Below are 144,179 nucleotides of genomic sequence, written 5' to 3'. Positions count from 1 at the left end.
CAAACTATGGCCCTCATTCTGACCTTGGCGGTCGGCGGAGAGGCGGCGGTCGGACCACGAACAGACCGGCGGTCCAAAAAATGGCATTCTGACCGCGGCGGTCACCGCCGCGATCGACCGCCACTTCCCCACTCCGACCGCCACGGCGGTCATGACCGACGGGCTGCAGTTTGCGCACTCCGGCCCGGCGGTCGCCCCAAGACCGCCACCCGTATCATGACCCTGCTTACCGCCGCGGTTTCTGGCGGTCGGGAACCGCCATGCGAACCATGGCGGTAGGCACTATCGGGCCTGGGAATTCCTTCCCTGGCACTGATAGGGGTCCCCCCCACCCCCCACTGCCCCCCCCGAGTCCTCCCCCCACCCCCTCCACCCCCCTGCCACCCCCCAGAGGTGGTACGAACCCCCTCCCCACCCCCACCCCGAAATGCACATACACGCACCCCGACATGCACGCACCCCAACATGCACATCTGCACACCCCCATGCACGCACACATCACACAACACCCCCCCACCCCCTCCCCTCACAGACGATCAACTTACCTTGTGCGTTGGTCCTCCGGGAGGCGACGGGAGCCATAGGGACGTGACCACCGACATCACACCGCCAACAGAAGACCGCCACACAGAAATGTGGGTTGTAATTCTGGGGGCGGTGTTCTGCTGGCGTGGCGGTGGAGGTTGACCAGTCTCCACTTTCCCGCCGACCGCCAGTCTGGCTGCCGGCGGTTTCCCGGTGGAACGCTCCCAGCGGTCGGAATGCGCACAGCGGCATACCGCCGCGGTCGGCGGTCTTCACCGCGGCGGTAACTCGGCGGTCTTGCGAAAAGACCGCCGAGGTCAGAATGAGGGCCTATATCTTCACCATGGGCTTGGATTTATTTCAGAAGCTATTAATAACAACAATATATTGGGCTAGCTTTTACTAAGGCAAAGTTACAAAATAGCACTTGAATTGTTCTTTGCATTTTTCATTGATAAAACCGCATCACCTATAGAGTAAAACTAGCATTTGGGGTCTAGTCGCTGTAGAAACATGCCACCCTTAAAATGTAACATGGTCCACTTTTTAGAAACTAAGAGTATGACCTTGTGGGCTGCAAGGCATTATTTCAGGTGACTTATTTAGAAGTTAAAGGTAGGTTTCTCCACTGTCTAAAGGATTATTTTGACAAGTCTGACAGTAGGTTGGAAAGCTGCAGCAGTAAGGGTACACATGTAATCCTGAAGCTATATTTTCCTTGTCAGTGAATAGGAAGCCACACTATATGCTGCATTCCCAAGGTAACATATAACTTCCATGCAATGGATGAATTTCCCTGCACCATATACTACGATGTTACTGGACATTTAAATATGCCAATATGGTATTAGCCAATTATACCTTGAAATAGAGGTCACAGCACCTACATTGGGGACTGGCTAGCAGTGTGTGTAGGGTTTAAACAATATCGTGAGTCCACAAAAATGGGGGTGACCATGCAAATAGAGGGATTTGCTCAAACCATGAATGCATAAATTTTGATTTCACAGTTAATGGAGCCTCCACTTGATGTAGAGCTGTCTCCCTGTATGTCTGTTCTCCGTGATATTGCACTTTTTTAACATAAAATCCCTGTATTTTGCTTTTTTCCAAGTTATCTTGCTGCAATCTAGGATCTTTGGTGTGTTATTTGCCTCTCTCCAATAGATAAGGCTTTATTGTCCTATGGTTTACTTTTTGAGTGCTAATACTAGGCAGCTGAGTGTTAATCAACAGAAAATGATCAGATGCTAAAGGGCTTGCATGGCACTATTCACTTGGGAAGCGTGGTGACAATCAATTTCTAGACACGTAGAATTTTCTGTAAAGATAAATAATATAAGGATGTGTTTGTTATTTGTATAGAACAAACTAGCCAAAAATCTGAAGAGGACTCATAACCGTAGTAGCATAGAGTGCATTTACATAGTGCAGTGGTTCTTGTGTTGTCTGTATTTGTATAGTGCGCAATTCACCTGGGAGCATATTCAGGTGCTGAAGAAGGAACTGTATAGGCCAAGCCAGTGTCTAGACTAGGAGATGAGCCAGGTTGTCAGTGGCAAGTATTTCAAGGCTTTTGGGGTGAGGTAAGAGAAGGAACAATCACCAGATCTGGTTCTGTCGGGGGGAGTGTGAGTAGGAGTCCGGTGTAGTGCATGTATCTTGTAGGTTTGTGCAAAGCTGTTGTTGTAGTCTGTGGCGCCAATGTGTGTAAGGCTTTGTCTGTGTGCATGAGGAGTTTGAAGACTGCTTTTGTTGAATTGGAACCCGTGGAGCTCTTCTAGATGTAGGGAGATGCGAGTGCAGGTTGGGAGGCTAAAGGGGAGACTGGCTGCAGAGTTTCATATGGTCTGGAGTCTTTTAATCAGTTGAGTGTTGATCCAGCATCACGTGTGTTGCAATAGGCCATCTTGCTGATGAGTGTGTGGAAACAGAAGGCTGCATTCACTTGGACAGTCATGGAGAGTTGCTTTTCAATTTCTAATCTGAAATTAATTTCCAGCTTGTATGTGTTGAGCTTGAGGCAATGATTTTCATCCATCTAGTGACTTCAATAATGCAGTGGGAGAAACTGGTCCAAGTGTTTGGAGTCTTGTCAGAGTTGGAGAGTTTGAGCTGGGTATCGTAAGCATATTATATGATGTTGATTCCTTTTTGCATGGGTGATGCTGGCCAGTGATGTCATGTAGGCATTGGTATTATTCAATATTTTTAGGACTTTAATACCAGGTCTTGAAAGGAAGTGCAAAGGTGAGGACGGCAACATCTTTTACAAAACAAAAGGAGTCTACTTAGACTGATCAGCTATCAGAATATCACACTGGCTAAAGTCCAGCCTCCTTGAAAATGGAAGACTAAGAAGGGAAATTCTCTTTTTAGGATGTTCTTTTACTTCATTCATGTGTTTCAAGTTTTTGTAAGGAATGTAAATGCATACTAGCTAGCTCAGGAAGAAATGTTACTCAAGGTGTCCATCTCAAGTTGTTCAATATTTTTTATTAAAAAAGTGTATCTGATCCTGCTTTTTTCTGATGTTATTTTCCTAACTATGCTTTCACCAGTATAAGTACAGAATTAACTTGTTTTAGAATTAAAAAGTAAGAGAATCACTGCACAAGATTCTGTCATTGCGCATTAAATTCAATTTTGCATTGTTAACATGATCAATTTATGAAGAGGTTAGTCGATATTGCACCAGTATGGAATTGGGTTTACACCTCAAAGGCTTGTCAGTTACCTAGGCATTCTGTATGACTCATTGCTTCTTGTCAGTTAGTCATTTTTTTCAAAGGTGGTTACATCCGTTGGTTTTCTCTGAATTGGCGCTTGTACTTGTGTACTTGCCAGTATGTTATTTGAGCATTCCGTCTTCACCCTCATGTCCTGGCATGAACTCTGTACGTCAGATGTATTCAAAAGCTTGACTAACATTACTTAGTGATGTACATTGATTACATAAGGTGAATTAAAGTAAACACGCGCTGCAGCAATAATGCAAACCATTGGCTTAAATGTAGAAAATATGTTTCAAACATGCACAATAATTTGAGCCATTTGTTCAGGTGTTGGCTACGTTCGGAACACTCTCCCTGTTTCTTTTAGTGGATTAGAGCTTGGGTAGTACTAGTAGCAATATGTACATTTCTACATTGTTTGAAATCCAGCACAAAGTAGGCATTCCAACTACTATTGTGTGAATGCATTCAAAAATGATCATGTACTAAATTTATATTCAATATTAAAACTGTCACAATCAATAAAGAATCATCAAAACGTATGATCTTTATTTCTGAAACATAACCCAGGCATATCCTATTGCTTGACTTGTCACTAAAGGGTTATGGCTCACTTGTGTGGCACACGGTCTCGCCTTCACATAAGTAGCCATACATCTAGACCAGCTAACCAAAGTTTAGTGCATTGCTAGTGTTTTATTTCAAGTTCTTTGGTAAGTAAGCTCATTTAGCATAGACATGTTATACTTGGCATTTGTGTGTAAGCTTCGAGTGCAGAGGAAGTCTCAGGGAAATTCTAAGCAGTCTCAGGTAAATACTAACTGACTCAATATTTTAGGGAAAGATATTGCTAAGAAAAGGATTTTAAGAGTATTTATAAATATGTATAGATGCCATTGTGATCAAGTGAGTAATTCAATTATTTCATACTGAATTGTAAGCTTCATTCTCAAACAGAGTAAACACAGTGGTGAGCTTGATTTCTCTGGAGAGGAAAGAGAGCTGGCGAGCAGGACAATGATCATGGAAGTTAGAGCACCGAAAGTAGCCAAACACTCCTGTTGGAAAGTGGTTTATTAGTAAGGGTAGATAGGTGCCTACACGTAATTCTAATGCCCCAATCATAAATAAGATCCAGTCATGGTATAAACAAATTAATCCTTGCTCAACACTTGGCAACTTGGCTCACGGGCAGTCAGGCTTAATTTAGGAGAAATGTGTGAAAAACATTTAAAAACACCAATGCAGTAAATACAATAAAATTCCAGCATCAATTTATAAACATAGGAAACAATTTAATGAATACAATGACACCAAAACAACCAAATCCAATGCTGGGAACCTGAGATAGTAATTTTAATGATTAAGAGTAAAATTAGCGCTTATAAGCAAATAGCATTCAAAAGGTTAAAAAAGGCTGCTCTGGACGAGGACAAAGTCAAGAGTTCAAGCCACCTGTGATGTAACACTGCTACACTTACTTTCAGAAGTGTTTCTTGATGCAGGAAAGTGGTCCACACCACCAGAAAAGGGCTCAGAATCTCTGGTTTGCCTCTTGGGGTCTGTTCAAATCCCTCAATGCACCTGGTCAGCCCAAGTAAACTCCTGATGAAACTTGTCAGCTGGAGTTTTCCTTGCTGTTGATGTTGTAGGTGGACCCTTTGAGCACTTCTCTACCAGTTGCTGATCAGGAAGTCCACTCCTTATCCTTTGGGACATGCAAAGTCCTTTTCATTGTGAAGCCTTGTCAGTGCAGCAGGTGTTGCCCTTACAAGTGTAGTCCTCTCGCGCAGTCCAACGGTCCACAGGGAAGTCCTTCTTTCCCAGTTGTTTCTTTTGGGTTTTTAGAGGTCCACAACACAAATTCAAGGTTCCAGAATATCTGAGTTGCTCCTTAGGTTGTTGGATCTTCAATTACAAAATACACCTGGTCAAATCCTTAAAAGTCCACTTAACACTGTTCACCTAGGCTCTACTGGTTAATGTTGGTGACTTTTGGTAGCTCCTTTATACCTGTTTCTTACAGGCAGTCTACTCCTGAATCCTTTAAAAGCCAGGCAAAGTCCTCTTTGGTGAAGCCCAGAGTGTGCAGCTGGAGCAGTCCTCATGAGTGTAGTCCTCCTTGGTGCAGAGCAGGGGTTTAGCAGGGCAGTCCTTCTTTCTCATCTTGTTACAGGGAGGGATCTGAGTTGCAGGGCAGCTCTCCCACTTTTACCCAGGTTTCTGGCCTGGCAAGCGAGGGGGTACCAGTGACCAATAGAGTACAGGTTACCACCCTCTCTGATGACCAATTCCTTTGAAGTGTAGAAGTGTGGCATATTTTTGTCCCAGAAAGCACTGTTCCACAAAAAATCAAAAATGGAGACAATCTCTCCTGGAGGTTCAGGTTTGGCTAAGCCTACCCACAGGTGTGACTAACCCTCCAATACACTCCCCTTCCAGCCTATCTCCTATTCTAATTACAGGGTCTCCCATCTGGCTGGGCGTGCAGGAAATGGTCAAGGTCTGGTTTCTGTCTCAACTGTATAATCCGCTTTGAAAAAAACAATTTGACTACCCAAGCCTCTTCCTGCTCTGGCATCCGCTGATGCAGTTTTCTCCCAGCAGATGGTTCCTTTGTCTCAGCCCGGGCCACTTCACACCTCATTAAGGCAGCTTGGTTCAGCCTGTCAAAGGTTGACCAATCAGGACAGGCTACTACAGAATTTATTTTATGTAACTTTAGGAAAGAGTTTTAAAGCTCTTTTCCTATAATAGTTAAAATAATTCTAACCTTTGCAATTTGTTGGATTTATTCTAACTATTCTAACTATTCATTTGACACTGTGAATGATGTTTTTATCTTACGCCTATCAAAAGTAAGACTTTATTAATGTTAAATAAAGCCTTCCCATGTTAGGCTAAGGAGCTAATGCACTACAGTAGGGAACACAAACAAAATTGGCAGTTATCCCTCACCAGAGCTTATAAAACAACTTTTATATTGTCCCTAGTAACGATTACATTGCACCCCACTCTTGGGGCACCAAGGAGAGAATGTAGGGATTATGTATATGTAAGAATAAGGTAGTTTAAGGCTTTGAAAGTCGTTTTAATTTGAAAGTTGAATTTGGATATAGTTTTATTGTAAAAGCAGCAAGAAAGGCAGGACTGGCTTTTAAAATGACAGCAGGAATTACAGCAGTGCACACTTAAGTGCATTAAATCAACTGGGCCTCTAAACCCACATTCCCTACCGTATACTAGGGACTTACACGTAGGTTGTCAATACCAATTTTAATTATACCTTTTTTACCATATACCTTTTTACACAGATCACTGGCCCACAGCCTGGTTAGCAGAGCCCAGGGTACAATCAGAGTCAGAAAGCACCAGTTTCAGTCAAATATGGAGCAGAAAGTGAGGAAACATTTGCAAAAATCCCAATTTTCTCACACCTACTGAAAAAGTTTCTGCGTGTTTTTCTGCCACACTGCTTTCCCATAGGAATCGTTTAGGCAGTGATTTATTAATAGGTGCTAGGCCTCAGTTGAATTGATTCTTTTTTCCTTAAAATGCTTTGACAGATGAATGAATGGCTTAAGGAGAAGAAAAAAAATAAAAAGTCTTAAGGTTCACCCTTAAGATTAAAAAAGTAGACATTTGCTTCTGTTTAACTGAATAAAATGGTGTAAGTTTACATGACTAAATACAGAACCTCTAAATTGGCTCTTCTGGAAGATAAGAAGCATCTTTTTTTGATTGAACATTTCACAATGATGGATCAAAATAAGTGATATCTGGGTGTTTACTCAATTAATTTGAAAATGAAATCTAATTAGGCATATGCGTTTAGTATCACATCCAGAGGGATATGAATGTGAAATTGTTGAATTTGTATTTGAAATATAATGGAAATAACTATCACAGAAATAAATCAAAATGTTTTCTAAATTCGAATGTTAAGTTGTAAAAACAAACTTTCTTTATTCATTGATTTCCATAATGGTAGAGGGGATTAAAGACTGAAAATGGTTATTGCGCCTCAAGGTACAAGTCATCTTATCATGCTTTGTACCTCAGCTGAAATCTGTTTTGAGCTACTCACTATCTCCTTCATTAGGAGGTAATTTATATACTTCATGAAAGGGTTTTCAGAGAATGCACTTGTGTGTGCTGATGTGTTTTCAAAATAATGAAACTTAATGCAGTAACATTCAGAATTACCATGTAGGCCTTACACAAAAATGCAATGGCTCCTAATTCAAGTAAAAGCAGTAGGCTGACAAATTTACATGTATTGCACTTCAAGAGATGAAACTGCAATTTCTGCAAAACTAACCAAGGTTAAGAATATGAAATGTTAAAATTTGGACAAGCTAACATGCTGTGAAAATGATAACCTAATAAAAAAGAAGTTAATTTTGGCCCTCCCATTGGCATATTTTTCATAGGATATAATAATGTATTAAAATGTTTTAGTTTAACTCTGCAAAATGTTTCTAATCATGCAAGGTCTTAATACAGGGAATCAATAAGTAGCTTGTGTTTTAGTAAAGGGATGTAAAGTCTTAACCATGAGACAGCAGTTGATGAGAACTCTGATGGGTTTACACAAAGTACTTGATTGAAATGATTCACTTAAACATTGTTGTCCATGAACTATTGTTCACCGGTGAGATGATGAACAAATGTTTCTGTTCCCATGAAGACAGCGATTGATGATCGGCTGACGAAAGAAAGAATAAAAAACATGCTGCAAAAGTTTAGATATGTTGTTTTATATTAGTGTGTGTTCCTAGAGTAAGTTAGGAGAATTTCCCCAGACTCATCCACTTTCCTGTCTGAATATATGCTGCTCTGAGACTCTACTGAGTTTCTTTGACTTTTATTTATGGGAAGTTCTACATGATTAATAATTGATATTTGAGTCTGAAGCTTCATGCTTGAACCTCTCTATCTGGATTTCTTTATTGGTTCTGACTGACACCTTTTCTCATCCTCCCCACTTCGATTTTTACCGTACTTTGAGGACCTTTTCATTCATGGAACACTCTTAGGGGGTCATTATGACCCTGGCGGAAGGCGGAGAAGTGGCGGTAAGACCGCCAACAGGCTGGCGGTCTTTCCTGAGCGTATTATGACCATGGCGGATACAGCCATGGTCATCCGCCGGTTCTCCGTTCCACCCGCCAGGGCGGAGTCGACCGCCGGCTGTATTTTGACCCGGCTTACCACCGTGGATTTCCTGCGGTTGGAACCGCCATGAAATCCATGGCGGTTAGCACTATCAGTGCCAGGGAATTCCTTCCTGGCAATGATAGGGGTCTCCCCACCCCCCACCCCAACTCCCTCCCTACACCCCCCACCACCCCTGCCAGCCCCCAAAGGTGGCAGGGCCCCCCTCCCCACCCCGACCCCCAACATCACAGAACTCACACACACCAACGCGCACGCAGGCACCACCAACACAATCACGCACACACACCGACATACATGCCTACATCCACACACACAGTCAGACACGCACACCCACATACAAACATACACGCACACATCCATACAGACATACACACAGACATACACGCACTCATTCCCAATACACGCAACACCCCCGCAAGCATACACGCACTCACACACCCCCTCTACATACACAGACGCCCACCCCCATGCACCCACACAGCACACAACAACCCCCAACCCCCCACCCCTAACGGACGATCGACTTACCTGTTCCGTCGATCCTCCGGGAGGGGATGAGAGCCATGGGGGCTGATCCGCCGACACCACACCGCCAACAGAACACCACCACGCCGAATCACAGGACATGATTCGGTGGGCGGTGTTCTGTTGGCGTGGCGGTGTAGGTGGAGCAACCTCCACTTCCCCGCCGCCCGCCAGTATGGCTGTTGGTGGCTCTCCATTGGAGAAAGGACAGAGAGCAGCCAACAGTCATAATACGCCGAGCGGCAAACCGCCACTACTGGCGGTCTTCCGCACGGCGGTCCCTCGGCGGTCTTGTAAAAAGACCGCCGAGGTTGTAATGACTCCCTTAATGCGCTTATCCTGTTATTGATTGAATATCATGATTTATGAACTATTGATTGGTATTGATGAAGTTCTATGCTGAGATCAATAAAGATTGAGCAATTCAAGTGACTGAAAGCGTTTGAACTCACACCAACTCCCATCATTGACTGAAAATAATAATTGAAATTGTGATGAGTGCTTAATTGATGTGCAGCTCCTGGTTAATCTCAACTTATGTCCAATGTCCATCGGCCTATGACATGGGGATTTCTATACTGATGAGTTGGTAAGCTTTGCTTCATAAACTGATATTTAACTGAGGTCCCCGTTGCATTGTGTGAGAACCCATTAATGGTTTCATGTGAACACCCATGTAGCATTCATGGAATGCCACCGTGACACAAATTAAAGAAAAGTAGCACAAACTCTATTTCCATTACTTTTTGACATCTTTGAAGCACTTTATACTGAGAAATACACAGCTCCTGTTTATATCACATTTTTATGAAGTGGATCGCCTTGGTAAATCTGCCCCAGAGCTTCAAATCAACTGATTCTAGAGAGGCCTCTGTTTCATTTTGTGCATTTATAGTTTAATTATTAAGTGGTGTGTGAATTAAAATGCTTTTTTATTTTTAAAGGTAAAAATACTAGACATTTATTAAGAATTATTAGGCACTTTGTGGAATTCTTTAATTTTTATTTAAACCCTGAGACTTGGACATTTATTTGATAATCAATGGTTCTCTACGCATTACCATCCCTTGCTACTATGACCAAAAATGTTGGTGTTCCTCTCAGACTGATCTTAATTTCTGTCTGCTTGGCAATAAGATTGCTGCTACATGCTACTCCCTTTCAAACAGCCTGAGGAAAATTCTTCCTTGCCTCTGAGTTTAAAGAAAAGGATTGGTGAACCAGGAAGCTACCTTATCCTTTATGAATTATAGGAATACAGTCTTGTCTCTCTTACATAAATATCTCATCTCTTACCTTCCGTTTGTGCAAAATACCAGATCTGTTACTTATTTAGGTCAATGCACTTCTATTAAATTCCAGTGCTACCTTGGGATTTGCACTTTGCACTTTGCATGGTACACCATGCATCTGCTGTCACCTGTACTGTGTATATTTTGGGTTCAGCCCTACATTCCCTCCCAAGGGGTTTGTTCCTCTTCTCAGGCAGACTTGACTGCGTCCAGGCTCCATCAAACTAGAGCAGGCAGGCTCTGTTTGTTGGCTCTCACTCCTATTCCCAGTACAACAGAGGTTAAGGAGTCCATCCAGGAAAGTGAAAGGTGAGCTATGTGCATGTGGGAGTTCAGTGCACAGCACATTTATGCCTTACTTATTGTCGATGCGTACTTTTTGTAGACATCCTTTTGTGTTTAAACTATGCATTCAGGCTTCAGTATCTAAATCCCCTCAAAAAATGCCTTTGTGCCAATATGGATCATATTCTCCTGTGATGTTCATGAACACTAAAAAGAGTTTCTACACATGTTATAAGTACCAGCTTCCCAGCACATGTACTGTTCTATTAACACTTTGGATGCCATGGATGTAATGGTTATGTCCGGTGTCACAGTGCTGAGGTGCCACGGACGTAACCATTATGTCCTAGAACCGGCCCATGGGGTACCCACGCACCCCCCCATGCAGGGATGGAAGGGGAATCGGTTCCCCTTCCTCCCCAACCCCCCCAATCTGATGAAGTCAGTGCGCGATCGCACGCTGACATCATTAGAGGGTGCCGGTTGCGCTAGAAGTCATTTGCTTCCAGCCCGACCTCGGAAAGAGAGGTGAGGTTATCCTCCGTTCGGGGGGGGGAGGATTCCTCTTAAAGAGGAATCAGAGGAAAGGAAAGGGTTTTCCTCTCTCTTTTAGCATTCCTGCTGCCCGATTGCATCGCGATCGGACAGCAGGAATTCCCACTGGACACCAGGGATTTTGTTTTTTTGTTAATATCATTACACGGGAGCGGCCCCTTGGGCAAGGTTTATTCCCCTTAGGGTGGCATAATGTAGTATGCCATTTCTGCCCTATGATTTTAAGGCCGATCTGCCCCCAAGAGGGTCAGAAGCCACGATGACACAGAGATTATTTACTTTTGTTTCGTTTTATTTTGTGGGGGGACGGCCCCTTGGGCATCGGTCACCCCGCTCTGGAGGCCTATATATCTGTCGCCGTTTGTACCCCCCTTGGGAGCAGATTGGTCTATTATTTTTCAGCCATTCTGCTCCCAAGGGGGTCAGAAGCCATATAGACACTAGAGAATAACTGTATTTTCTTTTTTCTGTTTGGGGGCGGCCCCTTGGGCAGGGGTATCTTCCCAAAGGGGGCACACAACTGTTGGCCATTTCTGGCCCGATTGGCCTATTTGATTTTGGCCCATCTGCCCCCAATGTGGCAGAAGCCAGTAAGGCACCCAGGATTCTTTTTGTTTAATTTCTTTTGTGTTGGGGCGGCCCCTTGGGCAAGGGTCATCCCCCCAAAGGGGCCACATGACAGTTGGCCAATTCTGCCTTCCTTGGGGGCAGATCAGACTATTATTTTTAGGTCCATCTGCCCCCAAGGGGGGCAAAAGTCACTAAGGTGCCAGGGATTTATTCCTTTTGGGTTATTTTTGTGTGAGGGGGTGGCCCCTTGGACAAGGCTCAACCCCCCAAAGTGGGCACACAACTGTTGCCAATTTCTGCCCCCCTTTGGGGTATATCGGCCTGTTATTTGTAGGCCCATTTGTCCACAAGGGGGGCAGAAAGCACTGGACACCAGGGGAAATGTCTTAATATTTGGTGGCGGGTGTTTGTCGACTGACAAAGTATTTGTGTTTGTGATTATAATGTGTTATTTCTCCTTTTTGTTCTAGTTCAAAGCTTTTGCTTCTTTTGCTGTGACTCCTTGAGGATTTGGCAGTGGTTGACCAGCAGTTTGCATAGTTGCATAGTTTAGGTAAGAAAAACAATTTACTCCAAATGAATATTGTTGCCATGCATAAATGACATTTTGTAAGTGGTATACTAAATACAAGATTGTGTGTGACATTGTCCTTAGATTAGTGCACAATGATATTTGTGTTGTCTTATATGTAATTTTCTTTTCTTTTTTTCTTTTTAGTGGGATATCATTGGTGATTTCTGTGGCTGTGCAGCGTAGTTGCTGGTGAGTCTAGCTTTTTCAGGCAAGTGAGTGGTATAGTTTTTGAGTTTATAACTCTAAGTGATAAAGCCACACTTTGATTATTACTTATCTTACACAGTGCTGGTTGTTGGTGGTGCATTTTTCGTTAGGAGGATCATGGCTAGCTGCAGGATGACTGCTCAGCAGGCTTTTGGTATGCCTTTTGAATCGTCTTCTGACCATGATTATGAGACTGACTCTGCATCTGAGGCAGAGGAGGACGTGCATGATTCTGGCACTGAATTTTCTGTCCGAGAGGAATCTTCTGATGAAGAAGCCACTCTCAGTTCAGATGAAGGGCATGTTTAGGGGAGGACAGTCATGTGCCAATAGTGCTGCAGCCTTCCCATTGGAAGACCTGAACTCTGGGTTTCTCCCAAACATGGAGCAGCCAGAGTTGCCTGCCTTTACTCGTCGTCTGGGGTGTAGAGTGAATACATAAAACTTTTTGCCTGTCAATTTCTTTCAGTTGCTTATGGATGATGTATTTTTGGAAGAGATCGTTGAGCGGACTAATTTGTATGTGGAGTAGTATTTGAGGGACAACACAACCAGACTTAGGCCACACTCTAGAGCTAGCCGCTAGAGTCCCACAAATCTGGAAGAGTTGAAAAGGTTCCTGGGGTTAACTTTTTTGATGAGGCTGATAAGGAAGCTGTCACTGTCTTCATATTGGTCTGTTAGTACTTGATGGCAACTGCTATATTTCCTGGAACCATGAGTCATAACCGGTATGAGCTCCTTCTTTGGATGATGCATTTTGTTGATAATGCTTTAGCCTTGCCATGAGATCACCCTGATTCTGACCGTCTTTTTAAGATTAGACCTGTCCTTGATCATTTTGCAGATCGGTTTTCAGAGGTCTATGTTCCAGAAAAAGAAAAAGCTGTGGACGAGTCTTTAGTCCTGTTTAAGGGTTGTTTGGTTTTTAGGCAGTACATTCCTAGCAAGAGAGCACAATATGGAATTAAAATGTATATGCTTTCTGAAAGTAGTACAGGATATATTTATAATTCCGGGTCTACACTGGTAGGGATTCCAGTGGTTGTCCATTCACTTTTAGAGTTAGTGAGAAAATTGTTTGGGAAGTTGGTAGACAACTGTTTAACAAAGGTCACCATTTGTATGTACATAACTTCTACCCTGGAGTGCAGTTGTTCAGGGAATTGTTCAGAGTGGAAACTGCTGCTTGTGGCACAATCTGCCCTAACCGAAAAGCCTATTCAAGGGAACTTGTCTGTAAAAGGCTTGAGAGGGGACAGTGCAGTGCCTTGCGGAATGATAAGCTGCTAGCTCTGAAATTTGCAGACAGGAGGGATGTCTACGTGCTAACTCCCATCCATGATGAGAGTACTTCCCCTTTGACTGTTTGGGGTCAGGTTGCCGAAGTGCGCAAACCTGCATGCATTTTGGACTACAATAAACACATGGGTGGAGTTGATAGAGTAGATCAGAGGTTGGAACCTTACAGTGCTGTTCGTAAGGCTTACTTTTGGTAAAAGAAAATTTACAATTCATCTTTTTCATTTTGCAACTTTTAATGCTTTTGTTGTGTTCAAGAATAGTGCTCCGGAGTCAAGGAAATTTCATGAGTCTGTCATAGCAAGCCTTGCTGTGGTGAAACAGGCAAGAGTTCACAGAGAAGCAGTGGTGGAGGATGTGGCTGGATTGAAAGATCACTTTCATGAGCACATTCCTCCCACACCCAAAAAAAGAGTTTCCTGCTAAGAAATGTAGAGTCTGTGCCCAAAGAGATACCTGGGCGGAGACTCGTATGTACTGCCCCGATTGTTCTTCAAAGCCTGGGCTGCGTGTGGCTGGCTATTTCAGGAGTTACCACACCCAAAAGAATTATTTGGAACTACCATGACCATAAACTGCCTGTTTTATATTTTCATATGTTCAGTTTCACGGTTGGCATTACTATCATGTATTTAGTTAGAGCTTTTGTGTTTGTAGTTTTGTACTTATTTATAATTAGTAAGTGGTTTCTTTGTTGTTTTAAAAAAAGTGGAGTGGCGCTTGGCTAGTGGTCTGCGTGGAGTGGTGCTTGGCTGGCGGTGTGCATGCAGTGGTGCTTGGCTGGTGGTGTGCGTGGAGTGGCGCTTGGCTGGCAGTGTAAAGAGTGACTTGCTGTTGGCCACTACAACACACTGCTAGCCAAACTCCATCAGCTGGTTTGATTGCTGTATCAGGCATATGAGCGTATGAAAGTAATGACACCTTGAATGGCGCTGTCTGTTGATGTGAGTGTTGTTATGTGCTGGGCCCGCGGCTTGCAGCGTGAATGATCTTGTGCATGTCACGTATGAAAGGTGTGTGAATGGACTGTAAATCGGTTGGTGCCTTGATGTGGCTTTACAGCTCACGAGCTGTGAGTCATCAGGTCAGATTTCTGGCCTTTCAGTTATTAACAGTGCATTTCATTTTCGTAAAATCTCTTGTTAATATAATTTGATCTACTGAACTATCACTCACCCTTGTGCCTAATCCAACCAGTATACATGGTAAAAATGAAAAAACCTGCTCCGCTATAATCATGCGCCGAAGCACACCCGTGGCATGCTAGGTGTCTTGGTGGGACCCCGATGAAGAAGTATGCCACCAACTAGGTTGGTGGGTGAGGGGTATTTTTAAAATAGCATTTCCTTTCACAATTTTAGTGTTTAGATCATCACAGAAGAAAGAGTCTTGGCAATGTGCTTGCTTCCTCTCTGGGTAAAAAGTAGCAACTCTAGATTAGTTTGAAAACTGGGCACCCAGTGGAGTCCGGGAAACTGTGGCTTGCGTGGATCCCCCAGCATTTTCTTGCCCAGACTCCTCTGCAAACCTCAAAATTGGCTTAAAAAAACAAATTTTCCTCACTTTTCTTTGTAAGATCACCCTCTTTGCAAAAATGTCCTACCAATCAGCACTTCCCTCAGTCTCCCAAGAAGAATGATACCTCACTTGTGTGGGTCCCCAAAGCAGAGTCAGCCTAAAAATTTATAACAAAAGAAATTGTGCTTATCAACTCTCTGTGCTATCCCGCATTTTTGGCTCTTTCCTGCTGCAGGCACCTGAGACACCCACACAAGTGAGGTATCATTTTTATTGGGAGACTTGGGGCAATGCTGGGTAGAAGAAGTTTATAGTTCCCCTCAGATTCCTGAACTTTCCATAACCGAAATGTGAGGAAAACTTGTTTTTTTGCCAGATTTTGAGGTTTGCAAGGGATTCTGGGTAATAGAACATGGTGAAAGCCCCACAAGACACCCCATCCTGGATTTCCCTTGGTGACTAGTTTACAAGAATATATAGGTTTGCTAGGTTTCCCTAGGTGGCAGCTGAGCTTGAAGCCAAAATCCACAGCTAGGCACTTTGCAAAAAACATGTCGGTTTTCTTTGGGAAAATGTGATGTGTCCAGGTTGTGTTTTGGGTCATTTCCTGTCGGGGCACTAAGTCTACCCACACAAGTGATGTACCATTTTTATCGGGAGACTTGGGGGAACGCTGGGTAGAAGGAAACTTGTGGCCCCCTCAGATTCCAGAACTTTCTATTACCAAAATATGAGGACAAAGTGTTTTTTTGCCAGATTTTGAGGTTTGCAAAGGATTCTGGGTAATAGAACCTGGTGAGAGCCCCACAAGTCACCCCATCCTGGATTTCCCTAGGTGTCCAGTTTCCAAAAATATACAGGTTTGCTAGGTTTCCTTAGGTGTCGGCTGAGCTACAGGCCAAAATCCACAGCTAGGCACTTTGCAAAAAACATGTCAGTTTTCTTTGGGAAAACATGTTGTGTTTTGGGGCATTTCCCATTGCGGGTACTAGGCTGAACGCTGGTTAGAAGGAAGTTTGTGGCTACCCTCATATTCAAGAACCTTCCATCTCCTAAATATGAGGAAAGGGCGTTATTTTGCCAAATTTTGAGGTTTACAGAGGATTCTGGGTAATAGAACCTGGTGAGAGCCCCACAAGTCACCCTACCCTAGATTTCCCTTGGTGTCTAGTTTCCAAAAATATGCAGGTTTGTTAGCTTTCCCTAGGTGCCGGCTGAGCTAGAGGCCAAAATCCAGAACTGGGCACTTTGCAAAAAACATGTCAGTTTTCTTTGGGAAAATGTGATGTGTCCACGCTGTGTTTTGGGTCATTTCCTGTTGCGGGCACTAGATGAACCCACACAAGTGAGGTACCATTTTTATTGGGTGACCTGGGGGAACACTGAGTAGAAAGAAGTTTGTGGTTCCCCTCAGATTCCAGAACTTTCCATCACCAAAATGTGCGGAAAAAGTGAGTTTTTTGGCACATTTTGATGTTTACAAAGGATTCTGGGTTACATAACCTGGTGAGAGCCACACAAGTCACCCCATTCTGAATTTTCCTAGGTGTCCAGTTTTCAAAAATGAATAGGTTTGCTAGGTTTCCCCAGGTGCCGGGTGAGCTAGTGTCAAAAATCCACAGCTAGGCACTTTGCAAAAAATATGTCCATTTTCTTTGGGAAAATGTGATGTGTCCATGTTGTGTTTTGAGGCATTTCCTGTTGCGGGCTCTAGGCCTGCCCACACAACTGAGGTACCATTTTTATCAAGAGACTTAGGGGAAGGCTGGGAAAAAGGACCTTTGTGGCTCCCTGCAGATTCCACTACTTTCCATCACCGAAATTTGAAGACAAAGTTTTTTTTGGCCAAATTTTGAGTTTTGCAAAGGATTCTGTGTGATAGAATCTGGTGAGAGTCCCACAAGTCACCCCATCCTGAATTCCCCTAGGTGTCTAGTTTCTAAAAATATGCAGGTTTGCTAGGTTTCCCTAGGTGCGGACTGAGCTAGAGGCCAAAATCCACAGCTAGGCACTTTGCAAAAAACACGTCTGTTTTTTGGGGGAAATGTGATGTGTCCACATTGTCTTTTGGGGCATTTGCTGTCACGGGCACTAGGCCTACTTACACAAGTGAGCTACCATTTTTATCGAGAGACTTGGGGAAACGCTGGGTAGAAGGAAGTTTGTGGATTCCCCCAGATTTCAGAACTATCACCGAAATGTGAGGAAAAAGTGTTGATTTGTCAGATTTTGAGATTTGAAAAGGATTCTGGGTAACAGAACCTGGCGAGAGCCCCACAAGTCACACCATTCTGGATTCCCCTAGTAGTCTAGTTTTTAAAAATGCACAGTTTTGGTAGGTTTCCCTAGGTGCCGGCTGAGCTAGAGGTGAAAATCCACACCTAGGCACTTTCAGAAAACAAGACAGATTTCAATGTAAAAATGTGACGTGTCCATGTTGCATTTCCTGTCATGGGCATTAGGCCTAACCATACAAGTGTGATACCATTTTTATTGGGAGACTTGGGGGAACGGAGAATAGAAGAACAAGTGTTATTGCCCCTTGTCTTTCTCTACATGTTTTCCTTCCAAATGTAAAACAGTGTGTAAAAAAAGACGTCTGTTTGAGAAATGCCCTGTTATTCACATGCTAGTATGGGGACACTGGAATTCAGAGATATGCAAATAACCACTGCTTCTCAACACCTTTTCTGGTGCCCATTTTGGAAATACAAAGCTTTCCTTGATACTTATTTATCACTCTTTGCATTTCACCAAATGAATTGCTGTACCCAGTATACAATAAAAACCTATTGCAAGGTGCAGCTCCTTTATTGGCCCTGGGCACCTACGGTTCTTGATGAACTTACAAGCCCTACATATCTCCGCAACCAGAAGAGTCAGAAGAGTCCAGCAGATGTAATAGTTTATTGCTTTAAAAAATTTGACATAGCTGGGAAAAGTTATAGAAGAAAACGTGGACAGAAATGGCTCTTTTTTCACCTCAATTTCAATACTTTTTATTTTAACTGTTACTTTCTGTATGAAAACCATGAAGGATCTACACAAATTACCTCTTGCTAAATTCCAAATTTTGTCTACCTTTCAGAAATGTTTAGCTGTCCAGGATCCAGCATTGGTTTCACACCCATTTCTGTCACTAACTGGAAGGATGCTGAAAGCACAAAAATAGTAAAAAGGGGGTATGTCCCAGTAAAATGCCAAGATTTTGTTAAAAAATGTGGTTTTCTGCCTGTTCCTGAAAGCTGGGAGGATGGTTACTTTAGCATCGCAAACCATTTGTTGATACCTATTTCAGGGGAAAAACCACAAACCTTCTGCACCCCTTTTTCCAATTTTTTTTTAAACAAACTTTTAGCTGTATTTTGGCAAATTTCTTGGTCTCCTCCAGAGGAACCTACAAACTCTGGGTACCTCTAGAATCCCTAGGATGTTAGAAAAAAAAGACGCACATTTGGTGTGGGTAGGTTATGTGGACAAAAAAGTTATGAAGGCCTAAGCGTGAACTGCCCCAAATAGCCAAAAAGTGGCTTGGCACAGGAGGGGGAAAAGGCCTGGCAGAGAAGGGGTTAAATGCTATGCAGTATTCATTATTTATTTTACATTGCAAGAATATCGTTGTCACATTTAGGTGGTGGAATGTTTTCTTTTTCTCCTATTTTACATATGTTTGCAATATCATTTAAACAAGAACTAACACACCAGCTTGCCAATGCCAGACCTATTGGTTTGGTGAATGTTTGTTTTAGTGAGAAAGTGATATCAGTCATTGACTATCCTTACCGCATGCACTCACTTGCTTGAGGACATATTAACAAATTCTAAAATATGGTTTTCTACGCTATTTTCTACCCAAGACTTCACCAAATAATAATGGGTGAAGCCTAGTTATAACATAAACAAGTCGTATATAAAATGACTACATTTGTGAGTAGTCTGGACCCCCTAATGTACTGTTTAATTATTTTGAATGTGGTGTCTTGTCTTGTGGATAATATGTGTGCTCATGACAGAAGTTAAGAATTAAATGCTCAACGAGGAGTCACAAGGCTTACTTAACAGGGCTGATTTGATGACGGATGGAGATTTTCAAAAAAGGCTGAACAATGAAAAGGTTTTACTTTGAGGGGTGGGACTGAATATTTAAAAGCCATCTTGAGCTTGTACTTTATGTTTTATAGGAGGATGGTTCTACTTGGATGAATAGAAATATAAGACTAATGGCAATGTAGCTTCTTCTCTAAATATATGCTTAAGCATTAGTTTCACACTGTTGACATTGTGAACAGTAAAATGGCTGTTTTACTTGCTGCTCGTTTGAACATTCTTATGTCAGTCGAATTTCGGACACCAAAAGTGAGAACATGTAGGCGCAGATTTGAAGAAAGTGGCGCTACACCCAGTGTAGCACCACTGTCCTTGCACCCCTTAGTGCGCCCCCACCGTCACCATGTATGCGGGGTAGGGGGCAATTGTGTCTGAATGTATGACGCTATTGATGTACTGTTCAGGGTTAGTGCCAAAAGGAGTGTGCTGACCCTGAACAGTACAAAGGGGCCCATTGTAAACAATGGTGTGCCCCGTTTTAACGTCTGCTCTGAGCAGACATTAAAAGTGCCGAAAAAAATGACACAATTTTTTCATCCCACTTAACAGGAGAACACCTCTTTGCATACATTGTGCATGGCGCATGCATAATGTAGCACAAAGGGTTACAAAGTGGTGCAATGCATGCATTGTGCCACTTTGTAAATATGGCACAGGTAAAAGGTCACCTTAATGTCAAAAAATGACGCTATGGCGGTGCTAAACTCCCGCTATGTCCTCTTAAATCAGGGCCTTAGTACAACGGGTAAATCTTATGTTTAGTGGGACCTGACCTTTTTACATTTTTTGATGCGCATTTTTGTGTAAAATAGTTTGATGAGGTAACATTGATAGTAATGTGTTGTTTTATGGAATATAAAAACCCCTAATAATCTCCATGTTTACGAATGTCAAGTTCTGTTCTATTGTATTCTACTCTATGCAACGTACAGCGTGCATGGCTACCATATGGATTTCCCAGCGCTAAAAATAGCCGACCAGACATCATCCCATAAGTGAAGTCATCTTTCAGATTCCAACCGGGGATACCTAGTTAACAAACAGCCATGCCTTTAACAACTTAATTTGATTTCGGGTTTGCTAATCCTGTTCGGCAAGAAATTCCATAGATTAGGGGTCAGATAGGAGAAGGCACGTGCTCCACTTGCGGATTTGGGGGATTGCTATCAGCACTGCAATTAACAGCAGTGCTAGCTTTGTAATCATTTTCTCCGGCTGGACAGGTACAGGGCCAACTACAAAAAGGAATGTTTTGGTTGATCACAGAATTACATGCACAAAGGTTGCATCATGAGCTTTCCAAAGTGATCCGACTCGGAAAATCGTTTTCTGAAAAGAAAGAGACCCATATCTTGTAAATTCTTCTTGATGCACTATACATGAACCACGTGATGGCGAAAGGGATTTTTTTTCATAAACACGATTGAAGGTAATTACTGGAAAATTGAATGCTGTGTTTGCAGGAATATAAATATAGATTGTCTGTGCAAAGTATCTACCTATTTGATTTTTTTGCTGCTGCAGAAGTGAAGGACTCAATTTGAGTAGTAACAGCATCGTAAGGGAAATGGTGCCTACATCTGTGAGCAGTTATAGAGCCAGGCCCATATTTCTACTTCCATCCGTTCCTATGAAACGAATTCACAAAGTCCAGCTTTTAAAAGTTTGAAACCTACTTCCATAAGCAGTATGTTAGTTAACAATACTCCTAAAAATTTCCATTTTTTAAGTATATTACTGCTGGTTAAAATGTACTCATGTAGACTGCCTAGTACGGCCTTCATTACAAGTGGGCCGGGCAGTATCTGTAAGTGGATGCTGCCCTGGGCCATTCTGAGCAGCCTGAGTTACCGGGTCCTCAAAACGTATTAACCAGTTATTCCACTGCCAGCCAGTGAAACCATTGCAGGGACAGGGGCATGGCCTACCGGCAGAGCACAGCGTGGCCCTCAACCCGCACACACAGCATCATGGGGGGTGCATACTTCACTCAATCAGGTCTTGGCATTCTTCAACAGCAGCCCAGAGGCCTTCGACTAAGGCAAATGTACCAGCTCATGGCCTGCACAGGAGAAGCAGACTACACTCGCTCCTACACAACAGGGGGTACTTTATGATCAAGTGCACTGGCTTAGTGCACAGCCACGTGTCAGTTTATTTGTATCTGAGGTGTCTAAATTTCACACATTTAAACTGAAGAATTAATACAGTCATTGGAGCCCCCCCCAATTAGGGCAGATGAGCGTCACCCCCCTGCTGCCAATGCAGCAAAAGTGAAAAATTAAAATGGTTATAAAATTAATTACTATTTTATTTTTCACTGCTCAGAGCCCGAGCAGTGTTTGGAGTGGGGTAGTGCTGCTGACTAGTTCACTCCACATATTTACACCATGCATGTCAGTTTGGCCTGCTGTCTTGAGCTGGCCAGCCTCACATTTGCAGTGTAAACTTCTCCACCTAGTTGTCTTAGATAGCTGGGTGGAGAGCAGACACAGGCCCCCTGTGCCTGCTGGTGCGTCGAGCACCACTCCAGCTAATCCTGATGCTGTTCTCATGCTGCTCATTTGCAGCATGAGAGCCGCATCAGGATTTGGCGAGGGGAGCTGCCTGAGGCTCCAGGAGGTATTGTGTCATCGCGCTGACTGCACTGAAGACAAAGACGAGGAGTAGGAGCGTGGATAATTACATTTTTATTTTTTATTTTTTTATTTTTGCCCACTGACAGGCACTGTGAGAAACTCACATTGCCTTGAATGTTAATTCCAGAGCCCTCAGTCACAGCCCATCATAATAACGATATATTATAAACTACACAGGGTAACCCAAATAGAAATCCAACGTATATGGGTATAATTATATTCCAAAACAATATAGATCCAATCGGAAAAAACCCTCAATCCAATTCACACAACTCAAACAGCATAAATACAAAAACCACAAATGCAAAAACTTAACAATTTATATTCATTACTCCATAAAAAATAATTCAATAATTTATTAAATATGAAATACAGTTCCTACCGTATAAAAAATCAGAAAGAATGACAGAGCATTGTGCAAAAATTAAATAAAAAAGTGCTTGTGATTTTCAGAGAAGAATCGAAACCAATTCCCCACACATCAAAGAACACATTAGATTTAAAAAGCCTGGTGGTTGACCATTCCTCCAGATTGATTCAATGTTTTTTCCTATCACGGTTCAAATCCCTATTTTGGTCCTCCACTCAGTTTCAAAACCAGTCCAGGCTATAATATTATTGTCGATGTTTTGACCCAACAAAAGTTCTAGGGCCAATTCCGGGCTCCAAACAGGGTCCTCCTCAGGATTAATAGGTAGGAAACATCTAAATAGATACAAAAATAATGTGTTGTGGTGTTACTTAAAATTCCATGCTGTATGGAATCCATATAATTGCTCACCGAAAATCCATTACTCCTGTGTTTATGCTGTGTGAGTTGTTTGAATTGGATTGAGGGGTTTTCCAATTGGATCTATGTTGTTTTGTAATATACATAATAATAACAAGGCATGATTAAGAGCTTTGGAATGTTAGCTGAAAGGCATTGTGATTTTTTTACTGTGCCGAACCGGACTGGCACTTGACTCAACGACCCTCCACTGTTGAGGGCTACTGGCCACCATTCAATACAGTAATATTAGTCAAAACAGTTTGGGAACAATGAGCAGAAGATACCTCTATTTGCTTTGCCTGCCTTTGCTGAGCCAGCACTGTACATCATGACACAGCCCCAGAGCTTTCCTTGTCAGCTGATTGGCTGCCTGCTACACAACCACCTCTTCCACCATTCCACTCTGCTACCAGATACAAGCCTGAAGCCGGAAGTTGGCAAAAAGGCAAAGTCTTTGGACACTGGCAAGCTACCTGAGAAATGGCCCCAACCTACCTTCCCAAAGGAAAGCCATAGTCAGATCTATGGCAGTGTCAGGGTACGATGACTCCACCACTCATTATCCCTTCTCCCGGCCCTACCAGTATAAGCAGCCCTGGGCTTTAGGCAGAGGACCAGGACTAAGACGATCCCCACCAGTCCAGAGCTTAACACAGGTAGCAGATAATACTCCCCTAGACTGACCAAATACTGCCATGACCTGTCCTAAGACCTTGACCTCAATCAGCCCTCCCGCTGATATTTTCCACCTGTTGTGAACAAAAATATGTCAATGGATTTGTCTTCAGAATTGAGAAAAAACTACTGAAAACTGATCCTGTGTCCCTTTGTCCATGTGTTTATTTCCAATTACAGGGATACATCTTGTAATTGCTGGATTTTGGTGCACAATTTTAGGCTCAATTTGAGGATTCTGGTCTACTGTTGTGGTATCCCCCACCAAAATCCAGCAAGCTTATAATGAAGGGCTGGTTGGAAAACATACATGAATACATCCAGAGGACACTCATTTTACATTTTACTGTCTCTCACCACACAAAATTGCTTTCCACTTTTGACTTACCCTCTTTCAAGAACCTCATTAAAAAAGGGGGTACTGTCAGCTTTCTACCATGAAAAAGTAATTGCGTTCACTGCCTTTAAATTTTAGGTGTGGTCTTAGACAGTGTAGGCAACTTCCAACAGTCTCCATGGGCGGCACCTGCGCTCAGATGGAGGAACGTCGGCCCACTGGATTGTAGGAAAGGAAAAATAAAATGATAATAGCGCTATGGGCCTTAGAGTCATTTTGTGCCTGGGAACGCACACCTTTGCGTCTCATTGATGCAAGGTAGTTTCCCGCTAGCAAAAAATGACTTTGACTCCTTAACTTTGTCGCTAGAATTTGGGCAGACAGGGCTATGGCTGTCAGAGATGCCTGAACAATATAAACCTGATGCATGTCTCTATGTGAGGACCTTTTGGATTTTGTTAGTAGTGGCTGCTAGGACCTTAGCCCCAGTGAATACCATGGTGTATAGCATGGATGCTTGAATGATTTAGTCATGTGCATAAATAATTAAACATATCTTGATCTGCTGCCCCAAGTAGTTTGACTATGTCTTTGCCACCACTGCTCCACTTCAAAACCGAGACTGAAACATCACTTTTGTTCCTGCATATCTCACCAAGTGACTTAACATTTTCTTACTGCAGCAGTAGAAACATCCAACCTCATAGAAGAAGATGCAGTTATTCCTGGACCGATGTTGATAAAGTTTCTGTGATAACATAGGGAACTAGTTTCAGGGACACATCAACAAAGCACAGTTCAAAGCTAATTTGAAGAGTTAGACATTGGTGATCAATCAGTCAATCAATCAAAAAATGTATAAAGCGCGCTACTCACCCGTGAGGGTCTCAAGGTGCTGGGAGGTGGGGAGGAGGGAGAGGGGGAGAAAAAAAAGGGGGGAGGAGCTGCCATTTTCCTGTTCGAAGAGCCATGTCTTGAGGTGCTTTCGGAAAGACATGAGGTCCTGGGTCTTGCAGAGGTTGGTGGGGAGAGAGTTCCAGGTTTTGGGTGCGAGGTAGGAGAAGGACCTGCCTCCTGAGGTGATGCGTTGGATGCGAGGAACTGCGGCGTGGGCGAGGTCGGCGGAGCGGAGGTGGCGGGTGGGAATGTGGAAGTTTACTCTTTCATTGAGGTAGGCTGCTCCAGTGTTGTGGAGGGATTTCTGTGCGTTGATGTCAGATGGACACTCTATGAAATGTTTCAGTTATCAGTTTGCAGGACATGTCGCTTGATGCTCTATGTGTGAAGTGAGCAATGTGCTTTGTCGTGCATGTGCTAGAAGGGGGAAATTATTGCAGATATTTAACAATCTCATTGCTCTCCTGTATATGAGAACTGAATTAAAGGGGAATAAAATAAATGTAAATGTGTTTATTGCATGATAGATGGCTTACTGTTTGGACTGGCATCATAATAAGTGATTGTGTAAGAAGGTGGAGGTCCATGCCTAATAATCATCATTGAAAGTGTGAATAATCTTTTATAACATCTAGGAAGGTGTTTCCAGATATAATGGGTTTGATCATTTAAAAAAAGGTGGCCATCCAGTTATTTCTTAAGGTGTGTCCATGCCCCAGCCTATGAAGGAACAACTAGAACCTTTAGCGTAGAGGTTAAACCTAATGCTTGAAGTGATCATTACTAGTCCTGGGTGAGATTTAAATGATTCTGATATAATTCACATCATTTTGGAAATTTCTCATTATGCTTCTTATGCGAAATTCTCAACATCCTGACAATTTGCATAATTACATTGAATTTGCAAAAATGTTAGAGCTTATGCTCAATCTGTCTTTACTCAACTGGTTGACACTGCTACACATAGTGCAGACCATACCTTAGACCGCATTTTTAAAAACTCTACTAATTTTCATGTGAAGGATGTTCTTCCGCTTAGTTGGTCTGACCATGAGATAATAATTTTTACACTGCCTTTTCCCCACCTGACTGTCAACTTTAAAGGGCCACAAATTAGACTTCAAGCCTACAGGAATTGCGATACAATTATCCCAGAAGCTATTAGCTCTAACTACCTCTGCAGTAGATGTAGAGGCCAACTTCAACCATCTGGCAAAAGTGGCTACTAACTTGCTTAGGACCACCTCAGATAAGGTAGCGCATATGAGGGCAAAGTGCCCCAACAAGAGGAAAGAGGCAGCCCCATGGTTTTCCACCAAACTTAGAGAACTGAGGCAGCTCTATCTCAGACAGGAAAGGAATTGGCAAATAACCCTAGACAGCAATGAGAAAGAGAAGCCTAGATCTGCACTCACCACACATGAGGTAGCGATGCTGAAGCTAAATCCACCTATTATACATAAAAAATCGGGCTAGCTAACAATTCTACCAATTAACTTTTTAAAGTAGTAAATAACCTATCTAGTTCCCCTAGCAAGTAACAGACTGATGCTTTTCATTCCCTTGCAATAGCCTGGCTATGTTCTTCAGGGAAAAAAATATATACTCTGCATTTAACCTTGTGGAGACACAAGAGGAGATGTACCTAGCTCAGCATACATCTGTAGCCTCTTCGCTGCTGACCTTCCCACCTATTACAACAAACCAAGTCTAAGAGACCCTGATGAGCATTAAATCAGGCTCTCCTATTGATCATGTTCTCATAAAACTCTGCAGTTAGTCCCTGTCCCCACAGCGAAGGTTTTTGAAAAAGTTTTCAGTCACATACTGTTAATGGGAATGTTCCCCGAGAGCTGGAAGGAAGCCGTAATAAAAAAAAATAATCAACTTATATCCTGATGAACTGAAGAACTATTGTTCAATCTTGCTGCTCTCTACCCCTGCGAAAATTCTCGAGAAACATCTGAATGATGAATTAGTTAGATTTATTACTGATCATGACCTTCTGGACCCTTCACAAAATGGTTTCAGAAGTGACAACAGCAGGGAGATGGCACTCATTGATTTCACTAGCTCTATGAGAATGAAGGTGGATCAGGGTGAAAGGGCTGTCCTAGTCCTGTTGGACATATTGGCAGCCTTCGATACAGCCTCACCTTCACAAATGGTTAAACAGCTACAACAAATAGGGGTGGACGCAAAGGCACTAGAACTGTGCAGGGGACAGAGATCAAATGCCTCAGCAAGCACCAAGCTGCTGTCAAAGCAGCTCAGTGCTTGCTGAAGCACTAGCACTGCAGGGTAGGGTTTAAGGCTTCTTGTGTAAGGGCTTTTTATTATATTTTTTATAAAAATGAATAAATAAATAAAGAAGGAGTGACCGCAGGGAAGCCCATAAGGGCTCCCTTGCGGACCCAGGTAGCCCATAAAAGGCTTAAATAAAAAAAAAAAAATCAGGGTTCGAGTCCAGCTGGACTCATGACCCTTTTCAAAAAAATCAATAATTACATTTGTTTATTTTAAATCAAACACAAATATCTCATTCTAACAATATGAGATTTTAAAGCTTAAAAAACATTCTCTCGTTCCCTATCACTTTCTTTCTCTCTTTCTCTCCCTCAATCAATTTTTCCCTCTCAGACACTCACGCAATCACTCGCATTCACTCAGACACTCACGCACCCACTCGCAGACCCACTCACACCCTCATGCACCCACTCCCAGACCCGCCCATGCACTGACACACCCACTAAAACACTGATGTTCGCACTCTCACACCCAGACAATCTGACAGCCACTCTCAACCTAGATACACCCTCTCTCATCTATGCTCACATCGAGAGAGGCCTCAGCCAACTCGCATTGCGCATGGCCAAAGACCCATGTACAGCATGGGGGGTGAGTTGTTAGGTGTAGTTGGCTGCGCACAGGTGAAGGCTACGCACAATGCAAGTTTGGGTGCTTATAGGGGGTTGGCCTGGTTGGAGGACAAGCCCTGTGGCCAACATATAAAGTACAAGAGGTACTCATTATAACATGAAAAATAATAGTACTCATGAGTCAGTATACATAGGCAATGTTTTGTCATATATTTCAGAAAATTAATAGGATTATTTCCAACATAATCCCCAATTACAGTATCACTGTCCAAATCCAAATAGTAGAATTAATTGATCTGTTGTTCCAAGATTGCTCTGATCCAAAGTCCAAGTCCAGATTTCTCTAATCAAAGTTCAATTATATTCTTCAAAAGATGATATAGCTTATTATTTAAACTTTAGCAGCCGCATCCAAATTGATAGCCAGTCCAGATTTTCTCAAATCAAGGTTCAATCATATTCTTCAAAGGATGATATAGCTTATTATTTAAATTTTAGCGGCCGCATCCAAATTGATAGCCAACACGTGTTTCGTCCGGGAGTTTCCCAATGACTTCATCAGGGCTAAACATATATGTAGATGCGTCCTATATCATAAGTATTCCTTACAAGCGAATCCCAGAATAATTCCATTAAGCAACTTATCTGCTGATATCAGTTATATCAATCCACCTTCCAATGAGTCAAAACGTGAAGCGCGAGTACGCGTGTGTATCGATGAAGTATCAAAACCAAAGGCCTGCGCTGTTATGGTTGGATTAACGTAAGGTGCTGAAAATTATTATACGTTAAAAAACATAGAAATTCACTGATACAAAGAAAGGTTATAGGGATGTTGTAGTTAGAAAGTAGATTTAAAACAATATAAATTCACTGAAAAAAACAAAGGTTATGGGGACGTTATAGTTAAGAAATAGATTTAATAAATACATAGAAATTCACAAAAAAAAAACAAAGGTTAGAGGGGTGTTATAGTTAGGTTCACAATTCAAACCTATGAAACCATTGAAATTCAGAAGTTGTAGTTACCTGAGCAAAGTATAACTTGGGCCTCCCTAATGCACTGCTCAAGACCTCACAGATTACATACCTCATTACATTGTCAGTGACATCACTGAAGACATCACCGACGACATTGCAAATGACATCACTGATGACATCATCCAGTGACTGTAACTGCTTGTATGAATATGTAATTGGGGTAAAAGTGGCTCTATGGTTGAATGACTGGTTCAATTATTAGGTTTATGGAACAGACATGAATATCTGTATGGGTGGAGGCAAGACCAAGAAATCATCAAATTTTACCTAAATTATAGTAGTGGTCTGAGACTGCTGGTTGTTCTGTGAGCCACATCTACTGACTCAGTGCCATGCGGTGCTGCACAATCTGTCAGGTTTTGTGCGTGTGCCTTGGAGGGTACTGGGTCTTCACTCTGGAGAAATGAAAGTGAGTCCTCTGCATGCAACTACTCAGCTTTTAAGACTGGGTGTTTTTAAATGTCATACACTGCATTTTATAGGCATTTTTTAGGCTTTTATAAATTTTATTCATGGGCTGTGTATTTAATGTAAATTAACTATCCCTTACCTGTAAGGGCATTTCACTTTTCCAGCTGCACGCCGTGTTGGTGGAGGAAGCGTGCTTGTGGAAAGGTCGGGTCTGTTAGGCCCCGCCCTCCCTCCATTAACGCTCCGTGTTGACTCAAGGGTCTGTGGCAAGTTAGCTGTCTAGCAGATGCCTGTCACGTGGGGACATTCGTCAGCTGGGGTTCACATATTAATCGGGTGGATGCGGCCACGCAGCGGACGCACGCAGCGGATGCATGCAGCGGATGCACGCAGCGGACATGCACCGTGGGTGCACCTAAGGCAAGCCTGTCTGCGCCCATCCGCGCACTTGCGGGCCGGGGGCTGGGGACTCTGCGCCAATTAAGGAGATCTCAAGGCGCATTTGCTATTGCTCCCATACTCTTCACTCCTTAGCGGCAGCTCCATCATCTAAACATCTATTTCTTTCAGACACTCGGAGGACTAGAGAGAGGGTATGTGAATGCTGTGGATGGTCACCTGAAACCTCCTTTTGCATTCCTTTATTAGGAGTAAATAAGGGGGCCCATTCGGTGCGGACTATGGTTGAGAAACCCGTGTTATGTGCTTTGATAAAAGCGCATTCCCTCCCCAAACATAAGACAGAAATTGCTGATTTGATTAATTCATATCAATTAGACTGCCTATTTATTACTGAATCTTGGGCTAAGGCAGATTCCAACCCTGATTTTATTGAAGCATCCCCTGTAGGATATTCCTTCTTTAGATTGGATAGGCCCTTGGGTAGAGGGGGGGGGCATGCGATAATTTGTAGGTCTCATTTATCCTGTCAGTGGGAACCAGCTAACCCTTCACGTAAGTCCTGTGAGGGCTTGTTTTTCAAGATCCGGCAGAATAATTGTACGCTCTTTGAAGGGGCTCCTTATTTACAGACCGCCTGGTCCGGTTGCCTCTTTTCTATTAGACTGGCCTAATCTGATCGAATCATTGGCTAAGGCAACCAATTGCATCATTCCGGGGGGCTTTAATCTCCATTTTGATGACTGCCAACTCACTCATATCAAAGAGCTGGTCAATTTCATGGCTACTTTCGATTGGAATCTTATAGTTACCACGGCCACTCATTTTGCCGGGCATATTTTAGATGGGATCTTCGCTCGCCCAGAGGATCAAGTGGCATTATCCAACATCCCTCTGGAGTTGTCTGATCACCACCTTTTACTGTTTAAAAGTGGAAATTGGCTTCTTGACCATCAGAGGAGGACGTGCCGCATGGCTTCACGGCATTGGAATATGATTACTTAGGATCAGTTGTGCCTAGCGTTAATTGCGGGGTGGGAAGTGGCGGAGAGCTCTCATACGTCTGCCTTAGATGCCTTTAATTCGGATCTTTATTTGGCTTTGGACCAACTTGCCCTAGTTGTGAAGAGGTCTCTGGTGGGGAATAAAAAAGCTAGCTACCCCTGGTTTAATAGTGATCTGAAGCTGTTACAAAGGAGATATCCTCAACAAGAAAGACGATGGAAACTATCCCCTAATGCAGCGGAAAAGGATAAGCTGGGAATTGTTCTAAAAATGTATAAAGCTGCGTGTTTTGGGGCTAAATCAGTTTATTTGTCGTCAAGAATCAAAGATGCGTCGAACTCCCCAAGAGAATTATTCAAGGTGGTCCGATCCTTGACCATTCCCCCTCCCTCCACTGACGCAGTTAATTCTCAGGAAATCTGCAATCAAGTTGCTTCTTTCTTTGAAACTAAAATTTTACAAATTCATTCAGATTTCCCTCAATCTGTCGTGATGCATGCCTCCCCTTCTGTCCAGGACCCCATCACTGACCTTGACATTCCTTTGCTTACGAACTTCCCTCCTTTACTGCCAGATAGGATTAAAGAATTGTTAATGGGGATAAAGTTGGGCTCGCCATCTGCCCCTGCCCGCCTTATATCCTTCAGATGGTTCCTGAACTTGTCGTACCGGCATTGGTGATGATTTTTCAGGAAGTATTATCTTCTGGAGTTTTCCTCCCCTCTTGGAGGGAGGCTACTGTCATTCCCCTGAAAAATAAGCCGGACCAAGCCGCTTTTGAGCTGAGCAATCTGCGTCCTATCTCATTACTGCCAGCATTGGAAAACATTTTTGAAAAACATATTAATCATGAACTTTCCACCTTCTTTCATCGTGCTGGTTGTCTTGATCAGTCACAACATGGTTTCCAGATGGCCCATAGCACCGAATCAGCACTTCTTACGACTTCTGACTCCATCTGTAGATTATTGAATGAAGGTCAGGGTGCTGTCTTAGTCCTATTGGATCTCTCTGTGGCATTTGATACCATCTCCCCGCAAATTCTGGTGTCATGTCTTCACCAAGCTGGGATAAGAGACTCCGCTCTTAAGATCTTGGAGTCCTTTTTTAGGCAGCAGACCCATTACGGTGAGCTGGGCCGACTTCAAGGCACCGGCCTTCTGTCTGCCGTGTGGGGTTCCGCAGGGCTCAGCCCTACTTTGTTCAGTCTTTATGTTGCCCCGCTGGCTAAACTGATTCGTTCATGTGATTTTACTCCAACCTCCTGTGCGGATGACACTCAACTTATCATCCCGGTGTCCAGGAACAACTGGGAGGAAGTGGCCGATTGGTTTAGCAACTGTATGCGCAAGGTCATCCACTGGATGGGCCAGAACTGTCTAAAGCTTAAAACTGACAAGACAGAGATTGTTCTGTTTGGTTTCAGTAATGAGGTGTGGAACCCTCGATGGTGGCCTTCAGAGTGTGGGAAGCTCCCCTCCCCAGTGTTGCCACCAGAAACTTGGGAGTGATCTTTGACAACTCTCTGAGTTTTAGTCCGCAAGTTAATGCCATTGTTAAATCCAGCTATTGTATTTTAAAGACCTTGAGGAAAACTTTGCCATACTTGAAGCAGGAGGAGAGAGTTACGGTCATTCTGGCTTTGGTTATGTCCAGGTTGGACTATTGCAACTCCTTGTTGCTGGATCTAGACATAATGTCCTTGAGTAAACGTCAGTTGATCCAAAATAATGCGGCCCGTCTGATATTGGATCTCCCTCGCTCGGCTTCGGCCAACCACAGTCTTAAACATCTTCACTGGCTTCCGGTCGGGAAGTGGATTATCTTTAATACTCTTTGTTTAACGTTTAAGGCTGTACATGGAGGGGAAGCAGACTTAATTGCAGCTAGACTTAGACTTAGTGCCCAGGGCATGAACTCAGATCTAAAAATGCTCATTTGATCCATATTTGTCGAACACGCAGAGCTAAATGGGGAGACAAAGCCTTCACTGTGGCAGCTGCTTGTATTGGAACTCTCTTCCTTTGGATGTCAGGAAGAAACAAAACTTCCTGACTTTCAGGAAGCGGATGAAGACTTGGTTGTTTCCACGCTATCTATCTGGTTAGTCTGCTGCACTTCTCCCTTTCAGGCCCTCTAGAGTTTCGATGCCAAGGCCGGAACAGGCTTTAGAAATACCTATATACATACATACATACATACATACATACATACATACATACACTCTCCCAAGCGTGTGGGAAACCTGTCTCCAGACAATGGAGGACAGTTTTGTTTTTTGGAACTTAAAGGGGGCCTCCATTTGACTGGAGGCTACTAGATTTCTAGGGGTGCATGTGGGACCACACGCCATGAAGGAATTTTGGTCCCGGGCTGGGTGCCCAAGAATGGGGACCTTCTGACTTGGTGATCGGAATCCACCCCAATTGACTTGTGGGTACTGGGACCTGGATGCCTTCTTTTAAACAGTTATCGGGGAGCCATCCTGCCCCCCTCATCAGACTGCGCCCCCAGGTGTGTGGCCAGCTATCCATGGCCTTGGAGATCAGCAGCAGAATGGGACTGAGGCTCCTGCTCGTACCTTGAATGGCAGACCCTAGTGAGGAAACCCGATTGACAAACCACGTACAGCCGCCCTGAGCTTCCCGAATGTAAATAAAGGCTTGAATCCCTAATGTTGCCTTGTTGGTCCTTCTTTTGAGTTTTAGTACAGCAAATTGCGAACTGTGCATGAAATGGATGCTTCACATTGGGGGTTTTAACTCACTGCACATTTGGGTTCTGCATGTGTGTGAAGGCATTGCTTCCCCAAACAGTTATCCCTCTCTACTGTTATTGTGTCTGTGGTTGCTGTTGCCATGTGTTTGTCCAACTACCTGACTGCATTCAGGTTTCCTTGGGCTTGGTTTTGTGGAAGGAGATTTTGTGGGGATTGGCCCAGCTCATCGACCTCTGTTCATGATATGCCTTTAGCCGACATCTGTTGGTCATGTGGCCCATTCTGTGGCAATAGTGAGATTTTCTAAGGTCTGGATGCTGCCAACCTACCCGGTTTATGCTGTTGTAGCTAGGTTGAAACCCTCTGGGGTTTTGTGATGGGTCTTCCTTCAGAACTGGTGGCATTTGCATGCTCGTGGTCAGTTCAGCCCCTTCGAGGGAGGTCTTTTTATGGGCGAGCGCAAAGCGCTCTATCCCATTCTGTAATCTCTCTTTGGGCTTCAAACCACGCCCATGCCACGCCAGTCACTTACATTGGTTTGTTGGCTTGCCTTTTAAAATTCACTTGCTTTCATTTGTGAAAGGCATGCATACGTCATGCCTTTTCCGGTGTTTAGCCCACCTACACAGCACCAGTAAACTACTAAAAACATACGAGGCTCAATGTTTTCAGCATAGTGTCCGGACTATTTTATCTGTTTATTTCCCACGCAGTGCGATTGCTCTGCATTTTACATAGTGCGATTGCGCTGCATTTTTTTTCTGTTAATTTGTGTACAAGCTAATAAACCTCAGGCAGGTTAGGGCCCTGCAATGCATGCATAATATTTCCTGGTATTCCCGATCGTAGCCGAGATCTGGGGTGGTTAAAAAGTTCATGCAGCCTTTCACTCCTATCATCTCTCCATCCCATTGTCTGGGGCCCCGTCCTTTTCAATTACAGCTGTAATGAGCTCTCTGGGCTGCCTTGAGAGGCAGGCAGCGAGGGAGGGTGAGAGCAAGAGATAGCAGCCAGAGATGGAGATAAAATGGGAACAGCAGAAATAAATTCCACTTCTCTGAATAATTATTCTGTACTCTCTAACATTAGGGCCCATATTTATACTTTTTGACGCTAAACTGCGCTAACGCAGTTTAGCGTCAAAAATTTTAGCGCCGTCTAACGCCATTCCGAAGCGCCATGCGGGCGCCGTATTTATGGAATGGCGTTAGCCGGCGCAAGCAGACCGGCGCTGCCTGGTGTGCGTGGCAAAAAACCACGTAGACCAGGCAGCGCCGGCGTAGGGGGAAAATGGCGCTAGGGCGTCTTAAAATGGGGCAAGTCGGGTTGACGCTAAAAAATCGTCTAAACCCGATTTGCGCCATATTTTTTCGACGCCCATCCCCCATCAACATGACTCCTATCATTGTAAAGATAGGAGTCATGCCCCCTTGCCCAATGGCCATGCCCAGGGGACTTCTGTCCCCTGGGCATGGTCATTGGGCATAGTGGCATGTAGGGGGGCACAAATCAGGCCCCCCTATGCCACAAAAAAAAAAAAAAAAAATACTTACCTGAACTTACCTTAATGTCCATGGGATGGGTCCCTCCGTCCTTGGGTGTCCTCCTGGGGTGGGCAAGGGTGGCAGGGGGGGTCCCTGGGGGCATGGGAGGGGACTCTGGGCTCATTTTGAGCCCACTTGTCCCTTAACGCCATCCCTGACCCAGGCGTTAAAAAGCGGCGCAAATGCGCCGTTTTTGGCCACGCCCACTCCCGGGCGTCTCTTTTGCCCGGGAGTATAAATACCACGTAAAGGCCTGGGAGTCATTTTTTAAGACGGGAACGCCTCCCTTGCATATCATTAACGCAAGGAAGGGGTTCACGCTAAAAAATGACGCACACTCCGGGCACTTTGGCGCCCGAAGCGTCTAACGCCATAGTATAAATATGGCGTTAGTTGGCGTTGGTTTTGCGTCGAATTTGCGTCTAAAAAAACGACGCAAATTCGGCGCAAACGGAGTATAAATATGCCCCTAGAGCCCATATTTATACTTTTTGACGCTAAACTGCGCTAACGCAGTTTAGCGTCAAAAATTTTAGCGCCGTCTAACGCCATTCCGAAGCGCCATGCGGGCGCCGTATTTATGGAATGGCGTTAGCCGGCGCAAGCAGACCGGCGCTGCCTGGTGTGCGTGGCAAAAAACCACGTAGACCAGGCAGCGCCGGTGTAGGGGGAAAATGGCGCTAGGGCGTCTTAAAATGGGGCAAGTCGGGTTGACGCTAAAAAATCGTCTAAACCCGATTTGCGCCATATTTTTTCGACGCCCATCCCCCATCAACATGACTCCTATCATTGTAAAGATAGGAGTCATGCCCCCTTGCCCAATGGCCATGCCCAGGGGACTTCTGTCCCCTGGGCATGGTCATTGGGCATAGTGGCATGTAGGGGGGCACAAATCAGGCCCCCCTATGCCACAAAAAAAAAAAAAAAAAAATACTTACCTGAACTTACCTTAATGTCCATGGGATGGGTCCCTCCGTCCTTGGGTGTCCTCCTGGGGTGGGCAAGGGTGGCAGGGGGGGTCCCTGGGGGCAGGGGAGGGCACTCTGGGCTCATTTTGAGGCCACTTGTCCCTTAACGCCATCCCTGACCCAGGCGTTAAAAAGCGGCGCAAATGCGCCGTTTTTGGCCACGCCCACTCCCGGGCGTCTCTTTTGCCCGGGAGTATAAATACCACGTAAAGGCCTGGGAGTCATTTTTTAAGACGGGAACGCCTCCCTTGCATATCATTAACGCAAGGAAGGGGTTCACGCTAAAAAATGACGCACACTCCGGGCACTTTGGCGCCCGAAGCGTCTAACGCCATAGTATAAATATGGCGTTAGTTGGCGTTGGTTTTGCGTCGAATTTGCGTCTAAAAAAACGACGCAAATTCGGCGCAAACGGAGTATAAATATGCCCCTAGATGTCACGATAATGGCGCGCACCGAAAGACTGATATTTGCACCACAGAGAATGTGGAAGTCATTAAAACCCAGGAACAGGAGTTGTTTAGGCACTCACTTCAGAGGTTTGTTTTTATTCTGCAGAGTGCCCCGGCGGAGCAGCATGGCTTGAGCTTATTTTTTGTCTCGCTCGAAACGATTTGGTCGTGAGTAGTTGCCTTATAAGTCAAGGAAGCAGGATTCATGTCACAGAAAAGTGCTGGTGACTTTGTAAACGGGTGAATGAGGGAGCGTAACTCCTGTTTTTGGGTGCAAGGGCTGCTTTGAATTGTATTTACGGTAGTGACTTTGAATTGTATTAACATAGAGTACATTTTGGGCTCTCACTTGCAAAGGAAGCTGTACACTGTGGTTTCCTTTGTAGGGCAGACACTCAAGCATGATGGTTTCTTTCTGTACTGTTATCTAACTGCACTGTAGCATACAAGTCAACATTTTAGAAGTGGTAAGTGTGAGGCTTAAAAAAATAATTGTGAATATGTATTTCCACTTTGACTTCTATTAAAATCGATTTCAGGCGGGAGAATAGGGCCTTTTGTCGTGTACTCCATACTCAGTGTTAATCTGCTGTAGCAGGTAAGTGTGGGTCAGGCAGTGTACTCTAGGGTTTAAAAGTGGTGTGTGCCGATCTGCTCTTCCTTTCACCATTCTGTTGGAGCCGGTATTTTCATGTTCGGAGTACCTTTGTTGGGAGACCTGTGACAGGTGAGCTACATCAGTTATATTTTGCTGCCCATCCAGGTGTACTTCAAGTGGTCCAGCCAAAGGATTCCTCCTCTTTAGGGGCGAGCGCAAAGCGCTACATCCCCTGATGTAATCTCTCTTTGGGCTTCTAACCACGCCCATGTCACGTCAGTCCCTTACATTGGTTGGTGGACTTGCCTTTTAAAATCCTTTTGCTTTCATTTGTGAAGGCATGCATATGTCATGCCTTTTGGTGTTTAGCCCTCCTCAACTGCACTGGCCAACTACTGTAAACATACGAGGCTCCATGTTTTCCGTCTAGTTTCTGCACTACTTTTTCACTTTATTTCGCAGTGTGATCTCACTGTGTTTCACTGCTGATTCAATGTGGCAAGAAAAGTCCGGTTAGGAGTTTACAACGCTAATAGATCTAACTCGGCAAAATGCAAGACCCATTGCATTGCAAATGCTTGTTCAATTTGTGTTGCACCAAATTAGCGCTGTCTCTCATGGCTTGCTTCTATGTTTCCCTGTCCTTTTCTTGTTTCTTTTTGTGATAGTGTAATATGTGGGCTTGTATTTCTTGCCAGGGTTTGGTATCTAGCCCCACTACGCTGTCCAACCTGATTTGTATCTCAGTGGGCAGCTCCTTTGTAAGGATATTGTGACCAGGGGGTCTGTATCAGCCAACGGCTGTCCTGGTTCTTGTCCCCATTGTTCCTTCAACCTATCCAGAAAATTGGTTGTGATATCCCCAGGTCCATCCATATTTGGTGCCTGTATGAATTGAATAAGGCCCCATCATGCTTGGTGTTTGTCACCGTGATCACTGGGATGCAGGTTCGGGTGAACACTGTGTTAGTCTGCTTTTCTATAAGACTACTCAACAGACCTTTGACATCGCCTATCGCTAGATTTATTCTCAAAGTGTTCTTCTCAAAACATGAGGTCCATTTCCCCACCCCATCCAACAATGGTGGCAATTTGGTCCTTTATCCATCTGAGCCCATGGCACATAGAGAGTCCTTGATGTGCCCTTCTGCAGTAGTGGGTACAATTTGGCTTTGGGTAGCTCCACTGGTTTATGCGTATGTTGGAAATGGCCTTTCTGCAGGGTCACCCCCAAACTTTTTGCCTTCCTCCTTCTCATTTCTGACCTAATTTTTGCTGGCTTTAGGACTCTGCACACTTTACCACTGCTAATCAGTGGTAAACTGCATATGCTCGCTCCCTAAAACATAGTGACATTGACACATACCGAATTGGCATATTTTAGTTACTTGTAGGTCCCTAGCAAAGTGCACTACATGTGTCCAGGGCCTGTAAATTAAATACTACTAGTGGGCCTGCAGCACTGGTTGTGCTACCCACATAAGTAGCCCTTAACCATGTCTCAGGCCTGCCACTGCAACGTCTGTGTGTGCAGTTTCACTGCCACTTTGCCAATACATTGAAAAGTACTTGCCAGGCCTTAAACTCCCCTTTTTCTATATACAAGTCACCCCTGAAGTGGGCCCTAGGTAGCCCATAGTGCAAGGTGCTATCTAGGTATAAGGCAGCACATGTACCTGTGTAGTTTATATGTCCTGGTAGTGAAAAACTCCTTAGTTTTTCACTACTGTGAGGCCTGCTCCTTTTATAGGATAGCATTAGGGCTACCCTCTAAAAGGGGTAACCAGGTCATGTTTAGTATCGCCAGAATGGTAATAGAAAATCCTGCTTATTGGTGAAGTTGGATTTAATATTGCTATTCTAGAAATGCCACTTTTAGAAAGTGAGCATTTCTCTACACCCAAATCCTTCTGTGCTGCACAGCCTGTCTCCAATCCATGTCTGGCTGGGCTGATTGACAGCTTCCTTGTGCATTTCACCCAGACAACCACAAACACAGGATGCTCAGTCACACCTGCACAAATCTGCACACTGAATGGGTCTTCCTGGGCTGGAAGGGTGTAGGGCCTGACACTTACATTTCAAAGGCTAGTGGCCTGCCTCGCACAATGGACTACCAAACCCCCTACTGGAACCCTGCAAGACAGGATGGAACTGAAAGGTGACCATGTGCACTTCTAAGTCACTCTTTGAAGTCTCCCCCACTTCAAAGGCACATTTGGGTATATAAACTGGGTCTCTGACCCTACCAACGCAGACACCTCTTGACAGGATACCTCCTGGGAAAGAAGCTCTGAACCAGAATCTGCAACCTGCTAAGACAAGCTGCCTGGCTGCCAAAAGGACTCACCTGACTGCTTTGCTGTAAAGGACTGCTACCTTGTTGTTGCCCTGCTGCCTTGCTGCCCTCTGGCTCGGCTGAGAAGTGCTCTCCAAGGCCTTGGATTGAGCTTGCCTCCTGATTCTTGAAGTCTCAGGGCCAGAAAGACATCATTTCTGCAAAGAACTCCTTGTGCAACGAACATCAACGTACAGCATACTGGAATCGACGCAAGCCTGCCCTGCGGTGAAAGAAATCACTCCATCGCTGAACCGGATCGACGCATCCCGGCTCCCCGAGTGGAGATCGACGCAGCAGCTGCTTTGCAACCGGACATTCGACCCACGGCCCACTGGATCGACACATCACCAAGCCGGAATGAGGCAGCCCGACTTCCTGTGAGAGGAGTCGACCCTATCGCCTGCCGTGCAACAGAAATTTCCCCGCATCGCCCACCTGATCGACGCAGCTCCTGTGTCTTCGTCCTGCATGCCCAGGATTTCTCCGCTTCATCCTTGGGGTGTCCAATTATCTGGCAACCTGAAGAGGCTCCAAGCCTGCACGCCGGAAATCAATGAAAAAGCCCTTGCTGTGTGGAAAAGCATTGACGCATCGTCTGTGTGCACCCAGAGAAATCAGCGCACACCTCCCCGTTTTCGAGGCATCGCCTCCTCAGTGGTCCTGTGCAGATAGTTTAGAAGCAAACCAGGTACTTTGACCTCACAAAAGACCATTGTTGTTTTTTTAAGAACTGAAGACTCTATTTCTCATTACAAAAGTGATATTTCAGCTTATATTTATCAAATCTTGATAGTTTTTGACCTTAATGTACTCAGATAAATATTCTATATTTTTCTAAACATGTGGGGTGTATTTTTGTGGTGTTATACTGTATTATTGCATAATTTGTTGCACAAATACTTTACACATTGCCTTCTCAGTTACGCCTGACTGCTCAGTGCCAAGCTACCAGAGGGTGGGCACAGGATAATTTGAATTGTGTGTGTGAACGGAAGCGGGGTTGGCTGCTGAGGGCACTGTTAAAGTGTTAAAGCTCTAAAGCGAACTGCCTTCTGAATCACTGCTATTTTTGAGTCTCTGACTGGGTCGAATTAAAACATGATCTAAATTATCTAGACCTGGAGTTCCACGTTTCCGGTTCCGGTCTTGGCATGTCGCTGCTGAGCTATGCACTCGCGGAGTTCTCCCCCAACCAGTGGAAAAAACGGGAGAGCTGAGCCCGCTCTAACCCACCCTCAGACCCCCCGACCCCGACCATGCTCCAACCCGCACTCCAGCCATGCGGGGAGCGACCTCGCAGACTGCACGCTGCCGTTGATTCACAGCACCATCCCTGCAGCAGGAGCGGTAGAAGGAGCTGCGGTGGCGGCGGTAACAGCGGCCCCTCTGCGGACCCCTGCGGAAGCGGCCCAATCGCGGGTGCGGCTTGCAGGGGGCACAGGGTCAGGGTGGGACCAAGGCAAGGCAAGGGAGGACCAAGGATCACAGACAGCAGGCAGCTGGCACCAGGCACAAGGAAGCTCGCTCATCAGCCCATCAGCCTGGGAGCGGCCAGAGATGTGACATAGGGATGGGCAGTTTGCTGCAGTCTGCTCGCAATGAGAGAACTAAAACTACAAACTAAGCTGCTAAGTGGCAGGGGATCCCGGAACCAGCGAGCACCAGTGAGCACCAGCAAGAGACAGGTGAGCTGCAGGCGGGGCAAAGAGCTTGCCCTGTTTGCCTTCCAGGTCACGCAACCCTCCCACTCCCTCACACGCCCTTCAGGCGGACCTTGACTTCAACCCCTTCACATCCCTGCCAATTGGACTGGCTTGACCTACTTCATGACCTTCCCAGGGTTTCCTACAGCCTGGGGCGGCCGTGTAGGACCAGGCAGGCCCAGCAGGAGCAGCAAGGAGCGGCAACTGGGGGCCGTGTTGTCCCTTGATCCCTTGGACCCACCCCCCTCAAGCTCCAAGACTCCCAAGAGGGTTAGCCTCAGTAAAGTGTGCAACAAGGTACCCTCTCAGTGAGCGGTAGCCATCAACATTCCCAAAACAAAAAAAAGACTCAGCGAGCACCCCCAACGCAACCCCAACACCCATCCCAAAACTACCCCGCTCTAAGGTAAAAGACTGACCGACCAGGATAGGACCATGAGATCAGGTAAAGCATGAAGCAACATCACCAATCATCCTGCAAAACCAGCAAAGAGAAAAAGGAAAGGAGACCTGGCTCTGGATGAAGCAACATTAAAAAGGAGAGTGAGTAGTGACCTGGACCGCTCCCTCCCATGCAGAAGGCAGAGCCTAACAAACGGAACAAGCGGGGGCACTGAGCAAAACTCCAGCATGGAAGAAATGAACTGGGGAGAGCCGGACTTTTGGAAAACTGGGACCTCTCTAGAGGAGGCACCAGGGTCTGCAGTCTCACTCAATCATCATAAGATAACTGATTACTTCACTGCTGCAGGAACTCATGCTGCCAGAAAAAGGATTAAATCACCGGCTCCACTCCAAACAAGCTCAGGGGAGGTTACATCATCCATCCAAGACTTACAAAGTCAATGAAGCAATAAAAAGAAAACTAGAATGAATCCACCCACTTCCCCTCCCCTATCTCCAACCGTAGTGATTATGAGAAAGCAGCCTATGAAAGTAGATGCACCGAGCACAGCCCAGGAAGATATAGTAGCCGCCACTCCCGCAAAAGGAGCCCCCTACAATTTCAGGCAAGACATAAGCCCAAGTAACAAACTCTCAGGTCCCACCAAGTACCAATGGACATCTAGCCTAACTAAGCTACCCATTCTGGACTCAGAGATGGTAGCAATCACTGAAAACCTACAACAAGAATCCCAGGAAGGAGGCTCATTCTGTCAAAGCCCCAAACTCCACTCCTTTCCAAGGTACGACTGTGAAAGAGAGGAACAGGAGCTCTGGGCTCCAGAACAGGTTTCCTCAAATAGAACACCAAAGGCAGAAATAGTGATAGCCACGCAGAAAGACCCCTACAAAGCAAATACAACTGAAGGAGTATCAAGTGGCGACCAAGAGCCCAACCCACAGACACAATTTCCGGTGGCAATCAGGTCAGAAGAAATGTGGGCTGCAATCCTAAGTTCAACGCAAGCAAAGGTCAAGGCTCTGCAGTTTCACTCAAATAAAATGGACATCCAAGTTGACTTCTTAAATACATTGGCAGTATTCCTATCTGAAATAGACAGTAAGCTGGAAAAATTAAATTCCCTGATAACAAGGGCGCAAGCTAATCACTCCAATGACTTTACTATCTGCCCCTGCAAGGAGATGGAGGATAAGATATTTCAACTGCTGCAAATCCTAAAAGGAATACTGCAAGAAATCTGCTCCACCCGGAAGGATGAACACACATATACCAACCCGCTCTCCACTATGTTAACATCTGCACCGCTGGAGCAGAAACAAGAGTAGATGCCCCGTTCCCCACTCATGCCCACAAGTAAGAAAAGAACATTGGGTGAAAGTCACACCTCAGCAAGGCCCAGTATGGAATCCTTTGAGTATCATTCTCTGTTACAAACCACCAATAAGCCCGGGAACTCTGAGAATCCCCAAACCCGGGTTTTATCAAAATGGGAACGAAAGCAGGCAAGAAAAGGAAGGAAGGCTGCACAATTTCATCAATTAACTATCATAAAAGTCACTGATATTAGCCCGAAGGAACCAAGCAAGGATCACACGGCATCAAGTGGAAGGTATAACAGAGACATTACCGCCCACACAAGCACAAGCACCAACATAATAGCAGATGTAATAACACTCCCTGATTCAGCAGGGACCGCTCGGTTAACAAGGTCTCCTTTGAGGCTACCCACAGCAGTTGGCATATTAACAGACACAAGATAAAGCCCCCGAAGGGGTCAGCAGAGTATAAAGCCAAAATCCACTACGTCTGGATAGCTTAGCCAACCAACACTTGTTAACTTAAGCAGCAGGAGAAACAAACTTGGTACTAGACAGTGTGAAGAGGGTTACAAAGATCAAAACTGGCACATAGAGCAAAACCAGTCCTTTATAACAGGAACAAATATTTATGAACCTATCCACTAGCTGCTTTGGATCCCAAACTTCACCTCAAGGTCCCCCACAGATGTTCTTAATTGCTCTACTATTTTAAGAATTATAAAAGCCCTACCGATCTACAGCATGTAGCCTTGGATGACCTCGCTGTAAAAAAAGTTATTCAAGCAAGAGGGAACCAACATACTGATCCAACACTCACTATCTTTTCAGCACGGGAAACCCCCAAGTGGATCATGGAAAGAAAAGACTTATTGAAAGCCTGGGGTATTGAGGTGGCCATCAATAAAGGAGAGCGACATCCAACCCCGCTACTAGACTCACAACACCTGGAAAAAGCTAAAGAAACATGGTCGGTTTTGAAAGGAGTACATCCGGCCAGAAGAGCCACTGAAGAAAGGTCTAGCTAGAGGAGACCATCTAAAACCCCGCTGAGAGTTCAAATATGGAAAGAAGAAGGGAGGAAAAGAGTGGTTTTGGGTCAGCAACTACACCCGGAAAGTGAATGTGCAGCAACAGCACCATCCCCAGGACCGATGGGCAACAACTGAATAGTTAAAGATCAACCCACACAAGACATATTAACCATTTGTTCATGGAACTTAGGTGGCCTACGGGCACAGATGGATGACCCTGCAGTAACAACATTTTTTAGTTCATTTGATATTTTACTTCTACTGGAATCCTGGGCAATGGAATCAATACCAATAATTGGATTCACAGAATATCTCAGTCCAGCCACAAAAGCCAATAGGCCCGGTAGGTCGAAGGGAGACCTAGCAATCTATGTTAGCACAAGTATCTTAGTAAAAATCTCAGAGCACAAGGAGGAAGATCTATCCTTTCAACTACTCAGGCTTGATGAGTGGGGAAATAATATAGAGGAACCATTGATCTTAGCCAATATATACATTAATCGCCCCCCAAAAAAATTGAAGCAAACAACATATTAAATCAACTGATAAAGATAAAAAGCACCGTAAAATCGGCATATTATTGGCTAATCTCGGGTGACTTCAATCTCCCTCCTTGGGTGGCCAACAACTATCTAACATGTTATATGCAGATGATCTATTACTAATTAGTAACACCAGATTAGGCTTGCAAAACCTGCTAAACAAATTAGAAGAATGTGCAGGATCAAACGAATTAGAAATCAACCATAATAAATCTAAAATGATTACTTTAAATCACAGACCCACTAGCCAACGTAAATGGTACTTGATTGGGAAGCCGCTAGAGGAAGTAAGTTCATACAGATACCCAGGAGTCATGGTCGATGTCGATGCCAGATGTAACTATGCTATACAAAAAGAAGCAATAAAAAATAAGACACAGGTACTTACCACGCTTTTTGCAAGTTATCAAACTCAATCTGTGGTCATGCTCTGAACCCATTAACAGCCATAATGAGAGCAAAACTACTTCCAACCCTCACCTATGGGACCGAAATAATGAGGGCGATGGAAGTAGGTCTCCTGAATAAGCTACTGATAAAGACATACAAGCGTGTTTTCCAGCTACCTGGGTGTGCCTCGCCAGCCCAGGTCAGACTGGAATTTATGCTGGTCAAGCAGTCGCTAGCCCGTCCGGCGGCATATACCAAATGCTGTTACAAACTGAGTCGTGCTACAAAAGGGTCTTTAGCTAATCTAGTCCGGCAGTAATTTATCTCAGAAAGAGGGAATTGCAATTATATAAGGTATCTAGAAAAGAGTAAAAGTCTTTTGAACTTAGGTGAGGTATGGGACCAGTCGCTCCCCACCCCAGCTTTTAACAAAGCTGTGAATAAATCAAGTAAATTACAGAGCTGGCCAGAAGATAGAGAGTCTCTGGCTAAAAGGGCACATAGTTGGTTGATCCTTAACTCTTATAAAATGTTTAAAGAATTACCACTGATGGCCCCTACTCACGGAAAATCAAGCAACGCTTTCTAAGACTCAGGCTGGGTGAAGTTCCAACGCTAGACCTCATGCCAAAATGGAAGAAAGAGCAGCGAGTAGGCTCCCGGGAGTGCCGTCTATGTCACCTGGCAGAAGAAAACTTGGTGCACGTGGTCTGCATCTTCCCAGCTTTGGCTGCTGAAAGAAGACTTTTACTGAAAAAAGAATTAAATGGTTTAAGGATAAGATCCTGTAAACAAGCATTAATCGAAACTTTTAATCCACAAGATACCATATTGAATATTAGGCTGGTTAAATTTTGGGAAATTTCTTCATTCAAAATTTCTGTCTCCTGAAACAACCCAGTCTCAGGAAGAGAGGGGAAATGGCAACAAAATCCATTAACTCAGTATGAACACCTTAAAGAATGGAAGGTTCTTAGGCAGCATTGCAGAGTGCTCAGCCATCACTGTAACAAAGTCTGGTACCAAACAATCGGATCTAAGTAGGGGCAAACCAAACCTGTAGAAAGTATCATGCCATTTGTTTTCTTATTACTTTTACTGTACTACAAATGTTTTACTGCACCAATATCGTATTATAGAGTACTCAGCTAGTGTTGTAACAAAGGGGGTGATTCTAACCCTGGCGGTCGGTGTTAAAGCGGCGGCCAACCCGCCAACAGGCTGGCGGTAAAAAATATGGGATTCTGACCCTGGCGGGAACCGCCAACACAGACAGCCACCTTAACACTCCGACCGCCACGGCGGTACAAACAAACAGCGCGGCGGTCACTGCCAACAGACAGGCGGCAGACAATGTACCGCCCACACTATTCCAACTCACCAATCCGCCACCTTTTCCGGGGCGGGAGCACCGCCGATAAAAACACGGCGGAAACAGACTACGGACGGGAAAACGCTCACCACTACGCACTCCAGGAGGAAGGAGGACAGCATGGAACCCGAATTAAACATCCTACCTGCTCTCGTCTACCTTCTCATCTACCAGGAGCACAAAGTCCGGCGCAGACGACAACGGTGAGTACTGCACCTACGACACACGGGAGGGGGAGGACGAAAGGTTACGGGCACACACATATGCGACCCCCCCCCCCAACTATGTTCTCACCAATGCAGCGCACCAAGTCACAGTGACACCACCCAAACACCCCTGAAAAATGCTAGGACATAATCATATTTGGAATAAATATTTATGTACCAAAAAGCTCCAGAAAATTAGCGTACAACCATGAAAGATATCCACAACAAAACTAATGACACACACATCAGTGTATAACTGAAGTACCAAGTCCTGCACAACCTACGATTTCAGCATGTCCGTGGGCCAAAGTCTTGAGAAACAAGGGCAAAGCCCACACAGGAGACCTGAGTCCTTTGGAGAGAACACTGCAGGGGCATCAGATGTAAAAACTACAGGCACCTCAGGGGGAAGGGAAGGGGGGGGCACCACAGCCACATGAGTCCACGACGCCAGATCCACGAGGAGCCACCATGCCCACTGGACCATCCTGGGGAGTGCAAAGCCACAGTCTCTCAATGTCTCTACAGTGGGTGGCCTGCCCACTGGGCCATCCTGGGGAGTGCAAAGCCACAGTCTCTCAAGTCTCTGCAGTGGGTGGATTGCCCACTGGACCATCCTGGGGAGTGCAAAGCCACAGTCTCTCAATGTCTCTACAGTGGGTGGGCTGCCCACTGGGCCATCCTGGGGAGTGCAAAGCCACAGTCTCTCAATGTCTCTACAGTGGGTGGGCTGCCCACTGGGCCATCCTGGGGAGTGCAAAGCCACAGTCTCTCAATGTCTCTACAGTGGGTGGCCTGCCCACTGGGCCATCCTGGGGAGTGCAAAGCCACAGTCTCTCAAGTCTCTGCAGTGGGTGGATTGCCCACTGGACCATCCTGGGGAGTGCAAAGCCACAGTCCATCAGGTGGATGACAGTCTCCACTGGTCAAGGAGGAGGCATGGTGGGCACAGTGAACCATAAACGGTGCTTGCGACGGCGGTGCCCAGCGGAGCGGTGCTTGAGAGGAAGGGCCCAGCGGAGCGGTGCTTGAGAAGAAGGGCCCAGCGGAGCGGTGCTTGAGAAGAAGGGCCCAGCGGAGCGGTGCTTGAGACGGCGGGGCCCAGCGGAGCGGTGCTTGAGAAGAAGGGCCCAGCGGAGCGGTGCTTGAGAAGAAGGGCCCAGCGGAGCGGTGCTTGAGAAGAAGGGCCCAGCGGAGCGGTGCTTGAGAAGAAGGGCCCAGCGGAGCGGTGCTTGAGACGGCGGGGCCCAGCGGAGCGGTGCTTGAGAAGAAGGGCCCAGCGGAGCGGTGTTTGAGACGGCGGTGCCCAGCGGAGCGGTGCTTGAGAGGAAGGGCCCAGCGGAGCGGTGCTTGAGAAGAAGGGCCCAGCGGAGCGGTGCTTGAGATGGCGGGGCCCAGCGGAGCGGTGCTTGAGAAGAAGGGCCCAGCGGAGCGGTGCTTGAGAAGAAGGGCCCAGCGGAGCGGTGCTTGAGACGGCGGTGCCCAGCGGAGCGGTGCTTGAGAGGAAGGGCCCAGCGGAGCGGTGCTTGAGAAGAAGGGCCCAGCGGAGCGGTGCTTGAGACGGCGGGGCCCAGCCGAGCGGTGCTTGAGAAGAAGGGCCCAGCAGAGCGGTGCTTGAGACGGCGGGGCCCAGCGGAGCGGTGCTTGAGAAGAAGGGCCCAGCGGAGCGGTGCTTGAGACGGCGGGGCCCAGCGGAGCGGTGCTTGAGAAGAAGGGCCCAGCGGAGCGGTGCTTGAGACGGCAGTGCCCAGCGGAGCGGTGCTTGAGAGGAAGGGCCCAGCGGAGCGGTGCTTGAGAAGAAGGGCCCAGCGGAGCGGTGCTTGAGACGGCGGGCCCAGCGGAGCGGTGCTTGAGAAGAAAGGCCCAGCGGAGCGGTGCTTGAGAAGAAGGGCCCAGCGGAGCGGTGCTTGAGACGGCGGGGCCCAGCGGAGCGGTGCTTGAGAAGAAGGGCCCAGCGGAGCGGTGCTTGAGAAGAAGGGCCCAGCGGAGCGGTGCTTGAGAAGAAGGGCCCAGCGGAGCGGTGCTTGAGAAGAAGGGCCCAGCGGAGCGGTGCTTGAGACGACGGGGCCCAGCGGAGCGGTGCTTGAGAAGAAGGGCCCAGCGGAGCGGTGCTTGAGACGGCGGTGCCCAGCGGAGCGGTGCTTGAGAGGAAGGGCCCAGCGGAGCAGTGCTTGAGAAGAAGGGCCCAGCGGAGCAGTGCTTGAGAAGAAGGGCCCAGCGGAGCGGTGCTTGAGAAGAAGGGCCCAGCGGAGCGGTGCTTGAGAAGAAGGGCCCAGCGGAGCGGTGCTTGAGAAGAAGGGCCCAGCGGAGCGGTGCTTGAGACGGCGGTGCCCAGCGGAGCGGTGCTTGAGAGGAAGGGCCCAGCGGAGCGGTGCTTGAGAAGAAGGGCCCAGCGGAGCGGTGCTTGAGACGGCGGGGCCCAGCGGAGCGGTGCTTGAGAAGAAGGGCCCAGCGGAGCGGTGCTTGAGAAGAAGGGCCCAGCGGAGCGGTGCTTGAGACGGCGGGGCCCAGCGGAGCGGTGCTTGAGAAGAAGGGCCCAGCGGAGCGGTGCTTGAGAAGAAGGGCCCAGCGGAGCGGTGCTTGAGAAGAAGGGCCCAGCGGAGCGGTGCTTGAGAAGAAGCGCCCAGCGGAGCGGTGCTTGAGACGGCGGGGCCCAGCGGAGCGGTGCTTGAGAAGAAGGGCCCAGCGGAGCGGTGCTTGAGACGGCGGTGCCCAGCGGAGCGGTGCTTGAGAGGAAGGGCCCAGCGGAGCGGTGCTTGAGAAGAAGGGCCCAGCGGAGCGGTGCTTGAGAAATAGGGCCCAGCGGAGCGGTGCTTGAGAAGAAGGGCCCAGCGGAGCGGTGCTTGAGACGGCAGGGCCCAGCGGAGCGGTGCTTGAGAAGAAGGGCCCAGCGGAGCGGTGCTTGAGAAGAAGGGCCCAGCGGAGTGGTGCTTGAGACGGCGGGGCCCAGCGGAGCGGTGCTTGAGAAGAAGGGCCCAGCGGAGCGGTGCTTGAGAAGAAGGGCCCAGCGGAGCGGTGCTTGAGAAGAAGGGCCCAGCGGAGCGGTGCTTGAGAAGAAGGGCCCAGCGGAGCGGTGCTTGAGACGGCGGGGCCCAGCGGAGCGGTGCTTGAGAAGAAGGGCCCAGCGGAGCGGTGCTTGAGACGGCGGGGCCCTGTTCAGCGGTGCTCTTCTCCACGGCGGGCCCTGTTCAGCGGTGCTCTTCTCCACGGCGGGGCCCTGTTCAGCGGTGCCTATCTCCACGGCAGGGCCCTGTTCAGCGGTGCCCTTCTGCACCGCGGGCCCTGTTCAGCGGTGCCTATCTCCACGGCGGGGCCCTGTTCAGCGGTGCTCTTCTGCACCGCGGACCCTGTTCAGCGGTGCTCTTCTGCACCGCTGGCCCTGTTCAGCGGTGCCCTTCTGCACCGCGGGCCCTGTTCAGCGGTGCTCTTCTGCACCGCGGGCCCTGTTCAGCGGTGCTCTTCTCCATGGCGGGGCCCTGTTCAGCGGTGCTCTTCTGCACCGCGGGCCCTGTTCAGCGGTGCTCTTCTCCATGGCGGGGCCCTGTTCAGCGGTGCTCTTCTGCACCGCGGGCCCTGTTCAGCGGTGCTCTTCTCCACGGCGGGGCCCTGTTCAGCGGTGCTCTTCTGCACCGCGGGCCCTGTTCAGTGGTGCTCTTCTCCACGGCGGGGCCCTGTTCAGCGGTGCTCATCCAGCAGGTCAAGGGAGCCAGACCTGGCCTCGACTCCCTGCTCAGTCGCCCTCGGACCGTGACGTTTCTGGACCCTTCGGGGACGGACTCCTGGCCTCCTTAGTGTCCTCCTTCCCAGCTGGGATGTGGCATGTGGGGTCCACCTTCTCCGTGCTCCTGCTGCCCTTCCGCTCCTTTGATGGGGCTCTCGGGCCCTTGCCTCCCCCAGATGGTGTGGGTGGTGAAGTGGCCGCACATTGCTCCTTGGGGGCAGCCCTGTCGGTCCTCGCACGGCGGTCCTTGGTTTTGCGGGTCCTCTTGCCGGGGGGGGGGCTGGACGTGTCCTTGCTGCTGATCGATGTGTCACTGCTGGCAAAGGGTGGGCTCCAGAACCCAGGCACAACAGTGACACCCGAAGCTGGGCTGATGGTGGCTGCGGTGCTCTTGGGACTCTTTGAAGATGGATGGGGGAGGTCATCGGGGGGAAAGAGGTTAAGGTTAGCCAGGAAAAGTTTTTTAGGGCCAAGGTAAAGGGTAGGAGAAGTGGAGATGGAAGTGGAGGTAGAGGAGGTGGTTGTAGGAGAGTCAGGTGTGCTGTCATTGGGTGAAGGTGCTGGTGCTGTAGGCTGTCGTGAGGTGGATGGCTGTTGGGTGGGTGGCTGCCTGCGTTTGTGTGTCTTGGAAGAGGGGGTGACAGACACAGTGGGAGAGGACACAGGGGACGTATACATGGCAGTGGGGGTGGTGACTGCACGAGTGTGGACTGTACTGGAGGGTGAGGTGGTGATGGAAGCACTGGCTGATGTTGGGGTGCATGCAGGTGTGAGTGTAGACGTCACAGGGAGGGAGGAGGAAGACGAGGAGGAGGGGGACACAGGGGTGGCAGTGGCTGTTGGCATGTCTGCATCTGGGTGTTGCTCGGGTGAGTGTTTGCGGGATCTGTGGTGCTTGTGTTTGGATGAGCTGCTCTTGGGTGTTGAGGTGTGTGCAGGCTGGTCTGATGGTGTGGATGGGATAGGCTGAGGAACAGGAGACAGAGACAGGCTGGAGGCAGTCAGAAGAGGGAGGCTGGAAACAGGGACAATGGCTGCCGTCAGTGCTGAGGCCAGAGCAGTGAACGCTCGTTGATGGGCAGCCTGACCCGAATGAATGCCCTCCAGGTACGCATTGCTCTGTTGCACCTCCCTTTGCACACCCTGGATGGCATTCAAAAGGGTCGTCTGCCCAACAATGAGCGTCCTTACCAGGTCAATGAGCTCCGCACTGAGGGCAGCAGGGGCAACAGGGGCAGGGGCTGAGGTGCCTGGGGCGAAGGAGACGCGCGCCTTCCTGGGCGAACCGGCACGGAGCGAAGACTGAGGGGCTGCTGGGAGGGCGGGGCTGGTGCGCTGGGTGGCGGCTGTACCTGTAGAGGCGGGGGGCACGGATGTTGCCGCCACCCCTAGGGAGCTCCCATCCGAGGACGTGTCGCTTTCGCTGCTCTCACCAGCGGTCCCCGTCGTGGTGCTCCCCTCGCCCTCCGGATCACTGGTGCCCTCGGTGTCTGTTCCTGGGCCCACCGGGGCCTTGTGTCCTGCAGCTCCCTCGTGCTCCGATGCCATATCTCCTCCGCCTGATGATGCTAATGCACACATGCACAAGAAGATGAAGAGAAAGGGTGGGGGGAGAAAAAAGAAGACCAGGTTGAGTGCATGCAATGTCAACACCGTTGGCGGAGAGGACAGACACAGGTGCCTAATGCACTAAGCCGCGCATTCGTGGTACACTACTCAGTACTACTGACTAAGACAACAGGCCAAGAGACGTCAAACGCGCACATGGGAGATGCTGGACCTTCAATGGCTGTACTTGTCACCCTACCGAGGTGGGGGCCGGGGGCACAGGGCCATGCCTAAGGGAGAGGACTACACTACAGAAAGCGCCCTGGCCTAATGTCACCCCAGCCCGCCTCCCCCACCCAGACGCCTCCACTGCGCAGAAAGATAGGAGAATGTGCTGATACTCACCCCCTTGTGTCTGCTGTGATGTCTTAAAACGCCCATCCAATTCAGGGTAGGCCACCGCCAGGATCCGGGACATCAGGGGGGTTATGGTGCGACTGGCACCCCTCCTAGGTTGGGAGGCCATCCCCAGCAGTGTTTCTGCGGTCTTCCTTGTTCCGCGGCGGATGTCCTCCCACCTCTTGCGGCAGTGGGTGCCCCGTCTGTTGTGGACCCCCAAGGTCCGGACTTCCTTGGCGATGGCACGCCAAATGTCGATCTTCTGATGGGCGCTGACCTATTAGACATGTACAGGGTGGAAAGGAGGAACTCATCAATGACCTGCATGTTAGATGTAATTGCCCCCCCCCACCCACTTTGCCATATGGCCCATGCTCTCATCTGTCGGGCGTTGCACTCCTCATTCGCCCCCCACCCCACCAACTTACATCCACCCCAATCCACACAGGCATAGCCCATTCCATTAGCACCCGGTGTACTCACTTGTTGGTCTGGAGGACCGTAGAGTAGCGCATACTGGGGGAGGACCCCATCCACGAGCTTGTCCATCTCTTCAGACGTGAAGGCAGGGGCCCTTTCCCCAGTCGCAGCAGCCATTGTATCTTCCAGACCGAGGTCACAGCAGCACTTGCAGTATAGGTCCTCTCCTGTGGATGATCAGGTCTCGAGTGATTAAGCAGATAGAAAATGGCAGTCACGTCCGCGGCGGTGCGTACCGCGGCGGTGCGTACCGCGACCGCCGGCGCACTTCGTTATTGGCTCCTGAAACCCATAGGCTTCAATGTTAACCAATGCGGCTTTGCGCTGCGGTCTGCGACCGCCTACCGCCACGGTGTGCCCCGCCAGCGCATTGACCTCACATCCCATTGTCCCACTTCACAGGTCAAGCAGCCGCCATTTCAAGGGCCCACATGGCTTAATTTTGACTGCGACACACAGGCCTAGGCCTTGCATTGCCACACATACACGCCTTTCAACCCATTGCCATTCTTTAACTGTGCAAGCTGTCTGTACGTACCTGTGTTTTGGCTGACTCTGTGCTCCATGTTGTCCTTCCTAGGCACCGTCCGCTGGGACTTGCGATGAGAAGGAGGAATCCTCGCGTGTACCGACCGCTGGTGGACCTGTCGACAATGGAAGAACGCCATATAATACTTCGATACAGACTTGACCGTGCCACTATCCATGAACTGTGTGCCCAGCTGGAGCCAGCCCTGATGTCCCCCATCCGCCAACCCACAGGGATTCCCCCTCTGGTGCAGGTTTTGTCAGTCCTCCATTTTTTGGCCAGTGGGTCATTCCAGACCACAGTGGCCATGTCATCTGGAATGTCTCAGCCTATGTTTTCTAAGATTTTGAGCAGAGTGTTGTCTGCCCTGATGAAACTCATGCGGAGCTACATCATTTTCCCCGAGGAGGGTGACTTGCCTACAGTGAAGGGTGATTTCTATGCCCTTGGACATATCCCCAACATCATTGGTGCCATTGATGGAACCCATGTGGCTTTGGTACCCCCAAAAGACGATGAGCAGGGTTACCGAAACAGAAAAAATTATCATTCGATGAATGTCCAGGTGGTCTGTTTGGCTGACCAGTACATCTCCCATGTAAATGCCAAGTTCCCAGGGTCAGTGCATGACGCGTATGTGATGCGAAATAGCAGCATCCCCTATGTGATGGAGCAGCTACAGAGACAACGTGTGTGGCTAATAGTTGACTCTGGTTACCCCAACCTGCCGTGGCTACTGACCCCAGTAAGGAATCCCCGGACAAGGGCAGAGGAACGCTACAATGAGGCCCATGGGCGTACTAGGAGGGTGATTGAGCGAACCTTTGGCCTCCTGAAGGCCAGGTTTAGGTGCCTGCATATGACTGGTGGATCCCTAATGTACTCACCAAAGAAGGTGTGCCATATCATCGTGGCCTGCTGTATGCTTCACAACCTGGCTTTGCGACGCCAGGTGCCTTTCCTGCAGGAGGATGGTCCAGATGGTGGTGTTGTAGAAGCCGTGGAGCCTGTGGAGAGTGAAGAGGAGGAAGACTCAGAGGACGACACAGACAATAGGGATAGAGTGATACAACAGTATTTCCAGTGACACCCAGGTAAGAATCACCCACGCCATTTCCCAATTGCTTCTAGCCTCCTGCATCTGTACTTTCTGTAGTTCCCTACAGATGTTTTTCAGTAATTTTTGCCTTTCCGTTCCCTTCTCAGTGCTGTCTGACTCAGTACCTGACTTCTGCTTGGTTCGCCCATGAAATACTGCGTATTGACATTGGTATGTTGTCATGACTAATTGACAGAACAGAAATTGAACAGTAATATGTAATACATTTGTTAATAAGACAGCATGACTCAAAACAGATTATTGTGCAAAATGTGATTTATTTACAGTGCTAGATATCGGTACATGTGATTCTAAGGGTGATGGGTGGGGGTGGAGGAATATCCATGGCAGAGTCCAGTTCTCAGTCTCACAGGTGCATTGTTCTTTTGCCTGTGGAAGGATGGAGCATAGGCAGTTCATGGTTGGACAGGGTGGCAATGTGGGACAGTGGGAAGAGTTCAGGGGGTATGTCCTGCTGGCGGGGGTCTTGACATCCTACTCTGTCTTTTTCTTTGGTCTCAGGCTCCTCTTACGGGGTGGTTGTTCTTCAGCAGGAGGTGGGGTTCTGGGGGGCTGTCGAGGTGTTGGGACCTCCTGTCCACTAGCGCCGGCGGAGGTGGTAGGCTGTTCCTGGTCCGGCCTAGTGACAGGGGCCCTGTGTGGTGCACCATGGTCCCGCAACGCGTCCTCTATCCTGTGGAGGGCCAGGACGATGGTCCCCATTGCGGTCCCGATGATTCTCAGCTCCTCCCTGAACCCCATGTAGCGTTCTTCCTGCTGTGCCTGGATCTCAGTGAACCTGGCCAGTACCGTCGCCATCGTTTCTTGGGAGTGGTGGTAGGCTGCCATGATGGTGGTGAGGGCCTCTTGGAGAGTGGGTTCCCTGGGCCTCTCCTCCCCCCCCTGTCGCACAGCAGCCCTCCGAGCTGCCCGGTTTCCCCCGGCCTCTGTCCCCTGGCCGGTGTGCCCGCTCCCACTGCCCCCAGGTCCCTGTTGTTGTTGGGGTGTTGGGTTAGCCTGGGTGCCCTGTAGTGGTGGACACACCGCTGATTGAGCTGTCCTAGAGACAGAGGCATGGGCCCGCTGGGTGGGAGCTGTGCTGGTGTCGGCAGAGGGGGTCGGGTCTGGTGTGGCCTGTGGCTGCCTGAGGGGAACCGACTGCCCAGAGGTCCCCGATGGTCCGGGCTGGTCATCAGGTTCACTGTCGACAGAGCTGCTATCCTCAGTGTGGGCCTGTTCCGGTGGTGGGATGGACACTTCTGGACCCTCCTGGCTGGTGTGTTGTCGTTCGGGTCCTGCATGGGGTAAGAGAGTTTGGTTATTGTTTCTGTGTGTGCAATAGCGTGCGTGTTATGGGTGCCCTTGTTCCCCAGTGCAGGCATTCCCTTGAGGGAGGTGTTGTGAGGATATTTAGTGGGGGGGAGGGGTTAGTGCAGTGGTCATGCATAGGTGATGGGTGCCCATGATTTGTGTTGGCATGCAGGAGTTGGTGTTGGGATGGGTGGGTTGTGCTGGTGAGACATTGTCAGGGAGGATATGTGCTGGGGGTTGGGGGTGAGGGTGGGGGTGTGGGTTGGCATGCTGGTGGGGTGGGGGGGATATAGTATTTGAGATGGGACTTACCAGAGTCCATTCCTCCGGCTACTCCTGCGAGGCCCTGAGGATGCAGGATGGTCAAGACCTCTTGCTCCCACGATGTAAATTCGGGAGGGGTGGGTGGGGGTCCGCCGCCAGTCTTCTGGACCGCGATGTTGTGCCTGGAGACCATCGATCGGACCTTCCCCCGTAGGTCGTTCCATCTTTTGCGGATGTCCTCCATATTCCTGGGATGCTGTCCCACTGCGTTGACCCTGTCCACGATCCGCTGCCATAGCTCCGCCTTCCTGGCTATACTGGTGTGCTGCACCTGCGAGCCGAAGAGCTGGGGTTCCACTCTTAGGATTTCCTCCACCATGACCCGGAGTTCTTGGTCCGAAAAGCGTGGGTGCCTTTGGGGTGCCATGGGGTGGTGTGGGTGAGGTGTGGGGTGGTGTATGTGATGATGAGTATGTTGGTGTGTGGTCCTTTGTGCTACTATGTGGTGTGTGTGATGGTGTAGTGTGCCTCAGTGTGTCTTGCTATGGATTGTCTGCTGTGTCTCTCTCTCCTTCTCTCAGTAATTATGGTCGCAGGGGTTTGTGGGTGATGTGGGTGTGTTTTATAGTTGGTTGATTGTGTGGGAGTGGTGTGTGTATGTGTATCAGGTGTGTGTATTTCAGATTGTCCAATGTGGCTGTGTTTTGGTGATGTGTGTGTATTCTGACCGCGGCGGTGTGTACCGCCAATGGAATACCGCGTTTGAATGACCGCCGTGTGGATTCGTGGGTCGTAATGGCATGGGCGTATTTCTGTTTGCGTGACGGTGGAGGTTTGGTCATCTCCAGTTTATCGCTGCCCGCCGATGTGGCGGGCTGCAGTGGAGGACGGATTTTTGGAGGTTTGGCCGTTGTGGGTCAGAATGACCGTGGCGGTTGACCGCGGCCGCGGCGGTGTTATGGCGGTCTTATGACCGGCGGTAAGGGCATTTTACCGCCGAGGTCAGAATCACCCCCAAAGTCTTGTACTAACGATCGGATTCAAGTAGGGATAAATCAAATCTGTCGAATGTATCATTTCATTTCCATCTCACGACTTTTACTGTACTATAAATCTCTCATTGCACTAATATTATTTGTTAAACTTTATGTGGAAGGAACTTATTTTTATGGTTTTAATTAACTAATAAAATAAATTTTCATCATCATCCCGACTGGAATGAGGGTCCTTGCTTGGACGGGGGTAATCTGACTGCCAACCAAAGACCCCATTTCTAACACCCCACCATACCATTCCCTTCTTCTTAGGCAATCCTGCATAGGGGAAGTTCCACTTGGGATCTTCCCCTCTATGCTGGATGCAGTCTTCTGTAATGGCAATGTCCTCTGGTTTATAGTATTGCTCCTCTGGCCGAGGTCTATCATACCTGTCTCTCCCCTCAGTCCAGTGGGTTAGCAGGTGACAAAATGGACACACAAAGATCGTGCCTTCCTCTAGTCCTTGAGGTCAGTTTGTTCATCCTGCACGTTTAGGCAGTGCAGCGGATGTCTTTGTTGCTGCACCCCTCATGCACATGCAAAGATGCCTTCTTGGTTCTCCTGTGTCTAGGTTAAGTTTGCACCTGGCTAGTTTGGTCTCTTATTTTGTGGTCATTCCCTCTCCTACGTTGATGATCTAGTGAGACTCTGATCCCAGCCAAAAGCCTCTCCTCTAGTTCTGCCTTGGACTCTTTCCCAAATGGTGCTCTGTACCTACCCCTGCTCTCCTCAGGTGGTGGGCGTGACACTCTACTTTCTTGTTGTGTCGAATCCCAGAGGACCCCTTTTCTCACTCCCGATAGTTGTGTCACTATACAGAGCCCCTATGAATCTACCTGTCAATTGCGTGTGTTCACTAGCACCAGAGAGAGTGCATATTCTCTGTGCAGCAGGGGTTCGATGGAATGAATGCAACAGATGGCGGATCGGACTTCGGGGAGCTCTAGTGCTGGACTCGGGTGGTACTGCAATTGCCTGAGCCTTGTGGCCTGTTAGACAGTCATGCCTGGACTTAACAGTATTTTGTTCCGTAGGGGAACCTCTGGCTCCGTAGATTGGTGGATTGGTATAACCTAAAGCAGGGGTTGCAAACATCGGAGAGAGCACCACCATTCCTTTATATGGTGGGGGACGTGTGGCCTCCTTCCTTGCTGACTGTGGGATAGGATTAACGGTCTGGGCCTCCTCAAAGATGGCCCATATTTCTAACAGTGCTTCTCTCTTGTCCTTCTTTCGTGCTACATATTTGGTCCATATGTGTGTCCTCATGGGCTCAATTATGCTAGTGTCCAAGTTTCCCTACTTTGGACAGAGAAAAACATGTGTCTTAGTGTGTATATGCCATTTGTGGCAAAACTTGTTAAGTTTTTTAGCTTCTGTGGGAACCTGGTTTGCATGTGTTTTAGTGGTGACTCATGATCAGTTGGACAGTTTTTAGGGGACAGATACACCTCTAGATTTTCTGGTTTGAGAAAATCTTAACTTTCACTCAGGTTGTGGGGAAATATATACACAAGGATTGCTAGTTCTACCTATGTTACTTTGAGTTCAGCGTTATTTACAGATGCATAAACATGAATATTTCTTGATCACAAATAGCAATGTGTTTGAAGAGTCACAACTTAAAGAAAGTGCAATTGTTCATTCAAACCATGAAATTTGGCATCAAATAGTAAACTTTACTTTGATATTAAATTGTACTTGTGAGAAATAGCAATTCCTTCATAAAGCACATTGAGACATCAACAAAATATAATACTCAAGACAAAATACAGTTGCATTAATTCACCAGCACCACAACATCAAAGATACATAAACTTTCAACTATAATAAAGAAAACTGACAGAGGAAAAATGATGACCTTGGCAAAAATACCTTGGCCTGCTCCTAGCGCATGCTATCCTGTGACCAGGGGAAGCTCTGTGTGGTACACAGGACTAAGGCCCTCATTATGACATTGCGGTAAATCCCACTTACTGCCATGCTGACTACCGCCAACATACTGGCTCCGTGGCGGATATCCCCTCACCCTATTATGACACGCACACACCAATCTGTCACTATTCAGCCACCTACACAAATCCGTCACACCAAAGGTCAGTGATAAACTGGCAGTATCAAAATCCACACCGTTACGCCAACAGAACTACACCCATCACATTATGACCCATGAATCACCATGGCGGACATTCAATGACGGTAAACCATTGGCGGCACATACCACTGTGCTCAAAATACACACACTCAAACAAAACAGCACCACATTGGACAATTCAAACTACACATACCTGACAACCATACACACACCACACCCACACACCCACAGCACTATAAAACACACACACACATTACCCACAACCCTTTACCATTGCCAACCATTGGCACAAGACAGACTCCATGACCACAGACAAGACCAGAGCCACACACCACCATCACCTACAGTATACACCACCCATGCACCTTACATCACACACCCCAACACATCACCCTACACACCCTCACCCACACTACTCACACAACACCTTTCCCTGTGTGTATTCCTCTGCAGGTCAGCGCTCGTCAAAAGAAGGGTATATGGTGTGTCATCGCCAAGGACGTGCGGACCCTGGGGGTCTATGGCAGGAAGAGCACCCACAGTCAGAAATGGTGGGAGGACCTGAGATGCTAGGCACGGAAGATGGCGGAGGCCCAGCTGGAGATGGCCTCCCAATGAGGAAGGGGTGCCCATCGAACCCTGACCCCCCTGATGGCCCACGTACTGGCTGTGGCCTAAACCGAGCTGGATCGGCACTTGAGAGCATCACGGCAGCCATAAGGGGGTGAGTACAGTTCCCATCATTACAACTTACGCATGGTAGGGTGATATCCATGGTATCCGAGTGGGGGATGTGTGTCTGTGTGTGCCCCTAGGCCAGGCCTGACATTACAGAGTATGTCCCATCTTGGGCAGTGTTCTGATGTGATATTCCACCTACCTACCTAGCATGTAGGCATCCACTACTGGACAGGGCTGTGTGGGTTCCAGGTATGCTGCAGTTGGTGGTATGTGTCCCTCCCATGCCCTGGTGGCTAGCATTGTTACTGGTAGTGGATTGCACAGTGCATAGGCCTGTTCCCTGTATGAGGGTGGTATGTACGCCAATGGAGGTGTTGGTGCAGCCATTGACCCAGTGTATCCTTTGTCTCTCCCCCCCTTTTTGTTTTGCCATACTGACCTTATGTGCATTAGCATCATCTGGCGGAGGAACAGAGGCACCTCCTCCGATGGAAGCTCCCTGGTGGTGGCGGACACTTCTGTGACCACCTCAGCTACAGGTACAGATGCCACCTCCGTACCAGCATTGCCCTCCCAGAAGCCCTGCATCAAGTTTCCCGTGCCCGCTCACCCAGGAGGGTTGGAATCTCTTTTGCCCCAGGCACTTCAGGCCCTGCCCCAGTGAGCCCTGCTGCCCTCAGTGAGGAGGCTATTGACCTCCTGCGATCCATCTCTGCTGGGCAGTCAACCATTGTGAATGCCATCCAGGGGCTGGGAGCCCAAATGCAACAGACCAATGCATTTCTGGCAGCCCAACAGAGATCAATCCAGGCTCTGGCCTCCTCTCTGATGGCAACCATTGTCCCTGTTTCCACCCTCCCCCCTCCAACTTCCTCTTCCCAATCCCATTCTCCTCAACCCCAATCTATACCAAGCACACAAGCAGACGAGCGTGCACACAGGAAAACACACAAGAGTGGCACAGGCAAACATAAGCACCGCACATCATCCCACAGGCACTCACACAAACACCATCCAGATGCAGACATATCAACATCCACTGCCTCCACTGTGTCCCCCTAATCCTACTCCTCCATCTCCCATCCAGTTGCATCTACACTCACACCTGCTTGCACTACATCCTCATCCACTACCACCATCACCAGCACACCTAGCAGAACACACACCTCACTGGCAGACACCACTACCAGAGCCATGCACAAGTCCCCTGTGTCCTCTCCCACTGTGTCTGTCCCTCTCCCAAGGTACACAAACGCCAGCACTCAGACACCCAACAGCCATCCACCTCACAACAGCATCCAGCCTATGCACCTGCACCTAAACACAGCAGACAGACACCTCCCACAACCACTCCCTCTTCTTCCACTCCCAAACCTTCACCCTCTTCCCCCCCAATGTCTAAGCATCTTTTCTTCTCCATCATTGACCTCTTCTCTACCCCTCCCCCCGTCCTTCACATCTGGCCAGGGTGGCAAAAACCCAGGCAAGTGGTGGTAAAGGATCCAGGGCACCAGGCATCCTCAAGGAAAGAGTGCCTGTCTCAAGTGTTGCCCGGAAAGGCAAGGAGCCCTCCCCAGCTGCTGCCCTGAAGGCCAAGGTGCCATCCCCAGCTGCTGTCAGGAAGGTCAAGGAGCCTGTCCCAAGTGCTGCCCTGAAGGTCAAGGTGCCATCCCCAGCTGCTACCAGGAAGGGCAAGGGGCCTGCTCCAGCAAGCAGGATTGACAAGGGGCATGGTGCTGGGACTCAGTCGGAGTCCCTAACAACAACCATGGTTGTGCAGCCATTCCAGGCTGCAGGGGATGGGCAGGAGCTTCCCCCCACAACCCCCTCCACCAGCAGCAACACCACCAGCACCAGCAGTGGGCAGCCGTCCGAGGCTGCAGGGGATGGGCAGGAGCTTCCCCTCTCAACCACCACCAGCAGCACCACCACCAGCAGTGGGCAGCCGTCCGAGGCTGTAGGGCATGGGCAGGAGATTCCCCCCACAACCACCACCAGCAGCAGCACCACTACCACCACCTGTGGGCAGCCATCACCGCCAGTGGACGATGTGTAGACCTGGCTCCATGGGCTGTTGTGCGGCCTGCCCCCTGCAAATCCTGTGGGTATGACACCCACCTGAGTGACAGTTACCTTGCACTCCCCAGCATCAGATGCAGTGGGCACAATGCCCCCTCCAGAACCAGTGGGTATGGCACGCACTCACCCCATTCTCACCGGGATCAGAAACACAGGGCACGATGCCCCCTCCAGACCCAGTGGGTATATGTTAGACCTGACAGCCTTAGGGTGGTCACCCCTAACTTTTTGCCTGCCTCCCTCCATTTTTTTTAGATACTGTATTTGCTGGTTGTAAGACTGCTAACCAGTGTTAAAGTGCATATGCTCTCTCCCTTTAAACATGGTAACATTGGATCATACCCGATTGGACTATTTAGTCTACTTATAAGTCCCTAGCAGAGTGCCATTGTGAGGCCTGTGTGTGCAGTTTCACTGCCAATTCGACTTGGCATTTAAAAATACTTGCCAAGCGTAAAACTCCCCTTCTTCTACATAAAAGACACCCCTAAGGTATGTCCTAGGTAACCCATAGAGTAGGGCGCTGTGTAGGCAAAAGGCAGGACATGTACCTGTGTAGTTTACATTTCCTGGTAGAGTAAAACTCCTAAATTTGGTTTTACAATGCTGTGAGGCCTGCTCCGTTCATAAGCTAACATTGGGGCTGCCCTCATACATTGTTTGAGTAATAGCTGCTGATCTGAAAGGAGTAGGAAGGTCATATTTAGTATGGCCAGAATGGTGATACAAAATCCCGCTGGCTGGTGAAGATGGATTTAATATTATTATTTTAGAAATGCCACTTTTAGAAAGTGAGCATTTCTCTGCACTGAAATCTTTCTGTGCATTACAATCCACGTCTGGCTGGGTTTAGTTGACAGCTCCTTGTGCATTCACTCAGACATGCCCCAAACACAGGATACTCAGCCTTACTTGCATACATCTGCGTTTTGAATGGGTCTTCCTGGGCTGGCAGGAAGGAGGGCCTGACACTTGCATGTCAAAGAACAGTAGCCTGCCCTTGACACATAGGCCAGGGCCCCAGTGCTCATAAGTGTGCCCTGTATGTGTTCCCTGTGTGATGACTAACTGTCTCACTGAGGCTCTGCTAACCAGAACCTCAGTGGTTATGCTCTCTCTGCTTTCTAAATTGTCACTAATAGGCTAGTGACCAATTTCACCAATTCACATTGGCATACTGGAACACCCTTATAATTCCCTAGTATATGGTACTGAGGTACCCAGGGTATTGGGGCTCCAAAAGATCCCTATGGGCTGCAACATTTCTTTTGCCACCCATAGGGAGCTCTGACAATTCTTACACAGGCCTGCCACTGCAGCCTGATTGAAATAACGTCCATGTTACTTCACAGCCATTTACCACTGCACTTAAGTAACTTATAAGTCACCTGGTGAAGGTTGGGTGCTAAGTTACTTAGTGTTTGGCACCCTGGCACTAGCCAAGGTGCTCCCACATCGTTCAGGGCAAATTCCCGGGACTTTGTGAGTGCGGGGACACCATTTCACGCGTGCACTATACATAGGTCACTACCTATGTATAGCGTCACAATGGTAACTCCGAACATGGCCATGTAACATGTCTAAGATCATGGAATTGTCACCCCAATGCCATTCTGGCATTGGGGAGACAATTCCATGATCCCCCGAGTCTCTAGCACAGACCTGGGTACTGCCAAACTACCTTTCCCGGGGTTTCACTGCAGCTGCTGCTGCTGCCAACCCCTCAGACAGGTTTCTGCCCTCCTGGGGTCCAGCTAGGCCTGGCCCAGGAAGGCAGAACGAAGGACTTCCTCAGAGAAAGGGTGTTACACCCTCTCCCTTTGGAAAAAGGTGTCAGGGCTGGGGAGGAGTAGCCTCCCCCAGCCTCTGGAAATGCTTTGATGGGCACAGATGCTGCCCATCTCTGCATAAGCCAGTCTACACTGGTTCAGGGATCCCCCAGCCCTGCTCTGGCGCGAAACTGGACAAAGGAAAAGGGAGTGACCACTCCCCTGACCTGCACCTCCCAGGGGAGGTGCCCAGAGCTCCTCCAGTGTGCTCCAGACCTCTGCCATCTTGGAAACAGAGGTGCTGCTGGCACACTGGACTGCTCTGAGTGGCCAGTGCCAGCAGGTGACGTCAGAGACTCCTTCTGATAGGCTCTTACTTGTGTTGCTAGCCTATCCTCTTCCTAGGTAGCCAAACCTCCTTTCCTGGCTATTTAGGGTCTCTGCTTTGGGGAATTCTTTAAATAACGAATGCAAGTGCTCATCAGAGTTCCTCTGCATCTCTCTCTTCACCTTCTGCCAAAAGATCGACCGCTGAGTGCTCAGGACGCCTGCAAGACTGCAACAAAGTAGCAAAGACGACTACTGCAACCTTGTATCGCTGATCCTGCCGCTTTCTCACCTGTTTCCTGGTGGTGCATGCTCTGGGGGTAGCCTGCCTCCTCTCTGCACCAGGAGCTCTGAAGAAATCTCCCGTGGGACGACGGAATCCTCCCCCTGCAACCGCAGGCAACAAAAGACTGCATCACCGGTCCTCTGGGTCCCCTCTCAGCACGACGAGCGTGGTCCCTGGAACTCAGCAACTCTGTCCAAGTGACTCCCACAGTCCAGTGACTCTTCAGTACAAGTTTGGTGGAGGTAAGTCCTTGCCTCCCCACGCTAGACTGCATTGCTGGAATCCTGAAGAAGAAACTGGAACCAGGACCTGCATCCTGCCAAGAAGAACTGCCTGGCTGCCCAAAGGACTCACCTTTCTGCTTTCTGTGAAGGACTGCTGCCTTGCTGTTGCCCTGCTGCCTTGCTGTTCTCTGGCTGTGGAGAAGAAGTGCTCTCCAAGGGCTTGGATATAGATTGCCTCCTGTTCCCTGAAGTCTCAGGACCAAAAAGACTTCATCTCTACAAGAAGGACTACTTGTGTGGAGCCAGAAACGTCGCACAGCCTGCACTGCGGTGAAAATTTCACAGCACGCTGAACCAGAACGACGCAGCCTGACTTTGCACCGAGAAGATCGACGCAGCACCAGCGCAGCAACCGGACATTCAACGCATGGCCCACTGTATTGACGCACAGCTGAGCCGGAACGATGCAGACCGACTTCCAGAGAGGAATCGACACAGCACCTGTCGTGCAGTAGAAAATTCAACACAACGCCCACCCAATCGATCCAGCTCCTATGACTTTGTCCTGCCAGCGCAGAAAATCCTTGCATCGTCCTCGGGCATCTGAAAACCCCGCAACCCGAAGAGGATCCACGACTGAGCACCGGAAATCGCCGCACAACCCTTTGTTTCCACACAACTCCTCCTCTGCGGTTCTTTGCAGAGATTTTACATGCGAACCAGGTACTTTGTGCTTGAAAGAGACTTTGAGGGTCATTCTGACCCTGGCGGCCGGTGGCCGCCAGGGCCACCGACCACGGGAGCACCGGCAACAGGCTGGCGGTGCTCCAACGAGCATTCTGACCGCGGCGGTTCAGCCGCGGTCAGAAGCGTAAAGTCAGCGGTCTCCCGCCGACTTTCCGCTGCTCGTGTGAATCCTCCATGGCTGCGGAGCGCGCTCCGCAGCCATGAGGATTCCGACCCCCCCTACCGCCATCCTGTTCATGGCGGGAAAGCCGCCATGAACAGGATGGCGGTAGGGGGGGTCGCGGGGCCCCTGGGGGCCCCTGGGCACGGCAGGGGCCCCCGTAAGAGGGCCCCGCAAAGTATTTCAGTGTCTGCATTGCAGACACTGAAATACGCGACGGGTGCCACTGCACCCGTCGCACCTTCCCACTCCGCCGGCTCGATTACGAGCCGGCATCCTCGTGGGAAGGTCGTTTTCCCCTGGGCTGGCGGGCGGTTTTTCAGCAACCGCCCGCCAGCCCAGGGGAAAACTTGTAATACCCGCCGCGGTCTTTTGACCGCGGCGCGGTATTTCGGAGGGGGGAATTCTGGAATGACCCCCTTTGTTTCTTTTCAAAGACTTAAGACACTTTGGGGGTCATTCTGACCCTGGCGGTCGGTGATAAAGCGGCGGCCAACCCGCCAACAGGCCGGCAGTCCAAAAAATGCAATTCTGACCCTGGCGGGAACCGCCAACACAGCCCGCCGCATTAACACTCCGACCGCCACGACGGATCAAACAAACAGCGCGGCGGTCACCGCCAACAGCCAGTCGGCAGACAATGTACCGCCCACCCTATCACGACCCACCAATCCGCCACCTTTTCCGGGGCGGGAGCCCCGCCGATAAAAACACGGCGGAAACAGACATTTTCAATGGAAAACGCTCACCTCGACACACTCCACGCGGAATCCGGACAGCATGGAACCCGAATTGAACATCATACCTGCTCTCGTCTACCTGCTCATCTACCACGAGTACGAACTCCGGCGCAGACGTCAACGGTGAGTACTGCACCTACGACACACGGGAGGGGGGAGGAAGAAAGGTTATGGGCATACACATATGCGACCCCCCACCCCCCCAATACATACACACCAATGCAGAGCAGGAAGTCACAGTGACACCACACAAAGCCCCTTTAAAAATACAATGACACAACCAAATTTGGAATAAATTTTCATGTACAAAAAAAGCATCTGAAAATAATTGAGCAACCGTGAAAAATATTTACAAAAACCAAAAAGATATACACATCAGTGTATCACTGAAGTAACAAGTCCTGCACATCCTACGAATCTAACATGTCCGTGGGCCAAGGTTCTGCGAAACAAGGGCAAAGCCCACACACGAGACCTGAGTCCTTTGGAGAGAACACTGCAGGGGCATCCGATGTCAAAACTACAGGCACCTCAGGGGGAAGGGAAGGGGGGGCCACCACAGCCACATGAGTCCACGACGCCAGATCCACGAGGAGCCACCATGCCCACTGTACCATCCTGGGGAGTGCAAAGCCACAGTCTCTCAAGTCTCTGCAGTGGGTGGGTTGCCCACTGTGCCATCCTGGGGAGTGCAAAGCCACAGTCTCTCAAGTCTCTGCAGTGGGTGGGTTGCCCACTGGACCATCCTGGGGAGTGCAAAGCCACAGTCTCTCAAGTCTCTACAGTGGGTGGATTGCCCACTGGACCATCCTGGGGAGTGCAAAGCCACAGTCTCTCAGGTGGATTACAGAGTCCAGTGGTCAAGGAGGAGGCATGGTGGGCACAGTGAACCATAAACAGTGCCTGAGACGGCGGGACCCAGCGCAGCGGTGCATGACATGGCGATGTCCAGCGGAGCGGTGCTTGAGACGGCGGGGCCCAGCGGAGCGGTGCTTGACAGGAAGGGCCCAGCGGAGCGGTGCTTGACAGGAAGGGCCCAGCGGAGCAGTGCTTGAGACGGCGGGGCCCAGCGTAGCGGTGATTGACAGGAAGGGCCCAGCGGAGCGGTGCTTGACAGGAAGGGCCCAGCGGAGCGGTGCTTGAGACGGCGGGGCCCAGCGGAGCGGTGCTTGACAGGAATGGCCCAGCGGAGCGGTGCTTGAGACGGCGGGGCCCAGCGGAGCGGTGCTTGACAGGAAGGGCCCAGCGGAGCGGTGCTTGACAGGAAGGGCCCAGCGGAGCGGTGCTTGAGACGGCGGGCCCAGCGGAGCGGTGCTTGACAGGAAGGGCCCAGCGGAGCGGTGCTTGACAGGAAGGGCCCAGCGGAGCGGTGCTTGACAGGAAGGGCCCAGCGGAGCGGTGCTTGAGACGGCGGGGCCCAGCGGAGCGGTGCTTGACAGGAAGGGCCCAGCGGAGCGGTGCTTGACAGGAAGGGCCCAGCGGAGCGGTGCTTGAGACGGCGGGGCCCAGCGGAGCGGTGCTTGACAGGAAGGGCCCAGCGGAGCGGTGCTTGAGACGGCGGGGGCCCAGCGGAGCGGTGCTTGACAGGAAGGGCCCAGCGGAGCGGTGCTTGAGACGGCGGGGCCCTGTTCAGCGGTACCTGTCTTCACGGCGGGGCCCTGTTCAGCGGTGCTCTTCTGCACGGCAGGGCCCTGTTCAGCGGTGCTCTTCTGCACGGTGGGGCCCTGTTCAGCGGTACCTGTCTTCACGGCGGGCCCTGTTCAGCGGTGCTCTTCTGCACGGCGGGCCCTGTTCAGCGGTACCTGTCTTCACGGCGGGGCCCTGTTCAGCGGTGCTCTTCTGCACGGCGGGGCCCTGTTCAGCGGTACCTGTCTTCACGGCGGGGCCCTGTTCAGCGGTGCTCTTCTGCACGGCGGGGCCCTGTTCAGCGGTACCTGTCTTCACGGCGGGGCCCTGTTCAGCGGTGCCCTTCTGCACGGCGGGGCCCTGTTCAGCGGTACCTGTCTTCACGGCGGGGCCCTGTTCAGCGGTGCTCTTCTGCACGGCGGGGCCCTCTTCAGCGGTACCTGTCTTCACGGCGGGGCCCTCTTCAGCGGTACCTGTCTTCACGGCGGGGCCTGTTCAGCGGTGCTCTTGCAGTATGTCAAGGGAGTCATACCTGGCCTGGACACCCTGCTCACTCGCCCTCCGACCGTGCTGTGTCAGGCCCCTTCGGGGAGTGAGTCCTGGGCCCTTTGGTGTCGTCCCTTGCAGCCGGGATGGGGCTTGTGGGGCCATCCTGCTCCGCGCTCCTGGTGGTTGTCCTCTCCGCCCTGCTGTCCTTCCGCTCCTTAGATGGGGCTCTCGGGCCCTTGCCTCCCCTGGCTGCTGTGGCCGGTGAAGTGGCCGGAGTCACCTCCTTGGGGGCAGCCGTCTCTGTCCGCTCACGGCGGCCCTTCAATTTCCGGGTCCTCTTGCCTGGGGGGGGGCTGGCTGTCCCCTTGCTGCTCACCGAAGTGTTACTGCCGCCAAAGGGTGGACTCCACATGCCATGCACCACTTGCACTGTAGTAGTTGGGCTGGTGGTGGCTGAGGTGCCCTTGGGACTTTTCCCAGTTGGAGGGGGTGGGTCGGGGGAGGGAAAGAGGTCAAAAGTGGAGAGGTAATTTTTCTTGGGACCAAGGTAAGGGGTAGGAGTAGTGGTGAGAGAAGTGGAGGAAGAGGATGTGGTTGTATGAGAGCCAGGTGTGCTGTCCTTGGGTGCAGGTGACTGGGACGTAGGCTGTGGAGAGGTGGTTGGCTGTTGTTTGGGTGTCTGCCTGCGTTTATGTGTCTTGGAAGAGGGGGTGACAGACACAGTGGGAGAGGACACAGGGGACGTGTAAATGCCAGTGGGGGTGGTGACTGCAGGTGTGCGGACTGTAGTGGAGGGTTTGCTGGTGGTGGAAGAACTGGCTGATGTTGGGGTGCATGCAGGTGTGAGTGTAGACGTCACAGGGAGGGAGGAGGGAGACGAGGAGGACGGGGACACAGAGGTGGTAGTGACTGTTGATATGTCTGCATCTGTGTGTTGCTTGGGTGAATGCTTGTGTTTTCTGTGGTGCTTATGTTTGGATGAGCTGGCCTTGGGTGTTGAGGTGTGTGCAGGCTGGTCTGATGGTGTGGATGGGATAGGTTGAGGTACAGGAGACAGAGAAAGGGTGGAGGCAGATAGAAGAGGGAGACTGGAGACAGGGACAATGGCTGCCGTCAGTGCTGAGGCCAGAGCAGTGAACGCTCGTTGATGGGCAGCCTGACCCGAATGAATGCCCTCCAGGTAGGCATTGCTCCGATGCACCTCCCTTTCCACCCCCTGGATGGCATTCAGAAGGGTAGTCTGCCCAACAATGAGCGTCCTCACCAGGTCAATGAGCTCCGCACTGAGGGCAGCAGGGGTAACAGAGGCAGGGGCTGAGGTGCCTGGGGCGAAGGAGACGCGCGCCTTCCTGGCCGAGCGGCCACGGAGCGAAGACTGAGGGGCTGCTGGGAGGGCGGTGCTGGTGCGCTGGGTGGCGGCTGTACCTGTTGTTGCGGGGGGCACAGATGGTGCCGCCCCCGCTAGGGAGCTCCCAAACGAGGACGTGTCCATGTCGCTGGTGTCTCCACCGGCCCCCGTTGTGGTGCTCCCCTCGCCCTCCGGATCACTGGTGCCCTCGGTGTCTGTGTCAGTGCCCACCGGGGCCTGGTGACCTGCAGCTCCCTCCTGCTCCGACGCCAAATCTCCTCCGCCTGATGATGCTAAAACACAAGAAGACAAAGATTTAGGGTGGGGGAGAAATGAAACAAAGTTGAGTGCATGCCTTAGCAATACCCTTTGCGGAGAGGACAGACACAGGTGCCTCGTGCACTAAGTCGCGAACTTGGGGTACACTACTCAGTACTTCTGACTAGGCAAACAGGTCTAGGGACAACAGACGCGCACATGTGTGATGCTGGAGCATGGGTAGCTGCACTTGGCACCCTACAGAGGTGGGGGGCGGGGGCACAGGGCCATGCCTAAGGGAGCGGACTACACTACAGAGAGCGCCCGGGCCTAATGTCACCCACAGCCCTCCTCCCCCACCCAGACGCCTCCAATGCGCATACAGATAGGAGAATGTGCGGATACTCACCCCCTTGTGTCTGCTGTGCTGTCCTCAAGCGCCCATCCAAATTAGGGTAGGCCACCGCCAGGATCCGGGACATCAGGGGGGTCATGGTGCGACTGGCACCCCTCCTAGGTCGGGAGGCCATCCCCAGCAGTGTTTCTGCGGTCTTCCTCGTTCCGCGGCGGATGTCCTCCCACCTCTTGCGGCAGTGGGTGCCCCGTCTGTTGTGGACCCCCAAGTTCCGGACTTCCTCGGCGATGGCACGCCAAATATCGATTTTCTTGTGGCGCTCACCTGTTTGACATGTACAGGGTGGGAAAGAGAAACCGTCACATATCTGCATGTTTGGAGTACATGTCCCCCCCTCCCCAACCTTGTCATGGTTCCCATTCTCTCATCTGTCGTGCGTTGCACTCCCCATTCCCTCCACACCCCACCAACTTACATCCCCCCCCTCCACACAGGCATAACCCATTCAATGTGCACTGAGTGTACTCACCTGTTGGTCTGGAGGACCGTAGAGTTGCGCATACTGGGGGAGGACCCCGTCCACGAGCTTCTCCAACTCTTCTGAACTGAAGGCGGGGGCCCTTTCACCAGTAGCAGCAGCCATTGTCACTTCCAGACCGAGTTCACAGCAGCACTTGCAGTATAGGTCCTCTCCTGTGGATGATCAGGTCTCGAATGATTGAGCAGATAGAAAATGGCGGCGGTGCGTACCGCGGCGGTGCGTCCCGCGACCGCCGGCGCACATCGTCATTGGCTCCTGAAACCCATAGGCTTCAATGTTAACCAATGCGTCTTCGCACAGCGGTCTTCGACCGCCTACCGCCACGGTGTGCCCCGCCAGCGCAGTGACCTCACATCCCATTGTCCCACTTCACAGGTCAGGCATCGGCCATTTCAAGGGCCCACATGGCTTAATTTCTAATGCGTCACACAGGCCTAGGCCTTGCAATGGCACACATACAAACATATCAAACCATACATTTACCTGTACTGTGCAAGCTGTGTTGTACGTACCTGTGAGTGGATTGACTCTGTACTCCATATTCTCCTTCCTAGGCACCGTCCGCTGGGACTAGCGATGAGAAGGAGGAATCCTCACGTGTACCGGCCGCTGGTGGACCTGTCCACAATGGAAGAACGCAACATAATACTACGATACCGACTTGACCGAGCCTCCATCCATGAGCTGTGTGCCCAGCTGGAGCCAGCCCTGATGTCCCCCATCCGCCAACCCACAGGAATTCCCCCTCTAGTGCAGGTTCTGTCTGTCCTCCATTTCTTTGCAACTGGCTCATTCCAGACAACAGTGGCCATGTCATCTGGGATGTCTCAGCCTATGTTTTCCAAGATCTTATCCAGAATGTTGTCTGCCCTGATGAAACTCATGCGGAGCTACATCATTTTCCCAGAGGAGGGTGATTTGCCTACAGTGAAAGCTGATTTCTATGCCCTTGGACACATCCCCAACATCATTGGTGCAATTGATGGGACCCATGTGGCTTTAGTCCCCCCAAATGACGATGAACAGGTGTACAGGAACAGGAAGAATTACCATTCAATGAATATCCAGGTGGTCTGTTTGGCTGACCAGTACATCTCCCATGTAAATGCCAAGTTCCCAGGGTCAGTGCATGACGCGTATGTTATGCGAAATAGCAGCATTCCCTATGTGATGGAACAGCTACAGAGACAGCGTGTGTGGCTAATAGGTGACTCTGGTTACCCCAACCTGCCGTGGCTATTGACCCCAGTGAGGAATCCCAGGACCAGGGCAGAGGAACGGTACAATGAGGCCCATGGGCGTACTAGGAGGGTGATTGAGCGAACCTTTGGGCTCCTGAAGGCCAGGTTTAGGTGCCTGCATATGACAGGTGGATCCCTAATGTACTCACCAAAGAAGGTGTGCCAGATCATCGTGGCGTGCTGTATGCTCCACAACCTGGCTTTGCGACGCCAGGTGCCTTTCCTGCAGGAGGATGATCCAGATGGTGGTGTTGTAGAAGCCGTGGAGCCTGTGGAGAGTGAAGAGGAGGAAGACTCTGAGGACGACACAGACAATAGGGACAGAGTGATACAACAGTATTTCCAGTAACACACAGGTAAGAATCACCCACGCCATTTCACAATTGCTTATAGCCTCCTGCATCTGTACTTTCTGTAGTTCCCCACAGATGTTTTTCATTAATTTTTGCCTTTCCCTTCCCTTCTCAGTGCTGTCTGACTCAGTACCTGACTTCTGCTTGGTTCGCCCATGAACTACAGCGTATTGACATTGGTATGTTGTCATGACTAATTGACAGAACAGAAATCGAACAGTAATATGTAATACATTTGTTAATAATACAGCATGACTCAAAACAGATTTGTGTGCAAAATGTGATTTATTTACAGTGCTAGATATCGGTACATGTGATTCTAAGGGTGATGGGTGGGGGTGGAGGAATATCCATGGCAGAGTCCAGTTCTCAGTCTCACAGGTGCATTGTCCTTTTGCCTGTGGAAGGATGGAGCATAGGCAGTTCATGGTTGGACAGGCTGACAATGTGGGACAGTGGGAAGACTTGAGGGGGTATGTCCTGCTGGCGGGGGTCTTGACATCCTACTCTGTCTTTTTTTTTGGTCTCAGGCTCCTCTTACAGGGTGGTTGTTCTTCAGCAGGAGGTGGGGTTCTGGGGGGCTGTCGAGGTGTTGGTACCTCCTGTCCACTAGCGCCGGCGGAGGTGGTAGGCTGTTCCTGGTCCGGGCTAGTGACAGGGGCCCTGTGTGGTGCACCATGGTCCCACAACGCGTCCTCTATCCTGTGGAGGGCCAGGACGATGGTCCCCATTGCGGTCCCGATGATTCTCAGCTCCTCCTTGAACCCCATATAGCGTTCCTCCTGCTGTGCCTGGATCTCAGTGAACCTGGCCAGTACCGTCGCCATCGTTTCTTGGGAGTGGTGGTATGCCCCCATGATGGTGGTGAGGGCCTCTTGGAGAGTGGGTTCCCTGGGCCTCTCCTCCCCCCCCTGTCGCACAGCAGCCCTCCGAGCTGCCCGGTTTCCCCCGGCCTCTGTCCCCTGGACGGTGTGCCCGCTACCACTGCCCCCAGGTCCCTGTTGTTGTTGGGGTGTTGGGTTAGCCTGGGTGCCCTGTAGTGGCAGACACACCGCTGATTGAGCTGTCCTAGAGACAGAGGCATGGGCCCGCTGGGGGGAGCTGTGCTGGTTTTGGCAGAGGGGGTCGGGTCTGGTGTGGCCTGTGGCTGCCTGAGGGGAACCGACTGCCCAGAGGTCCCCGATGGTCCGGGCTGGTCATCAGGTTCACTGTCGACAGAGCTGCTATCCTCAGTGTGGGCCTGTTCCGGTGGTGGGATGGACACTTCTGGACCCTCCTGGCTGGTGTGTTGTCGTTCGGGTCCTGCATGGGGTAAGAGAGTTTGGTTATTGTTTCTGTGTGTACAATAGCGTGCGTGTTATGGGAGCCCTTGTCCCCCAGTGCAGGCATTCCCTTGAGGGAGGTGTTGTGAGGGTAGTTAGTGGGGGGGGGGGGTTAGTGCAGTGGTCATGCTTAGGTGATGGGTGCCCATGATTTGTGTTGGCATGCAGGAGTTGGTGTTGGGATGGGTGGGTTGTGCTGGTGAGACATTGTCAGGGAGGATGTGTGCTGGGGGGTTGGGGGTGAGGGTGGGGGTGTGGGTTGGCATGCTGGTGGGGTGGGGGGGATATAGTAGTTGAGATTGGACTTACCAGAGTCCATTCCTCCGGCTACTCCTGCGAGGCCCTGAGGATGCAGGATGTTCAAGACGTCTTGCTCCCACGATGTGAATTCGGGAGGGGTGGGTGGGGGTCCGCCGCCAGTCTTCTGGACCGCGATGTTGTGCCTGGAGACCATCGATCGGACCTTCCCCCGTAGGTCATTCCATCTTTTGCGTATGTCCTCCCTATTCCTGGGATGCTGTCCCACCGCGTTGACCCTGTCCACGATCCGCTGCCATAGCTCCGCCTTCCTAGCTATACTGGTGTGCTGCACCTGCGAGCCGAAGAGCTGGGTTTCCACTCTTAGGATTTCCTCCACCATGACCCGGAGTTCTTGGTCCGAAAAGCGTGGGTGCCTTTGGGGTGCCATGGGGTGGTGTGGGTGAGGTGTGGGGTGGTGTATGTGATGATGAGTATGTTGGTGAGTGGTGCTTTGTGCTACTATGTGGTGTGTGTGATGGTGTAGTGTGCCTCAGTGTGTCTTGCTTTGGATTGTCTGCTGTGTCTCTCTCTCCTTCTCTCAGTAATTATGGTCGCAGGGGTTTGTGGGTGATGTGGGTGTGTGTTTTATAGTTGGTTGATTGTGTGGGAGTGGTGTGTGTATGTGTATCAGGTGTGTGTATTTCAAATTGTCCAATGTGGCTGTGTTTTGGTGATGTGTGTGTATTCTGACCGCCGCGGTGTGTACCGCCAATGGAATACCGCGTTTGAATGACCGCCGTGTGGATTCGTGGGTCAGAATGGCATGGGCGTATTTCTGTTGGCGTGACGGTGGAGGTTTGGTCATCTCCAGTTTATCGCTGCCCGCTGCTGTGGCGGTCTGCAGTGGAGGACGGAATTTTGGAGGTTTGGCCGTTGTGGGTCAGAATGACCGTGACGGTTAACCGCGGCTGCGGCGGTGTTATGGCGGTCTTCTGACCGGCGGTAAGGGCCTTTTACCGCCGAGGTCAGAATGACCCCCTTTATATCACTTTACAGTGATATTTGAACATATACTTATTGCATTTTAATCATTTTGACCTGCATTTATCCAGCTGAATATTATATATTTTGCTAAACAATGTGTGATGTATTATTGTGGGCTATATGGTGTTATTGTTTGATTTATTGCACAAATACTTTACACATTGCCTTCTAAGTTAAGCCTGACTGCTCAGTGCCAAGCTACCAGAGGATGGGCACAGGATAATGTGGATTGTGTGTGACTTACCCTGACTAGAGTGAGGGTCCTTGCTTGGACAGGGGGTAACCTGACTGCCAACCAAAGACCCCATTTCTAACAGTATGGTACCCACTCACACCATCTTCAGCAGGATCAGAAGCACAGGGCACAATGCCCCCTCCAGAACCAGTGGGTATGGCACCCACTCACCCCATCCTCTGCAGCATCAGAAGCACAGGGCACAATGCCCCCTTCAGAACCAGTGGGTATGGCACCCACTCACCCCATCTTCAGCAGGATCATATACACAGGGCACAATGCCCCCTCCAGAACCATTGGGTAAGACACCCACCAACCCTAGCCTCCCCAGAATCAAGAGCACAGGGCATGTTGCCCCCTTCAGAGCATGTGGGCAAGTCACCCACTTGAGAAACTGTGGCCTTGTACTCCCCAAGACAGAGCACAGGGCATGTTGCCCCCTCCAGAGCATGTGGGCAAGTCACCCACTTGAGAGACTGTGGCCTTGCACTACCCAGGACCAAGCACAGGGCATGTTGCCCCCTCCAGAACCAGTGGCCTTCTTTCATCTGCCGGCTGAGGTGCCCCCCGTCCCCTGTCCCCCTGAGGTGCCTGCCTATTTTCCAACTGATGCCCCTGCAGTGTTCTCTCCGTGTTGGTGCAGGAGACAAGTGGGGCCTTTGACTTTGTCATGTGGCCCTGTGGCCCACGCACATTGTGGACTGGGCAGTGTCCCTTGAACTGTACATATGTATATACTTTTAGATTGAATGTTCGTATTTGTTACTGTATTTATATTACTATACTCACTTTCATCTTTTCGTGTTGTCATTGTATTATTCCTGAAGGGTAAGGGCTAAATATGTTTTCTTACTGCAGCTGATTGTATGTATGGTGTTGGGGGTGGGGGTGTGTGTTGTGCGTGTGTGTGTCACTCTCTTTTTCCTCCACCCATCCCCTGTGTGCTAGGTGGCTGTACTCACCATGATCGCCTTCGCCGTCATTGGTGTTCACGGTGGAGCAGGACGTAAAATATCATAGGGAAGATTTGCAGCTCCATGGTGTTGTGGTTGTTCCTGTGTCTTTAAAGGTGAGTCCTTTCCCTCCTGTGTTCTGTTTCTGCAAGGCTTTTGCTGTCGTTGGTACCGCCCTGGAAAAGTTGATGGATTTATGTCTCATAATATGGTGGGTAGAACATTGACTTCCGCCTGGCTGTAGGTGGCTACCACTGTGGTGCCTATTGTTTACACCCTGGTAAAGTGGTAAAGTGGCTGTCTATCTGAGTTTGCACTGCCATGGTCATAATTTGGCGGTAGTTACCACCAGCCTGTTGGCGATATTACCGCCCCTTTATCACTGACCGCCAGGGTTGTAATGAGGGCCTAAGTGAGCCTCATAGTCTGTCAATATCAGCTCTGGGACAATGATAACAACAATTTATGCAGAGAAAAGGAATAACTCGACAACCACTGGCCCTTCTTGGCCAAACATAATCTACACATAATCTCTCAGATCCAAATTTTTACCCTAATGTCTAAATTACACCCTATGTCACACCCAGGGGTAAGGCTTACCTTCTGTGTGATGCCCAGTGGTCCAAGCAAATAACATATCTCACTTCTTTCAGATACCAGCAGTGTTAAGATATGGGTAGCACTGAGAAAACTCTTTTAGACAAAAAAATAAGATTGAGGTGCCGGCACTATATCACAACCAGAGCCAATGAGTACCATCTGTGTTAAGCCCATCGGTCCAAGTAGTGAGGCCTCAACCCTATATCACACTCAGGGGACAAGCGTACCATCTATTTCATGCCCAGTGGTCCAAGTGAACAACACCTCTCAAGATTGAGGTGCTGGCCCTATATCACAGGGCTTATGCATATCATCTGTGTCACACCCATAAGTCCAAGCAACAAACAACATTTACCTATCCTGATGTGCTATCAAAAAAAGGTGACTTTCACAGGAACGCCTCCGAGGCCACCTTACAACCACTCTGTTCAGACACATAAAATAGGTACCATGCCAGATTTCTGTTGATGGCAAGGCTCTCAGGTTAAATATTTATGCTTCTTCCGAGTTTGCATATGCCAGATGCTGGGACTAAGGCTTTTATGTAGTGTCTTACCCTCTGGAGGTGGCTTCAGGATGGACCTCTGCCCCATGGATTCAGCAGAACTTCCAATTAATTGCAGTGTCTGCTCAACTCCCCTGTTGTGCAAATGTGAATCAGTCAAGGAAGGGACCCCTTGCTTCGGCTGCAGTCGGGTCCGAGGTACCAATCAGCTCCTAGCTGGCTTGCCAAAACGTTGCTATGAATTTACCTTGAAAAAGCAAAAGACAAGCGGCCTAAGGCAAAACAGGACTGTCTCAAAGTACAATCGATCTTAGCTGTGTTCATATATTTTCTTTGGGCATCATAAAACAATTCAGTGTTCCTTTTTAGGTAAGGAATGTGGGCCGTTGTCTTGGAGTCGTAAATAAGGTCCCTGATAACAAATGCAGGTGGGCCTCAACCTTGCATGGACACAATGAGAGCCATGAAGTAACATGTCCAGATGTCTGGCACGAGTAGTCCATGATCGCTGTGTGTTACTGTATGTGTTGTGTTCTGATTTGCTGAGTGTTCCTAATTTCATGTGGTATCTGACTTAATGATGTTCTGGGAACACTCACACCCCTCTGGCCATGTGTGCTTAGTTTGGGCCTATTTCCTTGGACCATTGTGGTGTTGATCTGAGTTTCCTGTTCGCACATTTGTCTGCTGACTACGTGCCACCCTATCTGTGACTTGTCAATCAGTAACCTCAGGCCTAGGTCTCAGAGCCTGTCTGACCACATATTTCTTAGTTTGGGTTGATGGAGAGTTCACAATGAGTCAATTTGAAAATAGTGATTTGATTTTGTTTTAATATTTGAACATATAATTGAGCACATCAATATCGACTTTTTCAATATTAAAAGTTAGCTCAGTACACTAAAATAGGTGAATTTCAGAGGTGTTTTAGGCTTTAAATGTTAGCTTTTACCTAAACACTTAACTACAAAGGTCTTTTAACCTTTTGGTTTCAGTGAACATATACTTACATATTCACTGAAAAAGCAAAGGTCAAGGTGTTGAAATGTGTTAAAAATGTTTCTAAACCAAAGTAACCACTGAAACTCACTAGTTATAGTTCAGTGAACTAAGTATAACTTGCCATGCACTGCTTACTACATCACTTATGATGTTACAAAACATCATTGATAACATGAGCTTGCTGCCCCTGCCTCTTCCAACTCCCATCAGCGTGCTGTGGTCAGCCTGCTGCCCCTGCCAGCCTTCCCTTTTTCCTCAGCCCCCTCCCTCCAGTCCTCTGAGGTCAGTTGTGCTCCCCATGCCCGCCTGCCCTCTGTGGTCAGCTTTCTGATCCTGGCCACCCCATCTACTTGTCTGAATGCGTGTGTGCCCCTGCCCCTGCCACTTCCATCTTACCTATCCGTGACTGTAAATTCATTTTAACAATTTGTTTTTTTTAGGGAACATATACTTATATATTCACTGAAGAAGCAACGGTAAAAGTAACATTAAAGTTAGGTGATTAAATGTTTTAAAAAAGTTTAGAAACCAAAGGAACTGCTGAAGCTCACCAGTTATATTTCAGTGAACTAACCATAACTTGCCAGCACTACTTACTACATCACTTATGACATGTTACATAGCATCAGTGATAAGATGAGATTGCTGCCCATGACCCTTCCACCTCCCTTCAACATGCTATGGTCAGTCTGCTGCCACTGCCAGCCTTCCTAGTCTCCTCAGCCCCCTCCCCCCAGGCCTCTGAGGTCAGTTCTGCTCCCCATGTCCACCTGCCCCATGTCTAGTTTTATGATCCTAGTCCACCACATCTACTGGTCTGAATGTGTGTTCTCCTGCCCCTTCCCTCTTAAATATCTGTGGTCCATTGTGCTGCCTCTTTCCCTTGCTGGCCTTACATTCATGGTCAGCATGCTTCTCCTCTGTTCACTGGCTGCAAACCCCTTCCTTCTCCCACTGGCCCTTCGTGATCAAGTAGCAGTTCCTATCCATGACCACCTGCCTTTTTATGGGCAGCGTGCTGTCCCTGCCCCCTCCTTACCACCCACAGTAGTCTATTGGGTTGACACTGCTCATGCCAGTCTGCCATCCGTGGTCAGCTTGATACTTCTGTCCCTGCCTCCTCCCGCCTTCTCTAAACAGTCCTTAGTTCTCCCACTGTCCCATCCTCCCGCCTGGCCTGGTAGGCTAGCTGCCCCTTCCTGCCTTTGATGCCAGTTGTGATGCCACTGCCCATGCCCCTGTCCTGCATGGTCAGCTTGCAATCCCTGACCACCTCTCTGCTGCCCTTCATTGTCTGCAGGAATTCCCCTTCCCTCTCTTCTGTCCTTCAAGGTCTAATGTGCAGCTACTGCTGTTTGCCCTGCCGAGTCAGCTTGGTGTCCTAACCCCTCCCCTGCCCTTCATTGTCTTTGTGCATGGCCATGACCCTCCCTCCTTCACTTCATGATCCGTTGTGCTGACACCGACCCTGTTGCCTTTCCTGTCTAGTCAGCTTGCTGCCCCTGCTCTCTGTTGTCTGTGTGCCTAACCCTACCCCCTTCTTTCTGCCCTTCTCAGCTTATTGTGCTGCCAATGCTCTTGTCATTTGCACTCTCCGTTACATTTTCTGCTCCACCCCCATGCCCTTCTTTATCCCATGTGCATGTCCCTGTCCCCTCTCATGCCTTCTGTGGTCTGTTTTGTTGCAATCGTTCTTGACGCCTGCCCTGCCTGGTCAGCTTGTTGTCCCTGCTTAATGTGTTGCTCCTGACCCCTTGTCCTCTGTTGTCCATGTGCATGGCCTAGCTCCCTCCTTCCTTGCCTCCTTGGTCAGTTGTGTGTCCACTGCTCCTACAACCTATCCTCCCTGACCATGTTGCGGCCGTGGTCTACCCTACCAATGTCCTTTGTTACTCCTGTTACTCAAATGTTGTAGTGATATAATCAATGATGTAATAGAAGATGTAATCAGTGAAGTAATATGTGGGGTATTTAGTAGTGCATGGTGAGGGTATCAACTGTAGCTACCTTCTGGTTACTTGAGATAACTATAAGTGGTGAATTTAATTTTTTTTTTAACTTTAAAACAATATATTACCACTGCAATTTTCACTTAAATATAACACTACTTCAACCTTTGTTTATTTAGTGACCTTTTTTTAACACAAACTAATTTATTTTATCATATGTAAAGCCAACCCCTACCACCTACAACCTTTAGCCATGTGCAGCATGGAGTTGGACCCCAACCACCATATTTTTTTATTAAATGGGAGAGGTGCTGCATGGCCTCCCTCCACTAGCCTTCTTAGGCCTTGGGGACCCCATTAAGGACACAGAACATATACTCATTGGGGGCTTACTGGCCAAACCCCCAAGGTCCCAGCGGTCCCAGGCAGCTCCCGCCCGGAAGGAGAAGCTACTAATGGTGTGCCCTCCAGGCAGGAGCAATTTTTTGATCTGTTTCCCTGCCTGCATCAATGCCTTTTCAAAGCTCCTGCCAGATGGGAGCTGAATTGTGTTTGCTCCTGAATGGTGGGAGCTTTGACAATGCATTTCCGTGCCAATGTGGGCAGGTAAATTGCTTTGCCATGGGGGTGGGGTCTCCGAGACATAGCTAGTGAACCTAATCTGAGGGATGGGGTCCCTGGTGCCATTAATGGCTCAAGGCGGGCCCCCTCTCCTTTTACAAAAGTTTGGCTGCCTCGAGGGTTGGAGCCCCAGGGTCCTTTAGAAGCTCAGTGAGGGAAGCTGCCTAGTCCCCATTCCCTTTAAAAATAAAGTGGGCCTTAGTGAAGGGGGGCCTTGGGAGAGGCCCACATGCTCCCTCCCCCTAAAAAAGATTTTGTCTCATCTCACCGGGCCCTGGCTCACCAAGGGAAGGTTATAAACAAGCCCACACTTTTTTTTTTATGTTGCCACAGATTCATGGATCCTCCACAAATGTTGGCCTCAGACGGAGTACCTCTGGGATCTCACCACCTAGGCCTATGGAGTCAGGGTATTCCTACCCTGTCTCCTTATCCCTTTTTTATAACTTTTTTAGGACTTGGATCTGAGTCCTGAGTCCTAAGATGGCTGCCACCACTTCCTGGTTGAGGGGTTGACATCCAACCATATATTAGCTTGAAATGGGTTGGGATCCCTTGAGGCTCTGGTTCCCTAGATATACAAAGGCCCATATCTATACTTTTTGATGCAAAACTGCGCCGACGCAGAATTGAGTCAAAAATATTACCGCCGGCTAACGCCATTTCTGTGCGCTGTGCGGGCGTCAAATTTATACTTTGACACACGACGGCACAAACCGCAGGTGTGAGTCATTTTCTTTGACACACACCTCAGCGTCACTCCATAAAGGAAAACAACTTGAATGCAGCGGAAATTACTGTGAGCCGATTTATGACACCGCAAACCGGATATGCAGCGTTTTTTGATGCAATAGTTTAAAACTTGCCGCAAACACAGCCATTTCAGCAGAGGAGAGCCAAAATGGATCACAGATGCTTGTACAGACCCCAGGAAGATGACAACAGACCAGGAACCAGCCAGGGGGACCCACACAAGACCCACGACAGGGAGAAGAAGAAAAGAAAGTGTTGCTTCAGTGCAGAGGAGCAGGAAATTATGGTTAAGGAGGTGATGGAACACCAGCACCAACTGTTTGTCACCTCAAAGTTGCCAATCAGTAGGAGAGAGGCAATATGGCAACAAATTGTTGACAAGATTAACAGTGAGGCAGAAGTACGCAGAACAGTCATTGAGTGCAAGAAACGCTGGCATGACTGCAAGCACAGGACCAATGAAAAGATGGCCAGGAACAGGAAGGCAGCACTGCAGACAGGAGGTGGGAGTCCAGCACCGCAGGAGGCCCTGGATCACATGGAGGAGATGGTCGCAGCGGTCATCCCTGAGGAGATCGTCACAGGGATTCAAGGACAGGACAGCGCAGACTACCAGGAGACAACACACATGCAGATTAAGTCGCATGGGGAATTAAAATGCACTAATGTCAACTGCAACCGGGGGGGGTCGAAATACCTACTACACAATGCATGTAAGTCATCATATACATGGAGTGGCATGGGTAAAGGGGCACGGCATGGGGGCATGGCCCGTTCAGAGAAAACCTGGGGCACACCATTACACAACACCAACAACCTTTACATGGGGGTATGCTGCCATGCCAACGATGTAGCAAAGGTAAAGCCACACCAGGAGGGAAGGGCACAACGTCAAACTGACATCCCGTCACACATCAGCCACTATACTCCCGACATTAACTAGGGCCCAATTAACAACCTCTAGCCATACCGACAACTGGAATGTAACATTGACAACAGTTGCCACTACCACTTCCGCTGTATGTGCTGGTCAAGTAGCCATTGGCAGTAATGTCCCCATGGATCATACACACCCAAATTAGAGGGTTTAGGATGACAACGTTAACAATCCCCTGAAACAAGACAAATGTTCCAGTCCTGTCAAATGTGAATGCCCATAGCTGCCGCAAACATCAGCCAATGTCATCAACATTAGGAGGTACACAGCACTAAGGTCACACCCCTGCTGCATATGTCAGGGTCCATCCTGCGCCTGGGTCACAATGCAACAGCCCAAATGTCATACTGCTCAGACAACAGCATTGAGGGGGAGGACACATGTAACTGGTCACTGACATACACCTGCAATCAGGGGAGGAAATAGGACACTGCTACGACTATCAGGGCGGTCCAATGTACTACACATTCCCCAAAATCAGCTGTACACATTACCAATGCTGACATCCATATCTTGCCATAACAATGCTATGAATAGTATACGCTACATTTCAACTACATGTAGGTGGATGTGAAAGATCAGAGACTGGGGCAGGTCCAGATTGTTAAGTGTGCTGCTAGTGCCATCAGAGCACCCACAGCCAGTGAAAGGTCTCAATGAGAATGGAAGTAGGGGGAGGGTTGAGTAGGACAAGAAGGTGGCAATTCACAATTTGGCCAAAACCAACACCTAGAGGAGATGATGCTGACAAGTCCACTAACTGACCACAATACATATGACATGCAGGTGGGGCATAGGCCTGGGAGAATGCTCATCTGAAAGACTGGATCAATGAACAGGAACCAAGATCATAATGTAAAAAGCATCACAAGGCTGGCATGTCACATCACAAATGCCACAACACAGACACACTAATTGTACTGTATTTCATTGCAGAGGATGATGGATCTCCTGTGCATATGCCTGTCCAGGTCTACCCTGATGACATGGATGACGAGCTGAGAAACATTAGCCACCAGACCCTCCAGGAGGTCCTTGGAACCCTCCAGACCCCACCTTCAGTCACAAGGAGGAGCACAGAACAAGCAGCCATCGCAGAGGATCCACCCACCACCCCAATTGTACAACCTGCCTGCTCCAATACAGCTGAGGACTCTGACGACACTGGCACCAGCTTTGAGAGAACTGTATTCGGAGTACAGCAGGAGCTGTCCAAGGAGGTGTTGGTGGTGATGCAAACTATGGCAGTCAGCCTAGAGGGGGTGCGTTTGTGCATGATGTCAACTGAAGAATAGGCAGCAGCTAGGCAAGGGCGAACAACTATCTTGCAGGAAGTAGAAAAAAGGCTGTAATACAGTTGACCCAACACCTACAACAGCAATCCTGTCAACGCGTGCACGAATGCAACATTGAACCCCGCAGGGCCGACCTGGCTGCCTACCATCATGATGTGGCTGCTATTCTTAAGAACCAGCAGATCCTCCTTGCAGCAGTACTGCCCTTAAGACCCCCACCGGTAGCAGCTACCGGGATGTCTGACTCCACGTTTACACACACTGAGGTGTGTGTTGCCCCTTCACAACCACCACCAGCAAGGGCAGAGGAGGCAACACACATCAGAAGATGAAGACTAGGAACAGATTACCTTCACACGTAAAAGTACCCGGAAGCACTAGTCCCTGCCACATGACCACCTATTACCAAGGTCCTGCGCTTTGTAACATGCCAGTCTTGCAACAACTGTACTCAAGCACTATCTTGTCAGCCTGCCCAGTGATTGTCTCTCACTAACTCATTGGCAAGTCCTGTCCCTCTGCACTGTCTGACACTTCACCCCAGCATGTCCAATGACATGTTCTTTTGCACTTGTGTAGGATCACAATGGAAGATGTCACTATAATGAACTCACAATCATGGACAATGTACATATAGCACTACAGCACTTTTCAATAAATAGCACTTACACAACCACTTTGTCTCTGTGTAATGTGACACATCAACCGTGCAGTGGATCACTGAATTTTGCCTCCCGCCAAATATCATCGATTGTTAATACAACTGTCCTGAAATAATGTGGGCTGATAACTATGCACAGTGGCCTGGATTCTACCATACTCTGCCCTTCCTGAGGGTAATATCTGAGGAAAAGAGAAACTATACACCATAATGCTGTGTTGGACAGATCAACACTTCCTTAAGGGATATCTAAACCATAAAATAGTGCCTTCAAAATGTTGCTTCAATGCAAAACTAACATATGTAACATTGCCCACAAATATAAGCGAACACTCACAAACTGCATGAATGGGGGTGTATGAGTTTACATCCAAATAAGTAATCATGCTGAACAGTGTAACAAATGATCTATGTGAGTTATGTACACTATACTACAAGAGAGCTTACTACTACTCACCTTATAAAGGTTTCCTTGGACATGAGACTGCAGTCAGACATAACACAGTGTCCCCAATCCTAAATCTGGAAGCACTGTTTGTGACATTGAAAACATACTTTACGAAAAAAAAACACTTTGGGATCCTTAGTAACTGTGATTGGTGGTTGCAATGAATGGCCGAATCTTTGCAAGGTAGCTTTGGGGTAGCTGACAATGTTACAGCTCAGTTGTGATTTGTTAGCAGCATAGGCCACAAAATGTAATACAAAAGAAACACTGTACACTCATGCCAAGGTCCTGATCTACAAGCATGTCACACATACTGTAAAGGGTTACCTACATATTTATTAAACAGTAAAAAGAGAAGTGAAAACTGCCTTACCTACCCTAATCTACTCTAACTACTCATTACCCACAACTGTCCCTAACTAACCTAAGCTAAACTTACTTATCACATTTAATGAAACAATCTAAACATCAACCCTCCACCCCCCTTATGAGACGGGACACATGGAGGACAACAGATACTAACCTAAACACATACTATCCTATACTAAACAAATATATATATTTTGGGGGTTTTTGTTTGAATTTTTGTAAACACACAAGAACCCCAACATTGCCCCCCACCCACCCACGCACTTAAAAATGAACAGTAGAAATATTCAGGACCCCCATCCACTAACACTAACTAAACTAACATCCTATACTAACCTAACACTATGCCCCCTAAACCCACAAAGTATAAGAACCATGCAAGAGGAGGGAGGGGAGGGAATCATGTCCGTCTATTCATCTACAGCTTGGCCCTCCGGAGGGTCTTCTTTATCGTACGCACCCGCCGGTTGACCTCTCGCACCTCCTGCCGTAGTTGACTCATCTTCCAAAGGACACGGTCCAATATTCGCTACATTTGTCCAAAAACAGCAGGGTCAAAGGCGGAAGCTGGGTGGTCTGGGTGCCAGAGTCCATGGCTGTGGGCTGCCCTGCAGGTGGTGCTGTGCTTGGGCCTGGAGCAGTTGCTGTGGATGTTCCTGCAATGGTCCCAGCTGCTGGTGGTGCCACCTGGGTGGTAGTGGTGGTGGTGGTGGTTGTGGTGAGCAAAAAACGTCTGCCTTGTGGAAATGCCCTCCAGGCTCAGGAGGCTTGCTCATGCTGATATCTGCGGGCCATTTTTCGGTACCCAGTCTCCAATTGAAGTATGTGTTGGTACCTCATTGCCTACCGTTGAAACTCCCTGACCTGGATGGGTGTCATATTTGCAGCTGTTAAGACAAATAGAAAATCTGTATTGTGTGAAATGGCACAAGAAGAAAATCAGACAATACATCTATTGTACTTGTAACAGCTCATATCATCATACAGATCATTGATTGTCCCTGAGGAAGTACAGGGCAAGCCAGCCTACAAAGGACCTATCACACATAGCACATCCAAACCCTACAAGATGGATTTTGGCATCTATGTTCTGCCAGTTGTCAGCTAACAATCATGCTGCACATCCTCCACCACTGCCAGGGCTACAAATGTCTTTGTACAGGTTGGAAATCTAGGGACACGTGATCTGCAAGTTGTAACTGGACTTGCCAGTATAGTACTCATGTGCGAAACATGAGTATGTATACTAGATTTACATGTCTGTGTATCAAACTTGTATCATCAGTTCTAGGCACACTATTCACAAACCTATGCCTGTGTTTGAAGGTGGAGGGTGGACTAACAACTAGGACACACAGGAAGCTTAGGAAAGCTGGACATGTGTTTGGCTCAGCACGCACACCACAGGTAAGGAGGATCTCCAAATAGGAGACAGCAAACCCTTGACCAATCCCAGCGCCACTCATGTTTGGAAATGCACACCTTTGTCCATATCATTTACTACCAGTAAGCCATGACTTACAACAAACACAGAGATGCAAAAACACCCCAGGCCATGGGTTGCATGCACACATAGGCCATTGCGCTCAAGTGCCACATACTCGTAGCACTACATGTGGAGCTACATGATGCTTGGAAGTTTAACCTACAGTTTAATAAGTACAATAGTGAATTGGGAAGCAGAAGTCTGTGGGTAAGCATTTGGCAGACCCATTCTGCGAGAATTTGGGTCTGACTGGTTGACCACATCACAAATTTGGTCCTGTGCGACTCTTTCAGATTCAAGTTTTATCCACATGACCCATCCCTATTCACATTGCGGTGCCTACAGGACTGACCTAGAATACCTAAATAATAGGATAAGGATTGGCCAACTCAAAGATGGTGATAAAATGATATTCCACTCATGGAACAAAACAAATGAATGGCCAGCGCATCACACCTTGCTATGTGTCCAACACACAGGAGTCCATCACACATCACCAGCAAACACAACACATAACACACACATCAACACTTACTGGAGTTGTCTGGGTCCTCGAATCGAGCCACCTTGCCAACAGTGTAGGGTGCCGGTCCACCTGTGAGGCATGGAAGGGATAAATTTGCTCAATGTCTGTGCACTGTACAACAATTCCAAAGACAAATACTATGTGTAAGATTACATCAGAAAGTAAAGCCTCTCACGCATGATGATACTGAATCATATATAGCACGTCTAACATGTACATACCATGGGTCTCCAGTGAGTGATACTCACATATCTGCACACATGCAATGGCCCTAACTATCATGTAGTGGCAAACATGCTCCTTCATTAGTGAGCAGACATGATAATGGAGTGTATTTGTCTCATCATGTGTATCCAAGAGAGACATCCAAAGTCACTTTCCGTGAGGACTGCATTACCAGTCAACCAGCCATTGTGACCATGGCAAATTTATGACACACAGGTACAATGTACAGAGGGGCAAGGACAGTTGTTAGCCCTCATGTTGTTACAGTTTCTTCATTTGATGTGGCACAGCTATGATGAGTTGCACCAACCATAAAGATATGAACCCATGTGCATACCTTTGGCCAGCAATCCCTAATCGAAATGTGGCACAACAAACTCCAAATACCAGTCTAAGATCTTAGCTGAGCACAGCTAGAACTTGTTCCCTATGTGTTCAAATCCAGATCAGACATGTATCCAAAATGAAGGAGGGACACAAAAATTCCTAAGATTTTTGGAATTTCCATGATCGGTTTCCTTACACACTTACCAGACACACATGAGACATATGTTTGGGCCACATTCCTATCATCAATTGACGTGAAGCCTGCACTCATTTTCAGCCTCATGTAGTGTTTAAAAAGTCAGTCCAGCTGTTGCGTCAACAAATGATGGTAATTATTTGGAAAAGTCTATACCTCACAGGCAACTGTGGCCTATATCTATACATAATTGGTCCTGATTTGTGTTTCTTTTTGACACAAAGGCGGCACTAACTTACATAATGCAAATGTATTCAGTACATTTGCAGAGCTCTTGCTTCCTAACAGCTAGCAATTGTGGTCCTTAACAAAGTAGAAATATGACCCTGTATGTTTCAGTAGCATTCCACACACTCAACAACATTGCCGGCAGATATTGTAAAAATCAGCGGATGTCACTACAGAGCATTTAAACGTGCACATTTACATGATTTGTACTCACCAACAGGGCCACCAATCGCAATCCCCAGGTGGTCCAGCAGATCTTGCTCCCTGGAGATAAGGTCAGCCCAGCAGTGCTTCAGCTGGTGGTCGTTTCTTGATGTCCTATAAATCCGTTGCAGATGATGCAACACCTTTGCCCACCTGAGCCACTGTGCCTCAGTGTGATACCCCTGTATCACCCGCCCGCCTGCCTCAATCATTAGGGGTAGGAAATGGCAGACCAGCCATATAAATCCACCCAGCTCCTCCTCTCCCATCTTGCCAAGACGAGGCCTACCCAACATCTTAGCAGCAACAGAGAAATAGTGGATAAAGGGGAACAAAAGGGAATAGGGGGAAAGTAGAACAGGAAAAACTTCAAATAAACAACTAACACAGCCCAACTATACCCAAACTAACACTACCCACAACAGACTCCCAACAACACAAAGACAATACTTTACAACACAAAATAGCACAAAAAACACTCAGACAGGATACTACAACAAGTTTTTATTCACAAAAAGACAATAAAAAGACCACACAGGAGACAAAAGCACAATTTGAACAGACAAAACTCTGAACACAGCCACACAGTCAGGAAATATAATAGACTGCAAAGTGAAAGTGAAAGTACACCCACTGTACATAATCTGTAAACAGGAAATCCTATTACATCACTTCCTGCCTAAAATGGCGGGCGTTTCTATCGTCATGCGTCAAAATATTTTGACGCATACAGTCTGCGCGTCATTTTTTTCGACGTACAGGAGTAGATTTGAGCCTGCATCCATATGTTTGGAAATAGTTTTACAATTAACCAATTTTCGAGGTACAGTGTGGAATATACAGCTCAGGGGCAATGGTTACTTCAGGGCATTATGTGTCGTTTTTCAGCCATAAGCGTCATTTTTTTACGCTTGTGTCTCATTTTTTGACGTGTATGCGGCAAAATTTCAGGCATTAACTGGGTTTGGGTCATTTTACCATTTTAATGTTACATTACAGTTGTGACAATGCTGAGATAGGCTGATTGCACCCACTTTGGTCATGACGGTGTATGGGCACATGTGACACATCATACTATTGCGGACCATTATCCGCTACTTCATGTACAGGATTTTCACTCTTGACTGACGCACTAGATGGCCAAATGTGTGGCCTAAATATCTGTATTGCACAAATTGGGCATGTTTGACGTCACGAGAGGATAGCAAGGTGACGCACATAAGTACAATACCTCAATGCCTGTGGCTCAATTTGTGTGCATTGGCTACTAATATTGTTGTTGACCCACTGTGTGAGCCTCACAAGATGCATCATTGCAAATATGCTTGTATGAATGTGGAGTCAATGTGTCCAACCCTCAGATGCAAGTCAGAGAGAGGAGATGTGTTAGTCATACATGTAGCAACAGCTGCTGTGTGCACTTTCTAGTTTTTGGGTAACGTAAACACCACAAATGACAAAGCATGCACCGGATAGATAGCAGACGCTTGTTCATGTCAATGGTCCAAAACTTGCCCATCACATGTCCTGGAAATTTGGATACTGCTTCCTAGGCACTTGTTGGTGAACCCACCATGAGTCAGGCACATGTACAGACTAAGTGGGTACTGTGTTATTGACACGGAAGCCAAAGGTGAACCACAATTGTAATATCACGCCTCAGTTGTGGTCATATGACTGAGCCACAACTCTCCTGTGACAGTGGTGGACCAGCAGAACAAGCAGCACGTGGCCACATATTTCCAGTGATCAATTGCACAGAGGTGTCTGGTTCATGTGTGTGGTCAAATGTTGATCCTGTATATTTTTAGGGGTCTATGTTGTCACAGTTAGGTCCAGGTCTAGTCATGAGTCAGTGGTGGCTATTCCTGTTTCTACTGAGTATACTTCGGAGATCAACAGAAGTAAGGCCAATGAGGATATAAGAATCTACATGGGGATTGCCCCACCCTGTCACTGCAGATGTGTTATAAGACTGTCAACCAGGCAACCTTGGTGTGCTGAGTGAGATCATATCTCAGGAGTCTTGTACCGGCAGGTGTCATTACAACATTTGTACACAGGTTGGCCTGTAAAGTTCCCAATGCATCTGGGAACATCATAGCCTCTGTGTCGATTAATCTTGCAGCTATTCACCATGCACAGCCCATCAATATGTTGCGAGCAATGTGATTCAGCGTGTGAACTGTCAGGGTCCTAACATGTGTGGACTTTTCATGCACATTATGTGACGTTGATGGTTCTGCTGGTACACTGTCACAATTTGTCGCTCATGCATACATGAGAACCAGAAAAGGGATAGGCCATGATTTGGGTATTTGGAGACAAGTTCCCAATTACGGTACAATAAATAAACAGATTATGCTAAGTAACTTATTTGAGTATGCATTGAAGAACCACCTGACAAAATACCCCCGGAGGAATGTGAGGGTTGGGAAAGCAAGTAGGATACATATGTAGCCACAAGGAACCTTTAGTGTAACGCACAGACAGGTGCCAGTCAGGCTGACAGGATGCAGGGTCAATCAGGATCAAGCAATTTCACAAGGTACATACTCAGTGGTCTGACTAAGACTGGTCGGAGGAAGAACAAGACAGTTGACATGGAAAACTGTGTTTGTCCTGTGTTTTGGAAGGTGACACATAAACCCAAGGGCTGTGTTACACAGCTTATTTTTCTAGCAATGCATAAAAGTGTAATCGACAAAATGGCAGCTTCTATGCTGTTCCAAGCATTTGCAAGGGCAGTGCATGTTCAAATGGCTGGTCTGCATGGAGGTGCTCACAGGTGTGTGCTGCATCAGTTTCTCACAAGTCCTGTAGGTGAGATTTGAGTTCAAATGGCCAACAGTACCTTTCACATGGGAAGCAAACTACAGGTGATAACAGGGCTTAGAGACTACAAGCCAGTGCATTATTTAACCTGACGTCCATGCAGACAGATGTACAATGACTATGGCATACCATACCAAAGGGTGAAGCACACTGGATTAATATTGTTAGTCTGTGTGTGTGGATAGGTGGGAATATCTGGGTACACATATTACCATTCCAGGGACCTCTTAAGACAGGTGGGGTGAGACCAGGAACATGGGTGTGTCAGGACTTAGGACAGGCGCTGACATGTACATGGAATGCATGTGCGCAATGCTTGTCGTAGGTGTGGGACTTGTGCTCTCTATGTTCTGCTTATATGGAATTCTAGTCACAGATAGTCCTTGGAAAGGTAGGTGCTGTACGACTTACTGCTGTTTAGGGTCTGGTCATACATTCCTGTTACCAAAGCAATAGCACATCCATTGCCTCATGTATGAGGCATTTTTCCTTTATTGACTGATGGTGTCTTAGTTGTGTGCCATATGCTGCGATGAACCATGTTGCCAACATGTATGTGTGAAATAGGTGTGGTTCTCTGCTATTGCCCTTCAAAGGTGAAATGTACAGGATGTATGTCATTTACAGTGTGTGTGAATGTGACTGTTGAATTATACGCATCACAATTGCTTTGGAAATTTCTGTGTCCTGGTCGGTATATCAGCAATGCTCCATGAGGCTACACTCTTATTCTGATAGTGAGAGATAAAGATGAGCAAAAATGATTACCCAGACCATAATATGGTGATTATTATAGGTGTTTATTTACATATTTTGATACAGTGATGGTGAGTTGTTTCAAAAGAAATTGTTGACAATATGTTGGCGCCTACGCAATCCAGCAGCTGTGTTTGGTTGGTCACCTTCATGTTGCAGGCCAGCATCCTCCTCTTCAGGCATTTGTGGCTCTGGTTCTAATAGGGGAATGTTCCTTCGTACACAAATGTTGTGCAGGATAGCACATGTCAAAATGATCTTGCAGACCATTTCTGGTGAGTATAGGAGGCTGCCACCAGTGATGTCGAAGCACCTGAATCTCGACTTGAGGATGCCAAAGGTCCTCTCAACTATGGTGCGTGTCCTCCTATGTGCCACATTGTAGGCACGCTCTGCTCAGTGCTTGGGTTGCCAAATGGTGTCATAATCCATGGCTGGATCCCATACCCCTGATCAGCTGAAAGAGAATATGATTGAGATCATGATGATGTAGTTTGCCCCACTGATATCACCTTGCATGGCAGTAGTTGTCTTGTGTTGTCTGTGACTCTTCTGTGTTATTGTGTTGATTCCTAGGCTTCTAGGATGTAACATCAGCATTGGGTTGTTTCCTTGGCTGAACAAGTGTTTGCCTGCTGACAGGTTGTCAGCAGTATGTTTTGGGAGTTGCAGTACAGTGTGTAGTCCCTAGCATTGTGACTTGTAATACAGGTGTTCCTGCATCTTCTCTGGGGGTGAGATGATAGGTCCATACACAGATTCAATTTGACAGTGGTGGTAACACGTTAGCATCTTTGTACCCTGGACATCCCATACCTTTAGACATATGCAATGGATTAAATAAAAAATAATTGAGACGCTTACATTTTGCAAGGTGACAATTAGCCATACCTCTCCATACGTTATGATCATTGACGTCTTAACATTTGACTGTACACTAATTTCACATGTGTGACAGGTTCACTGCAGACCTATCAAACATGGCTAGCAGTGTCACAACCTCAGTGTGTTCCTGTTCACATGTCGCTGTTGTGGTGTATGTGTTGTTTGTCCTAGAGGGTTGCTGTGCAGTGTGTATATGAGTAGGTTTCTGTACTTACCAACAAGTAGTCCATTTCCATATCGTACATCCTGGAAGTGTTGATTGATGGTACAGTGATGGAAGATGAATGAATCATGTACACTCCCAGGATACTTTGCCACTATGTTGGTGATCAATCCCTGGTGATCCACAATGGCCTGCACATTGATAGAGTGTGTGTGCTTCCTGTTGCAGTATAGATGTTCACTTGCAGCAGGTGGCACAAGGCGTACATGTGTGCAGTCAATGGCATCAAAGACGTTTGGGAATCCATTAATGAAGTAAAACCCCTGTTTTATCTCCTGCTGCTTCTGCTGTGTGTTTGGGAAGCAGATGTGGCGGGGTGTGAGTCTGATGATGGCATCCAGTACCTTGGGCAGGAAGGCGGAGAATGATGGCTGTGAGATCCCAGCAACCAGGGCGCCAGTGGTTTGAAAGGAGCCACTTGCCAACATGTGTAGTACAGCTAGCAGCTTGGTTTCTGGTGGGATGGTGCGGGGTGCCTGCAAGCTGGGTGACAACTGTGGCTCAATGTTGCGCAGCAGCTGCTGAATGGCTTGACAGTTCAACCAGTAGCTCTGGATGATGTCATGTTCCCTGAGGCCATGAAGGGTTGTCCTGGTGCTGAATATCCTCTCCTGCCTTCTGCGTTGCCTTTGGGGTCCCTGCTGGTGTTGTGGAAGCTGCTGTTGTTGTTGCTGTGCTCTGTGTCTGCGTGCACGCTGGATGAGAAGCACCTCAATGTCTTCCTTTTGCTGCTCTGCTGTTGCTTCTGTGTGTTTTGATTAAATACAGGTGTGTTTGCCCATTTTAATGCCTGCCCTGACCCAGGCGTTAATGTTTAACACAAATCAAGCTGTGCGTCATTTTCCGCCTGCGCCTCCCAGGCGTGCAGGATTTTTGCGTAGTAGCATAAATACGACGCACGGGTGTTTGTGTCATTTTTTGGATGGGAACGCCTACCTTGCATATCATTGACGCAAGGCAGTTTCCCGCATCCGGAAAATGACACACATGCTGGCATTTTGACATCCGCGGGCTCGGGCGTCAAAGTTTAAATATGGGGCAAGGTTTGCGCCAAATGTGCATCAAACATTTTGACGCACGTTCGGCGCAGGTGGAGTATAAATATGCCCCAAAGTTTTTGAGCATTAATTGCCCAAAAACTACTGAATGGGTTTAAATCAACTCACAAAAGATCTCTTTCAGCACCAAGATCTAGCTTTCTGCCAAATGTGACATACTATATGTCCAGTGATTTAGGCTGTAGCTGTGTCTAAATAGCCTATAAAAAATAAATGGGGAAAAAACAATTTAACTGCTCATGTAGACTACAGGCCCCTTTCTCAGGTATGAGGGGTGATGTCTTCCCAGGGGAAACCTGAAGGGCAGAATTAGAGCTTAACATGCTGTGCTGTAGCATAGCTTAGGTAGGAACTATCCTGATAAACTCTAGTGACAATATGGTAGCGTCATTTTTGTGCTTTACTCTCTCTGTCACAGTTTTAATCTTGTGCTTCATCATCCTAGTTATTGCAATACATCACTTATCGAAGATGCAGTTACGTCAATAAAACCTTATTGAACTATACTCTGCCTCTGATTGTACTTGCATATGTGAGCCTAATGTAACTGAGAGAAACAGATGAGATCTGAGTGACCACGATTCCCCTGAGGAGTCATTTATGTCATGCACCCAGTTGCCCCAATCATCCCTGCCCTGGGGGGGAGATGTGGCACTGCTAGTTAGCCAGAACAAACCCAGATTGGACCGACAGCCGTCACATGATGGGGGATCAGACTCAGTCCCCTGCAGGACAGGTGATTCTGCCGCCTGAATCCAGTAGTCTCATTGGGTTAATGAGAACCTATGCAACAGGGTGCCGCCAACGTTTGGTCAGGCACTAATTTTCGGGTCCTCCTGAGTATCTCTGTCTCCCTACATGCAAAGATACCTCAGTACTATTCACGGAGACGTCCGTGGTATTGAGGATTTTTCCTCGTCAGGTAAGTAGGGAGTACCTAACTAACGCTGCAGGTTGTTCAAGCTTGAACCCATTTAGCGTACTTATCTCTGAACAAAATTTACCATTTTCCATGGCGAACCCGCAACGAGTAGCAATTGCAGTTAATATTCGACCACTCCTTACTGCACATTTATTAGCACATGGCCTAACAGCCGGGGGGGGGTCCAGTTACATTTGTTGTTGATGTTCATGCAGCATGGAGAACAGAAGTTTTCTATTGTTGGATCACATTTCCAGCAGTTGATGGGAATACAAATACATTTCATCTCTATATACCTGCAAACATACCTGCACAATCTAGAGCTTATGCATATTTAGAAATACCTCTATCTTATCAAGACCATGATAATTGGCATGATGGCTCCCTACCACATACAGTCCTACACGTTAGGTTAGGTCCTCTAAGTAATGATGGTCCTACCTGGCCTGTATTGGCCACATATACACCGCACCCTGATGCAGCAACCTTGACGGTAGCTGAGATTCGCAGCTTATATGCTGAACTTAAGGCAATATACAGACTATTGGCATAGTTTGTAATGTAAACAAGAAGTACAAACCCAGCACATGCTGCCTCGGCGAATCTACATGCAGCAACGCCAGGTATTAATTCTACAACTGTACATTAAATTATGGGTAAGGTACCCGCCAAACAGGAAGAGATTCCGTTTTGGTTTGCTCAAAAAAATAAATGACCTGGAAGCAGTATTTCCCCATATGAGACCTCAGGATAAGCATAGAATATTAACTATGTGCTTGCCATCTGGGATGGTTCCCACAGTAGATAACTGCAATACTTGGGGCACAATATTTGCCACTCTCTATACTCCTGCACGCAGTACACCGACACTTGCCAACCTTCCGAAAGTGTTAAAACAAATTCAAGATGAATATGGGGCTGCCCCGGCCCTAGACTTGGGGATGCAATTTATGGTCAATTTTGCCACTGTATCTTCCATTATACTGGGTAAACTTAAAGGGAAAGCAGTTGCACTAGCAGTGAGTATGCAGGTCCAGGACATTCCTCCACAGGATTAAGAACATGAGTTGCCAAAAATTATCATGGAGACCTACTCTAGTATTGGTCAAGATAGTCTGGGGACCAGACCCACAAAACCACAGTTTCAGGGTAAATCTAATAAAGAGTCTACCAAGCAAGCACCTGAGAGTTCTAAAAAATGCTGGGATACAAAACAACAAACACCTAAAAACGAAAGAGGGAGAATCTCCACACTCGGAGACCCCTCAGAATAGATATAATCTCAAAAATATAGATAATATAAAATTGCCTAACATATATCAATATACTGATACACCCCAATCTCGTTCCTTTCAGGACTCACCGGAAAAAAGCAGTCAGAGAGGTGGGCGGTCAGAGCAAAGAACTTAGCACGTGTAACAGTAATCACAACGCTCTACAGAAGTTTCTGTTAAAAAAAGAAGAGAAACTTCCCCAACACAAATCCTAATTTAAAAAGAAAAAATTGCCAGAAGTTGCAATCCATTATGCCACTCAAGAAAAGGGCTCTATTGAAGAACAAGATGTGGGTGCTAGCTCTGCTAGACAGCGCAGCGAGGTCACAATAGTTCGACGGAATCTTCAAGCGCATGTGGAGGTGAAAGCAACTGATGATTTCTTACAAGCTGAAATTGCGGACATTCCTGTCTCCATGCCTGACAGTGTGTACAAAGTAATGATACAGTTGGAAGGAGATATTGAACTCACAATAGACACAATCTCTTGGTACCACGTCATCAACATTTATGATATTTTACTGGCCAAAAATGCTTGGCCATCTGAATTTGTCTGTACTTGCCCATATGTGGAAGAGGTTATCAAACGTTCTTTCTCGCCTCTTGTTCCTGATGAGCATGCAGAATCCTAAGCAATTGATTGGGCATTGGTGCAGGCACCGTGTTATATCGCAACCACATAGGGTGGGATAAAGATTCGCCTTATCATGTAATTCCAATCAAAAATAAACCCCAACCTCAACCCTAATACCCAATAAAACATGATGCTAAAGCACCCGTGAGGGAAATCCTCACACAACTAGAGTACCAGGGTGTAATCGAATCCTGTGTCTCACCAATGAATAATCCTCTATTCCCTGTAGCTAAACTGGACCATTCATACAGAATAGCCTTAGACTACAGACACTTCAATAGTAATAAACGCACGTATGCTATACAAAACTCACATAGCACAGCACTTATGAATAATATAGTGCACAAAAAATTCAAAACAACATTGGATATTTCCAATGGCTTTTTCTGCCAAAATATAGCACCTGATAGTAGAGACCTTACAAGTTTCAGTGTACTAGGCTCTCAGAAAAAATCCTGTTGTTTACCACAGGGGTATGAGGAAATTCGATTTTTAATACGATCGTATCGACCCGCCATTTTGTGGCCCGCCGCCATTTTATGTTGCCTTCACTCAGGCAGCACAGCGAACGAAGTCCATTCTGCCTTTTCTGCTTATTCTGCAACATGGTGTTCAAAACAGCCTTCTGCCTCTATCTTTACAAGGCTGGTATTAAGGTCTGACCGAGTACACTAATCCCTGTCTGGTTTTCTAATCCTTGTTTCAACTATCTGTAGGCTCACACTATTCTCCGCCGATCTTATCTTATCGTCTGGCCTTCGCTGTCCTTTGCTAGTATTCTCTCATTTCACAACTGTCCTCCAAACGCACACAAACTTATCACACCACATGCAACTTCGTTGTGGATCGGTTAATGAATTAGTTCAAGGGAGGGGTGACAAACACAGCTGGAGGGGAGGCAACCTTAAGTCACTTAATACTTTGTTTTCCAATTCCTTCTATTGGTGCTGTCTTGTTTTCCGACATTTCTATTGGCTCTGTTCTATCTTTACATTATTCTTACTAGCTCCTTTCTATGTGTTCTGGGAGTGTATGTAGTTAATAAATGGTTTTTATACGGTATATAAGATTGTGCGCCACAAAGTAAAGTGGCAGTCTCCTGAGAACATACCTTGTGTACTTCTTGGACAACTGTACTAGCTGCAGCTAATAAAATCTGATCTTTTACGCCTGACAGAGTGTCCCGTGTCTCTGTTAGTTGAGGCAGGTGAATCCAAGGAGATTTCAGGCGTACCCTGCGCCGCCAGGCCCATAAGGTTCTGGTTCTTCAGGTACAAGAACAGTCCAGGACTGTTTGCAGCTCATGTAACTTCAATCTTGCACGACCTTGACCCTGAAGCATTGTCCTATGTAGATGACATCTACCTTACAGAAGATGAATTTCTGCAACATCTAAGATGGGTAGCCCGAATTGTTGTAGGATTTGCCGAGTTTGACTCTAAATTTAACTTTAAAAAAACAAAAATAGCCTTCCTTAGTGTCCTGTTTCTGGGATACGAATTATCAAGTGAAGGAAAGAGCCGAGCGCCACAATTCTTAAACAAATGAGCACAGTTATAACCTCCAAATACCATTAAAAAACTTCAATCACTATTGTTTTTTCTAAATTTTGGCAGAACATACATTCCAGATTATGCATCACGCATCAAACCCTTATATGACTTGATATGTTCTGAATTTTCCAGTAAATTCTGGACAGTCGAACACACATGCATTCTCAGCGCCTTGCAACAAGACATGCTTGCAGCGCAACACCTACACACACAGGACAATAAAAAACATCTTGTTCTCAGAGTATTTGCTGGTGCCATTGGTTTCGCCTATGCAACATTCAATGAGAGGGAGACAGTCCTGATTGCATACAAATCACATTTGTACTCAACAGCAAAAAAACGTTTTGCTCCCACCGAGAAAATTCTAACTGTTGTTTAGATGGCTGTCATTAAAGAAAGACCACTAGCCCAGTGGAAACGCTTTGCTGTCATATCTCCAATCCCAGCCCTCAAGGCTGTTACCAAAGCCAGCGTTCCAAATGTTAAAGCACTACATCCACATTGAAGCCAATGGGCAACGTCTCTGACAGCCACTGATGTTGCCTATATTTTTGATCCTAAGTTACAAATTCAAGAATTCTTTCAATATGAACTAAAGTACCCAGTTCTGGCAAATACATTGCCTATTTATCAATATCAAAGAGTCATGTACAGCGATGGCTCAGCACAACCTGCTATAGGCACAAAGCATCAATACTCCGCTGCTTGCGCAGTTGTAAGTGGCTACATGGAGGCTAGTGACAATATGGTAGCGTCATTTTTGTGGTTTCCTCTCTCTGTCATAATTTTAATCTTGTTGTGCTTCATCGTCCTAGTTATTGCCATACATGCCTTATTATCTAAGATGCAGTTACTTCAATAAAACCTTATTGAACTATACTCTGCCTCTGTTTGTACTTGCATATGTGAGACTAATGTAACTGAGAGAAACAGATGAGATCTGAGTGACCACGATTCCCCTGAGGAGTCATTTATTTCATGCACCCGGTTGCCCCAGTCATCCCTCTCTTGGGTGGACATGTGGAACTGCTAGTTAGCCGGAACAAACCCGGATTGGGCCGACAGGCGTCACATGGTGCGGGATCAGACTCAGTAACCCTCAGTATAGGTGATTCTGCTGCCAGAATCCAGTATTCTCATTAGGATAATGAGAATCTACGTGACACCACCACCCCCCAAGGCCCACTCCTGCTACCTCCTGAGGTGCCATCATCGGGAGATAGAAGTTTTCTTTCACTTGATTGGAGCTGGCACAACTACTGCCAAGCGAGAGCAAACACTAACTCCGCTTCCAGCAATCAGGATCTGTCAAAGTGCTCCAGCTGACTGGAAGCGTTGTTTTCATCTGTTTCCCTACCCACTATCCGTGGGCAGGTAAACAGGTGAAATGATTTCTCCCCCATGCAGGGAGCTCCATTTCTAGCAGGAGGTGGGGAGCTATTTAGGCTCCCCCCTGCGGTACCCATCAAAGTACACTGGGTGCCATGGGTGGGGCCAGGGCTCCCAGGCACTAGTGTCCGGCCCTGGAGGATGGGGTTCTCATGGTGAAATCAACCACTCTCCCTGTTTTAAGTATGTATGTGGCCCCAGGGAAGTATTGGTCCCCGGAGCCATGGGGATCCGCACGGACCCCCTGCATCATTGGTAATTTAGCCCGGGGGAGGTGGTGGTCCCTGGAGCATACTAATGCCCTAAGAAGAGGATCACATGGCTCCCCTCCTTTTCTTAAATAAAGTCCTGGTGAGGTGGTCCCCCTCTGATGTTTTCATAAAGCCTATGGGAGGTGGTGGTCTACAGGGCTCAAAAGAGCCCTAGGAGGGAGGCATGCACCCCTCTCCTTTTGTTTAAATACCCCTAGGTCCTGACCCACCAAGGGGCTAAACTGAAATCAAGCCCAGGGGATCACACTTGTTTTAAAAAAATATTTTTGCCACTGATTCATGAATTTGCCATGATTTTGCAGCAAAAACTTTAAAACACTGTTTTCTTGCCCTTGTGGGGTCTCAAGGGATCCCAGCACCAAAGCTAGGGGAGTTAGAGTATTCCTATCTTGCTCACTTTTCTTTTCTTTCCCAAGGCCATGCTTTGCACGGGGTTGGCTGCCTAATGGGGTTTTACTGCACATGGTGAAAGGGTGTGAGTGGCACTGACTGGGTTCGGTGCTTCTAGGGAGTTGGCCCCAGGGCCTAGCCTTATATGATATATATATATATATATATATATATATATATATACATATATATATATATATATATATATAGATATATGTGTATAGATAGATAGATAGATAGATAGATAGATAGATAGATAGATAGATAGATAGATAGATAGATAGATAGATAGATAGATAGGGTTATGGTAATATTGTTGCCTTTGTCGGGGCGATCTGTCTAGCTTGATGGCCTCAATTTTTCACTTCCTCACAGTTATGATTAAAGACCATGTTAAGAGGCGTCTTCATGCACTGTTGTTAAGGTCAGAGTGGCGATTCCTCCATAATGGTATAGTCAAGGCAGTGTGGAACTTTGCTAAAAAATATACATTAGGCAAGGGTATAGGTTTACCAAAAATGTGCTTAGAACTGTGGCAGTTGTGACAGAGCGTGGAATCCCTTGTTGTTGTTATCTTGTGGGAAGGGGCGTAGTTAAAAGCCAAGGGAACCTCAGTCAGGCAGATACCTGGTGAGAAGCCAAACTGGACCACAGTCAGGAAGATGCACGTTTGAAGCCAAGTGGGCATCAGGGCTTCGTTCCGTAGTGGAATGGTCAGGGGAAACAGGAGAGAGTCAGAGCTTTTATTGAAAGAGTGTTTACTCCTGTGTCTGTTTGAGCTTAAAGCATGACAGCACTTTGTCATTCTCTGAAAAGCTGTGTTGAAAGCAGTGTGGTTTTTGGTATTTTTTTTCAGACTCAGTCCTACTTTTGATGGTGGGGGTCAAAAGTAAATAGGCTGGTGAAATGATTGTACTAATTACAGAAGCATGGCACTCAAATGTGTCATTGCATTTACTTCTAATTGCAGTTCCAGTTACATAAGGTTGTATTTTTAAAACAAATGAGCATTTTTCCTCATTATTTCTACTTTTCTTAAAACAGGGTTTTAGAAATGAAACGAATAACTTTCCTCCTGGATTTCCTTTTAGTGTAGGTGTGAGTGAACTTCCCAGCCAAAGTGCAGCTGACCATTTTGCTGTTTATTGAAAAAGTCAGTGTTCAGTGTGCCATTGGCTATCTAAGGCGACGGGTCCAATAAACAAATGATCTGGCAAATTGGCAGAAAAACAGAAGAATCTACAAACGCGCCTTAATGTATGCAATTTGTGTTTAAAATAAAACAAATGGAAATGGAAAGCTGTGGAAATTGTCAGTCTGCCCTTACGTGATGTCCATGAATCACTGTGTGCTGGAGAGTAAAGGTGGAGAATATGACAGACTCACAGGCCAAGAACAGTGAGCACATATATATGGGACAGAACTTTTTCATTAGGGATCAAGGAAAGAATGCATTTTTTACAAGAGTAGGAAATTACGGTATGCCCTTATTAAGGAGAGACTTCATTTGGTGGATGAAACAGAGAACACAAATTAACCCTTTTCCAACATTCTGAACATATATTTAGACTATATTGTAATTGAAAGTGATCGTTTTCCGGCCTAAAGGTTTACAACAGTAGAATATATAAATAGGTTACAAATGCTTGGTAGCTTCTGTACTTCTGCTAAGTTTCCAAAAATGTATTTTACTGACTATAGTAGTGAAACGATTAGGACCTGTTGGGAATCTTGAAAAATTAATGGAAAAACACTTTCAGTGACAGGTATTTTAAAATTCGCTACTAAATTTATGCCCGTATTTATACTTTTTTAGCGCCGCAATTGCGTCATTTTTTGATGCAAAATCGGCGCAAACTTACAAAATACAATTGTATTTTGTAAGTGTGTGCCAATTTTGCGTCAAAAAAAGACGCAAATGCGGCGCTAAAAAAGTATAAATACGGGCCTTAGTGTGAGTGGAAGGTATGGGCTGAAAGGTTGTAAATCTAGGAGGCTGCAAAGTTTGATTGAATTCCTTCCATGAAGCCTCTTGTGATCACTAATTCTACCAATAAACACATTCCTTCATTTTATCAATTCCTTTAGAACCCCTTTCTGGTGGCAAACTGCACAGCTGGGCTCATATTATGTAATAGGCACACTGTCCCTATTTGCACTAGGGCACTTTAAACAGGTGCACTTGGCACAAATGAAACAAGTTAAAAAAAATAAATAACCTGAAACAGAAACTAATTGTAACAAATTGGGTTACTGGTTGAGGGACAGTCTTTCTTCTGTAGTATACAAAGGTCCAGGAGTGTATGGAAGAGTTGGTGTCTGAGGCCCAATATTTATACCTGTTGTCTTCTTTGAAATGCAAGAAACTTTATGAGGATTGCCTTTGAAGGGCTCAGGTTTCTTGCCTACTCTGCCCTATCTCCAGACCTACCACAGAGGGTATGCAATCCTTTGCGTGAAGGCTGGACACAGACTATTCAGGTTTAAGTGGGGTTGTGTCTAACACTGCCTTCCTATCCTGCTACTAATGGCCCATCCAGCACACCAAAGTTCTCTATTGTCTCTGTCTAGGAAGAATTTGCAAAGACCAAATGGCAACTACACCCAGTCATGTGACTCAGAGACAAGCGACAGGTAACAAATGGATAAGGCAGGAAAATGCCAACTTTCTAAAAGTTAAGTTTTCAAAATTGTAACCAAAAATTTGGCTACAACCATAAAAAAGGATTTTTCATTACAAACCCAAAGACACCAAACATGAACCATTTAACTGTACCCATTTGGACGTGACTGCGTATTAAAAGCAATAAGATAGCTCTAATGTCATTCTATTGAAGAAGCAGGACTTAGGGCAATATGTACGAACACTTTTTCCCATAGACACAGAATGGGGAAAAACCTTTGCTACACCTGGCCCTTAGAGTAGTAAAAAACAAGTTTAAGAGTGTTTCACTACCAACACATGCAAAACTTATAATTACAGGTGCTACCTTTTTTTTAATTTGAGCAGGATGAAATACAAAAATACATCACATGGGAACCATTTTAAACTACCACATAAATAATCCATTGTAGCAGATGAGATCAGCATTAAAATGTAAAGAAAGGAAAAGCGCAAATTTAAAGAAGATAGGGGCTGATTCTAACCCCGGCGGTCTTCGACCGCCAGGGCGAGGGTCGGCGGGAGCACCGCCGACAGGCCGGCGGTGCCCCGCAGGGCATTCTGACCGCGGCGCTTTGGCCGCGGTCAGAAAGGGTAAACCGGCGGTCTCCCGCCGGTTTACCGCTGCCCTCAGAATCCCCCATGGCGGCGCAGCTTGCTGCGCCGCCATGGGGGATTCTGACCCCCCCTACCGCCATCCTGTTCATGGCGGGAAAGCCGCCATGAACAGGATGGCGGTAGGGGGGGTCGCGGGGCCCCTGGGGGCCCCTGCCGTGCCCATGCCAATGGCATGGGCACGGCAGGGGCCCCCGTAAGAGGGCCCCGCAAGGTATTTCAGTGTCTGCCTTGCAGACACTGAAATACGCGACGGGTGCTACTGCACCCGTTGCACCTTCCCACTCCGCCGGCTCGATTACGAGCCGGCATCCTCGTGGGAAGGGAGTTTTTCCCTGGGCTGGCGGGCGGTCTTTTGGAGACCGCCCGCCAGCCCAGGGAAAAACTCATAATACCCTCCGCGGTCTTCTGACCGCGGAGTGGTATTATGGGGGCGGAATTCTGGCGGGCGGCCTCCGCCGCCCGCCAGAATTAGAATCACCCCCATAATGTACATTTAGTGTCGAAGTTTAGCATTTACACAAGCTGAAAGACACCTAGACCAGTTGTAACCCTAGCCAATACTGTTCAATAGAGAACGATGAAGTGCAAATGTGCAAAAAGTGCAAATCGAGAATTTACTGAAGTTCATTACCAGTTCAAGCAATCACGTTCAATAACGAAAACATTTAGACAGAATTAACAATAAACAACAAATACATTGACACCATAAACAAGCAGAATTTAAGACATTTTAAAAATGGGAGATGATGACTACTGTCATGGACTAGTATAGTCCCTTGCACTTTGAAAAAAAGAGTAAATTGGAGCACCACAGAGACTTCAATTATTATTAAAAAATGATTTGCACCAATTGTAGTTTGCAGTAATAGAATATCACAGGCTCACATGGATTAATGAATAGTCGCATTTAATGGCGTTCATTTAAAAATACTATAACCCGGAGAGAGACACCCAAGTGGCCTTAAATCTCAGAAGAACCCCTACTGGCTTAGTGTAAGCCTCTTCAAATGCTTGTGTACATGCCATTTGATCGTGCCATTTCTGATATGCTGGAGCCATGCCCATTTTCCAATACTGCAGAATCAGAGAACGTATCACTGCAATAGGTATTGACAGGAAATTATGTTGGTGCTTCCTTGGGTGACAAACCTTATGTGAAGAGCCAAACAATACTAGCACTGGCGACGGGGAAATCATGGTGTGAGCAGAGTGGCTGATAGCCTGGAAAACCTCACCCCAGACTTGCTGCAAACTGGGAGAGTCGAAAAAGATATGTACCCAGCCACCTATGCCACTGGCCTTACATCTAAAGCAAAGATCTGGGGAGGAGGGATACATCTCATATAGCCTTTTTGGCTTTTAGCAAGCTAGCCATCTTGCTAAAAACACCATTCTATTAACGTTTGAGGCTCTTAAACACCTATGACCTAATTCACAAAGAAACTGTCATTCTTCCTACAGCCAGTTTCTTGGTTAATTTTTTGAAGCAATACCAATAGTATTTTCTGGTTTGCAGGTTGACAAAGCAAATAATATCATTTTCCCTCTCCTGTTTGCTTGGTGTCATAAATACAACCAAGACACAAGTGTCCTCATCTATTAACACATATAGGGCCTGATTACAACTTTGGAGGACGGTGTTAAACCGTCCCAAAAGTGGCGGACATACCACCTACTGTATTACGAGTCCATTATATCCTATGGAACTCGTAATACGGTAGGTGGTATATCAGCCACTTTTGGGACGGTTTAACACCATCCTCCAAAGTTGTAATCAGGCCCATAGTTTAAAGAAACTACTAATCTGACTGAAGCTAAACCAACTCTGGGGACCAAACTGTTCGCTAATAGAGTCCAATGCAATTAAATGAGCAGCATTACAGAGATCCCCCAGTTTCTCAAATCCCGGTGTTTTACACAGCTGTAGAGTTCCTATAGCTAATGTCAAACCCCAGATATCGCAGTCGTGTAACAGGGTACAAGCGTGACATGCCGGAATGCTCGGAGTTGTACAAAAAAAAACCTCGATACATGCTGCCAAGGCGAGTACCACCCTATACCAAGTTTTTTTGGGGAAGTTTAGCTGTTCTCAGTAAAGACGGTAATGCAATTGCACTTTCTGAGATCATCCGGACCGGTAGAAAATTATCATAGACCAGGGATGCTGCAGCTAATGAAACCATGATGTGAACTAATGCGACCTGGTAATATGTCTGGAGATGTGGTAGTGCTAGTCAGCCCTGAGCTACCTCGAGCTGTAACGTGGACATTGGCACTCTGGGCTGTTTCTTAGCCCAAACAAAACTCATAATAATAGCATTTACCTCACTGAAATACACACTATGAATTTTGAGGGGGAGATTCATTAAGAGAAACTGAAACAGGGGAAGGATAGACATTTTAACTAGGGCAACACGGACAATTAAAGACAACGGCAAATGGGTCCAACGCAGGGGCAGCTTTTTTACCTTGATGAGCAAAGCCTCGTAATTAAGCTGAAATAGTTGGGAAAAAGTTGTTTGTGACATAGATTCCCAAATATCTACTAGGGCGCTGTGGGACATTCAGCACACAAGCAGGGAGTTCAGCGTAACTAGTGCTGAATAAAATAAGTTCAGTTTTGAATTGGTTGACTTCGTAGTCCCAGACATGGGGAAGCCAGTGATTTCATCCATAGCGTTCTGGATATTCATTCTGTCAGCCTTTAAATATAGAATCACATCATCTGCAAACAATTTGAATCGAGGGATTCGAATGAATCCTGACTACTAAGGGTTCAATTAAAAAGGTGAACAGAAGTGAGGACAATGAGTAGCCTTGACAAATGCTACGTTGATCTTTACTCCCCTGGCCTCCTTAGTGTTTGTGATGATCTTGGCCTCTGCCCCACCATAGAGCTCCTTGAGTAGGTTTATAGTCGAAGATGTAAACCCAAATTTCACTAGCATAAAAAACATTACATTCCAGTTAACAAGGTCGAAGGCCTTCTCGACATTCATCGTTAATACTGTGGCCTTTTCTTTGTTAAATGTAAACAAGTTGATGACTGGACTAAAAAAATAGGTATTGGCAGCCATTGATCTTTTCAGCCAGAACCCATTCGGATCCAGATGGACCAACTGTTGAGCACATGATGCAATCCGATCCGCCCATACCTTCATAAATAACTTATAATCAATACTTAATACACGTGTGAGGTGGTAGGAGTTGGGGTCTGTGGGGCCTTGTCTTTTTTGAGAAAGCTGACCACCACCGATTCTCTAACGTTTTTTGAAACAAGCACCCCATTCTTGATTTGGTTAAACAGACTTGTTAAAAAGGGAAGCAATTCTGCCCCAAAAGCCTTATAGACTTTGGTGGGTATGCCATCATTCCTACTGGCTTTGGCATTAGCCTTATTCTTAAGAGTATTGGCCACTTCTGAGAGCTCTATCTTTTTAGTCAGAGTACAGTTTTGGGGATTTGAGAGATGTGGTAACATTACTGGAGCCAAGTACTGCTTCAGTTCCAATGCAATACCATCTGGGCCTCCCCTTAAATCCATCTATAATGGTGAAACAGCACCTCGGGTACCTTCTCGCTATCATCTTCTATCACCCCAGTAGCGGGATCCTGCACCTGAGTAATTAACTGTCTACTCGTCTGGGTTTTTGTTGACTATGGTTCTCCTTATAGAGAGGCTTTACTGCCTGTGATCTCTCTTAGTAAGAAAAAGTTCCTAAGCTCGTATTTAGCCCTCTCTACCTGCTTTTGCAATTGTGACTGGGATAGGGAGAGGCTTCATGGTAACCTTGTGAGTTCACTCAGGGCCCTATCAAGAGTCATTTGGAGATTCAGAATTTTATTTGAGCGGGCCCTAGATAGTCTAGGTTTGTAAGATATCACTTGTCCCCCGAATGCAGCCTTGAACGCTTCCCAGACCGTAAAAATAGAGTCAGTAGTAACATTTAGCTCCTAAAATTACTGAATAAAACCCTACATAACACTTAACAAATTTTGATCTACTAGCAAACGTTTATCAAATTGCCATCTTGGCCTCTTACTCTGTGCTTTGTTAAGAATTTTCTCCAGGAAAACAGTTGAGCAATCTGAGAAAGGGTTAGCCATCATCTCCACCCCCTTGTTTTCAAGAGTTTGGTTACCAGAAAGAAGTCTAGCCGACCCAAGCCGACCCAAACCTACGGGAGTGGCAAGTGCATTGTGAAAAAGCAGGATACTTGATGTATCGAGCATGAGATTTTGTATAAAGTTAAACCCCCCACCATAACTAAAGGACATTCTGCCAGAATTACATGATTCTAAATGTGATTTAATGCCTCATCTTCATCTGGAATGGGGACATAGTAGTTCATGAGATTTATGCGACTGCCGGCCACCTTGGCCGTTATCCAGATTCTTATTGTCCCGTATTACCTCCTTTATCTCCCAATCCAGCTTGTTCAAAAATAAGAGTGGAGCCAAAATCTGATCTGGTCTGTGAGTACCTTGCGGGGATAATAATTTTTGCGGGTGTTGGACTTAAGATGAGTCTCCTGGAGGAAGAATACCTCAGGGTCAATTGAAATTAGCCATTTCAGCAAGGCACTACACCTTTGCTTATTCACCAGGTCGTTTACATTACAGGTAATACATTTTGGGGGTGATTCTGACCTCGGCGGTAAAATGCCCTTACCGCCGGTCATAAGACCGCCATAACACCGCCGCGGCCGCGGTCAACCGCCACGGTCATTCTGACCCACAACGGCCAAACCTCCAAAAATCCGTCCTCCACTGCAGCCCGCCACATCGGCGGGCAGCGATAAACTGGAGATGACCAAACCTCCACCGTCACGCCAACAGAAATACGCCCATGCCATTACGACCCACGAATCCACACGGCGGTCATTCAAACGCGGTATTCCATTGGCGGTACACACCGCCGCGGTCAGAATACACACACATCACCAAAACACAGCCACATTGGACAATTTGAAATACACACACCTGATACACATACACACACCACTCCCACACAATCAACCAACTATAAAACACACACCCACATCACCCACAAACCCCTGCGACCATAATTACTGAGAGAAGGAGAGAGAGACACAGCAGACAATCCATAGCAAGACACACTGAGGCACACTACACCATCACACACACCACATAGTAGCACAAAGGACCACACACCAACATACTCATCATCACATACACCACCCCACACCTCACCCACACCACCCCATGGCACCCCAAAGGCACCCACGCTTTTCGGACCAAGAACTCCGGGTCATGGTGGAGGAAATCCTAAGAGTGGAACCCCAGCTCTTCGGCTCGCAGGTGCAGCACACCAGTATAGCCAGGAAGGCGGAGCTATGGCAGCGGATCGTGGACAGGGTCAACGCGGTGGGACAGCATCCCAGGAATAGGGAGGACATCCGCAAAAGATGGAACGACCTACGGGGGAAGGTCCGATCGATGGTCTCCAGGCACAACATCGCGGTCCAGAAGACTGGCGGCGGACCCCGACCCACCCCTCCCGAATTTACATCGTGGGAGCAAGAGGTCTTGACCATCCTGCATCCTCAGGGCCTCGCAGGAGTAGCCGGAGGAATGGACTCTGGTAAGTCCCATCTCAACTACTATATCCCCCCAACCCCACCAGCATGCCAACCCACACCCCCACCCTCACCCCCAACCCCCCTGCACATATCCTCCCTGACAATGTCTCACCAGCACAACCCACCCATCCCAACACCAACTCCTGCATGCCAACACAAATCATGGGCACCCATCACCTATGCATGACCACTGCACTAACCCCTCCCCCCCACTAAATACCCTCACAACACCTCCCTCAAGGGAATGCCTGCACTGGGGAACAAGGGCACCCATAACACGCACGCTATTGCACACACAGAAACAATAACCAAACTCTCTTACCCCATGCAGGACCCGAACGACAACACACCAGCCAGGAGGGTCCAGAAGTGTCCATCCCACCACCGGAACAGGCCCACACTGAGGATAGCAGCTCTGTCGACAGTGAACCTGATGACCAGCCCAGACCATCGGGGACCTCTGGGCAGTCGGTTCCCCTCAGGCAGCTACAGGCCACACCAGACCCGACCCCCTCTGCCGACACCAGCACAGCTCCCACCCAGCGGGCCCATGCCTCTGTCTCTAGGACAGCTCAATCAGCGGTGTGTCCGCCACTACAGGGCACCCAGGCTAACCCAACACCCCAACAACAACAGGGACCTGGGGGCAGTGGGAGCGGGCACACCGGCCAGGGGACAGAGGCCGGGGGAAACCGGGCAGCTCGGAGGGCTGCTGTGCGACAGGGGGGGGGAGGAGAGGCCCAGGGAACCCACTCTCCAAGAGGCCCTCACCACCATCATGGCAGCCTACCACCACTCCCAAGAAACGATGGCGACGGTACTGGCCAGGTTCACTGAGATCCAGGCACAGCAGGAAGAACGCTACATGGGGTTCAGGGAGGAGCTGAGAATCATCGGGACCGCAATGGGGACCATCGTCCTGGCCCTCCACAGGATAGAGGGCGCGTTGCGGGACCATGGTGCACCACACAGGGCCCCTGTCACTAGGCCGGACCAGGAACAGCCTACCTCCTCCGCCGGCGCTAGTGGACAGGAGGTCCCAACACCTCGACAGCCCCCCAGAACCCCACTGCCTGCTGAAGAACAACCACCCCGTAAGAGGAGCCTGAGACCAAAGAAAAAGACAGAGTAGGATGTCAAGACCCCCGCCAGCAGAACATACCCCCTGAACTCTTCCCACTGTCCCACATTGCCACCCTGTCCAACCATGAACTGCCTATGCTCCATCCTTCCCCAGGCAAAAGAACAATGCACCTGTGAGACTGAGAACTGGACTCTGCCATGGATATTCCTCCACCCCCACCCATCACCCTTAGAATCACATGTACCGATATATAGCACTGTAAATAAATCACATTTTGCACAATAATCTGTTTTGAGTCATGCTGTCTTATTAACAAATGTATTACATATTACTGTTCAATTTCTGTTCTGTCAATTAGTCATGACAACATACCAATGTCAATACGCTGTATTTCATGGGCGAACCAAGCAGAAGTCAGGTACTGAGTCAGACAGCACTGAGAAGGGAAGGGAAAGGCAAAAATTACTGAAAAACATCTGTGGGGAACTACAGAAAGTACAGATGCAGGAGGCTAGAAGCAATTGGGAAATGGCGTGGGTGATTCTTACCTGGGTGTCACTGGAAATACTGTTGTATCACTCTATCCCTATTGTCTGTGTAGTCCTCTGAGTCTTCCTCCTCTTCACTCTCCACAGGCTCCACGGCTTCTACAACACCACCATCTGGACCATCCTCCTGCAGGAAAGGCACCTGGCGTCGCAAAGCCAGGTTGTGAAGCATACAGCAGGCCACGATGATATGGCACACCTTCTTTGGTGAGTACATTAGGGATCCACCAGTCATATGCAGGCACCTAAACCTGGCCTTCAGGAGTCCAAAGGTTCGCTCAATCACCCTCCTAGTACGCCCATGGGCCTCATTGTAGCGTTCTTCTGCACTTGTCCGGGGATTCCTTTCTGGGGTCAGTAGCCACGGCAGGTTGGGGTAACCAGAGTCACCTATTAGCCACACACGTTGTCTCTGTAGCTGCTCCATCACATAGGGGATGCTGCTATTTCGCATCACATACGCGTCATGCACTGACCCTGGGAACTTGGCATTTACATGGGAGATGTACTGGTCAGCCAAACAGACCACCTGGACATTCATCGAATGATAATTTTTTCTGTTTCGGAACACCTGCTCATCGTCTTTTGGGGGTACCAAAGCCACATGGGTCCCATCAATGGCACCAATGATGTTGGGGATATGTCCAAGGGCATAGAAATCACCCTTCACTGTCGGCAAGTCACCCTCCTTGGGGAAAATGATGTAGCTCCGCATGAGTTTCATCAGGGCAGACAACACTCTGCTCAAAATCTTAGAAAACATAGGCTGAGACATTCCAGATGACATGGCCACTGTGGTCTGGAATGACCCACTGGCCAAAAAATGGAGGACTGACAAAACCTGCACCAGAGGGGGAATCCCTGTGGGTTGGCGGATGGGGGACATCAGGGCTGGCTCCAGCTGGGCACACAGTTCATGGATAGTGGCACGGTCAAGTCTGTATCGAAGTATTATATGGCGTTCTTCCATTGTCGACAGGTCCACCAGCGGTCGGTACACGCGAGGATTCCTCCTTCTCATCGCAAGTCCCAGCGGACGGTGCCTAGGAAGGACAACATGGAGCACAGAGTCAGCCAAAACACAGGTACGTACAGACAGCTTGCACAGTTAAAGAATGGCAATGGGTTGAAAGGCGTGTATGTGTGGCAATGCAAGGCCTAGGCCTGTGTGTCGCAGTCAAAATTAAGCCATGTGGGCCCTTGAAATGGCGGCTGCCTGACCTGTGAAGTGGGACAATGGGATGTGAGGTCAATGCGCTGGCGGGGCACACCGTGGCGGTAGGCGGTCGCAGACCGCGGCGCAAAGCCGCATTGGTTAACATTGAAGCCTATGGGTTTCAGGAGCCAATAACGAAGTGCGCCGGCGGTCGCGGTACGCACCGCCGCGGTACGCACCGCCGCGGACGTGACCGCCATTTTCTATCTGCTTAATCACTCGAGACCTGATCATCCACAGGAGAGGACCTATACTGCAAGTGCTGCTGTGACCTCGGTCTGGAAGATACAATGGCTGCTGCGACTGGGGAAAGGGCCCCTGCCTTCACGTCTGAAGTGTTGGACAAGCTTGTGGATGGGGTCCTCCCCCAGTATGCGCTACTCTACGGTCCTCCAGACCAACAAGTGAGTACACCGGGTGCTAATGGAATGGGCTATGCCTGTGTGGATTGGGGTGGATGTAAGTTGGTGGGGTGGGGGGCGAATGAGGAGTGCAACGCCCGACAGATGAGAGCATGTGCCATATGGCAAAGTGGGTGGGGGGGGGGCAATTACATCTAACATGCAGGTCATTGATGAGTTCCTCCTTTCCACCCTGTACATGTCTAATAGGTCAGCGCCCATCAGAAGATCGACATTTGGCGTGCCATCGCCAAGGAAGTCCGGACCTTGGGGGTCCACAACAGACGGGGCACCCACTGCCGCAAGAGGTGGGAGGACATCCGCCGCGGAACAAGGAAGACCGCAGAAACACTGCTGGGGATGGCCTCCCAACCTAGGAGGGGTGCCAGTCGCACCATGACCCCCCTGATGTCCCGGATCCTGGCGGTGGCCTACCCTGAATTGGATGGGCGCTTTAAGACATCACAGCAGACACAAGGGGGTGAGTATCAGCACATTCTCCTATCTTTCTGCGCAGTGGAGGCGTCTGGGTGGGGGAGGAGGGCTGTGGGTGACATTAGGCCAGGGCGCTTTCTGTAGTGTAGTCCTCTCCCTTAGGCATGGCCCTGTGCCCCCGGCCCCCACCTCGGTAGGGTGACAAGTACAGCCATTGAAGGTCCAGCATCTCCCATGTGCGCGTTTGACGTCTCTTGGCCTGTTGTTTTAGTCAGTAGTACTGAGTAGTGTACCACGAATGCGCGGCTTAGTGCATTAGGCACCTGTGTCTGTCCTCTCCGCCAACGGTGTTGACATTGCATGCACTCAACCTGGTCTTCTTTTTTCTCCCCCCACCCTTTCTCTTCATCTTCTTGTGCATGTGTGCATTAGCATCATCAGGCGGAGGAGATATGGCATCAGAGCACGAGGGAGCTGCAGGACACAAGGCCCCGGTGGGCCCAGGAACAGACACCGAGGGCACCAGTGATCCGGAGGGCGAGGGGAGCACCACGACGGGGACCGCTGGTGAGAGCAGCGAAAGCGACACGTCCTCGGATGGGAGCTCCCTAGGGGTGGCGGCAACATCCGTGCCCCCCGCCTCTACAGGTACAGCCGCCACCCAGCGCACCAGCCCCGCCCTCCCAGCAGCCCCTCAGTCTTCGCTCCGTGCCGGTGCGCCCAGGAAGGCGCGCGTCTCCTTCGCCCCAGGCACCTCAGCCCCTGCCCCTGTTGCCCCTGCTGCCCTCAGTGCGGAGCTCATTGACCTGGTAAGGACGCTCATTGTTGGGCAGACGACCCTTTTGAATGCTATCCGGGGTGTGCAAAGGGAGGTGCAACAGAGCAATGCGTACCTGGAGGGCATTCATTCGGGTCAGGCTGCCCATCAACGAGCGTTCACTGCTCTGGCCTCAGCACTGACGGCAGCCATTGTCCCTGTTTCCAGCCTCCCTCTTCTGACTGCCTCCAGCCTGTCTCTGTCTCCTGTTCCTCAGCCTATCCCATCCACACCATCAGACCAGCCTGCACACACCTCAACACCCAAGAGCAGCTCATCCAAACACAAGCACCACAGATCCCGCAAACACTCACCCGAGCAACACCCAGATGCAGACATGCCAACAGCCACTGCCACCCCTGTGTCCCCCTCCTCCTCGTCTCCCTCCTCCCTCCCTGTGACGTCTACACTCACACCTGCATGCACCCCAACATCAGCCAGTGCTTCCATCACCACCTCACCCTCCAGTACAGTCCACACTCGTGCAGTCACCACCCCCACTGCCATGTACACGTCCCCTGTGTCCTCTCCCACTGTGTCTGTCACCCCCTCTTCCAAGACACACAAACGCAGGCAGCCACCCACCCAACAGCCATCCACCTCACGACAGCCTACAGCACCAGCACCTTCACCCAATGACAGCACACCTGACTCTCCTACAACCACCTCCTCTACCTCCACTTCCATCTCCACTTCTCCTACCCTTTACCTTGGCCCTAAAAAACTTTTCCTGGCTAACCTTAACCTCTTTCCCCCCGATGACCTCCCCCATCCATCTTCAAAGAGTCCCAAGAGCACCGCAGCCACCACCAGCCCAGCTTCGGGTGTCACTGTTGTGCCTGGGTTCTGGAGCCCACCCTTTGCCAGCAGTGACACATCGAGCTGCAGCAAGGACACGTCCAGCCCCCCCCCCCCGGCAAGAGGACCCGCAAAACCAAGGACCGCCGTGCGAGGACCGACAGGGCTGCCCCCAAGGAGCAATGTGCGGCCACTTCACCACCCACACCATCTGGGGGAGGCAAGGGCCCGAGAGCCCCATCAAAGGAGCGGAAGGGCAGCAGGAGCGCAGAGAAGGTGGACCCCACATGCCACATCCCAGCTGGGAAGGAGGACACTAAGGAGGCCAGGAGTCCGTCCCCGAAGGGTCCAGAAACGTCACGGTCCGAGGGCGACTGAGCAGGGAGTCGAGGCCAGGTCTGGCTCCCTTGACCTGCTGGATGAGCACCGCTGAACAGGGCCCGCGGTGCAGAAGAGCACCGCTGAACAGGGCCCCGCCGTGGAGAAGAGCACCGCTGAACAGGGCCCGCGATGCAGAAGAGCACCGCTGAACAGGGCCCCGCCGTGGAGATAGGCACCGCTGAACAGGGCCCGCGGTGGAGAAGAGCACCGCTGAACAGGGCCCGCGGTGCAGAAGAGCACCGCTGAACAGGGCCCCGCCGTGGAGAAGAGCACCGCTGAACAGGGCCCGCCGTGGAGAAGAGCACCGCTGAACAGGGCCCGCCGTGGAGAAGAGCACCGCTGAACAGGGCCCGCGGTGTAGAAGAGCACCGCTGAACAGGGCCCGCGGTGCAGAAGAGCACCGCTGAACAGGGCCCCGCCGTGGAGATAGGCACCGCTGAACAGGGCCCGCGGTGGAGAAGAGCACCGCTGAACAGGGCCCGCGGTGCAGAAGAGCACCGCTGAACAGGGCCCCGCCGTGGAGATAGGCACCGCTGAACAGGGCCCGCGGTGGAGAAGAGCACCGCTGAACAGGGCCCGCGGTGCAGAAGAGCACCGCTGAACAGGGCCCCGCCGTGGAGAAGAGCACCGCTGAACAGGGCCCGCCGTGGAGAAGAGCACCGCTGAACAGGGCCCCGCCGTCTCAAGCACCGCTCCGCTGGGCACCGCCGTCTCAAGCACCGCTCCGCTGGGCCCTTCTTCTCAAGCACCGCTCCGCTGGGCCCCGCCGTCTCAAGCACCGCTCCGCTGGGCCCTTCTTCTCAAGCACCGCTCCGCTGTGCCCTTCTTCTCAAGCACCGCTCCGCTGGGCCCTTCTTCTCAAGCACCGCTCCGCTGGGCCCCGCCGTCTCAAGCACCGCTCCGCTGGGCCCTTCTTCTCAAGCACCGCTCCGCTGGGCCCTTCTTCTCAAGCACCGCTCTGCTGGGCCCTTCTTCTCAAGCACCGCTCCGCTGGGCCCTTCTTCTCAAGCACCGCTCCGCTGGGCCCTTCCTCTCAAGCACCGCTCCGCTGGGCACCGCCGTCTCAAGCACCGCTCCGCTGGGCCCCGCCGTCTCAAGCACCGCTCCGCTGGGCCCTTCTTCTCAAGCACCGCTCCGCTGGGCCCTTCTTCTCAAGCCCCGCTCCGCTGGGCCCTTCTTCTCAAGCACCGTTCCGCTGGGCCCTTCTTCTCAAGCACCGCTCCGCTGGGCCCTTCTTCTCAAGCACCGCTCCGCTGGGCCCTTCTTCTCAAGCACCGCTCCGCTGGGCCCTTCCTCTCAAGCACCGCTCCGCTGGGCACCGCCGTCTCAAGCACCGCTCCGCTGGGCCCCGCCGTCTCAAGCACCGCTCCGCTGGGCCCTTCTTCTCAAGCACCGCTCCGCTGGGCCCCGCCGTCTCAAGCACCGCTCCGCTGGGCCCCGCCGTCTCAAGCACCGCTCCGCTGGGCCCTTCTTCTCAAGCACCGCTCCGCTGGGCCCTTCTTCTCAAGCACTGCTCCGCTGGGCCCTTCTTCTCAAGCACCGCTCCGCTGGGCCCTTCTTCTCAAGCACCGCTCCGCTGGGCCCTTCCTCTCAAGCACCGCTCCGCTGGGCACCGCCGTCTCAAGCACCGCTCCGCTGGGCCCCGCCGTCTCAAGCACCGCTCCGCTGGGCCCTTCTTCTCAAGCACCGCTCCGCTGGGCCCTTCTTCTCAAGCACCGCTCTGCTGGGCCCTTCTTCTCAAGCATCGCTCCGCTGGGCCCTTCTTCTCAAGCACCGCTCCGCTGGGCCCTTCTTCTCAAGCACCGCTCCGCTGGGCCCTTCTTCTCAAGCACCGCTCCGCTGGGCCCTTCCTCTCAAGCACCGCTCCGCTGGGCACCGCCGTCGCAAGCACCGTTTATGGTTCACTGTGCCCACCATGCCTCCTCCTTGACCAGTGGAGACTGTCATCCACCTGATGGACTGTGGCTTTGCACTCCCCAGGATGGCCCAGTGGGCAGCCCACCCACTGTAGAGACATTGAGAGACTGTGGCTTTGCACTCCCCAGGATGGCCCAGTGGGCAGCCCACCCACTGTAGAGACATTGAGAGACTGTGGCTTTGCACTCCCCAGGATGGCCCAGTGGGCAGCCCACCCACTGTAGAGACATTGAGAGACTGTGGCTTTGCACTCCCCAGGATGGCCCAGTGGGCAGCCCACCCACTGTAGAGACATTGAGAGACTGTGGCTTTGCACTCCCCAGGATGGCCCAGTGGGCAGCCCACCCACTGTAGAGACATTGAGAGACTGTGGCTTTGCACTCCCCAGGATGGTCCAGTGGGCAATCCACCCACTGCAGAGACTTGAGAGACTGTGGCTTTGCACTCCCCAGGATGGTCCAGTGGGCATGGTGGCTCCTCGTGGATCTGGCGTCGTGGACTCATGTGGCTGTGGTGCTCCCCCCTTCCCTTCCCCCTGAGGTGCCTGTAGTTTTTACATCTGATGCCCCTGCAGTGTTCTCTCCAAAGGACTCAGGTCTCCTGTGTGGGCTTTGCCCTTGTTTCTCAAGACTTTGGCCCACGGACATGCTGAAATCGTAGGTTGTGCAGGACTTGGTACTTCAGTTATACACTGATGTGTGTGTCATTAGTTTTGTTGTGGATATCTTTCATGGTTGTACGCTAATTTTCTGGAGCTTTTTGGTACATAAATATTTATTCAAAATATGATTATGTCCTAGCATTTTTCAGGGGTGTTTGGGTGGTGTCACTGTGACTTGGTGCGCTGCATTGGTGAGTACATAGTTGGGGGGGGGGGGTCGCATATGTGTGTGCCCGTAACCTTTCGTCCTCCCCCTCCCGTGTGTCGTAGGTGCAGTACTCACCGTTGTCGTCTGCGCCGGACTTCGTACTCGTGGTAGATGAGAAGGTAGACGAGAGCAGGTAGGATGTTTAATTCGGGTTCCATGCTGTCCTCCTTCCTCCTGGAGTGCGTAGTGGTGAGCGTTTTCCCGTCCGTAGTCTGTTTCCGCCGTGTTTTTATCGGCGGTGCTCCCGCCCCGGAAAACGTGGCGGATTGGTGAGTTGGAATAGTGTGGGCGGTACATTGTCTGCCGCCTGTCTGTTGGCGGTGACCGCCGCGCTGTTTGTTTGTACCGCCGTGGCGGTCGGAGTGTTAAGGTGGCTGTCTGTGTTGGCCGTTCCCGCCAGGGTCAGAATCCCATATTTTTTACCGCCAGCCTGTTGGCGGGTTGGCCGCCGCTTTAACACCGACCACCAGGGTTAGAATCACCCCCTTTATGTGTTGAGCCATAATCTGTCTACTAGAGTAACATTGTACCCCAGTGTCCTCGCCATAACTTTTTGCCAACACCGGGCATAACTGCCCTCTAACCCCTGGAGTTCAATGCTTTTATACTCCCTTGAACAACAATTAAAAAAAAAAAACTCAACCTTTCTCCCATCCTGCTCATTTTAACTGCACCCACCTTCCCACTGTGAAGCTGCTAATCCCACCCCAGACCTCCACCCCAACCCCAAGAAAGGAGAATGCCCGCTTCCACCTCTTGGCACATCCCAGAACCCGCTGGTGCAGTGTTGTAGCACCTGGTGCCACAAGCATCACTCCCCTCCTCCTGACACAAATGCCTGAGAACTGCAATATACATATAAAAGAGACATGTAAATCATAGTACAACCATTTTCTCATCATGATCCTGTTACAGAACCCGGGGCCCTCTCCTTAAGGTTTTGCCATCCTTGCCAGCAGCACCTGTGGCTCTTCTACTGCTGTAAAAAAAAGTGGAACAATTGCTGCATCAAGGAAGCCTGCCCCACCGAGGAGTATGAACTCAGAGAAAAAAAACCTCTCACATGTACATTGTCTGCAATAGCAAAAGATTTCTGATGAATTGCAGCAGCCAAGATCTTTTCGTTAATACGAAAGTCAGAGAAGTTCACTAGAACTGTCTGCAGGTGTTTTGTGTCTAAAGATCGATGGGCCACAACTCTAGCCTGCATATTTGTCAGATCAGAGGGGGCACCTTTTAGGATGTCCTTTATGATTAATTAATCCATTAGCTGTTAGACACTGTGTATGTCATCTTGCAACTCACTACCCTCTGGGTTTCCAATAAATCAAAGATTAGAAGTCTGGAATGGTTCTCCATTCCCTCCACTTTTGTCGTGAGCTGATGAACCCTTTTTTGCCTCTTGAAGCCACTTAGGTAAGTGATTGAAGCTTTCCTCAAACTTGGCCAGTCTTTAATGCAACATCTAAATTTATGTATCTTGTTGTGCTTTTAGATCTCAAACCTCAACCAAAATGGCTTCTAGTAGTAATTGTTTCTGTGTGGGGAACTGGAAAGTAGTATGGATGTCATTACCCATTTGGAATCCCGAGATGTAACAGAAATCTGATCATTAGGTCTCGCAACCATCTGCATACCCTTGTGATCTCCACTCTGAATTTGTTCAAGAACTGGGCCTTGCTCTGTGCCTCTTACAACTGGTGATGCAGAATTGCCACTTAATTTCTCCTGGAAGGTGTGAATTCCTGTCGCTAAACCCCTGCTTGTCCCTACTAGGTCCTCTGATAATCAATACTTAATAAACTGCTGATACTACTTTGTCTCAAGCGGGCCATGCGGGCAATGCGGGTTCGGAAAACTTTTCACCTTGCTTTCACGCTGGGAGTGCTTGGTAATGTGAGTTTTACACGAAGCTGCTGTATACTATTGGAACAGATGAGCGTCCCTCTAGATCCCTCAGCCAGACCCCCCAATGTAACTCTTCGCAGCTGGAACCACCTACCTTAGAACTTCATTGGGCCACTCACTCCCTCAGCTTGTGCATCTGTGGTCTTTAGCAGGTTTCCCCATATGCTGTTTCTCCTCACTTCCCTGCGCCTTGTCAGAACCACCAGGGTGCAGTGGGGAAATGCAATCCAGGTTCTCCAGGCATAACAAGCTTTCAGGCTTTACTTCAGGGTCATAACCAATTGTCTTGGACCTGAGCCGGAGCAGTAGCTTTCCGTAAACCTGTTAAGATGTGGAGTGACCGCATGTGATGTAGGAAGGAGGAGGGGGTCACATCAGGTGAGCATTAATTACAGGTCATGTGGGTTACACCTGCCGCCCACTCCTTAGATTTAGCAATACTAGGTCCTACATTTCTACCCTGCTCTGCAGGCTTTTTGGGACCTATCCTAGGGGTGACTTTCATTTATTAAAAAGGAAGGTTTGGGGCCTGGCAAAAGGATTATTTTTCCAGGTCAAAATGGCATTTTAAAACTGCACCCATAGACTGAAATGACAGACCTGAGACATGTTTATATTGATATTTAAGTGTGTGGCACATTAATTGCTGCAGGCACACAAGTGGCATTTAATTTACAGGCCCTGGGTACATATACTACAACTTTATTGGGAAATTATAATTATGTTAAATATGTCAATTGAGGACAAGCCAATGTTACATGTTTTAAGGAGTAAGCACATGCACTTTAGCACTGGTTAGCAGTGGTGAAGTGCACAGAGCCCTAAGGTCAACAAAACGAGATCAGGAAAATATGGAGAAGTAAGGTTAAATGTTAGGGTGAAGATCACCCTGAGGCTGACATCCCTAATACTAATGATCACCTAATTACATTGTTTGAAAAATTAGATACAATTCTAATGAAATTACTTTAGTATCTTAAAACTAACAATGAATTTATTACAAATTAAGTAACGCTGTTAAACTTTTATTTAAAAACTAAAAATAATTTTAATACATTTAGGCGGTCATTACAACATTGGTGGTAAAAGCCGCTTACCGCCATGCAGAAGACCGCCAACACACCCCGGCGGCCGCGGGATTCCGCCACAGCTATTATGACCCACATTTTGGAATCCGCCAAAATTCAGACACCCACACAAGTCCGTCACACCAAAGGTCAGTGATAAACTGGCGAAAACAAAACCTCCAACATCAGGCCAACAAAAATATGCCCACACTATCACGACACACGAATCCATGTGGCGGTCTTTCAACCGCGGTATTCCATTGGCGGTACACAACGCTGCGCTCAAAATACTCACACATACCCACACCACTCCCACACCTGCTACACATACCCACACCACTCCCACACACCCAAACCAATATAAAACACACACCCACATCACCCACAAACCCCCAAGACCACAAATTCCAAAAGTAGGCTAGAGAGAGACACCACCAGCAAGAACAACAGCATCCACAGGCACACAACACCATCACCCACACAACTTGAACGCACTTCACACAACACCCCACTACATATCAGCACACTTATCACCACACACATCACCTACACCACCCCATGGCACAGCAAAGACACCCCAGGGTCTCGGAGGAGGAGCGCAGGGTCATGGTGGAGGAAATCGTCCGGGTAGAGCCACAGCTATTCGGAGCACAGGTGCAGCACACCTCAATTGCAAGGAAGATAGAGCTATGGCGAAGAATAGTGGACAGGGTCAACGCAGTGGGACAGCACCCAAGAAATCGGGAGGACATCAGGAAGAGGTGGAACGACCTACGGGGGAAGGTGCGTTCCGTGGTCTTAAGACACCACCAGGCGGTTCAGCGGACTGGCGGCGGACCCCCATCTCCTCCCCCACAACTAACAACATGGGAGGAGCAGGTCTTGGCGATTCTGCATCCTGAGGGCCTCGCAGGTGTAGCTGGAGGAATGGACTATGGTAAGACAAATCTTAATTATAACATCCCCCACCCTACCTGCATGCTATCACATACCCCCACCCTCACCCTCACCCCCAGCACCCCAACTCCTCACATATGTCCCAACATCACAAACCACCCATCCCAACACCAAGCCCTGCATGCAACAACAAAGCATGGACACCGATCACTAAAGCATGCCCACTGCACATACCCATACAACCCCCTAAACCATCATCACACAAGGTCCCACACAGGAATGCAACCACTGGGGTACACGGCCACCCACCCATTGCACACCATGACACACACAGATGTAATAACCATCCTTTTATACCCCTACAGGACCCCAACCCAACCTCACCGGACAGGAGGGTCCACACATGTCCACACCACCAACAGAAGAGGCCCACAGTGATGACAGCACCTCTGTCCAACTGGATCTTGATGACCAGCCCGGCCCATCGGGGACCTCGGGACAGTCGGTTCCCCTCACATTGGCACAGGCCACCACAGACCTTCCCCCCCTGGAAACACCCACCCAGCGGGCCGATACCTCCATCCCCAGGACACGTCAATCAGCTGTATGTCCACCACTACAGGGAACCCAGGATAACCCACCACCCCAACAACAACAGGGACCTGGGGGCAGTGGTAGTGGGCACACGGTCCAGGGGACGGAGGCCCAGGAACACAGAGGAACTGGGAGGGCTGCTGTGCGACAGGGGGCGGACACGCCAAGGGAACCCACTCTCCACGAGGCCCTCTCCTCCATCATGGGAGCCTACCACCACTCCCAGGAGACGATGGCAACGGTACTGGCCAAGTTTCAGGAGACCCAGCGCCTGCAGGAGGAACAGTATTTGGGCTTCAGGGAGGAACTCAGAACCATCAGCTCCACCCTGGGCACCATCGTAGGGGTGCTGAAGGAACTCGTCAACACCAGGAGGGATACTGTGGCACTACAAGGGGCCCCTGACACTAGCATGGAGGGATGAACTGCCCACCACCTCCGCCGGCGCTAGTGGACAGCACGCCCCGCCACAGGACCACCACACCGGCACCCCACCCCCTACAGAGGGAGAACCACCCCGCAAACGGTCCCTGAGATCCAGGACAAAGACAGAGCACGATGCCAAGACCCCCGCCAAGAAATGAGACCACCCTGATTGTCATCCTACTGTCCCACTTTGTCACACTGTCCATCCTTAAACTGCCCCAGCTCCACTTCCTATGCCCATTTGGGCAATGCACCTGTGAGACTAATAGACTGGACTCTGCCATGGACATTCCTCCGCCATCACCCCTCACCATTTCACTACCCCCTCCAATTTTGAGCACTAAAATAAACACACTTAAAGCACAAAACAATCTGGAGTCTGTCTGTGATTTCGAAATAGTGTATTATCAATTGCAGTGACAAAATGCTCTTTCAATTATAATGTCAACATACCTCTGTGACACAGCTTTAGTCCATGAGGATTCTAAGCAGATGTCACACAGTGGGACCCACATCTGTGAAATCGTAAGGGAAAGTGACAACTCAGTGACCATAAACTGGGTGAAAACGACAGACAGTAGAGAGGTAGTAGTGTTAAAGTACATGTAGTAGGCAGGTCTGTACTCTTACCTGTGTCTCACTGGAAATATTGCTGGATCACTGAGTCCCTGTTGTTCATGTCTTCTTCTTCTGCTTCCTCGTCTTCACTGTCCACAGGCTCCACAGCTGAAACAACACCACCATCTGGATCATCCTCCTGCAGAAAAGGCACCTGTCGTCGCAAAGCCAAGTTGTGAAGCATACAGCAGGCCACGATGATCTGGCACACCTTCTTTGGTGAGTAGAATAGGGATCCACCTGTCATATGGAGGCACCTGAACCTGGCCTTCAGGAGGCCGAAGGTCCGCTCGATCACCCTCCTAGTTCGCCCATGGGCCTCATTGTAGCGTTCCTCTGCCCTTGTCCTGGGTTTCCTCAATGGGGTCAGTAGCCATGACAGGTTGGGGTAACCAGAGTCACCTGCAAATGGTGAGGGACAACTGTTAGACACGCATTAACCTGCAAGGATATTCCCAGACCCAGACAACCATTCCCACTGACTTGCCTCCAGGTGCTCACCCAATAGCCACACACAAATCCTCTGGAGTTGACCCATCACATAAGGGATGCTGCTATTACGCAGGATATAGGCGTTATGCACTGAGCCAGGGAACTTGGCATTCACATGGGAGATGTACTGGTCTGCCAAACTTTCCATCTGTACATTCATAGAATGATAACTCTTCCGGTTTCTGTACACCTGTTCACTCCTGGGGGGGGGGGGGGGGGGGGAGGGGCAAAGCCACATGGGTCCCATCAATGGCACCTAGGATGTTGGGGATGTGTCCCAGGGCATAGAAATCACCTTTTACTGTAGGCAAATCCTGCACCTGAGGGAAAACGGAAGCCATGTGGGCCCCTGAAACAGAAGGGCAGACAACACTCTGGACAATACGTTGGAAAACATAGGCTGGGACATCCCTGATGCTATGGCCACTGTTGTTTGAAATGACCCACTTGCAAGGAAATGGAGCACTGACAGCACCTGCACTTGAGGGGGGATTCCTGTGGGATTGCAAATTGCTGACAGTAGGTCTGGCTCCAACTGGATGCACAGTTCCTGGATTGTGGCACTGTCAAGCCTGTATGTGATCATCACATGTCACTCCTCCATTGTCGACAGGTCCACCAACGGTCGGTACACCGGAGGATGCCGCCATCTCCTCACATGTCCCAGCGGATGGTGCCTATGAAGGACAACAGCGAGCACAGAGTCAAACAACTCAGAGGTATGTACCCACAGTTTACCCAGAACACAAATCATACACAAAAGGTGGACTGTATGTGTGTTGAGTCTAGGCCTAGGTCTGTGTGACGCAGTTGGAAATTAAGCCATGTGGGCCCCTGAAATGGCGGCTGCCTGACCTGTAAAGTGGTACAATGGGATGTGAGGTAACTGCGCTGGTGTTCAACACCATTGCGGAAGGCAGTCGAAGACCGCGGCGCAATGCTGCATTGGTTTACATTGTACCCTATGGGTCCAAGGAGCCAATGACGATGTACGCCGGCGGTGACGGTACGCACCGCCGTGGACATGACCGCCATTTTCTATCTGTTCAATCACTCGATACCTGATCTTCGACAGGAGAGGACCTACACTGCAAGAGCTGCTGTGACCTCGGTCTGGAAGAGACAATGGCTCGAGTGTCTTGGGAAAGGGCCCCTGCCTTCACATCCGAGGAGTTGGAGAAGCTCGTGGATGGGGTCCTCCCCCAGTACACGCTACTCTACGGTCCTCCAGACAAACAGGTAAGTACACAGGGAGAATGTTGTATGGGCTATGCCTGTGTGGAGAGGGCTGGATGTAAGAAGGAAGGGGGGAGAGTGGTGCGTGCATGAAAGATGGTGAATGCGTGTTCCACAAGGCAAAGGTAGGGATGGGGGCCAATCACTTTGACGGTGCAGCTGGTAATAACTTCTCTTTTTCCCCTGTACATTTCATGTAGGTCAGCGCCCACCAGAAAAAAGATATTTGGCGTGCCATCGCCAAGGACGTCCGGACCCTGGGGGTCTACCACAGACAGAGCACCCATTGCCGGAAAAGATGGGAGGACATTCGCCGCTGGAGCAAGAGGACGGTGGAGGCTCAGCTGGGGATGGCCTCCCAACGTGGGAGGGGTGCCCGTCGCACCATGACCCCCTTGATGTTCAGGATCCTAGCGGTGGCCTACCCGGAGTTGGATGGGCGCTTGAGGGCATCACAGCAGCCACAAGGGGGTGAGTTTACTCTCATTCTGGTGACTTTGGGGGTCATTCTAACTCTGGCGGGCGGCGGAGGCCGCCCGCCAGAGTTCCCCCTCCAGAATACCGCACCGCGGTCAGAAGACCGCTGCGGTTATTCTGTCTTTCCCGCTGGGCTGGCGGGCGACCGCCAGAAGGCCGCCCGCCAGCCCAGCGGGAAACCCCTTCCCACGAGGAAGCCGGCTCCGAATGGAGCCGGCGGAGTGGGAAGGTGCGACGGGTGCAGTTGCACCCGTCGCGAATTTCAGTGTCTGCTGAGCAGACACTGAAATTCTTTGTGGGGCCCTCTTACGGGGGCCCCTGCAGTGCCCATGCCATTGGCATGGGCACTGCAGGGGCCCCCAGGGGCCCCACGACACCCCATACCGCCATCCTGTTCCTGGCGGGCGGTATGGGGTGTCTGAATCCCCATGGCGGCGCAGCAAGCTGCGCGCCATGGAGGAATCAGCAGGGCAGTGGAAAACCGGTGGGAGACAGCCGGTTTTCCTGTTCTGACCGCGGCCAAACCGCCGCGGTCAGAATGCCCTGCGGGGCACCGCCAGCCTGTTGGTGGTGCTCCCGCCGACCCTGGCCCAGTGGAGGGGTCTTGGTGGGGGAGGTGGGCTGTGGGTTTCCCTAGGCCAGGGTGAGTTCCGTAGGCAAGGCCCCTCCGTAAGGCAGGCCATGTGGCATCCCACCCCACCTCTGTAGAGTGCCAAGTACACCTAGTCATGCCCCTGTGTCATCTATGTGTGCAGATGTCATCCATAGCCCTGTAGGCCATTTCCCAGGAATTGCACAGTGGAGCGTGGCGTAGTGCAGGGGGCTTCTGTGTCTGTCGTGTCCGCCAACGGTAGCGGTAATGCATGCACTCAACATGTCTTTCTTCTGTCTTCCCCCCCTTTTTGTGGTCTCCCTGTTCTTGTGTGCATTAGCATCATCAGGCGGAGGAGCAGTGGCACCAGAGCACGAGGGAGCTGCATCCCACATGGCCCTGGAGGGCGAGACTACGGACTCAGAGTTCACCAGTGGGCCGAGGGCGAGGGGAGCTCCACGGCGGGGACAGGAGCTGACACCAGCGACACGGACTCGTCCTCTGATGGGAGCTCCCTTGTGGTGGCAGCAACATCTGTGCCCCCCGCATCTACAGGTACAGCCGCCACCCCCGCTACCAGCACCGCCCTCCCAGCAGCCCCTCAGCCTTTGCCCCATGCCCGCTCACCCAGGAGGGTGGGCATCACCTTCGCCCGAGACACCTCAGGCCCTGCCCCAGTCACCCCTGCTGCCCTCAGTGAGGAGGCCATTGACCTCCTCAGGTCCCTCACTGTTGGGCAGTCTACCATTTAGAAAGGCAGTTGCAACAAACAAATGTATTCCTGGAGGGCATTCATTCTGGTCAGGTGGCCCTTCAGCGAGCTTTTCAGACTCTGGCCTCAGCACTGATGGCAGCCATTGTCCCCGTCTCTAGCCTCCACCCTCCAACTTCCTCCACATAAGACCCAATCCCCTGTACCTCAGACGATCCCAAGCACACCTACAGACCTACATGCACACACGTCTAAACACAAGGGAAGCTCAGGCAAACATAAGCACCACATATCCCACAGGCACCCACGCAAGCATCACACACATGCAGACACAACAAAATCCACTGCCTCCACTGTGTCCCCCTCCTCGTCTTCTCCCTCCTCCCTCCCAGTCTGGTCTACACTCACACCTGCATGCACTACCTCAACAGCCACTACGTCCCTCACCAGCACACCCACCAACACACACCGCTCACGTGCAGTCACCAGCCCACTACCATTCACATGTCCCCTGTGTCCTCGCCCAATGTGTCTGTGACGCCCCCTCCCAAGATACACAAACACAGGCACACACCCACCCAACAGCCATCCACCTCACGACAGCCTCCAGCGCATGCACCTTCACCCAAAGTCACCAAACGTACATCTCCTACAACCACCACCTCTTCCTCCACTCCCAAACCCCCTCCAGCTACCCGTCCCAGTGTGTCCCAAAAACTTTTCCTGTCCAACCTTGACCTTTTTCCCACACCTCCCCCACCCCGTCCATCTCATAGGTCCCGAACTACCACCTCAGCCACAACATCTCTGGGACCAGTGGTGCCTGTAGTCACCGGAATCTGGAGTGCACCGGCCACCATGGCAGCCAGTGTGGCACAGAGCCGCAGCACAGACAGTCCCCCACCTGTGAAGCATCAGAAGTTGGCCAGTGCCCGGCGGGAGAGGGGGAATACTCCAGCCACCAAAGCCGCTCCCAGGGGTCCCGGTGGGAGTGTGGAGTCAGCTGTGACACCTTCCAAGGTGGGGAAGGGCCACAAGAAACCCGGCAAGTCTGGGAAGAGCAGCACGGCAGAGAAGACCGCCATCATCCCCGATGCCCAGGAGCCCACCTCCAGCACAATCCCAGGTGCCCAGGACAGGACCACCAGCACTAGCCCAGCTGCCCAGGAGGCCTCCGCCAGCACCAGCCCAGCTGCCCAGGAGGCCACCGCCAGCACCAGCCCACCTGCCCAGGAGGCCCCCACCAGCACCAGCCCAGCTGCCCAGGAGGCCCCTGCCAGCACCAGCCCAGCTGCCCAGGAGGTCCCCACCAGCACCAGCCCACCTGCCCAGGAGGCCCCCGCCAGCACCAGCCCAGCTGCCCAGGGGGCCACCGCCAGCACCAGCCCACCTGCCCAGGAGGCCCCCGCCAGCACTAGGCCCGCTGGGCCTTGAAGTATCACCAGCAAAAGCCCAGCTGGGCTATGAAGGACCGCCAGCAAAAGCCCCGCTGGGCCACGAAGGACCGCCAGCACTAGCCCCGCTAGGCCATGAGGGACCGCCAGCAAAAGCCCAGCTGGGCCATGAAGGACCACCAGCAAAAGCCCCGCTGGGCCATGAAGGACCACCAGCAGCTGAGACCCTGCAATGGAGACCGCCATCTCAAGCACCGCTGCACAGGGCACCGCCATCGCAAGCACCGCTGAACAGGGCACCGCCATCTCAAGCACCGCTGAACAGGGCACCGCCATCTCAAGCACCGCTGAACAGGGAACCGCCATCTCAAGTACCGCTGCACAGGGCACTGCCGTCTCAAGCTCCGCTGAACAGGGCACCACCATCTCAAGCACCGCTGAACAGGGCACCGCCGTCTCAAGCGCCACTGCACAGGGCACCGCTGTCTCAAGCACCGCTGGCCCATGAGCAGCAAGGGCACTGATGCAACTGAGTCCGTCACGGGGTGAATGATGCACTCTGGGCACCAAGCCCCCTCCAGAACCAGTGGACAAAAGCATCCACTACCCCAATCCTTTGCAGGATGAAGCACTCTGGGCACCAAGCCCCCTCCAGAACCAGTGGAGAAAAGCATCCACTACCCCAATCCTTTGCAGGATGAAGCACTCTGGGCACCAATCCCCTCCAGAACCAATGGAGAAAAGCATCCACTACCCCAATCCTTTGCAGGATGAAGCACTCTGTGCACCAAGTCCCCTCCAGAACCAGTGGAGAAAATCATCCACTACCCCAATCCTTGGCAGGATGAAGCACTCTGGGCACCATGCCCCCTCCAGACCCAGTGGAGATTGTCATCCACTTGTGAGACTGTGGCTTTGCACTACCCAGGGTATGGCAGTGGGCAAACCACCCACTGCAGAGACTTAATAGACTGTGGCTTTGCACTCCCCAGAATATGGCAGTGGGCAAACCACCCACTGCAGAGACTTGAGAGACTGTGGCTTTGCACTTCTTAGGATATGGCAGTGGGCAAACCACCCACTGTAGAGACTTGAGAGACTGTGGCTTTGCACTCCCCAGGATATGGCAGTGGGTAAACCACCCACTGTAGAGACTTGAGAGACTGTGGCTTTGCACTCCCCAGGATTGACCAGTGGGCATGTGGCCCCTTTGTGGATTTGGCGTTGTGCACTCAAGCGGGTGAGGTGCCCCCCATTTCCCTCCCCCTGAGGTGCCTGTTTAGTTGCTCTCTGATGCCCCTGCAGTGTTCTCTCCATCATGGTCAGGGATCCTGTGTGGGCCTCGCCCATACTGTGTGGTACCAGTGTTCCACAGACTTTCTTAGTGCACTACCTGGACTACTATGCTTGGTATATATTATGTACATGGTGTATATATATATTTCTGCCTATGTGCTTTTAATATATTACAATGGTTACACTAATTTTATATTGTCTTTGCATTCTTCCGGGTGGTTGGGGGGTGTAACTGTAAATGTATTGATATGCATTAGTGTGTGTGTTGTAGTGGGTGAGGGTGGGGGTGGGGGTGTGGCGTGTGTGTGTCCCTGTTTTTTGCCTCCCCCTCCCCTGTGTCATAGGTGCAGTACTCACTGTGGTCTTCGCCGCCGGCGTTTGGGCTCCTGGTAGAGGAGCAGGAAGACTATTGCAGGGAGGATTTGGAGTTCTGGGTCCATGGCGTCCTTGTTCCTCGTGGGGTGAGTAGAGGTGAGCGTTTTCCCTTCAGGATTCCTGTTTCCGCCGTGTTTTTATCCACGGTGAATCCGCCCCGGAAAAGGTGGTGGATTGGCCTGTCATAATAGTGTGGGCGGTACATTGTCTCCCGCCTGTCTGTTGGCGGTGACTGCCTCACTGTTTGTTTGTACCGCCGTGGCGGTCGGAGTGTTAAAGTGGCTGTCTTTGTTGGCGGTTTCCGCCACGGTCGTAATTCTATTTTTTTTACCGCCGGCCTGTTGGCGGTCTTACCGCCGCTTTAACATCGGCCGCCAGGGTTGTAATGACCACCTTAATGTCTAGGGCCTGATTTAGACTTTGGCAGATATCCATCCAACTAATTGCAAAAGCCATCAGATATAGGCCCTCATTGTGACCTTGGCGGGCGGCGGAAGCCGCCCGCCAAAGTCCCGCCGTCAGGTTACCGTTCCGCGGTCGAAAGACCGCGGCGGTAATTCTGACATTCCCGCTGGGCTGGCGGGCGGCCGCCTTCAGGCCGCCCGCCAGCCCAGCGGGAAAGAGGCTTCCACGATGAAGCCGGCTCGGAATCGAGCCGGCGGAGTGGAAGCTGTGCGACGGGTGCAGTTGCACCCGTCGCGTATTTCACTGTCTGCGCAGCAGACAGTGAAATACATTTAGGGGCCCTCTTACGGGGGCCCCTGCAGTGCCCATGCCAGTGGCATGGGCACTGCAGGGGCCCCCAGGGGCCCCGCGACCCCCCCTACCGCCATCCGGTTCCCGGCGGGTCGACCGCCGGGAACTGGATGGCGGTAGGGGGGGTCGGAATCCCCTCGGCAGCGCAGCAAGCTGCGCCGCCTTGGAGGATTCCAACGGGCAGCGGAAAACCGGCGGGAGACCGCCGGTTTTCCTGCACTGACCGCGGCCAAAGCGCCACAGTCAGAATGCCCTGCGGGGCACCGCCGGGCTGTCGGCGGTGCTCCCGCCAACCGCGAGCCTGGCGGTCAAAGACCGCCAGGCTCGTAATGAGGGCCATAATGTATTTGGAAGAAGGCAGTTGGTATATCTGGCACATTTTTGATGGAGTAACCTGTCAGCCAAACTCTAAACCAGGCGCATAATTTTCCACAAAACATACTACATAATAAATAAAACTAAAGGGTGGTAATGTATTTTAATTATTGTTCAAAAATTATTTTATATATATATATATATATGTATATATATATATATATATATATATATATATATATATATATATATATATATATATGTATATATAATGAATACATATTTAATTTGATGATGAATGTGCTGTAACATTCCATTTGATTAGTTCTAGGTTAAAATTAAAGATTTACATAAATAGTTATAATAATGTATGTTAGAAATGGGGTCTCTAGTTGGCAGAGGTCTACACCCTTGTCTAACTAGGGACCACAATCCTAGTCAGGGTAAGTCACACACAAGGCAAGAAATGTACGTGTGTCTTATATGTTCTGGTAGGGAAAAACTCCTAAATTCATTACTGTGAGGCCTGCTCCTTTCATAGACTAGCTTTGAGTCTAGCTAGATATACTGCTTAAGTGGTAGATTCTGATCAGAAAGGGGTAAATAGGTCTTATTTAGTCTGGCCAGAATGGTAATAGAAAACACTACTACGAATGGTGAGGTTCGATTTAATATTACTATTTTTAAAAAATGCCACTGTTAGAAAGTGAACATTTCTCTGCACCTAAACTCCATCTGTGCTTTACAGCCTGTCTCCAATCCACGTCTGGGCTGGGCTGGTTGACAACTCCCTTGTGCATTCTGCAACCAGAAACACAAGACACTCAGTCACACCTGCACTTATCTGCATACTGAATGGGTCTTCCTGGGCTGGAAGGGTGGAGGGCCTGGCACTTACATTTCAAAGGCTAGTGACCTGCCCCAACTTAATGGACTGCCGAACCCCCTAATGGGACCCTTGCAGACTGACCTGTACTGCAAGGGGACCTTGTGCACTTCAAAACCACTATTTGAAGTCTCCAGCACTTCAAAGGCATTTTTGGGAAAATAAACTAAGTCTCTGACCCCAACAAATCAGACACTTCTGGACCTCAACCTGCAACCTGTCAAGAGGAACTGCCTGGCTGCTCAATGGACTCATCTGAACTGCTTGGCTGTGAAGGACTGCTGCCCTGCTGTTTCCCTGCTCCCTTGCTGGCCTCTGACTTTGCTAAGAGGTGATCACCAAGTGCTTGGATTAAGCTTGCCTCCTGTTTTTTTAAGTCTCAGGGCCAAAAAGACTTCATCTCTTCAAGGAAACTCCTTGTGCACCGAAAATCGATGTGCAGCCTGCCCGAAACGATGCACAGCGTGCCCTGCGACGAGAACATCTCTGCACAGCCAAACCGGAAAGATGCAGCCCGACTTCCCAAGCGAAGAACGATGTAGAACCTGCATTGCGACAGGAAATTTGACCCACAGCCCTACCAGATCGACACACAGCCGAACCAGAATGATGCAGCCCGACTTCCCGAGCGAAGATCGATGCTGTGCCTGCTTTGTGACTGAAAATTCAACGCGCAGCCCTACCAGATCGATGCACAGCCGAGCCAGAATGACACAGCCCAACTTCCTGAGTGAAGAATCGATGCAGCACCTGCCATGCGACAGAAAATTTGACGCATCGTCTACTGGATCGATGCAACGCTTGTGACTTTTTCATGCATGCCCAGGATTTTCCCTGCATCGTCCCTGGGCGTCAAAAGATCCCCGCATCGCAGTGAGGAACCAAGACTGGGTGCCAGAAATCGACACAAAGCCCCTTGCAGGATGGAAAGAAACAATGCATTGTCTGTGCCGCTTTGGCACACACACCTTATTTTTCCACGCATCTCCTCCTCTGCAGTCTCTGTTTATGATAATTTTGACGCAAACCAGGTACTTTGTGCAAACAAGAGACAACTGTTAATTTCTAAGATTTAAGATTCTTTTTAAACCTACAGCAATGATATCTCAACTTGTGCTTATTGAATCTTTATCGCTTTAACCAGATAAATATTGTATATTTTTCGAAACCGTGTGATGTATTTTTATAGTGTTCCCACGGTGTTACTGTGTGATTTATTGCACAAATACTGTACTCATTGCCTTCCAAGTTACTCCTGACTGCTCAGTGCCAAGCTACCAGAGGGTGGGCACAGTATAATGTGGATTGTAGGTGACTTACCCTGACTAGGATTGTGGTCCCTATTTGGAAAAGGGTGTATACCTCTGCCAACTAGAGACACCATTTCTAACACTCACCTAGTGGGATAACAAGTGTATACTCTATTGGCATAGAACAGCTATTGACAGGAATGTTAAGGACAGCACACAGCTACAAATGTGTCCTCTGCTACTCTGTCCCTTCTACCTCCCATCACCTATTGGACTCCACTCAGTTCTGGGGATCTCACATATATGGATGTTTCTGTACTTGGTGTAACCTGCCACATATAGCCAGATAGAATGGTTACTCCAAATCTGATGGCCAGGTCGGAGTCCACATGACGTTGTGCAGCTGTCTGTGAACTCAACAATGAAGTTTTGCTAACTGGGAGGAACCCTGAACCATATAATGCTCCAATGCTGCCAAGATATGAGTGTATGAACAGACATCCAAGTGGCAAAATACTCAGTCATCCTTTAGCAAGGTGACTTAAAAAGGAAATGTGTGTACCCCAAATGTCAGGTCTATGTTGTTGAAAGCAGGTGTCACTGTCACTTAAGGGGATCAAGCAAAGCTAATCTGTATATGGCCCAAAGCATATCTACCTGTTGAAATTGGTGCTACATGTCACAATACAACCTGTAACTGTCTGTTTCTCATCTTTAACAGGTCTACCTGCCACTGGGACCATGTAAGCACTATTGAGACTGCCACTTCCTACCTGGATGAAGCCCTCAGCAAGGAGAGCACTCCTGGATGTGTGGATGTTGAGGGCAGCTTTTGCCCGTCTGCTGGAACCTGGTCAGATGACAACTGTCAGTCTCAGCCTGCCCAGATTGACTCCTCCCAGCCCTGTTGCATTTATATCCCAGCCAACCTGTCACCCCAAACCTGTGTCCCAGTAAAAACCATCATGTGCCCCCCAGGCCAGGTACCAGAGTCACAACTCGAAAACCCTGACAACGATGGACCTGGCACCAGTGGCAGTCGGCAAACTGTGCCAAGGCTACAGGCATGTGGGGGTAGGGTGCGTCGGAAGGATGGTGTGGGCCAGCAGCATGAGGCTGCTAGGGATAGTTTTGGACAGGATACCATCTTCCAAGTCAAGGGAGCCTACCAACAATCCCAAGGCGTGATGGGACAGGTATTTGCCATGCTGTGGGAGATCAAGCAGCTGCAGAGGAACAACCACCAGGAAGTCATGCAACAGTGGGAGGCCCCCAATGCCCACATGGCCTCCCTAACAGGGGTGCTGAGAGATGTCAACACCACCCTGAGCAGGAAACGTCCAGAACACCAGATCCTTATCACTGGGCAAGTTACACCAGCTCCTTCAACATCTGTGGAAGCCAGTGGAATGGAGGCCCTGCAGGGGAAGGACCTGCCTCAGACATCCCTACTTCTGTAGCTGAAGAACACCCCGCAAGCATGGACATCCACCCAAACAACCAGGAACAACCAGGAGGTGCAGATGGCAAGACAACAGCCACTGCCAGGAAGTAACCTCTAACTGATAGATTCCCTTTGTGTGCCTCAGATGCACCCTGTTGGCTGTTCTACAACCCCTTTCCTATTTTCCAGGATAGTAGGACACTAGACTGTGGACTTCAAATATTGTGGCAGCTACTCTGATGATAACTTGGACCATGACTGATCCCTTCACTGTTTGAACATCATGATGTTCCTCACATTCATCCTAATCTCCTGTGCACATGAAAATAAACACAACTAATACACTATTTATATAGTATAGTCAGTATTTCATCAATGTGAGTTCTTGAATGTGAAATTTATTTTGTGCTCATGATTAACTCATAAGAATGAAATGTGAGGAGGTACATGTCACAAGTAGTGTCATGCAGAGGATCACTACCAACACAATAACACAAGTGGACAGTGACCAAACTCTTTTTTATTATACAACACTCTGTAGCACATAGGCTGCCCAAATGTCAGGACTGTCATAGTCAAGTATGTCTAAACATGTTGTGCTTCTGCTTAGGTGTCAGTAATTAACATTCCACTGACCACTGAAGTTAGGGACCTGTCAGACTGTGTCCCTCATATTAGGCTAACAGATTGGTGGAAATTATCATCAGCTTGACCCTTATCACATACCAATACCATGGCTACCAAATCAACATACCCCAAAATACAGACAGAGGGCAGTACAACAGTCCCTAGTCAGAGAACCTTCCGCTTACAATGCTCAGGCATCTGTAGGCACGTTACTCACCCATGTCAGTGTTGACACACATGCACTGTGGCCTGCAATGAGGGAACACAATGACAGATACAAACAAGTCAACCAGGATTTTTGTCAACACAATGGGAATATTGAGGGAATGGATTGCACAGGATGACACTTGTCAAAGACATATGATCACACTCATGACACCACTGAGCCCACATACCATGGCAAATAGGTCCATTGTGTTGTACAGATCTCTTCCACCCCACTGTCCTGGCAGCCTGGGCATGGGACTCATACACACCAAAAAATGAACACAGTACCTGGATCAATCCATGTCCTCTTCACGTTTCAGACCAGTTAAAGCCATCTGCCATTGACACAAATCAGAAATATCCACATGAAGATGGCATTGTGAAGAGACCTGGACGGGGAAAAGTGATAAACAAGAAGTTTAGGCAGGTAAAGGCTAACATGTGATAGAAGATTGTGTTTCAAATATTGTTGTTTCTTTGATTGTGCAGTTTGACTGCCCCAAATGAAGGAGATCCTCATGAGAGACACAACTGCAAGTCTACATTTTGCCTGAAAACCTGAGCTGTATACTGCATAGCATCAAACGTCCTCTCTGATGATCGCTCAAAGACCCTTCTCAACCAATCCTAACCCCTAGAGCACCCCAAGGAGTCAGTGAAATCACAGAACATCACATACTTACACTCAGGTGAAGTACTGATTGATGAGATCTGCCAGCATGTCTCCACCTTCATCTTCATCACTGTCATCCTCACTTGGCATTTCTGCATTCTCATCCGGTGGAACTGATAGTTCCCCCTCATCTGGGATGTATGGGATCTGTCACCTCAGGGCAAGGTTGTGGAACATGCAGCCGGCCTCAATGATCTGACACACTTTAGGGGTGAGTAGAGGAGGGCTCCTCTAAATGTTTTGAAGCTGCAGAATCTTGCCTTCAGGTGCCCAAAAGCCTGCTTCACGACATGCTGTGTCCTCCCATGGGCCTCGTTGAAGCGGACTTCCCATGGTGTGGTTGGGTTCCTCACTGGTGCCAACAGTCAGGGATGGTTTTGGTAGGCAGAGTCCCCTGTAAGGAATTGTGACATGTATGCAAACATGAGTCCAAGGCATCATCAGATTGGCAGCAGAGATGGCATACAAACACACATGACATATGTAACGTACCAACCAGCCAGGCCCTCTCTGGGCACATCCTTCCATGTATGGTTTTGCTGCTCCCATCGCTGCTGTGCTGGTCTTATTGTGATGTGTCACTTTTTGTGTTTTAACTGTTTGTGTCTGCGTGTATTGTGCATGGCATAATAGGTCCGATGTGCTGTGTGTGTCGATTGCTGGGTTGTTTGATGATGGTGTTGTGAGTGTTCCATTATACATGGATGTACGTGTGTATTGTATGTGTGTCCAGTCCCTGGCCAGTGTTGCGTGTGAGTCTTTGAAATGAATTTGTATTTGTGACATTGTTGTGTTGTTGTTACAATTTTATATGTTGGGTGGGGTTCTGTGACCCTGGGCCTGTGTTGTGTTGCTGTGCATATATGTGTGGTATTGAAGTGTGTTCTGTGTGTGTGTGCTGGCTGAAGTGTGTGTGATGTATATGTGTGGGCATCCTTGATTCAATATGTGAGTGTGTGTGTCATCATGCTGTTCGGGCTGGACTGTTCCCATGGGGAAAAGGGTCAAGACTGATTGCATATTTCTGGGTCCAAACTGGAATGGCATGGGCAGCAAAAAAACAATGGATTAAACCCAGATCTGTGACTGAGGGAGAGTGTTTGCATTGTCAGCACTCCATCCATCATCCTTTTGTGTTGCTAATGTCGCCCTAAGTGGGAAGGGTATGCCCTGACGTGGGTCCCGTGCTTCTCATGCCACTGGATTCAAGCTAGCCTGGCTGATGAGGGGTGAAACCCCGAAACCGGTCCCAGGATGCTTGTTTCCAGTCCAGGGAAGACCTGGCCTAGCAGTTCGGGCTGGACTGTTCCCATGGGGAACAGGGTCAAGACTGATTGCATATGGCTGGGTCCAAACTGGAATGGCATGGGCAGCAATAAAAACGATGGATTAAACCCAGATCTGTGACTGGGGGTGAGTGATTGCATTGTCAGCACTCCGTCCATCATCCTTTTGTGTTGCTAATGTCGCCCTAAGTGGGAAGGGTATGCCCAGACGTGGGTCCCGTGCTTCCCATGCCACTGGATTCAAGCTAGCCTGGCTGATGAGGGGTGAAACCCCGAAACCGGTCGCAGGATGCTTGTTTCCAGTCCAGGGAAGACCTGGCCTAGCAGTTCGGGCTGGACTGTTCCCATGGGGAACAGGGTCAAGACTGATTGCATATGGCTGGGTCCAAACTGGAATGACATGGGCAGCAAAAAAACGATGGATTAAACCCAGATCTGTGACTGGGGGTGAGTGTTTGCATTGTCAGCACTCCGTCCATCATCCTTTTGTGTTGCTAATGTCGCCCTAAGTGGGAAGGGTATGCCCAGACGTGGGTCCCGTGCTTCCCATGCCACTGGATTCAAGCTAGCCTGGCTGATGAGGGGTGAAACCCCAAAACCGGTCCCAGGATGCTTGTTTCCAGTCCAGGGAAGACCTGGCCTAGCAGTTCGGGCTGGACTGTTCCCATGGGGAACAGGGTCAAGACTGATTGCATATGGCTGGGTCCAAACTGGAATGGCATGGGCAGCAAAAAAACGATGGATTAAACCCAGATCTGTGACTGGGGGTGAGTGTTTGCATTGTCAGCACTCCGTCCATCATCCTTTTGTGTTGCTAATGTCGTCCTAAGTGGGAAGGGTATGCCCAGACGTGGGTCCCGTGCTTCCCATGCCACTGGATTCAAGCTAGCCTGGCTGATGAGGGGTGAAACCCCGAAACCGGTCCCAGGATGCTTGTTTCCAGTCCAGGGAAGACCTGGCCTAGCAGTTCGGGCTGGACTGTTCCCATGGGGAACAGGGTCAAGACTGATTGCATATGGCTGAGTCCAAACTGGAATGGCATGGGCAGCAAAAAAACGATGGATTAAACCCAGATCTGTGACTGGGGGTGAGTGTTTGCATTGTCAGCACTCCGTCCATCATCCTTTTGTGTTGCTAATGTCGCCCTAAGTGGGAAGGGTATGCCCAGACGTGGGTCCCGTGCTTCCCATGCCACTGGATTCAAGCTAGCCTGGCTGATGAGGGGTGAAACCCCAAAACCGGTCCCAGGATGCTTGTTTCCAGTCCAGGGAAGACCTGGCCTAGCGGTTCGGGCTGGACTGTTCCCATGGGGAACAGGGTCAAGACTTTTTGCATATGGCTGGGTCCAAACTGGAATGGCATGGGCAGCAAAAAACCGATGGATTAAACCCAGATCTGTGACAGGGGGTGAGTGTTTGCATTGTCAGCACTCCGTCCATCATCCTTTTGTGTTGCTAATGTCGCCCTAAGTGGGAAGGGTATGCCCAGATGTGGGTCCCGTGCTTCCCATGCCACTGGATTCAAGCTAGCCTGGCTGATGAGGGGTGAAACCCCGAAACCGGTCCCAGGATGCTTGTTTCCAGTCCAGGGAAGACCTGGCCTAGCAGTTCGGGCTGGACTGTTCCCATGGGGAACAGGGTCAAGACTGATTGCATATGGCTGGGTCCAAACTGGAATGACATGGGCAGCAAAAAAACGATGGATTAAACCCAGATCTGTGACTGGGGGTGAGTGTTTGCATTGTCAGCACTCCGTCCATCATCCTTTTGTGTTGCTAATGTCGCCCTAAGTGAGAAGGGTATGCCCAGACGTGGGTCCCGTGCTTCCCATGCCACTGGATTCAAGCTAGCCTGGCTGATGAGGGGTGAAACCCCGAAACCGGTCCCAGGATGCTTGTTTCCAGTCCAGGGAAGACCTGGCCTAGCAGTTCGGGCTGGACTGTTCCCATGGGGAACAGGGTCAAGACTGATTGCATATGGCTTGGTCCAAACTGGAATGGCATGGGCAGCAAAAAAACGATGGATTAAACCCAGATCTGTGACTGGGGGTGAGTGTTTGCATTGTCAGCACTCCGTCCTTCATCCTTCTGTGTTGCTAATGTAGCCCTAAGTGGAAAGGGTATGCCCAGACGTGGGTCCCGTGCTTCCCATGCCACTGGATTCAAGCTAGCCTGGCTGATGAGGGGTGAAACCCCGAAACCGGTCCCAGGATGCTTGTTTCCAGTCCAGCGAAGACCTGGCCTAGCAGTTCGGGCTGGACTGTTCCCATGGGGAACAGGGTCAAGACTGATTGCATATGGCTGGGTCCAAACTGGAATGGCATGGGCAGCAAAAAAACGATGGATTAAACCCAGATCTGTGACTGGGGGTGAGTGTTTGCATTGTCAGCACTCCGTCCATCATCCTTTTGTGTTGCTAATGTCGCCCTAAGTGGGAAGGGTATGCCCAGACGTGGGTCCCGTGCTTCCCATGCCACTGGATTCAAGCTAGCCTGGCTGATGAGGGGTGAAACCCCGAAACCGGTCCCAGGATGCTTGTTTCCAGTCCAGGGAAGACCTGGCCTAGCAGTTCGGGCTGGACTGTTCCCATGGGGAACAGGGTCAAGACTGATTGCATATGGCTGGGTCCAAACTGGAATGACATGGGCAGCAAAAAAACGATGGATTAAACCCAGATCTGTGACTGGGGGTGAGTGTTTGCATTGTCAGCACTCCGTCCATCATCCTTTTGTGTTGCTAATGTCGCCCTAAGTGAGAAGGGTATGCCCAGACGTGGGTCCCGTGCTTCCCATGCCACTGGATTCAAGCTAGCCTGGCTGATGAGGGGTGAAACCCCGAAACCGGTCCCAGGATGCTTGTTTCCAGTCCAGGGAAGACCTGGCCTAGCAGTTCGGGCTGGACTGTTCCCATGGGGAACAGGGTCAAGACTGATTGCATATGGCTGGGTCCAAACTGGAATGGCATGGGCAGCAAAAAAACGATGGATTAAACCCAGATCTGTGACTGGGGGTGAGTGTTTGCATTGTCAGCACTCCGTCCTTCATCCTTCTGTGTTGCTAATGTAGCCCTAAGTGGGAAGGGTATGCCCAGACGTGGGTCCCGTGCTTCCCATGCCACTGGATTCAAGCTAGCCTGGCTGATGAGGGGTGAAACCCCGAAACCGGTCCCAGGATGCTTGTTTCCAGTCCAGCGAAGACCTGGCCTAGCAGTTCGGGCTGGACTGTTCCCATGGGGAACAGGGTCAAGACTGATTGCATATGGCTGGGTCCAAACTGGAATGGCATGGGTAGCAAAAAAACGATGGATTAAACCCAGATCTGTGACTGGGGGTGAGTGTTTGCATTGTCAGCACTCCGTCCATCATCCTTTTGTGTTGCTAATGTCGCCCTAAGTGGGAAGGGTATGCCCAGACGTGGGTCCCGTGCTTCCCATGCCACTGGATTCAAGCTAGCCTGGCTGATGAGGGGTGAAACCCCGAAACCGGTCCCAGGATGCTTGTTTCCAGTCCAGGGAAGACCTGGCCTAGCAGTTCGGGCTGGACTGTTCCCATGGGGAGCAGGGTCAAGACTGATTGCATATGGCTGGGTCCAAACTGGATTGGCATGGGCAGCGAAAAAACGATGGATTAAACCCAGATCTGTGACTGGGGGTTAGTGTTTGCATTGTCAGCACTCCGTCCATCATCCTTTTGTGTTGCTAATGTCACATGCTGTTACCTGTAAGTGCAGCCCTTTGCCCCCCCTTTCCTATGGTATGTTTTGTAACAGTACAAATTACTACATTTTACAAAAAAACAGGTGAGTGTATGCTTACGGCTGTTGTCATCCTCGTTGGTGATGATTTTATTGCCTTTCAGCAAGCAGGAGCAGCGGGAGGACGTCTAGTTGTGGTTCCATTGTGGCTCCGGAAGTGTAAGTCTTCCTGGAGGCGACTGTCTCCAATTGTGTTCGTTTCCTCCTCCTGATGTGTGGTGGTTGGACTGTAGTGGTCACATTGGCGATGTGTTCTGGCGGACTGTTGGTGCCTCCACTCGACCGCCATGGTCAGTGCTGGCTGGAGGTGTTGGCGGATCTCTGGCGGTCTTCTGTGTGCACCACCGCCAAACTCATAGGGGCATATTTATACTCCGTTTGCGCCGAATTAGCGTCGTTTTTTTCGACGCAAATTCGGCGCAAAACTAACGCCATATTTATACTTTGGCGTTAGACGCGTCTAGCGCCAAACTATGAGGAAAGAGCGTCATTTTTTTGCCTGAATGCCTTCCTTGCGTTAATGAGATGCAAGGTAGGCGTTCCCGTCTAAAAAAATGACTGCGCCACAAATGCGTCGTATTTATACTCCCGGGCAAAAATCACGCCCGGGAGTGGGCGGGCCAAAAAACCCCGCATTTGCGCCGGATTTTAGCGCCTGGGTCAGGGCAGGCGTTAAGGGACCTGTGGGCTCAAAATGAGCCCACAGCTGCCCTCCCATGCCCCCAGGGACCCCCCCTGCCACCCTTGCCCACCCCAGGAGGACACCCAAGGATGGAGGGACCCACCCCAGGGACATTCAGGTAAGTTCAGGTAAGTATAATTTATTTATTTTTTATTTAATTTTTTGGCATAGGGGGGCCTGATTTGTGCCCCCCTACATGCCTCAATGCCCAATGACCATGCCCAGGGGACATAAGTCCCCTGGGCATGGCCATTGGGCAAGGGGGCATGACTCCTGTCTTTACTAAGACAGGAGTCATGTAAATGGCGTCTGGGCGTCGTTAAAAATGGCGCAAATCGGGTGGAGGTGATTTTTTGCGTCAACCTGACTTGCACCATTTTTAAGACGCCCTAGCACCATTTTTCCCAACGCCGGCGCTGCCTGGTGTACGTGGTTTTTTTCCACGCACACCAGGCAGCGCCGGTCTGCTTGCGCCGGCTAACGCCATTCAATAAATACGGCGCCTGCATGGTGCTTCAGAATGGCGTTAGCCGGCGCAAAATTTTTTGACGCTAAACTGCGTTAGCGCAGTTTAGCGTCAAAAAGTATAAATACGGGCCATAATTTGGCGGTTTGCTCTGCCAACTTGTTGGCGGTCGGACTGCCACTGTCAACATGGCCATCCTCGGACCGCCAAACCCCTTAAGAATCTTATCGTCCCCAAATATCCTTCTTGATCTTTCCCACCTTTCTGCATAATATTTCAATCAATCAATTTAGTTCATTAGTTCATAAAAACCAGAAACGTAGAAACATGCATTATAATAATTTGTCAAAACAGTAAAATAGTAATCATGAAAGCCCGCTGGGGTGCAAATTAAAGTGCAGCAATCAGGCCATAGCAGCTAGTAATAGACAGTCCAATTAAAACTTGTATCAAGAGGGGGAAACCTAACGTTTAAGAATAGTACCTTTCCCCTAATCATACAAATAAAAAACAATATTCCACAATAATAACAGTGGTTTAAACAATAAAGTGCACGGTGCAGTAAATTAAAATTGATAGCCACAGAAAGTGCAAAATGCTACCAGGTCTCCCACTCGAACAATAAACCCTTGCCCTTTTAGATGTCATAATCAAACATAACGCAGTTAAAACTAGGATGATAAAGTGCAACAATCAGACCAACAGTAAGTGACAGGCAAAAGACAGAGACTTGTTGGTGTTAAAAACAGCGCCAAAGCACCATGACGTGGTGTCACCCCAAATATAACCACAGGTGGATTGACCAGTCAAGTACAAGATGCAGTGAAACAATGTTGATACCCACAATGTGCACAGGGTGCTGCCAGTTTCCCAACCTGAGTCCCGGAAGATCTGTATCTTTTTATGCCTCGTAATCCTCAATAAAAGAGGAGTACCAAAGTCGGATAACAGGGTGCTTAAGCCAATCTGGTCTGAGAGTAAATGTTTTAATGCCCCATTAGGTGTCTTGTGACCTGGCGATCCGGGATAGAAGGCGCCAAACTTGACCCATTCTTGTGCATAGTGCTCCCTCTAGAAGCCCGGCCGGAGGGACCAATTGCACTGACGAATACAATCATTCCATTAGCGCCATTCTTGACCTATACAGTTCAGTAACCCAGTTAAGGAGGTGTATTTGCCTTTATCAGGTTTCCGAATATCAAAAAAGTGCATCAGCTGGATGTTCAATGTAACATTTTGCAGATTTATCTATAGCCGCTGACCTACAGGTTTTTAATCCCAAGGAAATTAATTCATTGTGTGTTAGGGCCCTTCAGTGAACAAGTAAGTGCAGGAAACGGCAGATGACATGTAACAATTTTCCCTTTGCCACATAGAATACATAAAAATGTAGATATTTTTTATAATGTCCATCCCTCTTTCCAGATTTATTTCAGGCCATACATAGTGCGCCATTGTGCCTTTAAAGGCGTTCCTTATTTTAGAACAACATTTTAGGAAGGCCCCCTGTATGATTAGAAATTGCTTTTCTAGAGAAAATTCAAGTCTAACCTGAGCAGACAATGCAGACCTCGGGAGACAAAATATTTGTTTACAGGTCTTTGTTATGAGTTTATCTAGGAGGCTTGCCCCATGGCCTAGCATTATCTCACCTCCATTTGACAGCATTGAGGATAGTTTTGATTAAATCACCATGATAAGAGGCTTGAGATTGTGACCCCCTATAAGCTGTTGTCTAAAGTTTGGACGGCACAGGTAAGAGCAATTGCTTTCCCTTTAATGGCTTCCTTTTCTGGGGCATAGGATGGGATCAAACCCAACCTAATGCCCAAATATGAATATGTAGATGTTTCTTCTATATGGGACCATTTAGCAGCCATTTGCCCTGCTTGATAATGTGCTGGTTTAGGGAAATTACTCTTGCAAGCAAGATATTGGTGTACTTAGTGAGCTGATTAACCAATCTGTGCAGTCCGATTTGTGTGTTACTCAATAAAGCAAATTGTCTACATGAAGGATGTTTGACGTGGTCAAGCTGCAAAGGTACAGGGCCTGTGATGCTCCCTGACTAAGAGGAGGTGTCAGATCTGCCTGTTTGTGCCTGTTTCTGCCTTTTTCTGATCTGTCCCAGTCCCCCAGTTCCCGCCGCTGCGTCCCCGCGGCCTCGCGGCCCTGCCCCCTCACACGCCATTCGCTATCGCCTCCCCCCTCCCAGCTGCTCCTCCCTCCCACCTCCCCTTCCTTATGGCAGCCACTGCGCGGCCACTTGCTGCCATGCCTCAGGCGCTCCAGGGGCAAGCCCATCTGCACCTGTCCACGCCTGGACTGCGCCCAGCGCCAGCCCCCCTGCCCCTCGCA

Source organism: Pleurodeles waltl, chromosome 10 (assembly GCF_031143425.1).
Source record: "Pleurodeles waltl isolate 20211129_DDA chromosome 10, aPleWal1.hap1.20221129, whole genome shotgun sequence".
In the NCBI taxonomy this organism is placed as follows: Eukaryota; Metazoa; Chordata; class Amphibia; order Caudata; family Salamandridae; genus Pleurodeles; species Pleurodeles waltl.
Note: the sequence above shows the minus strand (reverse complement) of the source record.